Consider the following 144,179-nt stretch of genomic DNA (forward strand, 5'->3'; position numbering starts at 1 on the left):
AAGTTGTAATGTCTTGGAGACAAGTGGTGACCATTCACATGAAAACGATGAAAGCCTTGTAAAGGACGAGCCGACACCACCAGACAACTCATTGCCTTTCTCACCACTGGACAATCAGTGCCGCATGCTATCTCACAATCAGTCTCGCCAATCTTGAACCCTAATAACCATAACCAATCATCTTCGATCCCGGATGCGCCATCACCACGTCGTCTCCCTAACCGTGTCACTCGAGGTATTCCTAAACTTACTTATGAAGCTGACCCTAAATTTAATACTAGATATTCAGTGAATAAACCCAACCCTACACCTAATGTGTTATACCCATTAAGCAATTATGTGTCCACCAGTTACCTATCTGAATCAAACAAGTCATTTATGCATTAATTATATACTATATCTATTCCTAACAGTGTGCAGGAGGCTTTACCTGATCCACGTTGGAAAGCAGTAATGAATGAAGAATTAAAGTTGTAACGACCTATCCCCAAAAATTAGTCTTTATAATTTTTAAATCTGAATTTACGAAAATGCCCTTCTAGGCAAAGATGTTGACTTTTGTTGACCGTCTTGTCATGTCATGTAAGGTTCATTTTCTTAGCATATCCTCGTAGTACCCGTTGCAACGAACATGCGGGCACAAACGGAACATAATTTGGAGTTAGAACAAAGGAGTTATTAACAAATGAAGTCGATGGTAAAATTGTAAATTTATTATTTTCGAGAATGCTCCAGATTTTTGGAGCAAAATCTGGAAAGCCACATGTGTGGCCTAGATTAAAGGGAAGAAAAGTTGGGCGGTGGAGATGAAAGATAAAGGAGAGGAAGGAGGATGGGCGCTGCCTAATCGGGAAAATATAGAGAAGTGAGTGACCAATGGGAAAAGAGACCAAGAAGGGAAATGAGGGAAAAGGAAATGAAGGGAATTGGTCGGGTTCCCCTTGACCTGCGCGATGACCCGACTTCCTTGGAGTTTTTCGATGGTTTTCTGTCCAATTTTTCGGCCTTCTTCAACCTTCCATCACCACCAAACCTCACCACAATACCCCATCACCTAATTCTAACCAAACTCGACGAATTTTAGCCCCGATGTGGTGAGAAAACCCACCAACGAGTCCTGATGGGTCTCGGTCTTGAATCACCATTTGTGATGTAACATCCCACATCACCTAGGGGAGTGATCCTTAACTGTATATTCCCATCCATCGGAACTCCGAAGTTAAGTGAGTAGCGCGCGAGAGCACTCCCATGATGGGTGACCCACTGGGAAGTTCTCGTGTGAGTTCCCAAAAACAAAACCGTGAGGGCGTGGTCGGGGCCCAAAACGGACAATATCGTGCTATGGTGGTGGAGCGAGCCCGAGATGTGGTGGACCCCGGGCCAGGATGTGACATGTGAAATGATTTATGTCGATCTCTACCACCATTAGACTTTCCTTGAACCCAGGAACAAACCCCAACCAACCATAGAGGTGGCGGAGCACCGGAGGAGTCGAATCAATAAACACCCAAATTCTAGGGTTCTGGCGAGTTTGTGGCAATTTGAAGCTTTTCCCAGCCAAATTGGACTTGGCCACAGGTATAAAACTTACTCTACTCGTTGAGATCTTCATTTATGTGAAGTTTGAGAATTTTTAGAAATAGTTGATTTTTCCGACGAGTCGAGGAGGTCGATAGCCGTGTACAACGGCGTGTGGCGGCAGCATGTAGGCCGAGGCATCCCCTGACATTCCTAGGCTAAATTTGATTCTCCAATTTCATACATTAAGTCCGATTGACGAATTTTCATCGTTTGAACATAGTTCCATTAAGATTCGCCACTTGATTATTATAGCAATCGACGATTCGACCGTTGGATTGTCACTAAACTTTGATATGTTATAGTACGTAATATTTGAGGATATTATAAACTTATGGATCAAGAATCCAACGTACGGATCTTCCCGAATAGGATATGTAAGTTACGTGTTCTATTGATAAGAATTCTGAGACGTGATTTGATATTTGTGCTAGGGAGTTGTAGCGCAGACTTCATGTGAGTGGGTCTTTTTCCTTTTTATAGTGTGTGTGTGTATATATATACATATATATACATATAAACTTTATAGTTTCCACAAATGCTTTGAACTGAGTTATGCATATCATGCCATGATTAAATAATGTTATATTTAAAATGTTACATTGTTATAAAGTTGTGAAATACCAAACGATCCTACGGGATGCGCATGTAAGTTTAGGTGAGTTATTATGTGATTGAAATGGTTGCATTATATGAGCATGCATATATTCATTTAGAGCTCATCATTGCTGCACCCTGGTGTTAGTACTCATGCCCTGGGCCAGGGCACAACCTTCATGTGATGGTTCACCTCCTGCACCGCACGCTCACCTTGGATCCAAGTTAGGTGCTAGCCTATCATACAGGTTGCATTAGACGACTTCGACTCGAGGTGACCTGCGCATAGTGCTAGCTTTCATGTGATCGTAGCACTAGAGCGTACATATTTACACCCAGCCTGTCGTACAGGTCACACTAGGAGACTCCAACTCGTGTGCTAGCATAGACTGATGAGCAATAGGTCCAGTCGTATAGGTCACATCAGGTGACTCCTACTGACATGTTTGTTTATACTGATCTCACACCTGGCTTACATTTATTATTGCTGAGATATTGTGGCATGACATGTTCTTGTTTTTACTGCACATGTGCATTCATTTTTCGTACCTATGTGGTATTATTTTCTGGAAACTATACGGGTTTTACGGCTAGGGATTATAGCGCTTTCAAAAGGTTTTTATTAAAACTTTATTTTCAGGCCCACTCACCTTTATTTTTCGCCCTTCCAGGTTCTAGTAACAGAGTTTTTGTACTAACGAGGATTATTGGCAAATCTTAGTGTAGACGATTACCATCGATGGTATAATTCTCACCCTATTTTACTATATTGTACTTATGCTTTGTCATCACGTGTGAAATGGGTTCATACCCGCTCACCGCGCATTCTTGTATTTAGGCACTTTTAGGTTTAAATTTATTCACATTTTCCACTTCACGACACTTTATGGCTTCGTCACCTTATAGGTGTCGACCAACACAGCTCGATTTGGAGTCCTAGTGAACATTCCGGGTTAGGGTGTGTCAGAAGTCTTTGAAGAAGAATGCTACATGGGAGATCACAGACTGGCTAGTTGGCAAGAAACATGTGGGATGTAAATGGGTTTATACTGTGAAGTATAAAGCCCATGGGACAGTAGATCGCTTCAAGGCAAGACTGGTAGCAAAAGGGTACACTCAAAAGTATGGAATCAATTACACGGATACTTTTGCTCCTGTGGCCAAAATCAGCACGGTTCGTGTTTTGTTGTCTTTGGCTGCAAATCTTAATTAGCCCTTACAACAGTTCGATGCAAAAAATGCCTTCTTGCATGGAGATTTGACAGAAGAGATTTATATGGATCTTCCACTAGGATGTAATGCTCCAGATAATACAAAAGAAAGGTTTGCAGGTTGAAGAAGTCCTTATATGGTTTGAAGCAGTCCCCTCTGATGCGAAAATTACTTGACACACAAATTAAACCCTCTTTTTGACAATTGTAGTATAGATGTAAGTAGGGTATCGTTCTAGGCCGGGGATTAGGAGGGATTGCTAATCTATTGTAAATTAATTTAAAAATATTAAATAAGACTCAAGGACACAAAACTAGGCTAAAAACTCTAATAACTCGAAACACACTTAAAATGACTCAAAATAATGAAAACAATTAAATTATAGGAACTGAAATGGACGGAAATTAAATTAAAAGACTAACAACAAAGAAAACTAACTAAATAATATAATTTAATAATGGATGGGTGTTTGGTTTTGATGAAAAGTAAATTAAACATAATTAAATTACAGAATTGACAAAAACATGAAATTAAGGTAAAATGATAAATGACGGACTAGCTAGAGGGTTTTTCTCCACACATGACACATATGCAACCTAAATTGATTTTCAGTTGTTCTTTCAATAAGTTGTGAATTTCAATACTCCAGATTAACCGTGAACAACACTTTTTTAATCTTCAAGTTTTCCTTAAGTTATTGAATTGGACGGGAAAACGCATACAACAATTCAAAACATTCTTCAAAAGTCCCCTACGTGAAAAGCACAATAGAGATACAATCAAAGATCATTAAACTTTGTGAAAACTATAAGCATTGACGAGACATTTGTAACTATGAAAAGCATGATACTCTTGCCAAGAATTTACTTAACACGATTGTGGATAGCAACCTTCACTACTTGTGAATATAAGTTCATAACGATTAGGTGAAATTCACTTATATTCTAGCATCAAATTCATGCATGTAAATTAAGTATGCATCCTTAATCGACATACAAAAATAAGTTATCAATCAAGCAGTTAAGCAAATTAAATCACAACTCAGAAATCACAACTGAAGGTAATCAATTCAAATTACAAATATATTCATGGCTTTGAATTAACCTCTAGCCAAAATAAATTTAATTACACATTATTGAAACAGAAATAAAATAGAAGTTTGGAAAGATTAAACCGAAAGAGAAAAAAGATCTTCTGTGCTTCTGCGCAGTTCTCTCCACTCTCCTGCACGTCAACTCCTTGCTGCCTTCTATATTATCTCCCCATGCTCACGCTGCTATTCTCCTGACCTCCCACGCTGCCCAAAGGGCAGCCCTCCACAATCCTCACGCTGACAATTCCCTGGACTCCCCCCCCCCCCCGTCCTCACCTCTCTCTCTCGGTCCAGCCCCAGCTGCCAAATGACAGCTCTTGCCTTCCACCAATCCCCCTTACTGACCACCCTTCACCCCAGTCCTTGCTGACCTTCTCTCCTTCCTGCGTCTCTGCGAGCTGCCCAAAGGGCAGCCCCTTTCTCCCGCTCCAAGACCGCCCTCTCTACATACCTCAGATTTCCTTTTATTTCCTCCTCCCACTCACGCTGCCAGCTCTCACCTTTCTTATTCTTTTCTTTCTGGCCGTTCTCCTCTCTTTTATTATTTTATTCCCTCTTTTCCGCACTACTGCTGTCCGTCCCTTTTTCCATCCTCCCACATGCTGCTTCTTCCACGCTGCAAAGGCAGCGTTCCCCACTCCCACGTCAGTTCCCTTTATTTCTCTGCTGTCCATGACCTGGTCCTCACCTTGCTGTCTCTCCAGCTCACGTTTTCTGCCTTTGCTATCTTTCTTTCATGATTATGCCGTCTGCCTTCATGCCTTGGATTCTTCTTTGACAATATAGTACAAAACTAATTTGTATCATAAACTCTAAATTAGTAGCAGTTGGGAATTAAGAACAAATTCAAGTAACAAATCCAAAACCAATATTCTTTCTGTCTATTATTTAAAACTCATTTGTGCTATTTTTATTTTCTTTGCATAACAGATCCTATAAACACAAAAATAACGTAAATAGCTCAAAAATATAAGGAACTAACTAAGAAAAGACGAGTGAATTCGAAGTAAAAATATATATAAATATGATCCGATCAAATACCCCCACACTTAACTTTTGCTAGTCCTCGAGCAAAACAAAGAAAACATGAAAAAGTAATAACATGAAAAACATTAGCTTCCCCCTATGTGACCCTCATAGAATTTCATTCAAGAAAACAAATCATCAAGAACCATAGCTAGCACCAAACAAGTTAATCCAAGTTCAAATTCCTAATTCAAATATTAGCAGTAATCTTTAAATCATCCTTGAAGTGTAGTGTGTGAGATAGCCATGCTAATGCAATTTCAAGTTTTTATTTTTAAAATCATCATATGCAAACTAGCAACATTCTCACGGAGTATGCACTCAATCACACATGTGTTTAGTTTTAATGTGTTTCGCTCAAAGAATCAAATGTGAAAGTTCTACCATAAGCTTGCATAAAGATCACTTCTCCACAGTCATAATTGCAAAACTTAAATCACGAGGACTTTTATTGGATGTAATGAGGCTTAGGGATAGGGTTATTGAAACGGAAGAATAGGAAAACACAAGTTCCAAGCTACATTGCAAGCAATTCTTTTGTTTAGATTTATAAGAACTCAAGCTTTCCCGCGATTCTTCTCGCACCTCCAACCACACCCTTAAACTGAAACTTTAAAAACTTTTTATTTTCTTTGTATACAATCTTTCTTTTTTTTTTTTTTTTTTTTTTTCACAACTAAATACAAACATGAAATACCCCCACACTTATTCTTTTGCCAAACACCTTCAAAGTACTTCACAAACGTTTCTCATAAGACAATCTCACATTGCTCACTAGCTTGCTTGGAAAGGGTAAGGAAAAATGTTTCAGGTATAAGGGTAGACATATCTGGTGATAAGAAATAAAAGGCTCAACATACACGGCTCAAATTGGCAACCTAATGATATCATTTTTCTTTGGGAAACATGGTTCTTTGGGCCATAGTGGTAAACCTAATGCCTCTATCATTTCCAAGTTCATGCAATCGATGACAAACATTTCGAAAGATCGTTACGCAAGTTCTAGAGATGTATCTCACATAAGTTCATCACACATGAAAGAATAGGAGTGTATGAAAAATGCACACACTTTCAATAGGCTCAAAAACTCACATAGGATGTATATGGTCACTAAATTCACATATAAAGCTTTAAGTCATGCTTTAGTTTCACATTAACAAGGCCATGTGCATTTGGTTTTTCAAAGATGGTCAAACATGTAAAAAAACTAACAAGAGAATTAGGAATTTCACAAAACACATGTTAACTAAGTTCTTGATGATCATGGTTCAAAATTGATCCAATTATATCATTGGGTAGGGAAACTAACAAAAAATCTAATTCAAAACAATAAGGGAAACAAGACAATATTTTTGGATTTTTTAAATTTTCCGATTTTTTTTTTTTTTTTTTTTTTTTTTTTTTTTAAGAAAACAAAAACTAACAACACAGAAACAAATGAAATTCTAGAGATTTCTACCCCCACACTTAAACTTGACATTGTCCCCAATGTCAGAAAACACTATAATGCAAATAAAAATAAAATAAATAAATAATAAGAAACAAAATAAAACAATTGGACTGAAAACTTCCCTAATTTGCAGTAAAATCAAGCGATGACCCCCAAGCTAAAATTCTGCAATCAACTTCAAGGGTGGAAATAACTAAAAGTTCCTGCAAAGAAAAGAAATAATTCAGTTAAGTACGCAAGAAAATTAATTAAAAAAAAAAAAAAAATTGCAAACGAAAAATTGAAAATTACGATAAAAGATAATGAATAAAACTAATAAGTAATCATTGGTCGTGCTTGTTGACTTTCCACAGCTTTCCTCTTGAACAGGGTGACACTTAGCTTTTTACTTGCAAGTGATGATTTGATGATATTGTACGGCGGAGCTTTGCTCTTTGGGAATGTTGCAGTTCCTTATTTGTTCTTCAAGCAGATGTGGCAGCTTCTCTAGTTCTTCATCTCAGACTCCTTCTGCTGGGATGATTGTGCAAGCTGCATTCTTCTCTGCTTGTTTCCTCTGCATGGCGGGCAGGCACGAGGGAGAGGTGTTGGTCTGTTTCTTTCTTCAATCTTTCCAAGTGCCCACCTCTTGCTCTCTTTCTCCTTGTCCTTAGTTGAGGATGAATCAGCACGTTGTCTCCACATGCTTCGAGGTATCATCTTCACTTCCCTTATACGTAAGAGACGAAGAGGAAACACAAGATGATGAGTACTCGAGAGCAAGTGCTGGCTGGAGAAAGGACAGGGAGAAAGCATGATATGAGATACTCTTGCTTTCAACCTTTATGATATGAAATACTTTTGCTTTGAATGGGTTGTTCGCAAGAGTATCCCAAGGAATGAGGAACACTGAGTAACTTAGGAGGATTCTTTTGGAATGCATTCTCGGAGATGAAGAAGTTTTGAGTGAGGCTACTTTGCAATGAAGTTTAACATTTAAAGAATTTTCTTAATGGCTGGTAGAGGTACTGTTTAATTAACCCAGGGTTACCGACACGAGTAGAAGAACAGTGCAACGTGCTTTCCCACTTCACCATAAATTTTTTTTTTTTAACAGCTATTCGTGATTTCCGCAAAGCAGATTCTTCATTGATATCTGGAATCGGCGCATCGAGCTCTGAGCATCGTCGATTGTAGAGGTAGCATGTGACACGTGCGGATAAATCAGGAAAAGAAGATTTGCTCGTGGGTTGAAGCCCAGCTTTTGAGAAAGCTAGTGTGTCTTTGACTGTTGAATTTCCCTCTTTGATTTCTGAATTGGTGCTACGACAAACTGCCCGAGATTTCCGCAAAGCAATTTGCGTGTGACAAGTGACGACATGTCTGGACAAATTGATCTTTTGAAATCCGGGGTTCGGCTCGTGGTTTCTGAGCAAGCCCAGCCTTTAAGAAATGAAACGCCTCTTTTGAGAAAAGAATCCGGCTTTTGAGAAAGGAAACTCCTCTTTTGAGAAAAGAATCAGGCGTTTGAGAAAGGAGCCCCGACTCTTCGATTTGCGAGAGGACGCTTCTCTGAGGAGCGCCTCTCCGATTTCTTCCTTTTATAGAGGCGTTAATTTTGTTCCACAACACACTTGAGCACCCTCTTGTAAACACTCCCTTCTTGCACTTGTTTAATCTTGATCATTCCGAATCTCTTCTTTCTTCACCACCTCTGAAAATGTCTGGCCCTTCCGATCGTCGTTTTGACTTGAACATTGGTGAAGAGGCAGCTCCGCCTTCACCAGACAACATATGGCGCCCGTCCTTCATATCCCCTACCGGTCCCCTTACCGTGGGGGATTCGGTGATGAAAAATGACATGACCGCTGCAGTGGTGGCCCGAAACCTTGTCACCCCCAGAGATAACAGACTGCTCGCTAGGCGGTCTGATGAATTGGCGGTTAAGGAGTCTCTGGCTCTTAGCGTGCAGTGTGCCGGTTCCGTGTCCAACATGGCCCAACGCCTATTTGCCCGAACCCGTCATGTTGAATCGTTGGTGGCTGAAATACAGAGTCTCAAAGAGGAGATTAAAGGACTCAAGCATGAAAATAAACAATTGCACAAGCTCGCACACAGCTATGCCACCAGCATGAAGAGGAAGATTGACCAGATGCAGGACACCGATGGTCAAATTTTACTTGATCATCGGAGGTTTGTGGGTTTGTTCCAACAACATCTGCCTTCGTCTTCTGGAGCGGCACCGCGTAGTGAAGCTCCAACTGATCAACCTCTGCCGCCTCCTCCTTCTGTGGCCCCGCCGACTGCTGAAGCCCCGCCTACTACTGAAGTACCACCCGACCAATGAATACTATTAGTTTACATCATTGTAAAATATTTGTATTTTTTTTTTTTTTTAATTTTTTTTTTTTTTATGTATTTTTTTTTATTTTTTTTATTTTTTTTTATTTTTTTATATATGTAAATTAATGTAAAGAGACTTTGGTTAACCTTCCCCCACACTTAAACTAAATAACACAAACTTACAGAAATCAACCAAATAACACAACTAACTAAACAAAACAAAATGAAAGCAGTAAAGATAAGGGTGGAAGAATGCAAAGCTGATTGGGTTAGTGATTCCAAAGTCTCCCTTCGTTGAATGCTTGGGTTGCCTCCCAAGAAGCGCTTGATTTAACGTCTTTAGCCGGACGCATCTTTCCTTTAAATTTCCCTCGGCTCCATTTGAACCTAAAATCAAAGAAAGAAAAATAAATCAAATATCAAAAGTAAAATACACAAACACCAATATAAACATAAACAAAAATAAAAGGATTAGCAAAGTTGCTAATCCCCGGCAACGGCGCCAAAATTTGATGCGAAAATTACTTGACACACAAATTAAACCCTCTTTTTGACAATTGTAGTATAGATGTAAGTAGGGTATTGTTCTAGGCCGGGGATTAGGAGGGATTGCTAATCTATTGTAAATTAATTTAAAAATATTAAATAAGACTCAAGGACACAAAACTAGGCTAAAAACTCTAATAACTCGAAACACACTTAAAATGACTCAAAATAATGAAAACAATTAAATTATAGGAACTGAAATGGACGGAAATTAAATTAAAAGACTAACAACAAAGAAAACTAACTAAATAATATAATTTAATAATGGATGGGTGTTTGGTTTTGATGAAAAGTAAATTAAACTTAATTAAATTACAGAATTGACAAAAACATGAAATTAAGGTAAAATGATAAATGACGGACTAGCTAGAGGGTTTTTCTCCACACATGACACATATGCAACCTAAATTGATTTTCAGTTGTTCTTTCAATAAGTTGTGAATTTCAATACTCCAGATTAACCGTGAACAGCACTTTTTTAATCTTCAAGTTTTCCTTAAGTTATTGAATTGGACGGGAAAACGCATACAACAATTCAAAACATTCTTCAAAAGTCCCCTACGTGAAAAGCACAATAGAGATACAATCAAAGATCATTAAACTTTGTGAAAACTATAAGCATTGACGAGACATTTGTAACTATGAAAAGCATGATACTCTTGCCAAGAATTTACTTAACACGATTGTGGATAGCAACCTTCACTACTTGTGAATATAAGTTCATAACGATTAGGTGAAATTCACTTATATTCTAGCATCAAATTCATGCATGTAAATTAAGTATGCATCCTTAATCGACATACAAAAATAAGTTATCAATCAAGCAGTTAAGCAAATTAAATCACAACTCAGAAATCACAACTGAAGGTAATCAATTCAAATTACAAATATATTCATGGCTTTGAATTAACCTCTAGCCAAAATAAATTTAATTACACATTATTGAAACAGAAATAAAATAGAAGTTTGGAAAGATTAAACCGAAAGAGAAAAAAGATCTTCTGTGCTTCTGCGCAGTTCTCTCCACTCTTCTGCACGTCAACTCCTTGCTGCCTTCTATATTATCTCCCCATGCTCACGCTGCTATTCTCCTGACCTCCCACGCTGCCCAAAGGGCAGCCCTCCACAATCCTCACGCTGACAATTCCCTGGACTCCCCCCGCCCCGTGCTCACCTCTCTCTCTCGGTCCAGCCCCAGCTGCCAAATGGCAGCTCTTGCCTTCCACCAATCCCCCTTACTGACCACCCTTCACCCCAGTCCTTGCTGACCTTCTCTCCTTCCTGCGTCTCTGCGAGCTGCCCAAAGGGCAGCCCCTTTCTCCCGCTCCAAGACCGCCCTCTCTACATACCTCAGATTTCCTTTTATTTCCTCCTCCCACTCACGCTGCCAGCTCTCACCTTTCTTATTCTTTTCTTTCTGGCCGTTCTCCTCTCTTTTATTATTTTATTCCCTCTTTTCCGCACTACTGCTGTCCGTCCCTTTTTCCATCCTCCCACATGCTGCTTCTTCCACGCTGCAAAGGCAGCGTTCCCCACTCCCACGTCAGTTCCCTTTATTACTCTGCTGTCCATGACCTGGTCCTCACCTTGCTGTCTCTCCAGCTCACGTTTTCTGCCTTTGCTATCTTTCTTTCATGATTATGCCGTCTGCCTTCATGCCTTGGATTCTTCTTTGACAATATAGTACAAAACTAATTTGTATCATAAACTCTAAATTAGTAGCAGTTGGGAATTAAGAACAAATTCAAGTAACAAATCCAAAACCAATATTCTTTCTGTCTATTATTTAAAACTCATTTGTGCTATTTTTATTTTCTTTGCATAACAGTGAAGGAATTATTTTGTAAAACATGTTCATTTGAGCAACATCATATAGCATGCAATTAACAATTAAAGGCGGAATCATGCTTACATGCACTCAAAAACAAAACATTTACCACATGAAATTCAAAGCCTAGTAGATTGGTGAACCAATAATCAACTCAAAACATAAGTGAGTTGAAATTAATACCTTTGTAGATTCCTCTTTGCATAAGCAAAGGCTAATCACCCAAAGAGATAAGGGCCTTCATTCCTTGCTTCTTAGATCCATGGATTTGGATGGAAGAATAGGTTCTCCAAGTTCCCAAAATTGAGAACCTCTAATTCTCGACACCAAGGTTCGATTGTAGAAGAAATGAGTGACCTTGGAGTAGTAGGATTGCTAGATGTACCCTCCAAGGTGTTGGCCTCTTTAGAGAGAAAATGGAGAGACAATTCTCACCTATTTTCCCCAAAAATAAACCCATTTTTCACTTAATGAATATTTAGTTATAAAATCATTTATATAGTCACTTCTTTAAGTGACCTAAACAACCAAAACCCTAATTCATTTCATCATGGCTGGCCATTTAGGGGATTTTGGGCTTTTGGGCTTTAATGAATCTTCATTCATTAAATTGTCATACAACTTAAGTTAATGGGCTTGACGTTCGAAGCCCATTGGGCCTTAAGGTCCAAAACTATCCCGAGGTCATTTAACGAACTTATTCGTTTGATTAATTAACATATTAATTAATCATTGCCATAAATAAATGATTAAACCATTTAATCATTCTTACTCATTTCCGTTTAATCTCCAATCTCCACCTCTTTCGGTGTGCGATCCATTAGGTTCCTTTTAGCGAGGTAGTGAGCGATTAAAACCATTTTACATCGATTGTGAATTGAAACCATTTTCAATTCTCCCTTTAGTGATTATACACGTTTAGGGCTTCCACAAACCATGAGTGACACCTAGCAGCATATCATGGCTACCCAAGCTAATCAGAAGAGGTTTAGAGAACCTATTCAGTTCGGGATTACAAATGCAATACGGTCCTTCTCTAATCTAATACTCTTGACCACATTGTTTGGTTTGATAGTTTATTTTCTCATGTCTACTATCCAATGTGTGTCTTGTGCTTATATGATTACCTTGAATGTGATTCGGAACGCATTCCCTAATCTCATTCATACTCTGGCCAGAGATTCAAATCATATCAGAGAGTATTCTCCCTCAAACGGTTTGAAGGTTAGAGATCCCTTGTTGCGCATTCACTTGTCTCCATAGCTAAGCGGCTTGACCCCAACGATGCCGTGGACACCCTCCTGATGGAGTGACTTTGACATAATCAAAGATCAAGGTCTTAACCACAAGACAACTATGATGCCTCAGGTCAAAGGACTAATTTGCATTATCCCAACCATGAGTTCTCATGTGACATGGAATATGAGAACTCTTCGTTGATCGCGTTCAGTGAACTCATTCTCTATTGAGCACCTACCGCACTTGTCTTGATGTCACACACACCAATGATTCGAGACTAATCACTCTCCCTGAGAGAAGACATAGTACGTACCGATCTTGACGGACTGTCAATGCCCAATTGGCAATCCTATGATCAGGAACGTTTAGGATGTGTCTTCGAAAGAATGGTCTCATGAATCTAACTTCATTAGATTACATTCTCCCAATCACAAATTCCTTGGACTTTATCGTTTAAGCATATAACATTTATATGAGACGGCTCAAACAATAATGTATGCCCTTTATATGTAAAACTAGATTAGTTTAACATGTGAAATGTCCATAAAGTATCATCACATGATTGGCTTTAGGGCACATTTCCAACAATCTCCCACTTGCACTAGAGCCAATCAGCTTGGTCATCTTGATGATACCTCTTCTGTAGTCATTTCATAAATGGCTGAATAGTAGGCCTAGACAGTGGATATCTATATGTGTTATCCATAGAAGCAACCTTGAGAATAACGACGTCACCATTATACATGATTCTCAATCATGTGGTTCAGTCTCTCATTTGTGTTCGGATCTTGATGAGACCTTGATTCCCAGGCTTGAGCTATCGCCCCATTAGTGTCAAACACTTTCTGGTTGGAACCGAATAGAGAGTTCATAAATGAACTTTCCCATCCAAACAACATTGTTGTAAACTTCTATATGGCAATATATCTTGCATTCATAATGGAACACACTAAAGTCATTACTTTAATGTTTCCATCCAAATATCTCTTTAGTCATAATAAAGAGATATTCGTTTATCTCTTCATTCATAATGAAGAAACATCCAATGATGGATTAGATTCATAATCTAATACATTTACGCTTCCATTACGTCACTTTGATTCTTCCTCGATCTTTGAGGAATCTATCCTTTAGTATTTCTTAAATACTTAAGGACTCACTTGACAGTTGCCATGGTTCTGATCCTGGGCTTGCACTGATATCGTCTTGTACCGTTCTAGGTACAACTCATATCAATGTTTTTCATACAATATGAAATACATAAATCACCTTTCTGCTAGTGCATAAAGGATTCAATTTACGCATTATTTCTTTGGGAGTCAAAGGGTACATTCCCTTTGAGAAGGGCAACTTGCTAGTCTCACTAGAATCGTCCTTCTTATTGAAGTTTATCATCATATGAGAAACTTCCTAGCATCCATTGTCTATTATTAGGGATTGATATAATCCAATTATATCATGAAATATATCATTATAGATTTCCATCCTATGTATATAGACTATATCTCCCATATACATTCTATCGTTTATAGAATGCTTAAAGTCATAACTTTAACGAAGAAGTATTCTTTTCATTTCCAAAATTAATATATCATATATATTTAAATTTTTAGGAACATGATTAACTCCCACTAATCTTTTGTAAAACTAATAAACAAAAGATTCATTTGCATCTTTATGAGAAATCAAACGATTTGATCCTTTTTCCTCATAAAATGCAAATAGCTCCCACTAACTTGCTAAGATCCATGATGGATGGATCTCTACAACTTACATGTCTTGTGATTTATAGTTTTGGACATATATTATCAAGACTATCTTAATAATGGTTTCGGAAACCCATATTATGTCAAAACATTGAATCACCATTTAGTTGTAGCTAGCAATCTTCGAATTAATTGAAACTAAGACTACGTCAAAAATGGTTCCTTTAAAGTCAACCATTCTATTTGATTGTAGTCACCTTAAGCTACCAATTAGCTATGAAGGTTTCATTATTTCGAGTCAAATGGTACTTTACCATTTCCTTGAGTATATATCGTATATGCACTCAATGTAGTCATAAGGATTTTTATTCTTATTTCTTTCGAATTAAGAGGTGCAACTCTATGACATAGTCATAAAGTTCAAAACCATTCAACTAAGACGGTTTATAAATCCTTATCGACTACCTTGGAGCTTGTGGTATAGGAACTAGGTTGTTATATTTGTTGATTACTATCTTGTCTCTCAAAGAACCCATTCTTTGAGTTCTATCTTTCGTTCATTTGCTTTTAGGCAAATCACATTGTAGAATTACAATGAACTACCCAACAAAACAACATTTGTTAGTTGGTTTATAGAAGCGATATCCAAAAGTTATTTTAAGGATATCCTACAAGTTTGTTATCAAACAAATATTGCTAGTTAGCACACAACCCCAAATCTTTAACATGCTTAAGATTTGTCTTTCTTTTCCAACTACATCTTATGGAGTCATGAAAATATTGGAAGATCTTCTCATTGACAATCATATTGTTTTAGAAGTATATATCCTATATATGGGTAATAGATAACATCTAACGAACTAAATCTTATTCAAGTTCGTTCTTCTCCTAATGGAGAAATACATTATCTTATGATGCTATTTTCCTTGATATCTTTCAAGGAAACTCATCTAAAGTGTTACCTTATCTTGGATCAAATCTAAGTAGGTAATTACTTTAGACGTCTTACTCATCAACATACATTACTTGAATTCTTTGAAACATTTTGCAAAGTATTCGGACTTGTGTTTATTCAAAATAAACTATAGTCCAACCGAGAATGATCTTCGGTGAATGTTATTCAACATGAGTAATATTATGTTTGTGGACAAGTGCCACTAACATCTAAGTGAATTAACCTCAACAACTTTGTGATTCTTTCTTCTTTCCAAAAGAATAAAGATTCGAACATTTCGCCTCCATACAATTTTAACAAGAAGGTATTGGATCCGGATCTAACGATCCAAAGCATCCATCTTTCACCAACTCGTAATTTATGTTTTAGAGGTATCACAACTTTAGTTGGGATTAGTCACTACCTTGCAACCTTTTGGGTTTTAAGCATCATTATTTTCTAAACAGTTAACACTACCATATTATCTCTACTATAGAGATAATTAATTAGATTACCATAATCCAATCATTGATTAATAAAGAACATTGTTTTGTCAAACAAAACATTTATCCATTTCACATAGTGATGGAATTTAGTTTCTTAAAATTGGAATATAAAGACAATCTATGTTTTTCCAATTTCTTTGGTAGTTCATATGAGGAAGTAAGTACCATCTGCTTTCGCAGAGATCTTCATTTGATTCACTTTCCGAATGTGAAGCACATTTTCTTCACTCATATATCTTCTACTTCTTATTAGTCACACTTTTACAACGATTGTAAAACATAGTTACTAATACGGAATCATGCATTCAAGTAGAAGAACCAACTGTTTTGAACTATTCAAGAACAATTTACAACACCTTCGAAAGGTGTGTCCTTGACACTTGCAAGACATTTCTTGCAAATACCCCTTCCAATATCCATCCTTTCATAAAGAAAGTTTGTTCCCTTGGAGTTATTTATCTTCTTTATTTGACTTTCACCTTTGACTACATTAGTCATTGTCCCTAAACTCCCACTATCTCTCTTGAAACCTTTTTTTCAATTGTGTTATCACATCAAACAATTTTGGAGAGCATGTGGTTATTTTTCACTACATAGTTTACAATAAACTTAGTGAACGATTAGGATAGGGAAACAAAGGTGAAGTCCTTGCCTAGTTTCCGTCTCGTTAAGTGGTTTATCACTTCAACATTCAATGATTCAAAATCATCATAAGTCCATGTTGATGGACTATTTTTGTCAACCAACCATTATGTTCTAAACATAATTACAAACTTTAAAGAGTTGTACAAGGCAACTCTTATTTCTTCACACAACAAATTGTAAGTGAAGAATTATGGCACATAAAGTGTCCATGCCTTTGTGCTTTCTTCTCAAGTTCTTTGTTCATTTAACAAAGAGACAAGCACTAAGTGTTTGTATTGACTAAGAGTTGTTCAAAGCAACTCCTATTTCTTCATACAACAAATTGTAATTGAAGAATTATGACATTTAAAAGTGTTGTCCTCTTCATGATAGACCTTTCTAACATGTTCTTCCAATGATACATTATCATTAGGAAGATTGTGAGGATGAGACTACTTAGATACATATGCAATCCTTTTAAGACATTCTTTGGGATTGTGGTACCAAGTCCGGAAACTAAAACATTCGGTTTTGTCAAGTGTTTGATAGCGTATGCAAATATATTGGTAAACAAATACATAACGAATATAAATTGATTGATTTTAAGCCATTTGATTCGGGTCTTTAAATCAAAATAGCACCACCCACTATTTTTGGCAAATTCCATATCCCTCGTAGGAATTCGAGAGTTTTGGATGAAACTCCTAGTAGGTTATGGGAGGCTCACTATTACCAAGCCCACCTCAGAAGAACTCCATATTGGCTAGCAACAATAATAATGAGAGAGTACGCTTACTCATTTGCAACTAATGCAAGTACCCATCTCGTTTGGCCTCTAGAGAATGATGCCTCAGAAGAACTCCATATTGGCACCATTGCACTTAGTTAAGTCATTCCCACCATGCTAGTTCAAGTAGGGGTTCAAGAATGGCCTCAGAAGAACTCCATATTGGCCACACTTGTTGCCTACCTTTCACTTCATCATATGTTTATAGGCTTCTCCTGAATGTAAGCACATACTTTGCAACCCCAGAACTGGACGAATACATTGTACGAGTCACAAACGATTGAAGCCTACCACGGTGGAAGGCCACGAAAGAGTGTTCAAAGCACTCTCACGCTTATCAACTTAATAATGATTTGGTTGAGGGTTTTAGGTCTCATCACATATAAACATTCATTTTAATCTCTATTAAAACAATTTTGGTCCTTTTACAACTATTGGTCCATCTCATTGTTTTAGTTGTACATAATACTCCCACCATGCTTATAAAACGATTTTTAAGCAAGAGTATATGATACTACTAACATAAACTTTGCATTCATTTGATGGACTATATAGTTGCCTTAGGGCCTAAGGATGATTATGAACCTTTGTTTAGATTCAACACGAGCCTTGTGTTGAATCTCGGTCTAGGGATGGTGATTGATTTTAGTTACGCGTTTAATCACATTAAGGCGTGTTGTCTTATGGGCGTTGGACCCAACTACTTCATTTTCATGCATATCATATAAAGCAAGAAAGAAGTACTTCAAAGTAAAGGTGAGCTTATGCTCATTACAACATTTGCATTTAACAAATTACTTTAAAGTAAAGAAGAGCTTAAGCCCTTTTACAACATTTGATCAAATCAAATTACAACCAAAATCTAATCTACACATTCCCATGGTTCAAACAAATTTGAAACGCCTTTCACATAGCTCAATTATATTAGGCTTAGGTTCATAATCACCCTTTAATTAATTAACGCTTTAACTAATTAATTGAATGCAACATTTTCATTTGGTTTTTGTATCCATAAGATTGATTTAAATGGAGCTAAACAAAATGAAAATCCAATTCTCATTTAAAGAGACAAAACAATTTTGTTCTCATCCTATTTGGGCCATCTTGCAATTAACCTCAACTTTTGGGCCATATTGCAAAGGGTCACTTTGTATAATACACAAAAGTCACAACTTCATGTAAATACAACTAGAACCCAAACTTTTAATAATGCAAAAACATCATTAAAGGAACAAAACAATTTGTCCTTTAGCGTTTTTGGACCTAAACGTAAAAACGTAAACTTTTGGGCCAAAGTGCAAATACACAAAAGTATCAAAACTTTATGTAATTGCATAAAAGCCCCAAAAGTACTCCCTTTGAGGGAGTGGCCTGTTTTAGGGAGAGGATAAGAGTGGTGTGTGTGTTGATTTGTAAGTTTTGTCAAAAAACATGCAAGTGTATGTAAAAGGATATGTTTATGAAATAATTCAAACACAATTATTTCAATCATCATTTATACAAATAACTAACACTTTAAATACATAATAAATCATTTAAAAACATATCACATATACTTTATGAAATAATTCAAAACTTTGAATCAAAACACCAAACCTTTTTGTTCTTGACAAGAACATCAAGAACAATGAAGAACATTCATGAAAAACCCAAATTTTTCCATGAACTTTTTCCACCCAAAAACATTCCAAAACCATTCTTACTTAAGGGAAATAACATCTAACCAAACTAGGGTACTTAGGGGTTCCAAAGAACACATTAAAACACTTTTAACAAGTCAAACAAGAACCCAAAAATTCACCCTTTGATTTTGGCCGAATTTTCCCAAAAGCATGGCACCAAATTTTAGCTCCAATATTCATGCTCATATGAACAACATCTACAACATTTGAGATAGCAAATTTTCCAACAAAATTTACTTTCAAAGAAGCAAGAATAAAGCTTGTAACAATTACAACTTTTAAATCACAAACTATGAACTACAAAACACAAAAGGATTCACCAACTACTAGACCTAGGCTCTGATACCACTTGAAGGATTTATTTTGTAAAACATGTTCATTTGAGCAACATCATATAGCATGCAATTAACAATTAAAAGGCGGAATCATGCTTGTATGTACTCAAAAACAAAACATGACCATGAAATTCAATTTATGAAATAATTCAAACACAATTATTTCAATCATCATTTATACAAATAACTAACACTTTAAATACATAATAAATCATTTAAAAACATATCACATATACTTTATGAAATAATTCAAAACTTTGAATCAAAACACCAAACCTTTTTGTTCTTGACAAGAACATCAAGAACAATGAAGAACATTCATGAAAAACCCAAATTTTTCCATGAACTTTTTCCACCCAAAAACATTCCAAAACCATTCTTACTTAAGGGAAATAACATCTAACCAAACTAGGGTACTTAGGGGTTCCAAAGAACACATTAAACCACTTTTAACAAGTCAAACAAGAACCCAAAAATTCACCCTTTGATTTTGGCCGAATTTTCCCAAAAGCATGGCACCAAATTTTAGCTCCAATATTCATGCTCATATGAACAACATCTACAACATTTGAGATAGCAAATTTTCCAACAAAATTTACTTTCAAAGAAGCAAGAATAAAGCTTGTAACAATTACAACTTTTAAATCACAAACTATGAACTACAAAACACAAAAGGATTCACCAACTACTAGACCTAGGCTCTGATACCACTTGAAGGAATTATTTTGTAAAACATGTTCATTTGAGCAACATCATATAGCATGCAATTAACAATTAAAGGCGGAATCATGCTTACATGCACTCAAAAACAAAACATTTACCACATGAAATTCAAAGCCTAGTAGATTGGTGAACCAATAATCAACTCAAAACATAAGTGAGTTGAAATTAATACCTTTGTAGATTCCTCTTTGCATAAGCAAAGGCTAATCACCCAAAGAGATAAGGGCCTTCATTCCTTGCTTCTTAGATCCATGGATTTGGATGGAAGAATAGGTTCTCCAAGTTCCCAAAATTGAGAACCTCTAATTCTCGACACCAAGGTTCGATTGTAGAAGAAATGAGTGACCTTGGAGTAGTAGGATTGCTAGATGTACCCTCCAAGGTGTTGGCCTCTTTAGAGAGAAAATGGAGAGACAATTCTCACCTATTTTCCCCAAAAATAAACCCATTTTTCACTTAATGAATATTTAGTTATAAAATCATTTATATAGTCACTTCTTTAAGTGACCTAAACAACCAAAACCCTAATTCATTTCATCATGGCTGGCCATTTAGGGGATTTTGGGCTTTTGGGCTTTAATGAATCTTCATTCATTAAATTGTCATACAACTTAAGTTAATGGGCTTGACGTTCGAAGCCCATTGGGCCTTAAGGTCCAAAACTATCCCGAGGTCATTTAACGAACTTATTCGTTTGATTAATTAACATATTAATTAATCATTGCCATAAATAAATGATTAAACCATTTAATCATTCTTACTCATTTCCGTTTAATCTCCAATCTCCACCTCTTTCGGTGTGCGATCCATTAGGTTCCTTTTAGCGAGGTAGTGAGCGATTAAAACCATTTTACATCGATTGTGAATTGAAACCATTTTCAATTCTCCCTTTAGTGATTATACACGTTTAGGGCTTCCACAAACCATGAGTGACACCTAGCAGCATATCATGGCTACCCAAGCTAATCAGAAGAGGTTTAGAGAACCTATTCAGTTCGGGATTACAAATGCAATACGGTCCTTCTCTAATCTAATACTCTTGACCACATTGTTTGGTTTGATAGTTTATTTTCTCATGTCTACTATCCAATGTGTGTCTTGTGCTTATATGATTACCTTGAATGTGATTCGGAACGCATTCCCTAATCTCATTCATACTCTGGCCAGAGATTCAAATCATATCAGAGAGTATTCTCCCTCAAACGGTTTGAAGGTTAGAGATCCCTTGTTGCGCATTCACTTGTCTCCATAGCTAAGCGGCTTGACCCCAACGATGCCGTGGACACCCTCCTGATGGAGTGACTTTGACATAATCAAAGATCAAGGTCTTAACCACAAGACAACTATGATGCCTCAGGTCAAAGGACTAATTTGCATTATCCCAACCATGAGTTCTCATGTGACATGGAATATGAGAACTCTTCGTTGATCGCGTTCAGTGAACTCATTCTCTATTGAGCACCTACCGCACTTGTCTTGATGTCACACACACCAATGATTCGAGACTAATCACTCTCCCTGAGAGAAGACATAGTACGTACCGATCTTGACGGACTGTCAATGCCCAATTGGCAATCCTATGATCAGGAACGTTTAGGATGTGTCTTCGAAAGAATGGTCTCATGAATCTAACTTCATTAGATTACATTCTCCCAATCACAAATTCCTTGGACTTTATCGTTTAAGCATATAACATTTATATGAGACGGCTCAAACAATAATGTATGCCCTTTATATGTAAAACTAGATTAGTTTAACATGTGAAATGTCCATAAAGTATCATCACATGATTGGCTTTAGGGCACATTTCCAACAAACAGATCCTATAAACACAAAAATAACGTAAATAGCTCAAAAATATAAGGAACTAACTAAGAAAAGACGAGTGAATTCGAAGTAAAAATATATATAAATATGATCCGATCAAATACCCCCACACTTAACTTTTGCTAGTCCTCGAGCAAAACAAAGAAAACATGAAAAAGTAATAACATGAAAAACATTAGCTTCCCCCTATGTGACCCTCATAGAATTTCATTCAAGAAAACAAATCATCAAGAACCATAGCTAGCACCAAACAAGTTAATCCAAGTTCAAATTCCTAATTCAAATATTAGCAGTAATCTTTAAATCATCCTTGAAGTGTAGTGTGTGAGATAGCCATGCTAATGCAATTTCAAGTTTTTATTTTTAAAATCATCATATGCAAACTAGCAACATTCTCACGGAGTATGCACTCAATCACACATGTGTTTAGTTTTAATGTGTTTCGCTCAAAGAATCAAATGTGAAAGTTCTACCATAAGCTTGCATAAAGATCACTTCTCCACAGTCATAATTGCAAAACTTAAATCAAGAGGACTTTTATTGGATGTAATGAGGCTTAGGGATAGGGTTATTGAAACGGAAGAATAGGAAAACACAAGTTCCAAGCTACATTGCAAGCAATTCTTTTGTTTAGATTTATAAGAACTCAAGCTTTCCCGCGATTCTTCTCGCACCTCCAACCACACCCTTAAACTGAAACTTTAAAAACTTTTTATTTTCTTTGTATACAATCTTTCTTTTTTTTTTTTTTTTTTTTTCACAACTAAATACAAACATGAAATACCCCCACACTTATTCTTTTGCCAAACACCTTCAAAGTACTTCACAAACGTTTCTCATAAGACAATCTCACATTGCTCACTAGCTTGCTTGGAAAGGGTAAGGAAAAATGTTTCAGGTATAAGGGTAGACATATCTGGTGATAAGAAATAAAAGGCTCAACATACACGGCTCAAATTGGCAACCTAATGATATCATTTTTCTTTGGGAAACATGGTTCTTTGGGCCATAGTGGTAAACCTAATGCCTCTATCATTTCCAAGTTCATGCAATCGATGACAAACATTTCGAAAGATCGTTACGCAAGTTCTAGAGATGTATCTCACATAAGTTCATCACACATGAAAGAATAGGAGTGTATGAAAAATGCACACACTTTCAATAGGCTCAAAAACTCACATAGGATGTATATGGTCACTAAATTCACATATAAAGCTTTAAGTCATGCTTTAGTTTCACATTAACAAGGCTATGTGCATTTGGTTTTTCAAAGATGGTCAAACATGTAAAAAAACTAACAAGAGAATTAGGAATTTCACAAAACACATGTTAACTAAGTTCTTGATGATCATGGTTCAAAATTGATCCAATTATATCATTGGGTAGGGAAACTAACAAAAAATCTAATTCAAAACAATAAGGGAAACAAGACAATATTTTTGGATTTTTTAAATTTTCCGATTTTTTTTTTTTTTGTTTTTTTTTTTTTTTTTTTAAGAAAACAAAAACTAACAACACAGAAACAAATGAAATTCTAGAGATTTCTACCCCCACACTTAAACTTGACATTGTCCCCAATGTCAGAAAACACTATAATGCAAATAAAAATAAAATAAATAAATAATAAGAAACAAAATAAAACAATTGGACTGAAAACTTCCCTAATTTGCAGTAAAATCAAGCGATGACCCCCAAGCTAAAATTCTGCAATCAACTTCAAGGGTGGAAATAACTAAAAGTTCCTGCAAAGAAAAGAAATAATTCAGTTAAGTACGCAAGAAAATTAATTAAAAAAAAAAAAAAATTGCAAACGAAAAATTGAAAATTACGATAAAAGATAATGAATAAAACTAATAAGTAATCATTGGTCGTGCTTGTTGACTTTCCACAGCTTTCCTCTTGAACAGGGTGACACTTAGCTTTTTACTTGCAAGTGATGATTTGATGATATTGTACGGCGGAGCTTTGCTCTTTGGGAATGTTGCAGTTCCTTATTTGTTCTTCAAGCAGATGTGGCAGCTTCTCTAGTTCTTCATCTCAGACTCCTTCTGCTGGGATGATTGTGCAAGCTGCATTCTTCTCTGCTTGTTTCCTCTGCATGGCGGGCAGGCACGAGGGAGAGGTGTTGGTCTGTTTCTTTCTTCAATCTTTCCAAGTGCCCACCTCTTGCTCTCTTTCTCCTTGTCCTTAGTTGAGGATGAATCAGCACGTTGTCTCCACATGCTTCGAGGTATCATCTTCACTTCCCTTATACGTAAGAGACGAAGAGGAAACACAAGATGATGAGTACTCGAGAGCAAGTGCTGGCTGGAGAAAGGACAGGGAGAAAGCATGATATGAGATACTCTTGCTTTCAACCTTTATGATATGAAATACTTTTGCTTTGAATGGGTTGTTCGCAAGAGTATCCCAAGGAATGAGGAACACTGAGTAACTTAGGAGGATTCTTTTGGAATGCATTCTCGGAGATGAAGAAGTTTTGAGTGAGGCTACTTTGCAATGAAGTTTAACATTTAAAGAATTTTCTTAATGGCTGGTAGAGGTACTGTTTAATTAACCCAGGGTTACCGACACGAGTAGAAGAACAGTGCAACGTGCTTTCCCACTTCACCATAAATTTTTTTTTTTTAACAGCTATTCGTGATTTCCGCAAAGCAGATTCTTCATTGATATCTGGAATCGGCGCATCGAGCTCTGAGCATCGTCGATTGTAGAGGTAGCATGTGACACGTGCGGATAAATCAGGAAAAGAAGATTTGCTCGTGGGTTGAAGCCCAGCTTTTGAGAAAGCTAGTGTGTCTTTGACTGTTGAATTTCCCTCTTTGATTTCTGAATTGGTGCTACGACAAACTGCCCGAGATTTCCGCAAAGCAATTTGCGTGTGACAAGTGACGACATGTCTGGACAAATTGATCTTTTGAAATCCGGGGTTCGGCTCGTGGTTTCTGAGCAAGCCCAGCCTTTAAGAAATGAAACGCCTCTTTTGAGAAAAGAATCCGGCTTTTGAGAAAGGAAACTCCTCTTTTGAGAAAAGAATCAGGCGTTTGAGAAAGGAGCCCCGACTCTTCGATTTGCGAGAGGACGCTTCTCTGAGGAGCGCCTCTCCGATTTCTTCCTTTTATAGAGGCGTTAATTTTGTTCCACAACACACTTGAGCACCCTCTTGTAAACACTCCCTTCTTGCACTTGTTTAATCTTGATCATTCCGAATCTCTTCTTTCTTCACCACCTCTGAAAATGTCTGGCCCTTCCGATCGTCGTTTTGACTTGAACATTGGTGAAGAGGCAGCTCCGCCTTCACCAGACAACATATGGCGCCCGTCCTTCATATCCCCTACCGGTCCCCTTACCGTGGGGGATTCGGTGATGAAAAATGACATGACCGCTGCAGTGGTGGCCCGAAACCTTGTCACCCCCAGAGATAACAGACTGCTCGCTAGGCGGTCTGATGAATTGGCGGTTAAGGAGTCTCTGGCTCTTAGCGTGCAGTGTGCCGGTTCCGTGTCCAACATGGCCCAACGCCTATTTGCCCGAACCCGTCATGTTGAATCGTTGGTGGCTGAAATACAGAGTCTCAAAGAGGAGATTAAAGGACTCAAGCATGAAAATAAACAATTGCACAAGCTCGCACACAGCTATGCCACCAGCATGAAGAGGAAGATTGACCAGATGCAGGACACCGATGGTCAAATTTTACTTGATCATCGGAGGTTTGTGGGTTTGTTCCAACAACATCTGCCTTCGTCTTCTGGAGCGGCACCGCGTAGTGAAGCTCCAACTGATCAACCTCTGCCGCCTCCTCCTTCTGTGGCCCCGCCGACTGCTGAAGCCCCGCCTACTACTGAAGTACCACCCGACCAATGAATACTATTAGTTTACATCATTGTAAAATATTTGTATTTTTTTTTTTTTTTTAATTTTTTTTTTTTTTATGTATTTTTTTTTATTTTTTTTATTTTTTTTTATTTTTTTATATATGTAAATTAATGTAAAGAGACTTTGGTTAACCTTCCCCCACACTTAAACTAAATAACACAAACTTACAGAAATCAACCAAATAACACAACTAACTAAACAAAACAAAATGAAAGCAGTAAAGATAAGGGTGGAAGAATGCAAAGCTGATTGGGTTAGTGATTCCAAAGTCTCCCTTCGTTGAATGCTTGGGTTGCCTCCCAAGAAGCGCTTGATTTAACGTCTTTAGCCGGACGCATCTTTCCTTTAAATTTCCCTCGGCTCCATTTGAACCTAAAATCAAAGAAAGAAAAATAAATCAAATATCAAAAGTAAAATACACAAACACCAATATAAACATAAACAAAAATAAAAGGATTAGCAAAGTTGCTAATCCCCGGCAACGGCGCCAAAATTTGATGCGAAAATTACTTGACACACAAATTAAACCCTCTTTTTGACAATTGTAGTATAGATGTAAGTAGGGTATTGTTCTAGGCCGGGGATTAGGAGGGATTGCTAATCTATTGTAAATTAATTTAAAAATATTAAATAAGACTCAAGGACACAAAACTAGGCTAAAAACTCTAATAACTCGAAACACACTTAAAATGACTCAAAATAATGAAAACAATTAAATTATAGGAACTGAAATGGACGGAAATTAAATTAAAAGACTAACAACAAAGAAAACTAACTAAATAATATAATTTAATAATGGATGGGTGTTTGGTTTTGATGAAAAGTAAATTAAACTTAATTAAATTACAGAATTGACAAAAACATGAAATTAAGGTAAAATGATAAATGACGGACTAGCTAGAGGGTTTTTCTCCACACATGACACATATGCAACCTAAATTGATTTTCAGTTGTTCTTTCAATAAGTTGTGAATTTCAATACTCCAGATTAACCGTGAACAGCACTTTTTTAATCTTCAAGTTTTCCTTAAGTTATTGAATTGGACGGGAAAACGCATACAACAATTCAAAACATTCTTCAAAAGTCCCCTACGTGAAAAGCACAATAGAGATACAATCAAAGATCATTAAACTTTGTGAAAACTATAAGCATTGACGAGACATTTGTAACTATGAAAAGCATGATACTCTTGCCAAGAATTTACTTAACACGATTGTGGATAGCAACCTTCACTACTTGTGAATATAAGTTCATAACGATTAGGTGAAATTCACTTATATTCTAGCATCAAATTCATGCATGTAAATTAAGTATGCATCCTTAATCGACATACAAAAATAAGTTATCAATCAAGCAGTTAAGCAAATTAAATCACAACTCAGAAATCACAACTGAAGGTAATCAATTCAAATTACAAATATATTCATGGCTTTGAATTAACCTCTAGCCAAAATAAATTTAATTACACATTATTGAAACAGAAATAAAATAGAAGTTTGGAAAGATTAAACCGAAAGAGAAAAAAGATCTTCTGTGCTTCTGCGCAGTTCTCTCCACTCTTCTGCACGTCAACTCCTTGCTGCCTTCTATATTATCTCCCCATGCTCACGCTGCTATTCTCCTGACCTCCCACGCTGCCCAAAGGGCAGCCCTCCACAATCCTCACGCTGACAATTCCCTGGACTCCCCCCGCCCCGTGCTCACCTCTCTCTCTCGGTCTAGCCCCAGCTGCCAAATGGCAGCTCTTGCCTTCCACCAATCCCCCTTACTGACCACCCTTCACCCCAGTCCTTGCTGACCTTCTCTCCTTCCTGCGTCTCTGCGAGCTGCCCAAAGGGCAGCCCCTTTCTCCCGCTCCAAGACCGCCCTCTCTACATACCTCAGATTTCCTTTTATTTCCTCCTCCCACTCACGCTGCCAGCTCTCACCTTTCTTATTCTTTTCTTTCTGGCCGTTCTCCTCTCTTTTATTATTTTATTCCCTCTTTTCCGCACTACTGCTGTCCGTCCCTTTTTCCATCCTCCCACATGCTGCTTCTTCCACGCTGCAAAGGCAGCGTTCCCCACTCCCACGTCAGTTCCCTTTATTACTCTGCTGTCCATGACCTGGTCCTCACCTTGCTGTCTCTCCAGCTCACGTTTTCTGCCTTTGCTATCTTTCTTTCATGATTATGCCGTCTGCCTTCATGCCTTGGATTCTTCTTTGACAATATAGTACAAAACTAATTTGTATCATAAACTCTAAATTAGTAGCAGTTGGGAATTAAGAACAAATTCAAGTAACAAATCCAAAACCAATATTCTTTCTGTCTATTATTTAAAACTCATTTGTGCTATTTTTATTTTCTTTGCATAACAGATCCTATAAACACAAAAATAACGTAAATAGCTCAAAAATATAAGGAACTAACTAAGAAAAGACGAGTGAATTCGAAGTAAAAATATATATAAATATGATCCGATCAAATACCCCCACACTTAACTTTTGCTAGTCCTCGAGCAAAACAAAGAAAACATGAAAAAGTAATAACATGAAAAACATTAGCTTCCCCCTATGTGACCCTCATAGAATTTCATTCAAGAAAACAAATCATCAAGAACCATAGCTAGCACCAAACAAGTTAATCCAAGTTCAAATTCCTAATTCAAATATTAGCAGTAATCTTTAAATCATCCTTGAAGTGTAGTGTGTGAGATAGCCATGCTAATGCAATTTCAAGTTTTTATTTTTAAAATCATCATATGCAAACTAGCAACATTCTCACGGAGTATGCACTCAATCACACATGTGTTTAGTTTTAATGTGTTTCGCTCAAAGAATCAAATGTGAAAGTTCTACCATAAGCTTGCATAAAGATCACTTCTCCACAGTCATAATTGCAAAACTTAAATCAAGAGGACTTTTATTGGATGTAATGAGGCTTAGGGATAGGGTTATTGAAACGGAAGAATAGGAAAACACAAGTTCCAAGCTACATTGCAAGCAATTCTTTTGTTTAGATTTATAAGAACTCAAGCTTTCCCGCGATTCTTCTCGCACCTCCAACCACACCCTTAAACTGAAACTTTAAAAACTTTTTATTTTCTTTGTATACAATCTTTCTTTTTTTTTTTTTTTTTTTTTTTCACAACTAAATACAAACATGAAATACCCCCACACTTATTCTTTTGCCAAACACCTTCAAAGTACTTCACAAACGTTTCTCATAAGACAATCTCACATTGCTCACTAGCTTGCTTGGAAAGGGTAAGGAAAAATGTTTCAGGTATAAGGGTAGACATATCTGGTGATAAGAAATAAAAGGCTCAACATACACGGCTCAAATTGGCAACCTAATGATATCATTTTTCTTTGGGAAACATGGTTCTTTGGGCCATAGTGGTAAACCTAATGCCTCTATCATTTCCAAGTTCATGCAATCGATGACAAACATTTCGAAAGATCGTTACGCAAGTTCTAGAGATGTATCTCACATAAGTTCATCACACATGAAAGAATAGGAGTGTATGAAAAATGCACACACTTTCAATAGGCTCAAAAACTCACATAGGATGTATATGGTCACTAAATTCACATATAAAGCTTTAAGTCATGCTTTAGTTTCACATTAACAAGGCTATGTGCATTTGGTTTTTCAAAGATGGTCAAACATGTAAAAAAACTAACAAGAGAATTAGGAATTTCACAAAACACATGTTAACTAAGTTCTTGATGATCATGGTTCAAAATTGATCCAATTATATCATTGGGTAGGGAAACTAACAAAAAATCTAATTCAAAACAATAAGGGAAACAAGACAATATTTTTGGATTTTTTAAATTTTCCGATTTTTTTTTTTTTTTTTTTTTTTTTTTTTTTAAGAAAACAAAAACTAACAACACAGAAACAAATGAAATTCTAGAGATTTCTACCCCCACACTTAAACTTGACATTGTCCCCAATGTCAGAAAACACTATAATGCAAATAAAAATAAAATAAATAAATAATAAGAAACAAAATAAAACAATTGGACTGAAAACTTCCCTAATTTGCAGTAAAATCAAGCGATGACCCCCAAGCTAAAATTCTGCAATCAACTTCAAGGGTGGAAATAACTAAAAGTTCCTACAAAGAAAAGAAATAATTCAGTTAAGTACGCAAGAAAATTAATTAAAAAAAAAAAAAAAAATTGCAAACGAAAAATTGAAAATTACGATAAAAGATAATGAATAAAACTAATAAGTAATCATTGGTCGTGCTTGTTGACTTTCCACAGCTTTCCTCTTGAACAGGGTGACACTTAGCTTTTTACTTGCAAGTGATGATTTGATGATATTGTACGGCGGAGCTTTGCTCTTTGGGAATGTTGCAGTTCCTTATTTGTTCTTCAAGCAGATGTGGCAGCTTCTCTAGTTCTTCATCTCAGACTCCTTCTGCTGGGATGATTGTGCAAGCTGCATTCTTCTCTGCTTGTTTCCTCTGCATGGCGGGCAGGCACGAGGGAGAGGTGTTGGTCTGTTTCTTTCTTCAATCTTTCCAAGTGCCCACCTCTTGCTCTCTTTCTCCTTGTCCTTAGTTGAGGATGAATCAGCACGTTGTCTCCACATGCTTCGAGGTATCATCTTCACTTCCCTTATACGTAAGAGACGAAGAGGAAACACAAGATGATGAGTACTCGAGAGCAAGTGCTGGCTGGAGAAAGGACAGGGAGAAAGCATGATATGAGATACTCTTGCTTTCAACCTTTATGATATGAAATACTTTTGCTTTGAATGGGTTGTTCGCAAGAGTATCCCAAGGAATGAGGAACACTGAGTAACTTAGGAGGATTCTTTTGGAATGCATTCTCGGAGATGAAGAAGTTTTGAGTGAGGCTACTTTGCAATGAAGTTTAACATTTAAAGAATTTTCTTAATGGCTGGTAGAGGTACTGTTTAATTAACCCAGGGTTACCGACACGAGTAGAAGAACAGTGCAACGTGCTTTCCCACTTCACCATAAATTTTTTTTTTTTAACAGCTATTCGTGATTTCCGCAAAGCAGATTCTTCATTGATATCTGGAATCGGCGCATCGAGCTCTGAGCATCGTCGATTGTAGAGGTAGCATGTGACACGTGCGGATAAATCAGGAAAAGAAGATTTGCTCGTGGGTTGAAGCCCAGCTTTTGAGAAAGCTAGTGTGTCTTTGACTGTTGAATTTCCCTCTTTGATTTCTGAATTGGTGCTACGACAAACTGCCCGAGATTTCCGCAAAGCAATTTGCGTGTGACAAGTGACGACATGTCTGGACAAATTGATCTTTTGAAATCCGGGGTTCGGCTCGTGGTTTCTGAGCAAGCCCAGCCTTTAAGAAATGAAACGCCTCTTTTGAGAAAAGAATCCGGCTTTTGAGAAAGGAAACTCCTCTTTTGAGAAAAGAATCAGGCGTTTGAGAAAGGAGCCCCGACTCTTCGATTTGCGAGAGGACGCTTCTCTGAGGAGCGCCTCTCCGATTTCTTCCTTTTATAGAGGCGTTAATTTTGTTCCACAACACACTTGAGCACCCTCTTGTAAACACTCCCTTCTTGCACTTGTTTAATCTTGATCATTCCGAATCTCTTCTTTCTTCACCACCTCTGAAAATGTCTGGCCCTTCCGATCGTCGTTTTGACTTGAACATTGGTGAAGAGGCAGCTCCGCCTTCACCAGACAACATATGGCGCCCGTCCTTCATATCCCCTACCGGTCCCCTTACCGTGGGGGATTCGGTGATGAAAAATGACATGACCGCTGCAGTGGTGGCCCGAAACCTTGTCACCCCCAGAGATAACAGACTGCTCGCTAGGCGGTCTGATGAATTGGCGGTTAAGGAGTCTCTGGCTCTTAGCGTGCAGTGTGCCGGTTCCGTGTCCAACATGGCCCAACGCCTATTTGCCCGAACCCGTCATGTTGAATCGTTGGTGGCTGAAATACAGAGTCTCAAAGAGGAGATTAAAGGACTCAAGCATGAAAATAAACAATTGCACAAGCTCGCACACAGCTATGCCACCAGCATGAAGAGGAAGATTGACCAGATGCAGGACACCGATGGTCAAATTTTACTTGATCATCGGAGGTTTGTGGGTTTGTTCCAACAACATCTGCCTTCGTCTTCTGGAGCGGCACCGCGTAGTGAAGCTCCAACTGATCAACCTCTGCCGCCTCCTCCTTCTGTGGCCCCGCCGACTGCTGAAGCCCCGCCTACTACTGAAGTACCACCCGACCAATGAATACTATTAGTTTACATCATTGTAAAATATTTGTATTTTTTTTTTTTTTTAATTTTTTTTTTTTTATGTATTTTTTTTAATTTTTTTTATTTTTTTTTATTTTTTTATATATGTAAATTAATGTAAAGAGACTTTGGTTAACCTTCCCCCACACTTAAACTAAATAACACAAACTTACAGAAATCAACCAAATAACACAACTAACTAAACAAAACAAAATGAAAGCAGTAAAGATAAGGGTGGAAGAATGCAAAGCTGATTGGGTTAGTGATTCCAAAGTCTCCCTTCGTTGAATGCTTGGGTTGCCTCCCAAGAAGCGCTTGATTTAACGTCTTTAGCCGGACGCATCTTTCCTTTAAATTTCCCTCGGCTCCATTTGAACCTAAAATCAAAGAAAGAAAAATAAATCAAATATCAAAAGTAAAATACACAAACACCAATATAAACATAAACAAAAATAAAAGGATTAGCAAAGTTGCTAATCCCCGGCAACGGCGCCAAAATTTGATGCGAAAATTACTTGACACACAAATTAAACCCTCTTTTTGACAATTGTAGTATAGATGTAAGTAGGGTATTGTTCTAGGCCGGGGATTAGGAGGGATTGCTAATCTATTGTAAATTAATTTAAAAATATTAAATAAGACTCAAGGACACAAAACTAGGCTAAAAACTCTAATAACTCGAAACACACTTAAAATGACTCAAAATAATGAAAACAATTAAATTATAGGAACTGAAATGGACGGAAATTAAATTAAAAGACTAACAACAAAGAAAACTAACTAAATAATATAATTTAATAATGGATGGGTGTTTGGTTTTGATGAAAAGTAAATTAAACTTAATTAAATTACAGAATTGACAAAAACATGAAATTAAGGTAAAATGATAAATGACGGACTAGCTAGAGGGTTTTTCTCCACACATGACACATATGCAACCTAAATTGATTTTCAGTTGTTCTTTCAATAAGTTGTGAATTTCAATACTCCAGATTAACCGTGAACAGCACTTTTTTAATCTTCAAGTTTTCCTTAAGTTATTGAATTGGACGGGAAAACGCATACAACAATTCAAAACATTCTTCAAAAGTCCCCTACGTGAAAAGCACAATAGAGATACAATCAAAGATCATTAAACTTTGTGAAAACTATAAGCATTGACGAGACATTTGTAACTATGAAAAGCATGATACTCTTGCCAAGAATTTACTTAACACGATTGTGGATAGCAACCTTCACTACTTGTGAATATAAGTTCATAACGATTAGGTGAAATTCACTTATATTCTAGCATCAAATTCATGCATGTAAATTAAGTATGCATCCTTAATCGACATACAAAAATAAGTTATCAATCAAGCAGTTAAGCAAATTAAATCACAACTCAGAAATCACAACTGAAGGTAATCAATTCAAATTACAAATATATTCATGGCTTTGAATTAACCTCTAGCCAAAATAAATTTAATTACACATTATTGAAACAGAAATAAAATAGAAGTTTGGAAAGATTAAACCGAAAGAGAAAAAAGATCTTCTGTGCTTCTGCGCAGTTCTCTCCACTCTCCTGCACGTCAACTCCTTGCTGCCTTCTATATTATCTCCCCATGCTCACGCTGCTATTCTCCTGACCTCCCACGCTGCCCAAAGGGCAGCCCTCCACAATCCTCACGCTGACAATTCCCTGGACTCCCCCCCCCGTGCTCACCTCTCTCTCTCGGTCCAGCCCCAGCTGCCAAATGGCAGCTCTTGCCTTCCACCAATCCCCCTTACTGACCACCCTTCACCCCAGTCCTTGCTGACCTTCTCTCCTTCCTGCGTCTCTGCGAGCTGCCCAAAGGGCAGCCCATTTCTCCCGCTCCAAGACCGCCCTCTCTACATTCCTCAGATTTCCTTTTATTTCCTCCTCCCACTCACGCTGCCAGCTCTCACCTTTCTTATTCTTTTCTTTCTGGCCGTTCTCCTCTCTTTTATTATTTTATTCCCTCTTTTCCGCACTACTGCTGTCCGTCCCTTTTTCCATCCTCCCACATGCTGCTTCTTCCACGCTGCAAAGGCAGCGTTCCCCACTCCCACGTCAGTTCCCTTTATTTCTCTGCTGTCCATGACCTGGTCCTCACCTTGCTGTCTCTCCAGCTCACGTTTTCTGCCTTTGCTATCTTTCTTTCATGATTATGCCGTCTGCCTTCATGCCTTGGATTCTTCTTTGACAATATAGTACAAAACTAATTTGTATCATAAACTCTAAATTAGTAGCAGTTGGGAATTAAGAACAAATTCAAGTAACAAATCCAAAACCAATATTCTTTCTGTCTATTATTTAAAACTCATTTGTGCTATTTTTATTTTCTTTGCATAACAGATCCTATAAACACAAAAATAACGTAAATAGCTCAAAAATATAAGGAACTAACTAAGAAAAGACGAGTGAATTCGAAGTAAAAATATATATAAATATGATCCGATCACCCTCGAGCATGGTTTGGAGGATTCATAAAATCTATGAGAGCGTTTGGTTACAAGCAAAGTAACTATGATTATACTTTGTTTCCGAAAAGAAGAAATGGAAAGTTGATTGCACTTATTATGTATGTGGATGATATGGTGGTAACAGAGAATGATCTGGAAGAACGTGTGGCCTTGCAAAGATACTTGTCTACAAAATTTGAGATTAAAGATCTTGGATCCCTAAAATATTTTTTAGGGATTGAGGTATCAAGAAGTAGTTCTAGAATTTTCTTGTCACAGATGAAGTATATTATTGATTTGTTGCACGAAACTAGCATGCAGCTTGTCAGCCAGTAGCTACACCATTAGAGGAATGATTGAAGCTTTCTATTGAGCCTAATCAAGTGCCAGTTGACAAAGGGAGATACCAAAGCTTAGTAGGTCATTTAATGTATATGGCACACACAGGACTAGACCTTACTTATGCCTTGAGTGTAGTAAGTCAATATATGCATGACCTTGGAGAACAACATATGAATGCAATCATGAGGATTTTGCGATATTTGAAGGGAAGTCCAGGCAAATGAATCTTGTTTAAAAGGAATAACCATTTTAGAGTTGAAGGTTATACTGATGCGGATTGGGTAGGTTCAGTTGACGATAGGCGCTCAACATTTGGTTACTTTACGTTTGTTGGAGGTAACTTAGTTATGTTGATGCACAAAATCGGAAGGTCTTGGAACAACGTAAATCCGACCGTGAATCATGCAAATGCCCAAGAACACAAAGATGTATCGTGGTTCACCCCAATGTTTGGGCTACGTCCACACTGATGTTGATTATAGTTCTCTGTAACTGTATGTATTGATTACAAGCTCAAAGGGAGTCCCCCTGAGGAAGAGAGTGTTGTCTCTGAGTTGTTTGAGACTTGTATGTTTTGGGGTATCCTAGAGTTTTATTTGTGAGGGGGAAAGAGTCCCCTTTTATAGAATAAGGGGCTCATCCTTTTACATAATTATGGGCTGGGTAATGAGGCCCAAATGTTGAGGCCCAATGTGTTAAAGTTCGAGGCCCAATATGTGCGGTACCAACAGTAGTCCCCCAAGTCTTCAGTCAAGAGAGTCTTTTGGCTGGAGACTTCAAATCCAATCCATGTACGGACTGAAGTGGCTAGATGTCTTGAACCAGTACTCAACCCAAGGCAATGCTCAACATAAAGCAATACTCGGCTAGAGATATCACACGTTACGAGACTGCTCGGGTAGAGGTTATGCTCACGACGAGGCGGTTGCTCGGCTGGAGGCGATACTCGTTGCGAGGTTGCTTGGTTAGAGGCTATGCTCGTTTTGAGGCTGCTCGGCTAGAGGCTATGCTCGCTGCGAGGTGGCTCGGCTCGTGGTATTCCACATTGCAAGTATCTTCTTTATGTCGACATGCACTCAGTATAAGTTGATTCTCGACATGACTCGGGTCCGCTTGTTGGGTTAGACAATAGATCATTGTTCAGACTAAATATTTTTCACCATAAGCATGTGGCTTAGTGATCCATAGGTTGATCAATAGTGTTGGTAGGCTTCTTTAATCAGCAACAATGTTGATCAGTGGATCTAGTTGTTCAATAATTCCTAACAATAAATGACAGTATAAGTACGACCGTATAATGAATAAATCAAATTGACAAAGTTTGTGAAGGCAAAATATTGTACTATGTGCCTTCTATAAATAAATAATTTATTCAGTCGTGTGGTAAATCACATGTTGTATAAGTGACACAGTTTAATGGCAGTCACAATATTCTGGGCCATGAATAAATATTGTATAAGTAATTGGACATTCACATATGAATAAATATTTGTATAGTCATGAGGCAGTCACAATTCATGCACATATAACTATGCATATCAGTTTGTATTTGTCACTTGTATGTGTAGTTGCATGACTCTATTTGTCATGTTGCACATACCATGTCATGAACTATTAATCAAATGCAAATAGTACTATCTAAATATCATGCTGACTGTCACTGCGACAAGATTGAAAAAAGTGCATAAAGCAATTACTTATATATATAATGACACTTAATGTATAGTGAACAAAATAGGCAGTATGGCGTGTATGACGCATATACAGTAATTATGTATGAAAATAATATTTAAATAATAAATATAGTGTTCATAATGATTAAAACTGTGTTATTTTGAAAGGGAGGTGGTTGACATATTAATAAAAGAATAAATAATTCTTATCTTTTGTAGAAGTTGGTGGGTTTTTCAGTGGGATAGTGGATGACTGCTGTCCAGATCCACATTCAGCGAATCTGTTCACACTTCCCATCCGTCATGTCACTTGTTTGTACCATACTTGACCAATCCCGAAACTACCGAGCACCGGCCAACGTTATACTGTCAAGGACCCAGAAGAGTTCCCCTCCGACCAGGAGGCCAATCACTACTCGACACGTGTCAAGATTAGAAGCCAATCAGAGCGCAGCACGTGTCAACATCAAGAACCAATCATAACATGACACATGTCAATGTGACAAAGCTACAAGTTTTTCTATAAATAGGGGTCATTCCCCCACAATATTTTCTAATGCCATTTTGTGTTAAATCATTCACAAGAACTCACTAAATTGAGAGCTTGATCCTTTGTACTTGTGTAAGCCCTTCACTACTAATAAGAACTCCTCTACTCCGTGGACGTAGCCAATCTGGGTGAACCACGTACATCCTGTGTTTGCTTCTCTGTCTCTATTCATTTACGTACTTATCCTCACTAGTGACCGAAGCAACCAAGCGAAGGTCACAAAACCTGACACTTTCTGTTGTACCAAAGTCTTCGCTGATTTTGTGCATCAACATTTGGCGCCGTCTGTGGGAAACGACACTTATTCCTACTCTCTTCAGCTGTCTCAAGCTGGTTTCTATCATTCGTACACTTTCTTTTGACCAGGCATCCCTCTCCAACATGGGAAGCGAAGGAAGCCACAGCACACAGAATGACACCCCCCTTGCACATAGTGCGAAACAACGAAAGAAGGAAGGAAAACGAGTTCTTCTTCAAGCTAAAGTCGATGAGTTGGAAGCTCAGAACAACAAGATAGCAATGAAGAATGAGGTCCTCCAGGAGCAATATGAGAAGCTCTTCGAGACACTCCACGAAGCTAGGCAAGCTCAGACACGCGAGCTTGTTGCCCCCGTGGAAGTCAACCATCAACTGGGTGCCCTCCAACATGGAGGGTCACATGCATTCGACATAGATATCCCTGATAGGGAACAGATTACCCCTCGACTTGATAATCAACATGAGGCTTCTCTTAACCCAGTTGCTTCGACCCGAACCATGAGAAGTGGAGGGAGACACCTCTTTGCTGAAGGGGCAGAAGGATCGAAAGCCGTCTTTCGCGATTGTCGGGATTTCCTGAAGCAACGTCGAGAGAATTCCATCCATATAAGCTCAAAGATCAATGACCCAAGGATTTCTGAGAGACTCGGTCCCCTGCCACGGCCCGAGCCGGCCACCAATTTGGGGAAGGGGCAACAAGTCCTAGAGAGACATGAGGGTACAGGGGACTCAGAGGTGTTCCGACAGACATACCCTGGAAGCCAGTACAACGAGTCCAGGGAAAAATCACATGCCCTTGATCAAACCTTCCTAATTCCAAGAGGAGATGGAGATTTACGAAAGAAAGCTCCAGTGGCACATAACTCCGCTCAGGACCCCCTTGTCCTACAACTTATTGAGGAAGTAAACAAGTTGAAGGCTGAACGTCAGGCTGAAATACCTGACTGGAACCAACCCAGGCCTGGCCCTCTTACAAGGAGGATCCTCAACACCCCCCTTCAAGCAAAGACAAAGCAAAAGCTTGGCTTGCAACTTTATACTGGAAAAGAGGACCCGATTGAGCACCTTAACCTCTTTGAGTCCACCATGGCATACCGGATGCACACCGACGAAGAGCGATGTCTTCTCTTCCCCTCCACCCTCTCTGGCGGAGCTCTAAATTGGTATTGTCGTCTTACACCTGAGACGGTAGACTCATTTGAGGAATTGAGGAAACTATTTGTTTCCCAACACATTTTCCAAACCGATCGCTTGCACTCTGCAGATGACTTGTACACTATCCGCCAGAAGCCAGACGAGTCATTACGTATGTATGTTGGCCGCTTCAGCCATGAATACTCCCGGTGTGCCGAGGCAGACGACAAGACTGCCCTCAAAGCCTTCACGGCAGGCCTACGTGATTGTTTCTTTAAATACATGATCAATGCCAATACTTGGAAGACTTACTCTGAGGTGATGGCGCAGGCTTATAACCATGCCTCCGCCGAGGCAAAGACATATCAGGAGAAACCCCCTACAACCATCCTTTATCAACAAGTGGGAGGTGGAAGCCAGACTCACCTAAATGAGAAGACCTCGACTTTCCAAACAGCAGTGGCACCTCCCCATGCCTTGCATAATGCTTCACCGAATCAACAGACATATCAATTTCAAGGCAAGAGGAAGGATTTCCATCCTCACCACTCTCCTTTCAGTAAAAAGAGTAAGGGACACTATCCCGATAACCAAGGGTATCGCCACAATAGCGCTCGCCCCCAGGCAGTCAATGCAGTGGGTCAAACCCGCGTCAAGGGTATCGCCACAATAGCGAGGTTTTAGCCTGCCATACTTAAGGTGTCTTACGCCTGCCGAGGCGAAAATCGTCCTTCGGGAAATACATGAGGGAGTTTGTGGAGATCATGCTGGATCTCGGTCCCTAGCACACAAGACTTTTCGCCAAGGATATTACTGGCCAACACTCCACCAGGATGCCATCAAAGTATCCCGCTCATGTGACAAATGTCAACGATATGCAACTATTCCTCATTCCCCTCCAGAGCCTCTTACTCCTATGATCAGCCCTTGGCCCTTCGCCCAGTGGGGACTTGATTTGATCGGCCCAATGCCGACAGGGAAGGGCAAAGTCTGTTACGCAGTCGTTGCAGTGGACTACTTCACAAAGTGGGCCGAAGTAGAACCCTTGGCAACCATTACTGAGGCAAAGATAGAAGACTTCGTGTGGAAGAACATCCTTTGTAGATTCGGCATTCCCAATGCGATAGTCACTGACAATGGGCGACAGTTTGACAACAAGAAGTTCAGGTTGTTCTGCTCTAAGTTCAACATCAACTTATGTTTTGCCTCTCCAGCTCATCCCCAGTCTAATGGACAAGTTGAGGCCATCAACAAAATAATCAAGCGCACTTTGAAAACCAGCTTGGACAAAGCTAAAGGCTGTTGGCCAGAATTTGTACCCCAAGTTCTTTGGTCATATCGCACTTCATATCGGACTTCAACAGGAGAAACTCCATTCTCACTTGCCTTTGGCACAGAGGCGGTTGTCCCTGTTGAGCTCGAGCAAGCAACATTCCGAGTCCAGAACTACATTCAAAGTGAAAATGACAAACAACTCACCCTCAACTTGGATTTAGTCGAGGAACACAGAAACCAAGCTCACTTGAGGAATGTCGCCTACAAGCAGCGCATCTCCAACTATTATGACTCTAGGGTCAAGCCTCGTTCTTTCAAAATAGGAGACTGGGTCTTAAAGAAAAGATTACTCTGCGACAGAGTCCCGAGTGAAGGCACACTTAGTCCAAACTGGGATGGACCGTATGAAGTCATTGGCATCAGTCGCCCTGGCTCTTACACACTTAGAAGCTCTGATGGCAAGACCCTTGGCCATCCATGGAACGCTGATCACTTGAAGTACTACTACAAATAGACTCACGATGTACAAGTGTTGAGCTATAGCCGTTCGGCATCCTATGTAATGAAGGCCATTTGGCAATGAATTCAATAAAGAGGTAATTTAGCCAACTCAGCCCTCACTCTTTTACATTCATAGCAAGCGATGCCAGAACCCTTCTCAATCAGAAAGCAATCCGTCTTCCACAGTCACTACAAAACAAGCAAATGAAGACCGTGTCAAGCGCCAAAAAAAAAAAAAAAAAAAAAAAAAAAAAAAAAAAACAGCTTCATCCAAAAAGCTTCACCCGAAAAGCTTCACCTCCAAAGCTTCACCCACAAAGCTTCACCTAAAAAAGCTTCACCCACAAAGCTTCACCTAAAAAGCTTCACCATCAAAGCTTCACCTAGAAAGCTTCATCTACAAAGCTTCACCATCAAAGCTTCACCTACAAAAGCTTCACCCACAAAGCTTCACCTAAAAAGCTTCACCCACAAAGCTTCACCCAAAAAACTTCACCCGAAAAGCTTCACTTAAAAAAGCTTCACCTAAAAAAGCTTCACCTAGAAAGCTCCTTCTACATACTTTCACCATCAAAGCTTCACCTAGAAAGCTTCAACACAAAACCTTGCTCCAAATAAACAAATTTTGTTCACAAAACCCAAGATGCCCTTGAACTTGTACAAAAACACTTGGGTAAACATAAACATTTTTTGTTTTACACCCACAAGGGCCCAAAATTTTCCTTCTTATTTGTTCACTTATATATGTTCCCAAACATATTATAATAGATCCAACAACAAGCCAAAGTCCCAAATTTCATAATGGACAAAAGTACAAGCAATTCATCAATAATGAAGGTGCTACAAAAATTGGAATCTGCCCCAAAATAGAAATCCAACCCAGGAGACTTTTTCTCTCTCTCCCTCTTCCGCCTCCTTTCATCTATCAAATTTCTGCAACCTCTGCTCTTCTCCAATGGAGCTGAATTTTGGACACCCTATAGTTCTTGAGCATATGAACAACTTTCAAGAAGGAACCATTTCTGTTTGAGCGACGGAAATTAAAGTGTTGAAGCTCCAAACATGATAGTCGGCTTCTTGCAGATTTCGAAGCTGTTGTGATGTTTCGAAGATCTGGAAATATTTAACCGTTAGTTCATCCTGAATTTTTGATATGTTATGAAAGAGTCGATGAGGAACAACTTCAATGAAGAAAGCATACCGATCTGAACAAGAGAAAATGGAGTTTCGAAGCTCACAACAAATCTGACGGGTTGACAGACAAATAATAACCAGTCATTCATCATACCTGAATTTCTTGAGTTATACAGCTCCGAGGGATCTCAAATTTGGATATGTTGTAGTTCACAAGCTTAGGAACAACTTCAATGAAGAAAGCATACCGATCTGAACAAGAGAAAATGGAGTTTCGAAGCTCACAACAAATCTGACGGGTTGACAGAAAAATAATAACCAGTCATTCATCATACCTGAGTTTCTTGAGTTATACAGCTCCGAGGGATCTCAAATTTGGATATGTTGTAGTTCACAAGCTGAGGAACAACTTCAATGAAGAAAGCATACCGATCTGAACAAGAGAAAATGGAGTTTCGAAGCTCACAACAAATCTGACGGGTTGACAGAAAAATAATAACCAGTCATTCATCATACCTGAGTTTCTTGAGTTATACAGCTCCGAGGGATCTCAAATTTGGATATGTTGTAGTTCACAAGCTGAGGAACAACTTCAATGAAGAAAGCATGCTGATCTGAGCAAGAGAAAATAGAGTTTCAAAGCTCACAACAAATCTGACGGGTTGACAGACAAATGATAAACAGTCACTCATCATACCTGGATTTCTGGAGTTGTACTGCTCCGATGGCTCTCCAATTTGGATATGTTGTAGTTAAGGAATTAACGAACAACTTTCATGAAGACAACTTTGTGATTCGACCTACAGATGATGGTGTTATGTTGAAAAACAATTCCGGTTGTTAGGGGAAATGAAAAACAATTCCACCAAAGAAACATCATTATGATGTTTCATCATTATGGTGTTTTCATCATTATGATGCTTTCATCATTGTGATGCTTCCATCATTGTGATGCTTCCATTATGATGTTAATGCACCAACGGTTACACCTTCTGCAATTCCACTTATTCGGGCCTAGCAACCTTCATAAACAAAATCTATGAAGAAAAAGTCCGGGGCTACCACTTAGAAAACAAAAGAATGAAGTTTTGGTACTTACGACATGGACTATTAGCAAGACACCTCATTCGTCAACTCCCTCGACTAGAGACTTGGGGGACTCCCACCATATGCTACTACGCCTTGGTACTCAAAAGTTCGTGACTACTCAGTGACTTGGATTTTTCAAGTCTCCAACCGAGAAGTTTTCCTCACTCGGGAAATTAAGGGAACACTACCTCAAACTACATGCTTCACTCACAAAGCTTCAACAATACAGGTTTCAACAAAAGCAAAAATTCAAAGAACTTTATGAAGAAGGCTTTGGTGTATTTAACACAATATGTTGAAATGAAGCAAAGCTTATTTATTAATATTTTCGATAAGCCACAAATATGTACATATACATGAGTCAAAATAAACAAACAAAAGGGAGCCTTCACAAAGGTTGCTTAGGGGAAGTCTCAGCAGTCGGTAGAGCCCCAGAAAGAGAAAGCACCGGAGGGTGGTTATCCGGAGCCTCAGTACTTGACAAAACCCCAGAAGGAGGAGGCATTGGAGGTTCATCATTTGAAGCTTCATTACCAGGTACAGCCCCAGAGGACGAAGGCAATAAATGCCTTTGGAACAAACCCACAAACCGCTGATGATCAAGTAAAACCTTACCATCAGATTCCTTCATCTGGTCAAGCTTCATCTTCATGTTTGTAGCATAGTCATGGGCGAGCCGGTGCAACTGCTTATTCTCATGCTTGAGCCCTCTAATCTCCTGTTTGAGACTCATCACTTCAGCAGCCAATGATTCAACTTGGCGGGTTCTAGCAAATAGGCGTTGGGCCATATTAGACACAGAACCTGCACACTGAACACTAAGAGCCAGAGAGTCCTTAACAGCCAACTCATCAGACCGTTTGGAAAGTAGTCTGTTATCTTTGGGAGTGAGAAGGTTCCTGGCCACCACTGCAGCGGTCATATCATTCTTCATCACAGAATCCCCAACGGTAAGAGGACCAGTAGGGGATATGAAGGATGGGCGCCATATGTTGTCTGGAGAAGGCATGGCTGTCTCTTCTCCAAGGTTCAAGTCAAAACGACGGTCGGAGGGTCCAGACATTTTCAAATGTGTTGAAGAAGGAAGAGGTCAGACAAATCAAGATCTTAGAAGTGCAAGAAATGAGCTTCTACTGGTAGAGATTCAAGTGTGCTGTGGAACTTAATGCCAGCCTCTATAAAAATCTGCACTCGACGGAGCTTCAGAAATCGAAGAGGCGTTTGCTTTCTCAAAAGCTGGACTGCTCAGAGACCACGAGGGCCGATCTCAGAAATCGAAGAGGTGTTTGCTTTCTCAAAAGCTGGGCTGCTCAGAGACCACGAGGGCCGATCTCAGAAATCGAAGAAGCACCTGCTTTTTCAGCCTCGTCAGCACCTGTCACATGCACAATCAGCTTTGCGGAAATTACGGGCACTCTGTCGAAGATTTCTGGTGAAGTAGAAAGCACGTGAATCTTACTGATCAATCACCGCTCTCCATATGCACCATCAACTCCTCGGGTACCACATATAACTTTGTCAAAGATTTCTGACAAAGTTTAGGCACGAGAATTTCGAAGTTCCAGCTACCCTACTATTACCCATAAGGGTAAAGGAACAGCACCACTGCTTGACAACTGGAAAGTCCCTATGTGTGTCGACCTCCGTGTTTTGCGGCAAGACAGGTTGGCAAGAACGTCCAACCTTTACTCACATTCGAGAAAAGACTCCCAACATAATTACTTTCTCAAAAACCGGAGTAGCACCGCTTTCCGAATCTCGAGAGTCAGATCTTCGACGGGATTGCTTGTTCGAAAACCGAAGAGGCACAACTCTCAGAACTTCGAGAGCCAGATTTCCTTAGATAAAGCTTGTCTGTAATCTCCACACGTAATATCAGCTTTCCAGATACCACATACCACTTTTTCAAAGTGCTCTGACAAAATTAAAACACGTGAAGCTGGCAGCTCCCACTACATTGCTGTGACCAAGAAGGGTAAAGGAATAGCATTACTACTTGTTATTGGGAAATCCCTATATACATTGACCTCCCTCCTCAACGGACAGGCAAACCTGCAAAAATGCTCAACCCTTTCTCGCATTCGAAAAGGCACCCTCAACATAACCTCTCGAAATACTCAGCTTTATTTCCCCCCGATAATACCTCAGCAAATAAGCCACACCAAGAACAAGAGTATCTCATATCATCAGGGTCGAAAGCAAGAGTATCCCATATCATGCTTTCTCCCTGTCTTTGTCTTTGTCCTTGTCCACACCTGCAGGACAAGGAGAAAGAGAGCAGTCAGTCAGAACCTGAAATCAAACCTCCAATTTGGAACTGACTGCCTGGAGCCTTTGCCTGGTTGCTTACTTAGCATTGCTCTCGAGTACTCATCCTCAACTGCTGTCAAGGTCACGAATTCCACCGGCAAATACCTCATGACAGTTGATCAGATATTGGCTCTTTACACTGAAGCTGCCAAGCGTGGATGAGTCACTATGAAGGAATGTTCTGAAGGACCATTTAAATGCAAAGGTTGCACACCACTTCTGCCATGCAAAAGATTGAAGCAGAAGGTTCAACGGTGAGCTGAAACAGATCACTACAGCACGACACCTTTCCATACCACATTCATTATTCCGTCAACAGCAAAAGTATCCCATATCATCAAGGTCGAACGTACTCTAGATTTGATGGACTTGTTTTGACCCTCAAATTTTTAAGTCGGCCTTATACTCTGAAGGGCACCAGAACACCCTCCAGCACAGTTCAAGAATAAGCCTGTGGAAAGTTACTTCTTCAAAAGCAAAAGTATCTCATATCATCTCTTATCCATTTGCTTCTCCTTATCCTGGCAGTTGAATGAGAGACAAGGAGAATGAGAACAATCAACCGGAAGCCGACGTCAAACCTCTGATCCTGGGTTGCTTACTTGGAAGTTTGACTGCTTACCTTGTCTGTCACCTCTTTCGGCAGATCTCCTAGCTCGGCGACTTGGGGGACTCCTACTATAGGGTTTGTATCACACTTGACTAAGCCCGAAACTACAACTAAGCTTCAAGTGAAATTGATACATTACCTTGTGCGTCAACATCAGCTAAATACACCATTCCCGGATGGAGGAAAGGTACTTCCAGAGAAGGGCAGATGAAGATCAGACCACACTTCGGTACTTAGAAGTTTCGTGATTACTCAAGGGATTGGATCTTGCAAGTCCCCAACCGAGGAGTTTCCCTCACTCGGGAACTTAGGGGAGCACTGTTTGTACCATACTTGACCAATCCCGAAACTACCGAGCACCGGCCAACGTTATACTGTCAAGGACCCAGAAGAGTTCCCCTCCGACCAGGAGGCCAATCACTACTCGACACGTGTCAAGATTAGAAGCCAATCAGAGCGCAGCACGTGTCAACATCAAGAACCAATCATAACATGACACATGTCAATGTGACAAAGCTACAAGTTTTTCTATAAATAGGGGTCATTCCCCCACAATATTTCCTAATGCCATTTTGTGTTAAATCATTCACAAGAACTCACTAAATTGAGAGCTTGATCCTTTGTACTTGTGTAAGCCCTTCACTACTAATAAGAACTCCTCTACTCCGTGGACGTAGCCAATCTGGGTGAACCACGTACATCCTGTGTTTGCTTCTCTGTCTCTATTCATTTACGTACTTATCCTCACTAGTGACCGAAGCAACCAAGCGAAGGTCACAAAACCTGACACTTTCTGTTGTACCAAAGTCTTCGCTGATTTTGTGCATCAACATCACTCATCACCAATGGTTGTTTTTTTATATTTATTTTTATTGCAGCATCATCAGTCTGCAGCCTTATCTTGATTTTTATCCTTTACAAGATCCTCTACAAAGCACTGAAGCTGGCTAGTAAGAGAACAAACATGCCGCTGAAGCAGAGGTAACCCGAACCGCCGATGGGATAAAATCGAGGAGGAAGAAGACGAAGAGTCGGAGCTTGACAGATCTTTTCAAGGTAGTCTGAGAAAGCGGTGTTCCATTAGGGCCTCATAGCTGCTATTCCATGAACCACCATGACTAGGTACCTTGCTGCTTATGTTGCCATTGATTATTCTCTCCGATCACCTGAAGAAACCTCTTTGTTTTGGCAAATGACCGTACCCATGAGAGGTGTCTGACCAGCTCTATCAACAACATCAAACGACGGGTCGTATAGCCCGATGGGCTTCTCTGGAACGGCGGAGAGCATGCTGCGTACAATGACTCGGAACCTCGGGGAGCGACCTGGACCATCGGAGCGCCATAAATAGAGCCTCTCAGATCCGGACGCCCTCAATCGGGTCCTGAAGAACTTTTTCGCCAGAGCCTTACTAAATCAGCAAAGAGTCCCACCTTCGCCATTGTCGTCGGCTCGGCGTAGCTGTTGGTTACATCGACGATGCCTTTGAACGACGAGCCGAGCAAAACCAGCGGGTGAACTATCACCTTCTCGATCGGCCTGGACGAGGTTTGCTGCATTTTGATCACATCCATTGCTAGATTTCTTCTGCTTTCTCTGAATTTTCCTGCTTTTTACAGTAATTTTTTAGTTAGCTTATTTTGCAGGAAACCTCTCTCTCTCTATACTTTGTCTGTAAAAAGTTATGTGCTTGCTCGACTGCTGTTGCCGTGACGGGAAGCTAGAGTGGAATGCATGGGTTTTGCAGTGACTCTGCAGGTGTTTGGTTCTTCGGTTTCTGCAGATTCATGATGGAGGTTTGATGAAAAAAATGAAAGAGAACCGACATACCTTTTCGTGTCGATTCCCACAGACGGTGTCAAATGTTGATGCATAAAACTGGAAGGTCTTGGAACAACGTAAATCCGACCGTGAATCATGCAAACGCCCAAGAACACAAAGATGTATCGTGGTTCACCCCAATGTTTGGGCTATGTCCACACTGATGTTGATTGTATTTCTCTGTCACTGTATGTATGGATTACAAGCTCAAGGGGAGTCGCCCTGAGGAAGTGAGTGTTGTCTCTGAGTTGTTTGAGACTTGTATGTTTTGGGGTATCCCAGAGTCTTATTTGTGAGGGGGGAGGAGCCCCCTTTTATAGAATAAGGCGCTCATCCTTTTACATAATTATGGGCTGGGTAATGAGGCCCAAATGTTGAGGCCCAATGTGTCAAAGTCTAAGGCCCAATATGTGTAGTACTAACAAGTTACATGGAGAAGTAAGAAGCAGAATGTGGTTGCTCGTTCCAGTGGAGAAGCTAAATACAGAGGTATGGCCTTGGGAATTTGTGAAATTTTGTGGCTTAAGCTTCTATTACGTGATTTGGATATAAAGCATGATCAGCCCATGAATTTGTTTTGTGATAATAAAGCTGCTTGGGACATTGCACATAATCCGGTACAACATGACACAACAAAGCATGTTGAAGTTGATCAATTCTTTATTAAAGAAAAATTGGAGGAGAAAATAATTGAGGTACCAGCAATAAGAACAGAAGATCAATTGGCAAATATCCTCACAAAGACTGTTTCAAGTCAAAAGTTTTCAAGTTTCTCACACAAGTTGGCCATATGCAATATATGTGCACAAACTTGAGGGGGAGTGTTGACTTTTGTGTATATTCCTATAATTTTGGGATTCTTAGCATAATATGATTTAATGTAATTATTTCTTTCCTTATTGATATAATTGTAACATCTTATAAATTCCTCCTTAAGAGATGAATAGACACACAATACTATTCCAAAAGCATTCTCTTCTCCTTCTACAGTAATATTTCCCCATTTTTATTTCAACTCTTAGCATGAAAGGAATATAGAAGTACCTACTAGCTTTGGTAGACTCTAATTTTAACTAGGTGCAGATATTAAACATGAGCAGTCATGGATCATGGTGTTTTAATGAATGATTTGGTAGATGTTTTAGTCATTCCCTCTTTAATTGAACATGCATGGTTACATGCTACCATATGCTAAAGTTGGCTCAACTAATGCCAATACCTAAATGATATGTCTGCATTCTCTTGCTAAATAATATATACACGATAATCTCAGGCATTACGACCTGTATTACCAAAAATTGGGAATATATAGGGCTACCCTAGTTAGGGGTGGGCACGGGCCGGGCCGAGCCTAAATTTGAAGGAACCTGGCCCTACCCGTTTAATATGTAACGGGGTGGGCCGGGCTGGGTAGAGGTATTTTGAATTTGGGAACCGGACCTAACCCGGCCCGTTTCAAACGGGCCAGTTCGGGACGGGTCCAACTATTTTTTTTCTTCGATTGGGCATACTGCCACCAGCCTGCAACCCCCTGTTTTCCATCACAAAGTCTGTTTGCCACATCTCACCGATCAACAAACCATACAGATTAAACATTTTTCTGATCTTCTGAAAAATTTGTGATCTGGGAAGGGGATCAAACATTTTTCAAGCATTTCTCACACCCCAACCCCAACCTAAATCCCCAAATAGAACAAATTAATAAATAAATAAAAATCTTCAAATACATTTTCGAATTCATCAAAAAATAAAATAAAACTGAATCCCTAATTAAGCTAAATCCCCAACATTTTTATGAATTTTTCAAGCAAATGAATTGAATCCCTAATTCCTAAATCCCCAAATTTAAATTGAGAATAAAACATAAATTAGATGCCGAGAAGAAGAGAAGTAAGAGCCTGGGACAACCTTGTTGAGTCTGCATTTGTGCTTGAGCCCAGCCACACCAGCAACTTCGATTGGAGCCGTTGACCCTGACACACGAATTGAAGAGGAGACGTCATCTTCCACGAATCCCACCCTCGCCATTACAAAATCAGAAACCCACAAAGTCAGAAACCCACAAAATCAGAAACCCTAATCAATCGAAAAGCTTATGTAAAATCCCTAAATTCCTAAATTAGAAACCCTAATTCATAAATTACCTAGGGATGCCACGATGGAGAGTCAGGAGATGATGCCACGATGGTGATGGTGGTTGGTTGTTGTGATGTCGACACAGTCGAGGTCGACTCAATCACTACGAGTGGGAGGTGTGGAGAGTCGATGTACGGAGATGGAAGCCTGGGCTCGAGATTGAGGTCTGAGATGAGAGAGGAAAAGAGTTTCAAGGAGGAGAGATCGAGGGAGGAGACTCGGAGTGGTGTCGGAGGAGACTCGAAGTCGGGATAGAGAGAAAGAAGGTGAAGGGAGAGTTTGAGAGAGTGAATTGCGTCTGAGAGTTATGGTGAAAATAAGAGAGGGAAGGTGATGGACAGATAAACGATAGAGATTTAGGCCATTAACGGTCCGGGCCGAGGGCCCGTTTTCTCTAAGTTTTAGAACCGGCCCGCCCCGTTATTTACTAGGAACCGACCCGCCCCGTCCTGTTTTGTATTTTTAATTTTTGAACCCGCCCCATAGCAGTCCTAAACCGCATGTACCCGCCCCGACCCACGAGTCCAGGACCCATTTGCCCACCCTTAACCCTAGCTCATGGGGCAATTTAGGGCTTTTCTTTGGGGATATATATTCGTTGCATATTAGCAAAAAGATTAAGCTTTAGTTGTTCATAGCCTTGACATGCCTGACATACCATTCAGCATGTTCCACGTTAAGGACTCATCACTTCTTCAACTTATGATTACAAAAAAAATTGATACATCCGTGACATCACATATGTTGTTGCAATTCATTCAGTTAAGACACAAAAAAAGTTTCCAATTTAATTAGACATAAAGTTATCTGTTATGTAAGTTATAAAATGCTGATTACATGCATGAAAAGTAAAAATAACATGTAGTTAAATGTGCAATATTGATGCCTCAATTAAGAAAATGATTCGATGATTAAGTTAGGATAATTTTCATGAGAGAGAGAGGAGCTTTTTCTTTTCCCCCGACCAAAGAGTTCAGAAATGATCATGTTGAATTAGTAATTGGCAGATCGATCGACTGGAGGTAGCGCATGAGACTGACTGACTGAGGGCATGCTTTGCTTCCACAGATCAACCATGCATGCACGCACATGTATAAATGTACACATGATATATTATATGAATGGATGAAGTGCACGCTCATGTGTTTCTGCAACAAAAAAAAAAAAGGGACACTTTGGATGCGGTCCCTAACTATCAATATTCTTTGATTGAAACCTTGTTAGTTTTTAGTTTTTGATTGAGATCCCTGACATTAATGTAATAATATAAGTTACTATATTTTTTAAATTAAAAATTAAAAATTGAAATTTGTAATTGTTTATATTAATGAGATTTTAAATAAAACCCATAATTTATGGGATTAAAAATAATAAAATATAAATTATACTCTCTATTATATTGTGTGTGTGTGTGTGTGTACATTTATGTATGGGTACATTAACCAAAATTAACAAAAAAAGTTATTGTACCAAAACATGGATACATTCTCAAATCAATGAAAAAGAATGTACCCATATAAGTTTAAACATGGATTAAAAAATTTGAATGGATTTCATATTAAAAAAAAAGGTACATTTTACATATAACAAATTGATATATTTGAGAATGGGTACATTTAAGATTAAAAAAATTGAAAAATTATATGAATGGGTACATTTAAGATTAAAAAATTGAGAATCTTTTTATATATATAAAAAAACTAATAGGTACAAACTTAATTTAATTTAATTTTTTATTATTTTCGAAATGTTTGAATTGAAAATTAATTAGAAGTTTAATAGAGGTGTGAGTATTAAACCCTAAATTAATTACTAATTTTTATATTAAAAAAAATTATATAATAAACATGTAAATTCATTATCATATTAATAATAGGGACTTGAATCAAAATTTGAGAATTAATAAGGTCTTAGTCAATGAACAGTAAGAACTAGGGACCGGATACTAATTTTTCCAAAAAAAAAAAAATGGAAAATGCAAATAAATCATTAAGACCATGTACCTAAGACTGTTCTTTTTTATCATGTCATGCATGTTTATTATTTATAAATTTAATGGAAGTGGTTTTATCTCATGCAATTATAGGTAAATGCTTTGATACAATGTTGTGAAACGACGGATATATATATATATATATATATATATATATATATATATATATATATATATATATATTTTTTTTTTTACAAGAAGCGATAATGATATACTCTATTAATGAAGAAGAATAATTACATAAGGTGTCACATTTTGTACATCTTTTCAAGTGATATATTGATATAGAGATAAGTTCCAGAGCAAACATAGAAAGTAAAATTCCTACACGACTATCACAAGCACTAGCACATCGGGATATATAGTACTACGTACATGACATGCATGCGAACAATTAATATTTGGCTACTAAAGGATGGATAGAACTTTGTAAAGATTGTTTTTATAAAAAGTCAAGGAAAAATGTTGTTTAGTTAATCAACTGTAGTAAATAGATACATGGTTTGAAATAAGACAAGTGGGTGCTGTATTTTTAGTTGAAAAATTACTTTAGTGCTTTTAGTTTACTAAACAATTAATATAGTGTTTCTCTAAAGTATTGGACTTGGAAGTGTTTTTTTTTTCTTCTTCTAAAATGTAACATTATTAAGGAGTTATGTATGAAAAGAAAGACTAATTGGTAAAATTATAGTCTCACATTTTAAATTGATTTGTCATTTTCTTCTATAACCGAGGGTCCAAGAGACCAACCATTTTCTTCCATCTCGACCTAAAAAACCATTTTCTTGTATCCCAATCGTATCCTCACACAATGAGTTACTTGAATTTGAAACAAGATGAAATTCATAACAATATTTGGACTGGCGTCTAATAAATCGTCCAAATTTGTCCTGAAATCAGACATGGCGGGTAAATTACGCATTTCTAGTTGATGTTAGCACTTCAACTATAAATTTATCATTCACCCGCAGTTTGTGGACTAAGTTGATGGTTATGTTTGATCCCTTGTCTATATGTTCCCGATGCCTCTAACAACCATTTCGATATTTAATCACATTGGATCGATTTATATATTTTGTGCTTATATATAAGTAATTTTTGGGGAGAAAAGTCCATGGATGTGAAAATGCAAGTTATATACGCCCAAGCTGTAAGATCCCACATCGTCCAGGGGTGAGGATCTTGTAAGCCTTATATGTACATTCTCATCTCTACCTAACATGAGGCCTTTTGGGAACTCACTGGCTTCAGGTTCCATCAGAACTCTAAAGTTAAGTGAGTTCGTGCGAGAGCAATCCCATGATGGGTGACCCACTGGGAAGTTCTTGTTTGAGTTCCCAGAAATAAAACCGTGAGGGCATGGTCGAGGCTCAAAGCAGATAATATAGTGCTACGGCGGAGTCGAGCCCGGGATGTGGTGATGGCTCGAGCTGGGATGTGACAATTTGGTATCAGAGTCACTCTACCGTGTGGTGCGAGTGTACCGACGAGGACGTTGGGCCCCTAAGGGGGTGAATTGTAAGATCCCACATCGCCCAGGGGTGAGGATCATGTAAGCCTTATATGTACATTCTCATCTCTACCTAGCACGAGACTTTTTGGGAACTCACTAACTTTGAGATCCGCCTTATATGTACATTTTCATCTTTACCTAGCACGAGGCTTTTTGGGAACTCACTAACTTCGGGTTCCATTGGAACTCTGAAGTTAAGCAAGTTCGCGCAAGAGCAATCCCATGATGGGTGACCCGCTGGGAAGTTCTTGTGTGAGTTCCCAGAAACAAAACCGTGAGGGCGTGGTCGGAGCCCAAAGCGGACAATATCGTGCTACTGCGGAATCGAGCCCGGAATGTGGTGGGGGCCCGGGCTGGAATGTGACACAAGCTCTGCTCTCAAATATTTTAATTAATAATCTACGATTATTTGACTAAGATAAAAAAATTCAGAAAGAAAATAAAAATCTAAATGAAATTTTCTGAACAATAAAGTGTCAAGATGTAGAATATTTTGATTAGGTAAGTTGATTTTAGGCATTCTCCCTATTGCTTTGCACCAAAGTTCGAATTTCTCGTAGATTACAATAGTTCGTAAATCATCTTTGACAAAGATGCAATAGTATAGATGAAGCAGTTGAGCAAATATTCCAGATCTAAAATCCCAAATTCTAATACAAATCCATCTAAATTGGCAACTAATTGTCTTTTTAAGACACGTGTCCTACTGGGATAATTCATGCATGAATAATATTTTTCCACTAACCATGATCATTTGAAAATAATTATGGTTATTAAAAAGGCACTTACAATTGGGAGGTAGGATATGTGGCAAACACTTGTAAGATATAAAGATGCATATTTACTATTTTGTAGGGTTCATTAGTTAGTAATGATAACCACAAAATTATGGTATTTGGTAGATTAGAATATAGCCGTTATCAACTTACATGTTAAATTATGAATAGACGACGAGTTTATATCTTATGGTATAATATTAATAATTTATTCACATGTCATAACATAAATAAAAAATTTATACTGCAACTATATTTCAGTATCACACAATAATTTTACGTCTAAATCTTAGACAAATAATTATTAGGGAGTTGTCTGCATTGTCATGACAACTACAACGTGAATGGTGCTTGCTGAATTCCATGAAAAATTCGTTTGCTACTTGGAGACATTCATAAACTTTTCTATAATTATGAGATTATTAGTTTTGTTCATGTTTATCGGGAAGTCAACTTTGTAGCTGATAAATTAGCTGTTATAGGGCGCTCTACGTCTTGAGATTGTGTTTGGCTTGATTTTATCCCTAGTAGTTCAAGGAATGCCTTAAGCTTTGATAATTGTTGTAATGGTTACCCAAGGGGCTTTTGTGTTTCATTTAATTTCCTGCTTTCAAAAAACTACAACGTAGTAGTTTCCTAAAAAAAAAAATAAAAAAAAAACAAAAAAAAAAAACTACAAACTACTAAAGATCTGCAAGCGTAAGAACCAAGTTACCAGCAGCTATGGGGACCAAAAGGATATAATCAAGTTGTTGATGCACTTGGCCCATGTTTAGTGCTGTATCATATCTTTCAGATGCTGAGAGATTTATTGATTAATTGTTTTGGTTTATGTACCTAAAAATTTATTGATTCCACAATAAATGGGCTTTAACTAAAGAATCCGGATTCTTTTTGTAAGGATTTCAGAAATTCGTGAATCATGTCCGTTCATCGTATATCGTGCGGTTATAAATAATTTTAAATACTCTTATTTAAAATTAAACACAAACAGTATCTGACAAAAATAATCGCACGATATACAATGAATGAATATAATTCACAGATCCACAGAATTATCACCAAAATGACCTGGAAAGAATCCTGTTGGTTAACTAAACAAGGAAAAGCCAACGTGCTAATTAATGATGGAGAAAGCCGATTGTTAACTCTTTTTTTTTTGGTTAAATAAAGAGTAATATTAACAGGGCAAACCCAGAGAGAACATGGAACAAGCAAGAGAAACTCTCAAAGCACCAACAAAGGGGAAACAACCCCAAAACAAAGCCTAACCCACGGAGGGAAAGGCGACAAGAAAGCCTAGAGCCTAAGAAGTAGCAACATTACAATTATGGAGGACCGTTATGTTAAAGGTTGAGGGCTTAACATGTAAAGTACACAACCAACACCGGATCATATTAGTGATTGACCGAAGAATAGTAGCAGGGGTTTTCCTACAATTGTTGAACATGACGTTATTCCGTTCGCACTAAGCCGGTTGTTAACTTTAGAGTATGTTCACCACACACTTCAAAGTTGGTCTAGTTGTGAATAATGTATCTTGAGCATATAAACTCAACGAGGGGATGTACGCATCCCTCTATTTGTGAATAATGTATCTTGAACATATAAACTCTACGATTGGAACCCTTCAATTTATTAAACATCATTCAAAGATCACTCATACAAAAAATTATTCAAATAAAAAATTGTTTAATCATCCAAACGTATCAAATAAATGAACGGTTCATCATGAATATGTTACTTGGTACCTACACTGTTGATTTGTTCTATACATTTCAATGACTGAATAATCTACGATTCAAATTATTTTTGTAGGATTGATCTTCAAATGAAGTTTAAAAAATTAAACAATTTCGATAATGAATTTGTATGATAAATTACATTATTTGCATGGGAGAAATGAGCGCATTCCTTAAGGGGAATGCAAGTATTATCTCTAAAGAATTGAGTTCATGAAAGGAATCCAAAGAGAGAAGATGAAAAGGTAAAGAGAAGGGAATAATGGTTGGTCATGAATTGTGATAAGTAGTAGTAGGAATAAAAAAAAAGATAAGAGTGGGAGAGTGATTTGTCCATGTTAATCCATGATGATAGATTGGGTTGTCACACACAAAAAAGCCAAAAGTTGCAAGCAGCACCACTTCATCACTTTCTTGTTCCTCTTGCCAGGTCACTCACTCTCTCTCTCACTCTCTCACTCTCTCTCTCTCTCTCTCTCTCACCACAAGAATAAGAAGCAGCACTCAAAATTTTGAGAGGGAGGGGAACCGGATCCCTCCGAATTCTTTAAAATTGAGCCACTAATCAATAAATTCGGATCGTTGAAATTTGATCAAACAATTACAAACAAAGAGTTCCTCTAAAAATTATAATAATTATAACTATTAAATCAAATTTCAATGATTCGAATTTATTGATTAGTGGTCTCAATTTTGGTGGATCCGGGGATCCGGTTCCTGAGGGAGGGAGTGTATGTTTTTAGTGCTTGTCCCTATCTCTCCCTAACTTTCATGTTTCTTAATTTAATGTTAAAGAAAGAAGAAAAACCCTGCATTTTACACCTAATATTATAAACATTGTTTACAATTTAAATTGTGAATTGTTATTAGCATTCCAAAAATCTCATTTGGTATTCAAAACTTTCTATAATTAAAAAGAAAAATACATTTATGAGGAGTGTATAATGAGATTTTTAGAAGAGTGTAGAATGAGATTTTTAAAATGCTAATAACAATTCTCTTTAAATTTCAAAAATTTTACCATGCACCATAGTATAACATGTATCAAAATAAATAAAGATTTAACGATGAGATGTGGGTTACATGTTAGAACAATAGATAGCTAAGAAAAATGATAAATACGCCCTTTTAACTTTTTATATACTTTTTTTTTTAATTTTGATTGTAATTTTTATTTGATTTATTCAGTTCAATAATCAATAATAATAAAAAAAAATTAATGAAAAATTCAAATTTTTTTTTTAACAAAAAGCCATTTTTAAAAGAATAGTGAATAGTGCCAGTTAAAGGTAAAAATGTGATTTTTTGTTAAATATGAACAGTACCGAAAGTATTTTGTTAAAACTTCCTAAAACAACGATGTGAAAACATTAAAAAAATATGTGAAAATCATGGTGGATAGTTAAAACTTACATGTGAGGTGAAGAATCTAATGAACCTTGGCTAATGGCTTCGATTGTTGTTTGTAAAATAATATAATAATAGCAGCAGGCTTGTTGTCCCTCTGTTACGCTTTTCTTGGACGACGCTTAACCAAATTCAAAGGTCTAAAACCTCGTCCTTGTCTGCTATTTCCTTCAGAGCTCTGTCATCTCTGTTCTTTTGCTGCTTTCTCACTTCACTCTGATTGAGAGAGAGAGAGAGAGAGAGAGAGAGAGAGAGAGAGAGGCTACAAACAACAAACACCAAATGCAAATGCAGCCATTCTCTTTCTGGGTCTTCCCCACTTCAACTTTCCCGCTCTCTTAATCATATATGAAATATAATGTCTCTCTCCTCCTCCTCTCTCTCTAGTTCTTTATTTACAGTTATGAAATTATGAGAGATTAGGTTGTCATCCCTCTGTTCATCTTTTCGGGATGCATTAAATTTTTATCATAGTTTCTCACATTCTCCAGAAAAGAAAAAGAAGATGAATAACAGAGTACGCATTAATTTTCAGACCATGAAAGCTGCTGCTGCTATAAATCATGATATTAATAAAGTAAGTTGCTTTTCTTTTTTTTATTTGTTTTTTTCTTTTTTGGGTTGTAATTCTTCTTCTTTCATTAAAGCTGAGAGGTCATATCAGTAACAAATTTCGAGGTCAGTGTGTTTGTTTCTCGAGAAAAGCAGTTCTGGGTTCTCTTCTTCTGGTCTTCTAGACCTTAACCTTTCTGAAAATGGAGTTTTTGGATATGGGCAATAAGCATCTAAATTGGGTTCTCAAATTTACTTGAAAAAGTAAAGGCTTTTAATTTACTTGTCCATTTTTTGCATGTAATTTCATAACTATTGAGACATTAAATATTCTGTACTTCCAAAATCATTCTTTCCAATTTTGTTTAATCTCCCACTGAGCTGTGAAAAGTGAGGCACTTTTGATCCTAAATCCAAATCCAAAATTGGGTTAATTTTCTTTTGTTCCGTAGTGTTTCTTTTTCTTCTTCCATGTTACCGAAGAAAAGAACAGTTTTTGTTTCTCCCCTTGGTGTCCTTTTTCTCAGACACACTGATCCCATTTTCTTGCTTATGACATTGATATAATTTTGGTGTTGAATTTGTAAATGAGAAGAAGATGGATTCTCAGAAGAGCAGAGCAATGGGCACTGAGAGAACTGCAATCAATCGGCGTAAATCGAACCGTGAAAGAAAAATGGCATTGCAGCAAGATGTAATCTTCCAACATTTTAATTGGGTTTCTTAATTTCTGCAAAAGAACTGTTCTTTTAATGTTGTTGTTGTTGTTGCGGTGGTTGTTGTTGTTGTCGTTGACTTATTGGTTTGGTTTGAAATTTGCAGGTTGATAAGCTGAAGAAGAAGCTCAGACATGAAGAGAATGTCCACAGAGCATTGGAGAGGGCTTTTACAAGACCATTGGGAGCTCTGCCTCGTCTTCCTCCTTATCTCCCTCCACATGTTAGTACAATCCTTTCTCTCTCTCTCTCTCTCTCTCTCTAAAAACCCAGAAGAACGCTTTTCCAAGATTAGAAATTGAAGAAGAATGCACTTCATTTGAATTGATATAATGTGTGATGTTTTTTGTTTCAGACATTAGAACTTCTAGCTGAAGTAGCTGTTTTAGAAGAGGAGGTTGTTCGGCTCGAAGAGCAGGTTGTGAATTTTAGACAAGGTCTCTATCAGCAAGCTGTGTATCTGTCCTCCAACAGGAGCGTCGAAACCTTGAATGATTCGATTGAACAGACCCCGGTTCGAGTCTCTAAACATCACAGGTCAAAATCTATGTCACATAATGAGTTCATGTCAGCCGCATCAGCCAGCAGGATTCCACCTTCGCTTGCTCGATGCACTTCGAGCAGAAGGATGATGTCCACTGATCATATCGTCTCTGATCGAATAGGGAATTGTTCTAGTAGGCAAGTCAATGGAAAACAAACTCCCAGGAAACCCAATTCCATAACACCAATTGCAGAAGATGGAAGAGGAAAAGAGAATCGGTTATGCTCGAATGCGGTGAAGGATAAGCAATCTCCTGACAAGAAAACTGCTAAAATTGTAACCCCAGTAAAGAAAACACCTACAAAACATGAATCCGTGGCAAAGTGTTCGGACGTGTTGAAGTTAGAGGTAGGCAAGCACTGTTGAAAGTTTCTAAGTATTAGATTCAATCATTAACACATTGTGGTTATTTAATTGCAAATTTGATTGTTCAGCTAGAATGCAGATTAGTAGACCAGGAAAGAGCACATGAGAGTTCATCTAGTTCTTCGGATGATTGGGTTCCGGATGCTGATATCACTCCTAATAAAGTGTCCGAGGATATTGTGGAGTGTTTGTCCAGCATTTTTGTGAGGATGAGCAGTTTGAAGGACAAGGGAGAGGAAGTGCAAAGTTCTAGATCAACATTATCTGCTCATGCAGCAAATGGAGAGATGGGATTTCAAGATCCTTATGGTATTTGTTTGGAATTCAGAAACATAGACGTTGGCCCCTATAAACATCTCCATTCAATTGATATTGGTTCAGTTGATATCAGCAGAACAACAAGCGCATTAATTCTGATGCACAGATTAAAGTGAGCTTTTGGTTTGTCTAATCTTGGTCCTCAGTTAATCATAGTGCTTTGGATTGTGTTTAATTAGTTTCTCTTTTGAAAAATCACCAGGTTCCTACTTGGAAAGCTTGCTACTGTGAATCTAGAGGGTCTAAACCATCAGCAGAAGCTTGCATTTTGGATCAACACTTACAATTCCTGCATGATGAAGGTAATACCGCGTCTCTATCAAGAAACCGAAAATCGAAGATTTATGATGTCCCAACTGCAAGTTTGATCAATTCTTTTTTTTCAAAGACATTGGGACATTGTATCTTTGGAAAACACCTTTTTTTTACCTGGTATATCTAAAACGAAAACAACACACTCAAAACTGTTTCTATTACCACTGTTGCAGGCATTTTTAGAGCGTGGGATACCCGAGACTCCTGAAATGGTTGTAGGTCTAATGCAAAAGGTAAGATCAATTCATCCTTCATGTCAACCAGTTCCATTGAACGCAAACAAACACACGCACGAACAAGGATTGGATTCTTTAACTTTGTATACCCCAAATGCCATCATGCACAGTACTCCATTATGTAATTTTCTGTTTCTGTTGATATCAACTGTCATATAATCATTTTTCGTAAGCTGATTTTGGCTGTCTTTGCGTCAGGCAACAATAGGTGTCGGGGGACACTCGCTAAATGCAATTACAATCGAGCATTTCATTTTAAGACTGCCGTATCACTTAAAATTTGTAAGTATATTCCCCCTAGTGCTTTTAGGCTAGAATTACTGACTTCTGAGGGACTGAGTTAGTGTCATCTCATGCATATGAAATGCAAATTAAGTTTAACATTGTTTCTACTCTTACAACAGACATGTCCAAAAGCTGCGAAAAATGATGAGATGAAAGCTCGCAGCGTTTTCGGATTGGAGTGGTCGGAACCCTTGGTTACGTTTGCACTTTCGTGTGGAAGCTGGTCTTCCCCCACTGTAAGCTAATCTAAAATTTATTTTTTCATTCTAAATTAAGGCAAAGTTTCCCAATTAAATGGTGAATCTTGTGATACTCACACTCCCGGTTTCTCCTTCTCCGCTCCTCCTTTGTATTCTCTCACTCCCCTTTCCTTATGTGAAATCATCTGTATAAACCTATTCGGTTCATTCTGATATGCAAAAATTCTTGTGAAACAAAAGGTGAGAGTGTACTCAGCAGCCCATGTGGAAGAAGAGTTGGAAGCAGCCAAAAGGGAGTACATACAGGCAGCAGTTGGCATTTCAAAGATAAACAAACTCATCATCCCCAAACTTTTGGATTGGTATTTACTTGATTTCGCAAAGGATTTGGAGTCATTGGTTGATTGGGTTTGCATGCAGCTGCCAAATGAACTGAGAAATGAGGTAGTTCAATGCCTTGAAAGGAGGGGAAGGGAGGAGCCCTTTTCACAGATGGTGCAAATAATGCCGTACAATTTCAGCTTCAGGCTACTCTTACAGCGATGACAGACGCATTTTGTTTCAAAAAAAAAAAATTGGTCCAATTCGATAGTATGCATAGTCTTTGTGAACATTGGTTATGGTGGTGGGTTTGTTGAGGGAAACTTGGTAGGCGTCCGACAGCTCTCACATTGGATAGAACCAGTACGTTGGTCGAGTGTGACCAAAATAAAGGAGCTCCCGTGCTTTTCTAAGAGTTGCTGTAACATGAGTTTTTCTTGGGTTTGTATATTGGTATTGGTATAATAAACAAGGTACGAAAAGTACATATAAAGTTGGGTTTGGGGAAGAGCGCAATTTTTTTTTTTTTGAGTCATTTTTTGTGTATCTTTTTAAGATAGTGAATCGAATTATGAATTAACACATGAATGCGAAAACAAAAATGTGTCACTTGTGTTTTTACAAACATGTCAAATTTTGATTTGTCAGAAAGGATGAATGACTCCTAGTATGTAAAAAGCAGCAAGCTTTTTTCATTTAATAATAAGCCAAACAACCCCACATGACCAAGTCGTCTTTTTGTTTGATCTTTGGTACAATAATTTTGCACCTCTAAATGCAATTTGTGGGTGAAAATTAATCCCCAGCAGACAAAAACCATCGAGTAAACAAAATAATTCAATCCACTGAAAAAAGGGCCTCTAGGGTTACAGCCTTTTAACCTTGGTTGAGGAAACAAAAATGTCCTTGCGTGACAAACTGGCAGTACAATTTAGCTTCCGAAGAAGAAATAAAGAGAAGTGGACAGAGGGCTGCTTTTGGATTTCCCTTTGGGCTTTGAGCCGTAGGGTAACAAATTTGGCCAATCAACTAAAGGGCTACCCTATAATGTAAGGCCGTCTCTAACAAGCGTATATGGATAATATATATTTTTATTTTGAACAAAATTATTTACACTAAAAGGGTGGGCGAGTGGGCTAGCAATAATGTATTTTATATTCTTTTTTAACGAGAATCGAACTTATGATCTCTCACTTATTAGTGAAAATAAATACTACTAGACTGTAGTACTAAGTGACAACGTATTTGATTAATATTAGCTCCAAAATTGAACTAAAAGGTATTTTGCAAATGGGCATATTTTGGGGGGCTCAAATTGACCCCCAAAGGGGCTAAAAAGTGCTAGCCCCCCGACACTTGGTATTTCTTTCTTCTAGTACCTGCTCTTCTTGCTTTTATTTCAAGCATGTCGTAAGCCTAATATAAATGTACTGAGATTGGGTGGCCGACTACTACGTCTATATGCGCATTTAGTGTAGTGGCTTGGAAGCAAGCTACCTTGAGCATCTTGAGAAGTTCTAAATATTCTACTTATCAAATGCTGCTATTAGATTATTTATTTACTTGAGGCATATGCATAGGCGGGATAGGGCTTTGCTTTAGCATAGGGCTAAAAAGAAGCTCTATAAGCCGAAATATAGCACTTGTAGCTAAAACCATTGTTCTAAAAATCGGCCTAGGCGCTGGGCGGTGGAGCCCTACCCCGATTTTGGGCAAGGCGTTTGGAAAAATCAGCTAGAAGCTAGGCGGCTCCTAGGCGGAGAGCTAGGGGGCACCTAGGCGGTTTTTTTTTTATATATATTTTTATTAATTGTGTGCTTTTTTCTTTTTTGGTTTCATGGTGGTATACTTATGGAAATGGTGTACCTAATTTGCAAATGATGGATTTACTACAAGTTCATCTAATAGTGAAACAAATTGGAGCACTTTTGAGGGGATAGATACAAAGAAAAGAAATAAACTAGATGCAACAGGTTAAATAATTTAGTCTATATCTAATCCAATACAAGGATCATGATTCATGAACAAGAAGAATTTAGGCTATCATCCAAATCTTCCTCATTATGATTATATGCTTATTGTTTTTTAAATATTGAACTTTTTGGATGTATATAATTTGTGTATTCTTTTCTTCTACTTCTATTTTTGCATTTTATCATTATTTTATTATCCATACAAGTATAGTTTATTTTTAGGTGTAAATAGACATTTATTTACAAGATATATAATAAATTTATATAAATCCATCTATGCCTACCGTCCGACTAGCGCCTAGCGATTTTTAGAACCTGGGCTAAAACTGTGTGCAGGGCTTTTATTAGCCCTCCATGATTGGAGATGGCCTAACTCAACCGTTTAAATTTTAGGTCTTCATTAAACCGTTTTGTCATCTAAGACGTGCAACAACAAAAACACTGTTTGTTAGATACAACTGAACTGAGAATTTGATAATTACTGTCGTTGCCAATTTCTAAATGAATAACCGATGAAAGAGAACCTAAAAACTGTTCCGGTTGTCGGATTTACACCTCGAAACAATTGGATTGCAAATAGTAGTGCTGCAAAAAGGGATTCCCAATTTCCCACTTGCCAAATTATGAAGCAGGCGAAGTGAAACAGTTGGAATCTAACTTTGTACCTTGCTTTGCTAAAGGAAAAAAATTCTGGAAACACTGAAAAATTGCTCTGAGATGCACCAAGGGAAGAGGGCCCCTCTTGTTAGCTTTTGTAACTTCAATTATTTTACTTTACTTTGAACCAAAAAGTACAAAGATGGATGAACAGGACAAGATACTAAATGCTTAAGAGGTGTGCTATCTACGCACCCTTTTTTACTTCTCACATATCCCTTGTTAATTTATGTCCGTTGATCTTCTTCAATTTCATCTGATCCGACAGCCGAAAACCCAAAAGGTGTGGGAGCAGTAAAAAAAGGTATGTGAATATCACATCCCAATGCTTAAATGAGAAAAAAAAACTTGCATGCAGCGTGATGAATAACCCTTTGTTTCTCTCTCCACGCGAGTAGAGAGACGTACAGGACATACGCTGCCTTTTCATGAGAAAGCATCACGATTCACAGAGAGCAACATTGAGAAAACACTGCTCAACTAAATTTTAGATATCATAGGATCCAGTTCTTTACAAAGGGAAAGTAATCACAAAACTGGGAACATCACTGAATTGGATAATGACAATAAAAAATGGGTGGGGTGGGGGTAAACACACAAGAGAAAAGACAATAATAAGGGCATGACAATAAACTCAAACTCAAACTCAAATACAAACAGATAAACATGATACATTATATACCTAACGGGAAGTGGTATGGTCTCTCCGGTGTGGGTAAAGCCTCCTCCGAACGATATGGCAGCTACATTTGAGGTGAAAGATATGCTACAATGTTTGGGGCTAATTCCATCAAAGTTGGGCCCGTACGCGAGCATGTTGCGGAAATTTAGACCTCAACCAAACGGTGAAGGAACAGGCCCTGGCCCTGTGCGAGCATCTGATCTTTTAATGCTTCCCATACCGCATATAATGCAACCGGGTGCTGAGAGAGCTGAAAATTTGGCCCCACAAAGATCACAAACGTCATATCCAATAGTTGACAGACGACTAAGTGTGGCGGCACAGAACTGGGAAGGATCTTCAAGTGGATCAATGGACTTGTTGGTCAGACCCCTTTGCACACACATATCAACTAAGCTCCTCAACTCTTCCTGCTTACTTGGAGGTGCTTTGGATAGCAGGAGTTCAAGCATCTGCTTTGAATAAGCATAATTCTGCACCTCCATGTTCCGCTTAATCGCAGTTCGGATACAATTTATCCTGTGCTTTGCCAGAAGAGGCAACGAACCCAGGTGGCGTGAAAGTCTTGCCATCTCATCTTTTGCACTGATTGCACTAGGACCTTGAACTCTTTGCAGCCGCCCAATTTCCTGTGGATGAAAACCAAATTAGAGGTGAGTTATCTGCCATTATTTCAAAACACAAGATTTCAGATCAGTTTTTTACGGGATCTTACAACCAATAGAAATAATCAAATATGGAATATGATATTCCAACCCCCACAGGTGTTTTTAGTTCCATCAATATATAGGCAAAAGGGTTGTATTATAATCCATAAGTCACTTAGCCTAAAGAGCACATTTCATCTGTTTATTTAACACTTGAATAATGATTATAACTACCCGAAGAAGAGTGACTGCTATCTTGTATTGCGCACAGATGGTCCCTTGTGCTTTAATATCAGCTCCACGAGACTGATCCTTAGCCAATGCAAGAAAAGCTTCGTCAAAGCAAGACAATGCATCTGAAAGTTGATTCTGCTCAAGGTGGGCAACTCCAGTCTTAAAACATATGGAAGCTGCAGCACCACGGGGTACCTGTTATGAGGAAAACCAGGAAATAAAAGTGGATTAAATGGTGGGAATTCAAAGCTTGTGTCCACGTACATGAAAGTACTACCTGTCCAGGACGCACAGAAGATGGTGGAGAAGGAGGCTGCACTGAAGGTTTTCCAGAGTCAGTAGAATTTGGAACCCCAAGGACACTAAGATCAAGAGGTTGAGTAGAAACTGGGAACTGAGTTGATTGAATATGAGATTGTTGCTGCGCAGCAACCTGGCCTGAGGATGGTGGGACACCACCATCAGGAAGTCCAACAGGCTCGAATGGAGCAGCCAGTTGACTAGCTTGAGGGGGAACACCAGCATCAGGAAGACGAACATTGGCACTGGATGCATTGGCCTGGTTAAATGCTTCCTTGTTGCTTTCAAACCCTTGAGAAGCTTGATCCATTTTTGAAAGATAGGTCCCAGGAGGGGGCAGTTTGGCTGCAACCTGAAGGGATGGTATTGTATTCTGGAAAAAGTCCTCTGGAATAGGTGCAGCTCCAACCCCCTTAACTGTTGAGGTAGGAGCTTGATGTGATACCGTTGCAGGTTGTGTAAACGAGTCCATACCAAATAGATCACCAGGGGCAGAGCCTACACGAGGAGCCATTGACCCACTGTTAGCTGGAGGAGGTGGTTGGGATAACATCTGGCTAAGGTCCTGGGATCCCATAGTCAATGATTTGGTCCTGGTCATAGGTGGACCCAACCCTTCACCAAGTTTGAGCTGCTTCGTGGCTTCTTTGATTTTATCCACGTCCACTGCAGTAGAAGCAATGGGCTTGTCTCTTATTCGAATGTGTAACTTTTTAGCTTTTGAAGTTCCCTCTTCATCACTGCTGCTGCCATCAGCTGCACCGTACATTGTTTTCTTGAATTCTTCTTCGGCTTTAGCCTGTTCATCTGCTGCAGAGGAACTGGCAAATTGTTTGTTAAGTGTTTCCAGACCCATCAACGAACCACCACCAGGCACTCCCTTGGACACATTAGATGTGGATTTAGACAACGGAAGACCATTTTGCTTGTTGTCACCACCTGCGGATATAAAAGCTTTGACCAAGCTATCTTCCCTTACTTCTACAATGTTGCCTCTTCCTTTGATTGATCCCAAGTAAACACCAATATGATCAGCGATAATGGATGGGATGGTGCCATCGTCAGTCTTCATGTACGGCATCACCTCTGCAGCCAGTTCCCACTGAGGAACAGCCTTCATGTTTGTTGGGGTTTTGATCTCCCAGTTCCCACCACCCCATTCAGGACCTTTAGGGACCATACTCTCAGCAGCAAAGTTAGCGAAAATTCCTTGAGTCCATCCAGTAGAACGGACTCTTAAAATCCTTTCACAGTATCGTCTTAATTCTGAATCTGTGCCATCTTCTTCCAGCTTTTGAGCAAGACGCCGCATGGCACTGGGGTTAAGGTGGCATATAAAGAGGTCGAGCATACTTTCATAATCAGCTATAACTTCAAAGGTTTCTTTTGCACTATCAAACTGCCCAAACCTGCAATTTTATCTTAAGTTATAAAATAAAAGTTGCTTCAATGAAGACAAAGTAACATGAGAACTTTTTTTTTTGCAGAAAGTAACATGACAACCATCAATCCATCAGTTCTTCAGCAATGAGCTTGGAACCCTGGATGGAGCAATCTAAATAAACAATAGAAAAGAAAAACCTTCAAAGCGGCTTGACATGCATAACTCATGAAAAGGGATGTCAAATATAAGCTTAATATAAATTCAAGTACATAAGCATGCACTTGAAAAAGAATTTGATCCACCAGAACAACTTTTGTCAAGCAAGCATTATCACAGATCGAATAATTCCTCCAAGCATAGCAGACCTATAATCCTTCATGCACAAGATAAAGAAACTACGGATTCCTATTTTAACCACTACAACAGATTCAATCCCCCACCAAGTTTCTTTTTATTATTTATCTCCTGCTGTGTTCCACATATTCCTTTCATAATCTTGTACAACATGCAAAGTTCAGAAGACGCTCAAAAGTTAATTTTAAATTTTCTGATACCACTATTAGACATCCTTTACTCATTAATATTAAGACAATTTTTAAATTATAAAAAATCTAGGTTAGAAAGGTCTGAGGGTGATTTCTCTGTAAGTCTGTATAGATTTTTAGTTCCAAATGTTTTATTCAAGTACTTCCCAAACTTCAACCTAACTACCCAAGTACCTCCCAAAGCATGTCTTACATACTATTAGATATGTCAGAGTATGATATCAGAAAATTTAAAATTGAACTGCAGTCATTAAAGAAAAAGATACGGAATAAGTTCGCTGAAAAAAAACTGTAAGAAATTTATACAAACTGAAATTTGCGGGATAAAAATAAAAAAGAACACTTCGTCTTATCTGCATACTTGATACATGCATAACCCAACTGGCGGAACCGGTGGAACAAATGAGAGGTTGGAGGACATCTTGGATAATCTCTAGAGCGCAGAAATTCGTCTTTTAATACAGACAAAGCAGTTGTAAACCGGAGAGCTTTGATAGCATAGACACCCCTCAACACCTAAGTTATTTCAAAAGTTCAGTAAACAAAACAGACAACTACCAAAATTTGTTAAACATCACTTTTTCTTACCTGAGTGAACTGTGGTCCTGCTTGAGATAGCGACACAGAAAGATCTCCACAAACAGGAGAGCCTCTAGCAAGAATATCAAGAGACCTTGGAGTAATACGCAGGCTGTCAAACCTTCATTTAGAAAGCGCCATCAGCAATTATTCAAGAACCAATATTTATCAAGGTTTGGAAAAGAAGAAAATGACAGTACAATCCATACTGTTATACTGCTTTATGATGTAAGAAGCACAAAAATAATTTTGAAAACAGACAGCATGTGTATAAGATCACAGGAAAAAGAAAAACCTTGATGTTATTTGATATAATATCTCTGGAAGGTCAAGCTTCTGCTCAAATCTCTCTTGCATTGTGGCAAATCCAATAAGAAGAGGTTCAAGAAGCCCAACAAGACAGCTCTTAATCTCAACTCCCTTCTTTTGTCTGGGGTTTATTTCTGTTGGGGTAGCAAGCAACAACCGATCATTCAGCGCACCAACCAAAACTGCACAGAAATACATCATAATGAGTCACAAGGATAACAGCGGAGAGATACATACCCGCGTCAATATCAGCAGCCAATAAAGTAACACACCTGCATAAGGCATACTGATAGAGAGAATAGTCCTTACTCTACCGTCCCAGCCAAGAACGCTAATTGCAGTGGTAGTAGAAAAGAGAAGTGCAGGTCCAACCCATAAAAGAGATCTAAAGTGAATAGAGGTCAAGTGCTCAAACTAGTTGTAAAAGCCTCAATAATTCAGTTAAATGAATGATTACCAAACAAAAAAAATGTAAAAACTTATACACCAAAATGTTGTAAAGGATATTGAAGGAAGTCCCCTATCAAATTTGGCGGAACTGCCTGCGAGTATATCTAGATCTGCCGAGACCATAAGCACCCTTTGCGTCGTTAATATTCCAGCTACATAGCCCCTAAGAGTTTCTTGCCAGTGAACCTGTCAAAGTACAGCAGCTGGATCTTTGAAAGGGGCAGATTAAAAATGGTTTGCACATTCAAAAAATTAGGTATACACCAGCGTAGTCTAAGAAGAATACAGTTCCAGAAGAATATAGTTGCATGTCTTGTGACATGTGTAAATGATGTCTATTTTAATTAGTAGTCGATACATAAAGAAGAAATTTTGACCTATGCGTTGGATGCAACCATAGTGAGCAATTTCAACTGAGGAAGTGTAAAGGGGAAGAAAGGTTTTGGCACTCAGCAGCATGCCCTAACAATTGTTCAACAATAAATTTTAAACCATAATGGTTATATGATCACCTGAAGTACAATCTCATTTAGTTTCAACTTAATTGACTTTTTCCCTTCACCCTTTGTTGCTATATAATGACCATCAGAATTAGAAAGCTGGGATCCTTGAATCAACTTTGCCAAGCCAATCTGATTCCCATGAGAAGCAAACATCAATGTTGACTCTACAATCACAGAATGCTATGATTAGCACATACTATTGATGAAAACTTTTTTACAAACTAAACATGATAAATTCTTCCCTCCAGTACCTATTGGAGTCGAAAAAATTCGATCAATTTCACTTTCAAACATAAATTGCATTGGACCCTTGGGACCAGTGTCAGTATCCACAGGTTGGCGTTCTTCAGCCAATAGAATCTTCTCATTAGCTTCAGGAGAAGCCTTTTTAGGCAGAATATACAAAACCAGTCCAGTCTTATCATCATCAAGAATTGCAAACTGATTTTCATTGGGTCCAATAAATGCTGCATCACGACCTACAAAACTCAAAGATGAAATTTGTGAATAATTACTGGATCTCCTGCATGCATATGTAGACATTTCTGGGGAATAAAGGCATCCAATAGGCAGACAAACCTTTTATAGTGGTACATTTGCTGTTTGCTGCCTGAGAATCGGTATTTTCAAAATAAAGCACCACTTCATTTGTAGCACCACTGAACTCATAGACAACAAGAAATAGGCCCTGTTTTTTACTGTAGGCCATGTACTTCGGATGATATTCCACATTTCCAGGAACCTATAAAGAGAGGAGAAAAGGATTTCACTACCATTAGCACCACCAAGTGAGAATCCTCATAAAAGCTAAAGGGAAAATTACAAAGACGTCAAACTAATTCAAATGATAGCATATCATGTCATAACATTACCGTCATGTAAAGTTTTTTGTAGATACTGTCAGCTCCAGAACAAATGTTATATGCCATAATGTGTAATCCATCAACAAAAAAGGCCCTGACAGGATAATGAAGAACCCGATTCTCTTTATTGAAGAAATTTAACTCCACGTGAAAAGGCTGCAAATGAACCAAAGTTTTCATAAACAAATTAAGGAAAAGAAACACAAGATACAATAAATCTATGGCTGAGAAAACTTACCTGAAATACAGGAACATCCTTCAGATGATGCTTAGTGTCTACAATAGTAATGAGGGGCAGCCGAGATATTGGGGCACTTTTGGCATGACCTTCCATAAAATGCTATAACAATAATGCAATGAATGAGTCAACAATAGACTGAATCATAACAAGTAACTTGAGAAGTCAGATTAGATCAGACTGGAAGTCCCCAAGAAGTGTTTTAATATAAAGGAGTGGGACGGGACAAAATAAGCTGGACTATGGTTTTTCAATTTTGCCTAAGCTACAATCAAGCCCCTTACAGTCACATAAAAACCTATCCATGATCCATCCTCATAACAGTACAAGTCAATAATAAAATAATTCTACATCACATCTTTAAGATAAAAGTGACATACGCTGTGGAGAAAAGCCTTCCGGGCAATGTCTGATATTGTCAGCTGACTATGGCTGCAATAAAAGAAAAATTATAAGACAATATACAATACTAATAAACTTCATCACATTATTAATATAAAGCCACAAACAAATCCAACATATTTAACGCAACAAAGCCTTTAGTCCGATGACTAATTTAAGAGTGCAAGTCCAAATTTGAACCAAGAAAAGCAGTAATATGACACACACACACACACACACATGTACACAAAATACAATTTAAATTGACAAAGCCTTTAATACCACGGAAAGCTTTATGAGTGAAAGTCCTTATTCTTTTTTGATAGAAAATGATTGAAAGGCTAAGACTTGAAGAAAAGCAGTAAAATTAAGTCAACAACTACAGCCTATGCCATAAGTAGTAACCCAAAAGAAGAAAAGGGTTAAAAGAGAACTTATTCCACCAGTAATGTCCAAAAGAAAAAATACAACTAAGCCATCTCAATTTTGACATCTGTTAGTTTATTGGTCCTATCCACACATCCCTTTTTACCTTCCACAACCCCTGTTAACTTCTGTCCTTACCCTTTTCAATTCATTCAATCCGATGGCCAGAAATTGAGAGGGGTGTGTGGAAGGTAAAAAGGGGTGTGTGGATAGCACCACCCTGTTTTTTCAATGAACAATAAGCTGAAAATGGTAGATGGGGAAACTCTTCACAGATGTAAAGCATCCGAGGTCAAGACAGCTGACAAAAGGTGCTGAATACAACCTAACGAAATTGTAGGAAAAATCACATGGTGGTTTTTAAGTTCTCTAAAGTTAAAATGAAACTTCCGCTGATAACCAGGACAACAAATCTGGTTTACAAAAACTCTGATCTCACCCTTTCAGATGATGTTCTTGCAGTTGAGCTTGAAGTTGATGTTCAGCTAATATTCCAGATGAACCCAAAGCTGAAAGCTTTTCTTTCAAAACAGATGCTGCAAATACCAGTACCATTAGCATATCTGGTCTATAAGCACAGCAGCAATAGAAATAACTCTACAAAGGTTCTATTCATAATATTACAAATTTAAAAAAAAAAAAAAAATTTGCTATCTTAAAAACCAAAATATCAAAGGGGAAAAAGGCACGATATTAATGTGAAACTAACAAAATTATTCAGGAGAACACAAATCATGAAATGCTACTTCAATTATGTTTCTCATCACAGACACAAACGATACATATAATTACAGAACGTGTACCTGTAAAACTCAAAGGTTAGCAAGCTTACACCCTAAAGATGTCTACAGATTGATCAAGAAAATGCTCAATCATTGGCATATAAACAGAAATAATTTTCAACTTTGTATCCTAAGAAGTACATAATAAATATGACAGTTAAAGATTTTTCTTCTCCCCATTAAGTCCTTGTCAGATTTATCAATGGCACTAAAGAAGAGACAAGACAAGAAAACGGGCAAAACTATTAAGCATGCAGTAGAAAGTGAGGTGCCACTAATGATTAATGAACTCATTGATCTTCTCAACAAGCACTTAATTAGTAAACCTTCCACTCCCAGATGGATCTGAATCCTTTGCTTGCCTTGTTCCACTCTCAGGCAATGCCAAGACAAGTATACAGTCCATTCCAATTTAAATAAAACCATAATAAGAAGCATTGTACAAAAAAAGAAAATAGTCACATTTGATAACTTCTTCAAAGTAATTGAAGATCACCTGCTAATACATATGATCACAATAACCTCCAACATAAAGTGTATTATCTACCACCAGAACTTTAATGAACTCATTTCATTGTGGAAACTACTGAAAACATTCTACTTAATCATGAGAAAACTTAGATAGCATGTACATTTGCTATAATTATCTTTAGACCAAACTATTAGTTAGATTCCTTAAACAAAGACCAATAATAAAGCATTTTATTTAGACCAAATAATAAGTAGCATTTTCCTCAGGATGATGTGGAGTTAAACCGGGAAAAACTCGTGTGGACAAGGCCAATAATAAAGCATTCAAAAAGGTCACAACTCAAACAAAACAGAACAAATAAATACACAATATTGTGCAGATCTTATTTTTACCTGAAGACCCTCTTGCACCTTGCAAAACTGCAAACAGCTGTTTCCTTCCTTCCCTTGTGTATGCTGCCCTATTTTTCACATTGTCTCCACCAGTCATATTCTACAACAAAACTATAATATTAAAAATATGCACTTTTGGATATGGGTATAGTAAAATGTGTTATGTAAATGGTTGTGCTTAACTGCAAACAGAAGTGCTGCTAAATTTAATTTTGGGTGAACTTCTAGAGTTTTAATTCGCGGTAAAGGGTAAGCTGCTTCTCCACCCTGCTGAGAGAGGATGCGAGGGATATCAAGTGATTCAATTGCTGCGAAAAAAAAAGAAAAAAAAGAAAAAAAAGAAAAAGGAAAACACTGAAGTCACTACAAGCTAGGAATATATCAAGTGATGGTAAAAAAAAGGATGGCCCCATTAGCGCCTATGCAAGCACACATGCCACATACAAGAATTTATAAATACTACTTTATATTATAAGCAAACATCATATACATATTGCTAGTTTCCTCGCAGTGGTTTTTTTTTTTTTTTTTAACACTACTATATAAATAAATGCCAGAAAGAAAACGAAAGGAAGTCAATATGTTCAAAAGAAATATATCCTTCTCATGGTAAAGGAAAAGAGTAAACAATAATAATAACTAACCAGCAGGCTCAAAGAAATTTGCTTGCATTGGAGGTCTATTCGGATTAATTATAACCCGTGTTTTCCACACTTGAAGAGTTCCATCCTTGGACACAGTCACAAGTAACCGCAACAATGGGAGCCAAGAAACTGAAGCTATTGGTTGGGAACCCACTTGTGTACTGAATTGCAACAAATGGTCGAACTTAAAATGTTGATTAAAGCCAGCAAGAGATTGACAAAACAAGCAGATTTTTAAATAGGAGTGGCTCATATAGTATGACATGTTTGTTAAATCATATTGGCAGCAAATTAGGCATGCCTCTTGTAACTGAAGATATGAAAACAATCTTTTTGAAGCAATCCTATTCTACAAAATGAGAATCTATTAGCCATTATAGCCACTCGAACTTCAAGTATCACAAACGAAGCATGCAGTCCTAGTATGGAAAAGTATGCATTAGCAATGAATTAAACATGCCAATGAAGTATCAAAAACTACCACTTTCTTGATCAAAAGAGGCTTCTTTGATGCCCTGGAAACCTAAGAAGCTTCTAAATCCTTTATCATTTGTCTAAGTGATTAAGTTAATGATATCCGTCCTCTTAGCTTTATGGAGGGCTTCCAGATATTTGAGGTCAACTGGCCCTACAGAAGTTTTAAGGCATATATTGTAATTTTTATGATAGCCGGCTACCTGTGATAAGATTGTCCAGTAAGCAATTCATAAAATTTGCTACAAACTTAAGCCAATTTTCCTTAAGATAAATAAATAAATTTCTGAAAACTAAACTCAAGAAAACAAAACAAGAGCATTAATGAATCAGTCGAGAAAGGAACATGAGGCATTAATAGAAGAATAAATTTCTAATCGCTATTGGCTTGTGTGCAACAAAGTTTTTTTTTTTTCCATTTCTTTGGTTTTAAATTTTTTTGGCCTTTATGGAACTTTTTGTGTTCCATTTTATAATTTTTCTAGTATAACTACCATAAATGACTTACATTCCAATCATACTAGGTCTCTCAGTTGACACATCCCATGCGAGCAGAGTACCCCGTCGATCACCAACAAAGATCCACTCCAATGTTGGGTGAAAACCAAATGCACCAGCACCAATGAGCTTTATGGTGTTATCAACTGTATAACAAAAACAAAAGATGAAGAAACACATGAACCACTTAAAGCAGACTAAATTATTTTTTTGAATCTAAAGCAGACTAAATTATTATTTATTACTCTTGATTCTCAAACACTCAACAAGAAAGAATCAGACTCACTGTTTGCTCAAGATTTTTTTTTTATTTAAAAAAAAAAAAACCCTCTCATCTTACTTTGTAAGGTGTAATGAACAGCATAGGTGTGAATGTTGTAGGCTCGAATCAAACCATCAGCATAAGCTACATACTGAAATGGGCAAAAAGAAAATGATTGCAATATCACAGAATAAAAGGACTACACATATTAGACGTTTATCCAAAAGCCACAAATGTATTCTGACTCCAAGGACAAAAGTACGAAATTCAACGAAACAACTATATACCAGGACAGGGTGGCGAGGGTGGCATGCGAGATTGACAATAGGTTTCTTCAAATCTGTCTTTATTTTTGTAGGCACTCTTCCTCCTTCAACAGTTCCAACAACTTCATGCATATTGAAGCAGTATCAAGAATTAGAGATAAACAGTCGGCATGAATGAAAATGTAATACTACTACACTGTCATGTCACTGCATTTTTTGTGTGTGCGTTTGTTGGGGGCAGATAACCACTGAAAGAAAATGAAAACAACGAAGAAAACCTGTGACACTCATTTTCTTGTGGAAACCGAAAAACACTACAGGCTGGAGAGGCGTCAAAGCGAGATGGACTTCTGTATCAGAAGAAATTTGTTCTGTCTTCTTCTCAGGTGAATGCAAGACGCATGTTTGCTCAGCATCAAAATCACAAGAGCGAATGGTACAGTCCTACAAAATGAAGGGAGGAGGAAGATAAAGACAACACCAAATAAAATGTAATACTACATAAAGCAATAAAAGATTAACACAAAATAAAAGAAGTAGCAAGAAAACCTACAAAATACATTAACCAATGAAAGAGACTACAAATTTACTCGTATTATATGCTGTGCTTTGATTAATCTCTTCAAGACTTGTATAATTAGAGAAAATGAAATTGCACCAGTTCATGCTAAAGCACACATCTTTTAACTAATAACCATTCTAATACAACAACAACAACAACAAAGCCTTTTCCCACTAAGTGGGGTCGGCTATATGAATCCTAGAACGCCATTGCGCTCGGTTTTGTGTCATGCCCTCCGTTAGATCCAAGTACTCTAAGTCTTTTCTTAGAGTCTCTTCCAAAGTTTTCCTAGGTCTTCCTCTACCCCTTCGGCCCTGAACCTCTGTCCCGTAGTCACATCTTCGAACCGGAGCGTCAGTCGGCCTTCTTTGCACATGTCCAAATCACCAGAGCCGATTTTCTCTCATCTTTCCTACAATTTCGGCTACTCCTACTTTACCTCGGATATCCTCATTCCCAATCTTATCCTTTCTCGTGTGCCCACACATCCCACGAAGCATCCTCATCTCCGCTACACCCATTTTGTGTACGTGTTGATGCTTCACCACCCAACATTCTCTGCCATACAACATCGCTGGCCTTATTGCCGTCCTATAAAATTTTCCCTTGAGCTTCAGTGGCCTACGACGGTCACACAACACGCCGGATGCACTCTTTCCATCCAGCTCGTATTCTATGGTTGAGATCTCCATCTAATTCTCCGTTCTCTTGCAAGATAGATCCTAGGTAACGAAAACGGTCGCTTTTTGTGATCTTCGCTAGATTGCTCCGGTCATTAGTGTGGATAAGTATATAAATGGATAGAGATAGGAAAGCAAACACAAGATGTACGTGGTTCACCCAGATTGGCTACGCCCACGGAATAGAAGAGTTCTCATTAATTGTGAAGGGTTTACACAAGTACATAGGTTCAAGCTCTCCTTTAGTGAGTACGAGTGAATGATTTAGTACAAATGACATTAGGAAATATTGTGGGATAATGATCTCGTAATCACGAAACTTCTAAGTATCGGAGTGTGGTGTCGTCTTGACTTGCCTTATCTGTCTCATAGGTAGATGTGGCATCTTCTCTGGAAGTACTCTTCCTCCATCCAGGGGTGGTATCTTTAACTGGTGGAGATGCACAAGGTAATGTATCAATTTCACTTGAAGCTTACTTGTAGTTTCAGGCTTGGTCAAGCGCGATACAAACCATGTAGTAGGAGTCCCCCAAGTCGCCGAGCTAGGGGGTCTGCTGAAAGAGGTGACAGACAAGGTAAGCAATCAGAGCTCCGACTGATTGTTCACCTTCTCCCCATCTTGCAGCAGCATGAAGGATAAAGAGAAGAAAAATGAGAAGAGATGATATGAGATACTTTTGCTTTTGAAGAAGTAACTTTCCACAGGCTTATTCTTGAACTGAGCTGGAGGGTTTTCTGGTTTCCTCCAGAGTATAAGGCCGACTGAAGAATTTGAGGGTCAAAACAAGTCCATCAAATCTAGAGTACGTTCCACCCTGCTGATATGGGATACTTTTGCTTTTGACAGAGTAATGGATGTATCGGCACGTGTGCTGTTACGCTTGTCTCCACATGCTTCCTTGTATCCTTCGCACTTGCCCTATCTGTTCCTCAAGCAGATGCGGAATCTTCCCTGGAAACATAAGATGATGAAGATGAGTACTCGAGAGCAATGCCAGGTAAGTAATCAGGTAAGGGGTTCCAGGCAGTCAGTTCCTGGCTGGAAGCTTGATTCCAAGTACTGACTGATTGCTCTCTTTCTCCTTGTCTTGCAGGTAAAAACAAGGCCAAAAGAAAAAACAGGGAAAAAGCATGATATGGGATACTCTTGCTTTTAACCCTGATGATATGAGATATTCTTGCTCTAGTATAGCTTGTTTGCAGAGGTATTATCGGGGGGAAAGAAAGCTGAATATTTCGAAAGGCTTTGTTGGGAGTGCCCTCTCAGATATGATGAAGGGTTGAGCATTTTTGCAGGTCTGCCTGTCCGTTGGGGATGGAGGTCGACATATATAGGAGTCTCCCTAACAACAAGTAATAATGCTATTCCTTTACCCTGCTTGGTCATAGCACGGTAGTGGGAGCTGCCAGTTTCACATGTTTTAACTCTGTCAGAGCACTTTGAAAAAGTGGTCTGTGGTATCTGGCTCTCGAGATTCGGAGAACGATGCCTCTTCGATTTTTGAGAAAGCAATCATGCTGGGGGTCTGACTCTCGAGATTCGGAGAGCAGTGTCTCTTCGATTTTTGAGGAAGTAATCATGTTGGGAGTCTGGCTCTCGAGATTCGGAAGGCGGTGCTTCTTCGATTTTGGAGCAAGCAATCTTGTTGGGAGTGTTGTCTCGAATGTGAGTAAAGGTTGGACATGTTTGCTAGTCTACCTTGCCACGAAGCACAAAGGTTGACACACAGGGACTTTCCAATTATCCAGCAATGGTACTGTTCCTTTACCCTCTCTTCGATTTTGAGAAAGTAGTCATGTTGGGAGTCTGGCTCTCGAGATTCGGAAGACGGTGCCTCTTCGATTTTGGAGCAAGCAATCTTGTTGGGACTGTTTTCTCGAATGTGAGTAAAGGTTGGGCATGTTTGCTAGTCTACCTTGCCACGAAGCACAGAGGTTGACACACAGGGACTTTCCAATTATCCAGCAGTGGTACTGTTCCTTTACCCTTGTGGGTAATAATATGGTAGCTAGACCTTCAAAATTTATGTGTCTAAACTTTGTTAGTGCTGTTTCTTTGCTATTCTTTTACCTTTCTTGGTCAGAGCGATGTAGTGGGAGCTGCAAGCTTCACGTGCTCAACTTTGGCAGAGAACTTTGGCAAAGTGATCTGTGGTACCCATGAGTTATTGTTGCGTGTGGGAAGTGGGTGATTGAACAGTAAGATTCATGTGTTTTCTACTTCACCAGAAGTCTTCGACAAAATGCCCATAATTTCTGCAAAGCTGAGTGTGCGTGTGACAGGTGCTGACAAGGCTAGAAAAGTAGGTGCCTCTTCGATTTCTGAGATCGGCCCTCGTGGTCTCTGAGCAGCCCAGCTTTTGAGAAAGCGAGCGCCTCTTCGATTGATTCGGAGAACGGTGCCTCACCGATTTTTGAGAAAGCAATCATGCTGGGGGTCTGGCTCTCGAGATTCGGGGAGCAGTGTCTCTTCGATTTTTGAGAAAGTAATCATGTTGGGAGAGTGGCTCTCGAGATTCGGAGGGTGGTGCCTCTTCGATTTTGGAGCAAGCAATCTTGTTGGGAGTGTTTTCTCGAATGTGAGTAAAGGTTGGGCATGTTTGCTAGTCTACCTTGCCACGAAGCACAGAGGTTGACACACAGGGACTTTCCAATTATCCAGCAATGGTACTGTTCCTTTACCCGCTCTTCGATTTTTAAGAAAGTAGTCATGTTAGGAGTCTGGCTCTTTAGATTCGGAGGACGGTGCCTCTTCGATTTTGGAGCAAGCAATCTTATTGGGAGTGTTTTCTCGAATGTGAGTAAAGGTTGGGCATGTTTGCTAGTCTACCTTGCCACGAAGCACAGAGGTTGACATACATGGACTTTCCAATTATCCAGCAGTGGTACTGTTCCTTTACCCTTGTGGGTAATAATATGGTAGCTAGACCTTCAAAATTTATGGGTCTAAACTTTGTTAGTGCTGTTTCTTTGCTATTCTTTTACCCTTCTTGGTCAGAGCGATGTAGTGGGAGCTGCAAGCTTCACGTGCTCAACTTTGGCAGAGAACTTTGGCAAAGTTATCTGTGGTACCCATGAGCTATTGTTGCGTGTGGGAAGTGGGTGATTGAACAGTAAGATTCATGTGTTTTCTACTTCCCCAGAAGTCTTTGACAGAATGCCCATAATTTCCGCAAAGCTGAGTGTGCGTGTGACAGGTGCTGACAAGGCTGGAAAAGTAGGTGCCTCTTCGATTTCTGAGATCGGCCCTCGTGGTCTCTAGGGAGCCCAGCTTTTGAGAAAGCGAGCGCCTCTTCGATTTCTGAGATCGGCCTTCGTGGTCTTTGAGCAGCCCAACTTTTGAGAAAGCAAACGGCTCTTCGATTTCTGAGATCAACCCTCGTGATCTCTAAGCAGCCCAACTTTTGAGAAAGCAAACGCCTCTTCGATTTCTGAGCATGCGCCTCTTTGATTTCTGAAGCTCCGTCGAGTGCAGATTTTTATAGAGGCTGGCATTAAGTTCCAAAGCACACTTGAATCTCCACCAGTAGAAGCTTCATTCTTGCACTTCTAATATCTTGATTTGTCCGACCTCTTCTCTCTTCAACACCTTTGAAAATGTCTGGCCCCTCCGACCGTCGTTTTGACTTGAACCTTGTTGAAGAGGCAGCCCCGCCTTCTCCAGACAACATATGGCGCCCATCCTTCGTCTCCCCAACTGGTCCTCTTACCGTTGGGGATTCCGTGATGAAGAATGATATGACCGCTGCGGTGGTGGCCAGGAACCTTCTCACTCCCAAAGATAACAGACTACTTTCCAAACGGTCTGATGAGTTAGCTGTTAAGGATTCGCTGGCTCTCAGTGTTCAGTGTGCAGGTTCTGTGTCTAATATGGCCCAACGCCTATTTGCTCGAACCCGCCAAGTTGAATCATTGGCGGCTGAAGTGATGAGTCTCAAACAGGAGATTAGAGGGCTCAAGCATGAGAATAAACAGTTGCACCGGCTCGCACATGACTATGCTACAAACATGAAGAGGAAGCTTGACCAGATGAAGGAAACTGATGGTCAGGTTTTACTTGATCATCAGAGATTTGTGGGTTTGTTCCAAAGGCATTTATTGCCTTCGTCTTCTGGGGCTGTACCGCGTAATGAAGCTCCAAATGATCAACCTCTGATGCCTCCTCCTCCTAGGGTTCTGTCCAGTACTGAGGCTCCAAATGATCCCCCTCCGGTGCCTTCTCTTTCTGGGGCTCTACCGACTGCTGAGACTTCTCCTAAGCAACCTTTGTGAAGGCTCCCTCTTGTGTGTTTATTTTGACTCATGTATATGTACATATTTGTAGCTTATCGGGGATATCAATAAATAAGCTTTCCTTCATTTCAACGTATTGTGTTAAATACACCAAAGCCTTCTTCGCTAAGTTCTTTGAATTTTCTTTTGTTGAAGCTTGTATGTTGAAGCTTTCTGAGTGGAGCATGTAGGTTGGGGTAGTGTTCCCTTAATTTCCCGAGTGAGGAAAACTTCTTGGTTGGAGACTTGGAAAATCCAAGTCACTGAGTGGGATCGGCTATATGAATCTTAGAACGCCATTGTGCTCGATCCTGTGTCATGTCCTTCGTTAGATCCAAGTACTCTAAGTCTTTTCTTAGAGTCTCTTCCAAAGTTTTCCTAGGTCTTCCTCTACCCCTTCGGCCCTGAACCTCTGTCCCATAGTCGCATCTTCTAATCGGAGCGTCAGTAGACTCCCGCTTTACGCAGGGTCTGGGAGAGGTGAATGTCGGCTAGCCTTACCCCCATTTATGGAGAGGCTGCTCCCAAGTCTCGAACCCGAGACCTACCGCTCATGGGCAAAGGCACTTGCCATCGCACCAAGTGTGACCTCTGCAGTTACAATGTTACAAATTAAAAAATAAAAAATAAAAAAAAAATAAAAAGACTCTTCTAGTAAAGTTTGTTGGTTTGTTCCCAATAACTTAAAGCTACTATGAGACAAACCTACAATCACTAGAACAAAAACATGGAATTCAACATAAACCAGAGGGTTGTAGTGACAAGGATTTGTACCCAAGAAGAACTAAGATGTCTTCCTATGATACAATGATAAATAAATAAATTATGTTCATTTAACTTTATTTCGCAAATACTTGCTGTTAGAATATGAAGCAACAATTAGTCATAAGCACTAGCAGCTTACAGATGCATATGCATGTCGGATAAGTTATAGGGAGTTGCTGTAGAAAAGAAAAAAAATTAGGAGAGTATGTGAGCACGCTTGAATTGGAGCTACCTTAATGCCCTCAGTTTAAAGAGCAATTATTAAAATTTGAAATTTCACCCTCTTTGGTTGACAAAGAGGGTTCTCTTAATAATAGTAGAGATATTCGAAAACTAAAACTCGGATATTAACAATAAGAAGAGATCCAATATCTATATCTGAAACCATCCAAACAGAGAAGGGCTTATAGGCAACCAACCTCAACGATCACTACCACAGAATGCCCACTTGTGGGGCTATAGGACATGCGGACAACGGGGGTACCAATATCAATAGATGAAATCTTGCTTCCTGTCAATGCATCCATTTCTGTGCAAACAAAGACATTAAAAATTAAAAATAACCGGATGTGCAGACAGAGCAAAAAACATATTAAGGACAAACATGTTTGTAGGGCATATGCACGAGAGCACATTCAATCTAGAAATTTTTATGCGGTATTTGGATTTCATGGAGTCACTGAGTACATCCATGTCGTCATTCCTAAAAATTTATACGAAACTAAAAGTTTCCCAAGAAAGATAAATCTGTATCAAGAACATCAATAAAACCTCAGTACTTATCGAAGTTTATAACTTTACACTTATAATTGATTTAAGTATTTTAAATGCACTAGTTACAACACATCAAAGCACTTTACTACTCCCATGGCACACTTGCACGCCCAAACCTGAGCTCGAGTGATACAGTTTTCCAAAAGAAGGCCGAAAATAAAATTAGAGATTCTAATTCCAAACAATGTCACTAACTAGAATGATACACACACAGAGAGATATATAACATATTCAAAGTAGAAAATCACAGCTTTAGGTATAATCACAAACAAAAAAGAGGAAGTGGGGTAATGTTTTACCAATGATGTAATTTCCAATGGCAACGGCGACGAGGGCCTGATGGGGATGAAAGGCAGCAGCATGAGGCTGCAACGGCTTTGAGCTGTGTCCCACATGTCGTAGATCCAGATGCTGCACCGTCGTCCACTCCATCTTAAGAGTCTCACCTGCAACTCCAGCATCAAAAACCTATACATACACACACACATATATATATATATATGCATATAAGAAAGAATATAGTACTCAGAAATCTCAAATTTTGTTCCGAATTTGGTAATTGTGATGAAACGATTAGATCGATGTAGAGAGAATAGAGAGAGAGAGAGAGAGAGAGAGAGAGAGAGAGAGAGAGATAGAGGAGTTGGATCTTACTTCAATTACCTGATCAATCGGAGATTCAGAGAATCAACTGAAATGGGAGCTCATTGATTTGACGAGGAAGAAGAAGAAGAAGATCGACGACTGGGCTGATGAAATGGGAAAATTCCAGACAGGGAACACAGCAACAGAGAGGGGAGAGAGAGACAGCGAGCGGGCTTTTGCATTAACCGAATCTCAAGGCCCAATTATTATGGGCCAAGACTCCAATGTTCAATTTTGTTTGGGCCTTCTAACTTTTTTGCAATGGGGGGCCACCGGCCATGGACCGAACTATTTGTTATAACTAAAGGTCCGTTTGACTTACTCTATAAGAAGAAATTCTGATTATATGTGTTTTTATTAGTCATTTAGTATTACAGTCTAGTAATACTACTCTTCATTTGTAAATGAGAGGTCTTAGGTTCGATTCTTTCCAAAGGTAAATTTGAACCAAATTATTGCTAATTCATTGTGAGGTTAAGCCATCTTCCCCTTTAGTGTAGTAATATTGCTTGTTCAAAAAAAAAAGAAGTGTTTTTATTGAAAACATGTGAAATATTTTGAAAAACTGCTTCTATAATCCCCCAAGTTTTTTTTTCTTTTTCTAAACATAGTCGAGCGCTTATGATTGTCAAAAAGTTATTTTTAAACTTGTTGAAGTAGTAAAAAACAAACCCTAATTGAACTGTGTCCTTCGGGATTTGGCATCTGCCTTCCCTTTGGGTACTAGGCCTTCGAGTCAGTTACGTATCAAGGTGTTCTTTGGGTCCATGATATGTCATGTCACTGTTTCATAAACGGTCCAAAGTGGAAGGAACTTGGCTCTTCAGATTCTTCCCTTGGGTGTCCATGCTACTGCGAAGTTATCAATCAGAGGCTTCTGGGACCACTCATAAGTTGCATGCGGAGACTGGTCTGCATCACACTAGCAGCACGTAGCGGTCTGCCTAGTATGGCTTGTGGCCTCCCCTCCTAGGTGCTTGCGAGGGTTCACTCCTATAAATAACCAAGTTCAACAGAGAAATCAATAATCGTCATTTACTACTCAATATGCTTTGTGCCATAGTTTCTCTCAAACTGTCTCTTTGACTTAGCAACGCATTCCCTGCTTTTCTTGTGTGTTCATCAATTAGGCTCACGGTGTTTCTTGTTTTATTGGTGGAGTTTGTCAATTCAACCTTGGATGAAATTTGCATCAACACTTACTTTTAAATATAAGGGTGCGGTCATAAATGATAACAAGGTCTTAGTTTAGTGGCGTTGGAAGCGATCCCAAGTTTGGAATTAGAAAAGCACAGTATCTAGCAGAAATATAATGGTAGACTACAGTAGATTGTACAAACAGTGGCCATTTGATTCCTAGCCATATAGTTATCTTCCATGTTTGGATTTTAATCTGCCACTTTCCCAATCAATGCTTTTGTCTCCATATATATTCCAGAAACACGCAAAGTGGTCCTTAATTGGACGAGTTGACGGAGAAAGCGCATAAAGAAAAAAGCTCTCATGAATGAGAAATGGATTTGATGGGGTCGTGATGGATCGACGTAGATCCAATACTTCTTCAAGATTTGCACAAATCTAACTCTAATACGAGGCTCCCAAGGTTTCTAAAAAGAAGATGAAATGACACAAATGACCCAATAAGAACTCAAGTTGTGATATTAGAGTGATGGTTAATAAGTCGAGGGAGTGAATAAGAGGAGCAAGAGTATGGCAGAAGAGGGTAGTTTGATTGAAGACTCTAAAACTATGGTAGTTCAAACTATTTATCTTGTTTTCTCTATTAAAATATCAATATCGGTAAAAATATTGAAGAAATTGAGATTATACCATAAAATTAATTGAAATATGGAAAGTAGTCCAAGTCTTTGCATGATTTGGTCTCTTATCAATGTGGGACTTTGTCCTCACATTCTCACATGCCTGTTCATGCGTGGCGAATTTTCAAGTCTAACATGTGGGACACACAAACTGGGTGACGTGAAGCGAGTGGGGCCATTGGGCTTCACACGTGGGACATTCTGGAAGTTGAGGTTCTACCATAAAACCAATGGTTATATGGGGAGTAGCTCAACCTCGTATAAGCCCTTGCATGAGTTGATCCCTAACCAATGTAGGACTTTGTCCTCACATTCACAAATATCGATATGCAAATTTGTGAAAATATCGATATATATATATATATATCGATTTCGATATTGGTTGCTTTCAATGGAAATTATGATAATTTAAAATGAAACTTAAGAGAATGTCAAACACTAGTTTATACGAAATATAAGAGTTTTTCTGATATTTAACCAATATTTAAGAAATATCGACGATATCTGTAGCCGAAATTTAGGAGTTTCTCCGATATAAGGTGAAGTTTATATTTCATCCCCCTTTCCATATATTTTTTTTTATTTTTCCTAATATCGACTGTATCGAAGAAATTTCAAACACTGATTTTCTCTACACCTTGACTGAAATAAATAACTCACTATACTCAAGATATATTGAAAGTAAAATTGAATGATTTTTCATTCTTACGAGATTAGACATGAAAAAAACGTATTCCTTCCATCCTATTATTTGAAGGGAATTAACTTTGTTTAACAAGTAATCAATCTTCCACTTCAAGTAGGACATAAATTTTTAATTTCCTCCTCCAACTAGGGCTTTAATTAAGAGAGTTTTAACGAAACACTCATGATACTATTTACTTTTAACCTAGTTAAATGAGCTTACCAAACCGAATATCACCATAAGTGGATTATTATGCCACTGGGTTTAACCTAGTTATGAGGGGGGATAAAAAGATGGTTGGAATAAGCTAAGTCTAGCATTTGAAACTCTCCAATATAACAAAAAAAAAATAACAGTAGATTATTCACTCCAATTCAATTCTAAATACCATACTGAATGGCAGTAGTATTTGACTTTGAATTACTACATATTGTAATTTCATCGGACTCCAGTAGTTCTAAACTCTTACATATATCTCCACCATCATTGCCGCTAAGACCAATGGCAACTCAATCAAACCACTAGCTCCACCACCGCCCAACCTGCTAGCAAACATGTGAACTCATTTAAGATAGTAGACCAGCTTGCTTCCCTTCCCTCCAATCCAAATTTATCCACAAACCACAGTATTATTTAATAGGAGCCATACAATACAAACTTGAAATTAGGGCTATATATATTAAAACTCCGCTTTGTCTTCATCTATATATACTCCAATGAGAATATTGATACTTGATAGAATGTGAAGAAAATGACAATACCTACACTGATATTATTTTGTTCGTAATTATTGCCCTATGGATTATGAAAATGACAGTTTCCCTGCATATATATCTTGATGCTAATTTTCTTCATGCTACTAAATTGCTAACACAGTGATGACGTGTTAGTAGTGTAGGAATCCAACCTAAGCGCGAAGGGGTGCCAATGCAGAGGCAGTCTTAGGGTTAGGGTTAAGGTTAGAATTAGGGTTAGGGTTAGGATTAGGGTTAGGTTAGTTTACCCATGGAAGCTAAATTATTTAAAATTGTCTCTCTTTAAGTTTGCCTGCTTTTTTACCATTAATTTATACCCATAAAGGGATAAACCATAATAACCTAACAAGGTTGACATTGATGTTATATCTAATTGGTATAAAGAAGCTAATTGGATGAGCTTTTTCTGCCAGATTAATTTTAGACTTGGAGTTCATATCATATATATCCTTGAAAGATCTCTAAACTTGGTACTCAGCTGAAAAGAAGATCAAAAACATATATGAGCTCAGTGAACTTGATTGGATGTTCAAAGCAGTGTGCATCACCCAAGTTCGAATTCTTCTTCGTATAATTTAAAAGTGTAATCAAGTTCGAATTCCCTCGTATGGTCCCCTTAGTTCATGATTGAATTTAAGATGGTATATTGATGTGGAAGTTTTTTGAAATGTCATTTATGAATATATATACACTTTTTCTTTTTCAATTTGTCATATGAACTAAAACTTTAAGTGATTTGTCATACCAACTTTCATAAATTATTAATTTGTCATCTCATCCTTACTCCATTAAGTTTTTTCATCCAAAATAAGCTCAAGGTACATAATTTTGAACATTTCAACACCCCTTCTGATAAGTTCACTTTGACAAAATAATTCTAGGTTTCTCAAAAAAAAAAAAAAAAAAAAAAAAAAAAATACAAAAAAAGGGTTGATCTAAACGATGATCTGAGGGTTTGATGTTCGAAAAAGGGAAAACGACCTGCATTTACTTCTTAGTGTTTCAAAATGAAGATGGCTTAAAAATATAGTCATTCGAGACCTTCCAATCTATAGTAAAGTTGGATGATATTTTTTTTTGTTGAGGTGTCCGAAATAACCCTAAACATAGTCATGTGCAAGTCACATGACTTATTTTGAACAAAAAACTTAATGGAGTTAGAGCGAGATGACAAATTAATAATTTTGGAAAGTTAGACTTGGGGGTATTTATAGGAGAGATTCCTCGCAGATAGCTAAGATGTGAGGCCTCAAGCCGTACTAGGCAAACTGCTATGTTTTGCTAGTGTAATGCAGACCAGTCTCTGCAGGTAGCTATAGGAAGTCTCTGGAGGCCTCTGGCAGGTAGTGACGCTAGTGCGCGAAACCCAAGGGAGACTCCAAAGAATCGACCCCTGACTCCTTAAGCCGGAAAATGCGCAGTGGCAGGAGCGAGATATCTTGGACTCGAAGGGCACCTTGATATATGTGTGGGCCCGAATGCCTGAGACCTATAGGGCATGAAGATGCTTATCCCTTTGAGTTTTGGTGTGGTTTGCTCACGACGTCAAGGGTAAAACCATCATATTGAGCTAAAATCCACATGTTGTTCTCCTATTGAATGTGGTTAATTTATATTTTCACAGGTTCCATTACCAAATTCAAAAAGATATCATTACTAAGGAGGTCCATATTTATCTCATACATGAACTATTTAAATATCATTTTCGTATTATCTCATGTCTTTACCATCTTAAAAATGTAGGTAAACATCCCCCAATGTTTATGTTTTTATCAAGCATGAACTTAGCTTACCTCAATTTACTTGACTTGGTTTTAAGTTGGAACAAGTTATGGTTGGCTCAAAATAAGTGGTCTTAGTTGTACAAGTACTATATTATGAAATTACTCACACAGTTTCTTATGAGTTAAGCAAATAAACTACTAACAAAAATTATGAGTTGAGCAACTAAAATCTAATTAAGTATCAAACGATTTGATTGACATCAATTTCTTTATTCAACGTATGCTGAATTTAGTAATTATCCACCTTAACTTCGTCCTACCACAATAGAGGTCTTAAGCGCAACTTTCTTTGTTTTCAGTCTCATTCTTAAGCTCGAATTGCTTTAATAATTGAGTTTAATGTTTTTTTTGAAACTCCGCCGATGTAAGTTTATCTTACATTGCCGGTCCCAAGCCCGGATAAAGTAGGAGGGGGAGAGCGTCAGGTAGTCGACAGCCGGCACTCCACAGTTACGTCGAATCCTTATGACAATGAATCCAGAACGAAATCGCGCTAAAGCTAAGACGTCACCCGTAAGTGGCGCACTGTGTGGCCTGAGCACAGTGATAAGTGAGCAAGGGTCGCTGTATCTCCATCGGCACCCGGATGCAGTGTTAAATGAGCAAGGGGGCCATAGAAACTTCTTTTCGAACGACTCCACTCAAAGTTGTTTGGGAGCATATGCTCCTGTCAACTTTACACAGGACACACAAAAGAAGTACTTTGATCCTATTAGACGGGGGATGGTGAAGAAGCTAGGACAGAAGGGTAGAGTTCAAGAGAGTAGAATGCGTTTAGGAACGTGGAATATAGGAACCTTAACGGGAAAATCTATGGAAGTAGTGGAAGTTATGGTGAGGAGAAGGATAAATATTATGTGCCTACAAGAAACTAAGTGGGTTGGTCTTAAGGTAAAGGATCTAGAAAACTCAGGGTTTAAGCTTTGGTATTCGGGCACAAATAGAACGAGAAACGGTGTTGGCATCATTGTGGACAAGACCTTGACACAAGATGTTGTAGATGTCAAGAGGGTAGGAGATAGAATCATGGCAATCAAGATTGTAATAGGACAAGAACTCATCAATGTGATTAGTGCGTACGCACCTCAAGTAGGGTTGGATACGAGGTCGAAGGAGAAATTTTGGGAAGACCTTGGAGACTTGGTGCAAGGAATTGCTCAGACGGAGAAGTTATTTATAGGAGGAGATTTAAATGGACACGTGGGCAGGGAGACAGGCAACTATGGAGGTTTTCATGGTGGCCATGGTTTTGGGGAGAGAAATGAGGATGGGGAAGCTATCTTGGATTTTGCAATGGCATATGATCTCTTCTTAGCCAACACCTTCTTTAAGAAGAGAGAAGAACATGTGATCACCTACAAGAGTGGGTCGTCAAAAACACAAATAGATTTTCTTCTAATGAGGAAAGGGGATCGTATAACTTGTAAGGATTGCAAAGTTATACCAGGGGAGAGCTTGGCTAATCAACATCGCTTGTTGGTGATGGATGTACATATCAAAAGAGTGAGAAAAAAGAACAAGACTTGGAAGTGCCCAAAGACTAGATGGTGGAATCTAAAAGGAGAAAAACAAGTCATTTTCAAAGAGCAAGTAATCACCCAGTGTGTGTGGGATAGAGATGGGGAAGCTAGCTAAATGTGGGATTCCATAGCTAGCTGTATCCGAAAAGTAGCAAAAGAGGTATTAGGAGAGTCCAAGGGCTTTGCTCCACACCAAAAGGAATCTTGGTGGTGGAATGAGGAGGTACAAACAAAGGTGAAGGCTAAGAAGGAATGTTGTAAAGCCTTATACAAGGATAGGACCGATGAAAATGGTGAAAGGTATAGAAGAGAGAAGCAAGAGGCGAAGAAAGCTGTGAGAGAAGCTAAGTTAGCGGCTTATGACGATATGTATAAGCGACTAGATACCAAAGAATGAGAGTTGGATATCTATAAACTAGCTAGAGCAAGGGAAAAGAAGACAAGGGACCTAAACCAAGTGAGGTGCATCAAGGATGAGGATGGAAAGGTTCTTGCTACAGAGAACGCGGTCAAAGACAGATGGAGAGGTTATTTTCATAATCTTTTCAATGAAGGACATGAAAGGAGTACTCCTTTAGGGGAGTTGAGTAACTCAGAAGAGTGTAGAAACTACTCCTTTTATCGTCGAATCAGGAAGGAAGAAGTGGTTGTAGCTTTGAAGAAGATGAAGCATAGAAAAGCAGTGGGCCCGGACGATATACCGATTAAAGTGTGAAAAGCCTTGGGAGAGATAGGTATAGCATGGCTCACTGACCTTTTCAATAGGATTTTGAAAACGAAGAAGATGCCAAACGAGTGGCGAAAGAGCACCTTGGTGCCTATTTACAAGAATAAGGGCGACGTACAAAATTGCATGAACTATAGGGGTATTAAGCTAATGAGTCATACAATGAAGCTCTGGGAGAGAGAGTCATTGAGCATAGATTAAGGCAAGAGACACGGGTTTCGGACAACCAATTCGGGTTCATGCCAGGGCGCTCAACCATGGAGGCAATCTATCTCTTACGAAGATTGATGGAAAGATATAGAGATGGGAAAAAGGATTTACAAATGATCTTTATAGATTTGGAAAAAGCGTATGATAGGGTCCCAAGAGACATTCTTTGGAGGATTTTAGAGAAGAAATGAGTACGAGTAGCATATATCCAAGCTATAAAGGATATGTATGAAGGAGCAAAGACTGCCGTAAGAACTCATGAAGGACAAACCGAAAGCTTCCCCATAACTGTAGGATTACATCAAGGCTCATCCTTAAGTCCTTACCTTTTTGCGTTGGTAATGGATGAGTTAACAGGACATATTCAAGATGATATTCCTTGGTGTATGCTTTTCGCAGACAATATAGTGTTGATAGATGAAACTCAGGAAGGGGTAAATGCGAAGCTTAACCTTTGGAGAGAAGTGTTGGAATCTAAAGGTCTTCGCCTAAACCGATCAAAGACAGAATATATGGAGTGCAAGTTCAGTGCAAATGGAGGCCAAAATGAGTTAGAGGTGAGGATCGGAGATCAGGAAATACCAAAGAGCGACCGTTTTCGCTACCTAGGATCTATCTTGCAAAAGAACAGAGAATTAGATGGAGATCTCAACCATAGAATACAAGCTGGATGGATGAAGTGGAAGAGTGCATCCGGCGTGTTGTGTGATCGTCGTATGCCACTGAAGCTTAAGGGAAAATTTTATAGGACGGCAATAAGGCCGACGATGCTGTATGGCACAGAATGTTGGGCGGTGAAGCACCAACACGTACACAAAATGGGTGTAGCGGAGATAAGGATGCTTCGTTGGATGTGTGGGCACACGAGAAAGGATAAGATTAGGAATAAGGATATCCGAGGTAAAGTAGGAGTAGCCGAAATTGAAGGAAAACTGAGAGAAAATCGGTTACGGTGGTTTGGACATGTGCAAAGAAGGCCTACTGACGCTCCAGTTAGAAGATGTGACTACGAGACAGAGGTTCAGGGCCGAAGGGGTAGAGGAAGACCTAGGAAAACTTTGGAAGAGACTCTAAGAAAAGACTTAGAGTACTTGGATCTAACGGAGGACATGACACATGATCGAGCACAATGGCGTTCTAAGATTCATATAGCCGACCCGACTCAGTGACTTGGATTTTTCAAGTCTCCAATCGAGAAGTTTTCCCCACTCGGGAAATTAAGGGAACACTACCTCAACCTACATGCTCCATTGACAAAGCTTCAACATACAAGCTTCAACAAAATAAAAATTCAAAGAACTTAGTGAAGAAGGCTTTGGTGTATTTAACACAATATGTTGAAATGAAACAAAGCTTATTTATTGATATCTCTAAGAAGTTACAAATATGTACATATACACGAGTCAAAATAAACAAACATGAGGGAGCCTTCACAAAGGTTGCTTAGGAGAAGTCTCAGCAGTCGGCAGAGCCCTAGAAAGAGAAGGCACCGGAGGGGGATCATTCGGAGCCTCAGTATTGGACATCACCCTAGAAGGATGAGGCATCGGAGGTTGATCATTTGGAGCTTCATTACGCGGTACAGCCCTAGAAGACGAAGGCAATAAATGCCTTTGGAACAAACCCACAAACCTCTGATGATCATGTAAAATCTGATCATCAGATTCCTTCATCTGGTCAAGCTTCCTCTTCATGTTTGTAGCATAGTCATGAGCGAGCCGGTGCAACTGTTTATTCTCATGCTTGAGCCCTCTAATATCTTGTTTGAGACTCATCACTTCAGCCGCCAATGATTCAACTTGGCGGGTTCGAGCAAATAGGCGTTGGGCCATATTAGACACAGAACCTGCACACTGAACACTGAGAGCCAGAGAATCCTTAACAGCCAACTCATCAGACCGTTTGGAAAGTAGTCTGTTATCTTTGGGAGTGAGAAGGTTCCTGGCCACCACCGCAGCGGTCATATCATTCTTCATCACGGAATCCCCAACGGTAAGAGGACCAGTAGGGGATAAGAAGGATGGGCGCCATATGTTGTCTGGAGAAGGGGTGGCTGCCTCTTCAACAAGGTTCAAGTCAAAACGACGGTCGGAGGGGCCAGACATTTTCAAAGGTGTTGAAGAGAAAAGAGGTCGGACAAATCAAGATCTTAGAAATGCAAGAAGTGAGCTTCTACTGGTGGAGATTCAAGTGTGATTTGGAACTTAATACCAGCCTCTATAAAAATCCGCACTCGATTGAGCTTCAGAAATCGAAGAGGCGCCTGCTCAGAAATCGAAAAGGCGTTTGCTTTCTCAAAAGCTGGGCTGCTCAGAGACCACGAAGGCCGATCTCAGGAATCGAAGAGGCGTTTGCTTTCTCAAAAGCTGGGCTGCTCAAAGACCACGAAGGTCGATCGCAGAAATCGAAGAGGCGCTTGCTTTCTCAAAAGCTGGGCTGCTCAGAGACCACGAGGGCCGATCTCAGAAATCGAAGAGGCACCTGCTTTTTCAGCCTTGTCAGCACCTGTCACATGCACACTCAACTTTGCGGAAATTACGGGCATTCTGTCGAAGATTTCTAGTGAAGTAGAAATCACGTGAATGTTACTGTTCAATCATTCACTTTCCACACGCAACATCAGCTCACGGGTACCACAGATAACTTTGCCAAAAATCTTTGACAAAGTTTAGACACGTGAAGCTTGCAGCTCCCATTACATCGCTATGACCAAGAAGGGTAAAAGAATAGCAAAGAAACATCACTAACAAAGTTTAGACACATAAATTTTGAAGGTCTATCTACCATATTATTACCCACAAGGGTAAATGAGCAAGACCATTGCTGGATAATTGGAAAGTCCCTGTGGGTCAACCTCTGTGCTCCGTGGCAAGATAGACTAGCAAACAGGCCTAACCTTTACTCACATTCGAGAAAACACTCCCAACAAGATTGCTTGCTTCAAGATCGAAGAGGCACCGTCCTCCGAATCTCGAGAGCCAGACTCCCAACATGATTACTTTCTCAAAAAGCGACGAGAAACTGCTCTCCGAATCTCGAGAGCCAGACTCCTAGTAGGATTGCTTTCTCAAAAATCGAAGAGGCACCGTTCACCGAATCTTGAGAGACAGATCCCCGACAGGATTGCTTGTTCGAAAACCGAAGAGGCACCGCTTTCTCAACTTCGAGAGCCAGATCTCCTTGGATAAAGCTTGTTTGTAATCTTCACACGTAACATCAGCTTTCCAGATACCACAGACCACTTTTTCAAAATGCTCTGACAGAGTTAAAACACGTGAAGCTGGCAGCTCCCACTACCGTGCTATGACCAAGCAGGGTAAAAGAATAGTATTACTCCTTGTTAGGGAGACTCCTATATATGTCGACCTCCATCCTCAACGGACAGGCAGACCTGCAAAAATGCTCAACCCTTCCTCATATCTGAGAGGGCACTCCCAACGAAGCCTCTCGAAATACTCAGCTTTCTTTCCCCCCGAGAATACCTCTGCAAACAAGCTACACTAGAGCAAGAATATCTCATATCATCAGGGTTAAAAGCAAGAGTATCCCATATCATGTTTTTTCCCTGTCTTTTCCTTTGGCCTTGTTCTTACCTGCAAGACAAGGAGAAAGAAAGCAATCAGTCATCACTTGGAATCAAGCTTCCAGTCCGGAACTGACTGCCTGGAACCCCATTGCTCTCGAGTACTCATCTTCAACATCTTATGCTTCCCGAGAAGATACCACATCTGCCTGAGGAACAAATAGGGCAAGTGAGAAGGATACAAGGAAGCATGTGGAGACAAGCGCAACAGAACACGTGCCGATACATCCACTACTTTGTCAACAGCAAAAGTATCCCATATCAGCAGGGTCGAACGTACTCTAGATTTGATGGACTTGTTTTGACCCTCAAATTCTTCAGTCGGCCTTATACTCTGGCGGAAACAAGAAAACCCTCCAGATCAGTTCAAGAATAAGCCTGTGGAAAGTTACTTCTTCAAAAGCAAAAGTATCTCATATCACATTTTCTCATTTTCTTCTCTTTATCCTTCATGCTACCTGCAAGATAAGGAGAAGGATAACAATCAGCCGGAACTCAAAATCAAACTTCTGATCTGGGACTGATTGCTTGGAGCTCTGATTGTTTGCCTTGTCTGTCACCTCTTTCAGCAGATCCCCTAGCTCGCCGACTTGGGGGACTCCTACTACATGGTTTGTATCGCGCTTGACCAAGCCTGAAACTACAAGTAAGCGTTAAGTGAAATTGATACATTACCTTGTGCATCTCCACCAGTTAAAGATACCACCCCTGGAGGGAGGAAGAGTACTTCCAAAGAAGATGCCACATCTACCTATGAGACAGATAAGGCAAGTGAAGACGATACCACACTTCGGTACTTAAAAGTTTCGTGATTACGAGATCATTCTTCCACAATATTTCCTAATGTCATTTGTACTAAATCATTCACTTGTACTCACTAAAGGAGAGCTTGAACCTATATACTGTGTAAACCCTTCACAATTAATGAGAACTCCTTTACTCCGTGGATGTAGCCAATCTGGGTGAACCACGTACATCTTGTGTTTGCTTCCTGTCTCTATCCATTTACATACTTATCCACACTAATGACCGGAGCAATCTAGCAAAGATCACAAACTTAATATTTAAGATGATATTCTTTGGTGTATGCTTTTCGCAAACGATATAGTGTTGATAGATGAAACGCAGGAAGGGGTAAACGCGAAGCTTAACCTTTGGAGAGAAGTGTTGGAATCTAAAGGTCCTCGCCTAAGCCGACCAAAGACAGAATATATGGAGTGCAAGTTCAGTGCAAACGGAGGCCAAAATGAGTTAGGGGTGAGGATCGGAGATCAGGAAATACCAAAGAGCGACCGTTTTCGCTACCTAGGATCTATCTTGCAAAAGAACGGAGAATTTGATGGAGATCTCACCCATAGAATACAAGCTGGATGGATGAAGTGGAAGAGTGCATCTGGCGTGTTGTGTGACCGTCGTAGGCCACTGAAGCTCAAGGGAAAATTTTATAGGACGGCAATAAGGCTGGCAATGCTGTATGGCATATAATGTTGGGCGGTGAAGCATCAACACGTAGGTGTAGTGGAGATGAGGATGCTTCGTTGGATGTGTGGGCACACGAGAAAGGATAAGATTAGGAATGAGGATATCCGAGGTAAAGTAGGAGTAGCCGAAATTGAAGGAAAGAGGAGAGAAAATCGGTTACGGTGGTTTGGACATGTGCAAAGAAGGCCTACTGATGCTCCGGTTCGAAGATGTGACCACGGGACAGAGGTTCAGGGCCGAAGGGGTAGAGGAAGACCTAGGAAAACTTTGGAAGAGACCCTAAGAAAAGACTTAGAGTACTTGGATCTAACGGAGGACATGACACAAAACCGAGCGCAATGGCGTTCTAGGATTCATATAGCTGACCCCATTTAGTGGGAAAAGGCTTTGTTGTTGTTGTTGTTGTTGTAATGTTTTTTTTTGAACTTAGGCCTTCGATAGTGGGTTGAAAAATTGAGTGCAATCCCAATGATATAGGAATCAAACTTATACAGTCAGTTAAAAATTTTGAGTGTAATGAGAGTGATTCTCATACAATAAATTATAAGAGAGATAAAAGAGGTAACTAATCACAAATGGAGAAAAAGAAAAAGTAGATAGATCCATATTTAATATATAAAATCCATAATACCAATAATGTAATACGAATCAAACTCACAGTGTCTGACAAACAAGGTTGGATTGACGATGTCACACTTGCAAAATAAGAAATATTGTTAGCATAATTGACGAACACTCGATAAATAGGAGAAGGTGTCCACGAAAGGGCATTCAATGCCTAAGTCAGAGAGATAGTTTGAGAGAAACTAGAACATAGAGAATTCTAAATAGTAAGACAAATGATCGATTTCCCTATGTGACCTGGCTATTTATAGAACTGAACTCTTGCAAGCAGCTGGAGTGGAGGTTGCAAACCCTACTATGCAAACCTCTATGTTCTACTAGTGATGGTGCATCCTAATCTTCGCAGGTAGCTTAAAATCAGTCCTCGAGGTCTCTGGTTGGTAGAAGCACAAAAGGCACACATGTGAAACCATAAATGAACTCAGCCCAAAAGTCATATCTATGTTGATCATGTGTGGATAAAAAGACAAAAATACCTATAAAGGGTCTGATGTATTCACTAGATAAACCACATGAAATCCAAGACATTAGGTCTTACGTGGAATCTATGTAAGAAGCTTAATACATTGGAACTTGTGTAGTAACCCACAAGCAAGTGGTCAAAGCCACTATGAATAAACTAAAGCACCATTTGTTAGGCCTCCTTAGTGGGGTCTGGCTTAGTTGGGACAGCAATCCCATGTTTGGCGTAAGACTGGACTAGCATAAATGATGCTAAGTCCGATTCGTGCCAACTAAACACCTCACTAAGTTGTGTTAGCTAATCCGAAGTGAACACTTGGTATTAGCTAGGACTATCCTCGTTTACAACTTCATGCTTTCGCATAGAATAGCGTTTGTCGTAGTCCTCTGCTGCTAACTCTGACATCGCCGACTCCTTTATGATCTCCTGCAAAACCAGGTCAAACTGAAAGTTGTTTACACCCCAAATCTGAAACCCATCAGCCATCTACTTTTTTCTGTCTTGTTACTGACTCTGAAACTCATCGATCAAATACTGAAGAATGACGAAAACATTCTATCTTGTGTTCTATGGCAAGAAATTTTATGGGTTTTGCTAGGTTCTCTCCCATTTCTTCCATAGTAACCAAATATTTTCATGGGTTTTGCTTCTTGAAGAAGAAGAATGGCTTTGAGAAAGAAACAATGGTCTTGCTTGAAGGACATGATTTTGTATCTCTCTGCAAGGAAGAAAGGCTGATGACTGATGTTAATTTATTTATTTTTCCTTACTTTTTAGTTTTTCTAAGGACAAAAGTAAATTAATAAATGATCAAACAATATTTTTTTAGAATTAATTAGGTGTTTAGACTATTGAAATAACTACAAAATAATAATTTAATAATAAATAAAATGAACATTTTTATTGTCCTGCTTCTTAGTCCGATGGTGCACCAAATGCTTCATAATTCTTATCCAGTTTAGTCCAAGTTAAGCCAATCCAGCTTAGTCCCTGGAGCTAGTCCAGTCCAAGATAGTTCGGTGCAACAAACGCACTTTAAGGGCTAAGACCTAGCTCGTAACAAGAAGGTTAGCGCCTGGCGCATTACGAGGCTAAGAAAGCCTTGCTAAGCAAGAGCACTGCTAAAGCTTATTGGGCACGTTGAACTTTCGTTGAGGATAAGTGATCAGTTAGACTTCCCCTAACCTGGCTAAAATGCTAAAATTTGCAAGGCACTACCACAACGCGGTGACCCCAGCAAAGAAGTGGGCCCACTCAGTACCTATAAACATGGCACACGATGCCTATTCTTAAGGCATACGCTATCATGGACCTTCGTTATTTCCTCCACTTATGGGGAGCGCTTCTTAAAAAGGCTCAACGCATGCCACGTGTCATTTTCAACTGCTTTGCAGATCACATTCAGCCATCCTTTATAAGTAGCCACTTATGGCTCGAAGAATGGTAATCTCGAACTTATGCCAAACTGTACTCCCTAGGCAAAGTGTTTCACACGTAAGCTGAGCCCCTCAGTTTAAGTCAAAGAAAGAAGGTTTAGTTTTCGCCCCCGTTCTACTAGACCTTTCCATGCTACTATTTGCATTTAAGTGTTGATTTAGTCGATAAACACTACTAATTTAGGCATTGGAGCCTCTGTGATAGACAACACACCATTTTTCCCCTTAATTCCAACTTTGTGTTCCAAGTCTGCAAGTCTTAGGCAAGCAGGTTATAAGACTCAAACGAGTTGATTGCCTAGTGGTGGAAATATGCATTCACATTGAACACCTAAAAATGAGACTTTGAAGAGTCGGCTTCCTACCACCTTGGGCCGAGTATGGCTCGATGGTAGGATACCATAGGCCTAAGGGGCTCCAAGGCGACCCAAATGCCTTGTACCCATGAGGCAGGCAGATGCCACATCCCTTAAGTACTTTATGATCTGCTTATGGCGTCAAGAGTAAATTTGTCATAAAGAGCTTATAGTCCAGTATCATTCTCTTATCAAATTATTAATTTATGTCTCCACAAAACTCAACTCATTTTAACCGAAGAAGGCCTTAGGCTTTCTTTATTATTATTTTTAGGAAGACTTTGGATGCGGTCCCTAACTATGAATATTATTTGACTGAAACCTTGTTGGTTTTCAATTTCTGATCGAAGTTCCTGAAATTAATGTGATAATTTATTTCTATGTATATTACTATATTTTTTAAATTATAAATTAAAATTTATAGTTGTTTATATTAATGAGATTTTAGATAAAAAACCAAAATTTCTGGAATTAAAAATATTAAAATATAAATATACTATTGTGTGTGTGTGTATCTATTCTATTAAGAGAAGAGGGCTTATCAACTTTTTGTCCCCTTTTCTTCCAATTTTGCCCTCACTTTTGACTACACAATGTTGACATGAGGAGGGCAAAATAGTAATTTTGTATCTTTTGAACCTTTTCCTTTTTTTTTCCTATTTTGCCCTCACTTTTGATACACAATATTTACATAAGGAGGGCAAAATAGTAATTTTATATCAAAATATTTACATAAGATAAACCATATGCACTTATTAAGAAAAAATTGTCCCACCATCATTTTTTCAAACATGTAAGTGAAATCATGATGTTTTTTGGATACTTTGAATGAACTGAAGCGGTTGCGCTTAAGGAGAACGTGGGAGGAGGTGGACGGTTGTTCACACACACAAAGTGTGTGCTCTTTGCTAGTGTGTGTGTGTGTGTATAAACATGGGTACATTAATCAAAATTAACAAAAAAAATTATTGTACCAAAACATGGGTACATTCTTCAAAATCACAAAAAAAAAAAAAAAAAAAAAAAAGCTTAATAACATTAATTAGTAAATTTCTTCGATTAAACTTGTCAGGGATACATTCTCATATCAAAGAAAAAAGAATGTACCCATATAAGTTTAAAAATGGATTACAAAAAAAATTGAATAGATTTTATATATAAAAAATGGTACATTTTACATATAACAAATTGGTATATTTAAGAATAAGCACATTTTAAGATTAAAAATTTGAAAAAAAATTACATGAATGGGTACATATAAGATTAAAAACTTGAAAACTTTTTTTAAAAAAAAAAAAAAAGCTAATGGGTACAAACTTATTCTAATTTTTTTTATTTATTTTGAAAATGTTTTGAATTAAAAATTAGTTAGGAGTTTAATAAAGGTGTGAGTATTAAAATTCTAAATCAATTATTAAATTTTATTTTAAAAAATTATGTAACTAACATGTAAATTCATTATTACATTAATACTAGGGAATTGGATCAAAATCTGAAAACTAATAAATTTTCAGTCAATGACCATTAGTAACTAGGGATCGAAGACTAATTTTTTCTGATTATTATTATTATTTTTAATTATATCAATTTTTTGTATGAGAGTTTTAACGAAAAACCTACGGTATTGTTCATTTTAACGAAAAACCATATTTTTACACTAAAAAGTGTACTATGTACTTTACTCTTTATTTTGTCCTTATCATTAAAACTCAAAGTTTTCAAACCATTTTCATTATTATTTTTTTTCTATGGTTGTAAATCGTTTGTGTATCATTGAATAACCTAGAAGTAAAAGGGACAGATGTATCAAAACTGCTGCCGACCTGACACCGGATGAGAAGTGCAAGCAAGCTTTATACAGCTAGAACTATTATTAACGTGTGGCATACATGCCAGCACTAAAACCCTTGACATTCCAATAAATGATGCCTACGCTACAAGATAAGCAAAGGTCATATAAAATTTCTATATTCGTTGTCTAAACATTTGGTAACCATAATTGAGACTCCGTAAATTTTGATGGAAAATGATTTTCAACCCTTTTCATTTATTATATTCGATTCAAGAAAGGAGGTACATATAAATTTGGAAGGTTGTTATGATTTTTCAGTATCTACGTATTCACTGTTACCATAATTTTTCAGCAATATGTAGTGTTGTGTGAAGAAAATTTACTCATGACAATGCGCCATTAGACTAGAGCATTGCCTGTAAGTCATTCTTATGTATTTGACTTACAAAGTTCTGAACTTCTATGTAAATATACTAGAAAATGGTTAACAAATGTGTTGCTACTCCTCTTCCTAGATTCTTTAAGCCAGCTTCGTCACTGTTTGTATTTTTTGATAAATGCTGGAGTGAAACTACATTCGAATATAGCATATGATATTTTTAAAGCGTCAACAATTCCTTTAACATTTTAATATCCTTATTCGTGGCACATGTTTCATTATTTTTGGCACAAGTCACCGTTTCTAGTTTTATATCAATATTTTGCAGATATAATCCTAAACATAATTAGCTTATGCACAGAAGCATAACTAAAAGCGGAAGGCTGCGGTTCTTAAATAACAGATCCGAAAACCCAGAAGCGAGAACCCTTTCAGACAGACACTTCCATCTACAAGGGCAAAGGCAAGAACGATGCTGTGACTCTCACGAAGGAGGCAAGGACCGACGTATCACCGTAGCAGATCCTAGCCCAGCCAACCCACAACCCCTACTCATATCTCACCACCTACACAGTGAAAGATGAGGAGCTTGGCAAGCTCAGCTCCTCAACGCGGTATAGCTGCCATCGTGGGCGTAGGGCCAAAGCTCGGCCGCTCCATAGCCCGCAAGTTCGCCCATGAAGGTTACACCGTCGCTATTCTCGCCCGCAATCTCGGGAGGCTCTCGAAATTCGCGGACGAGATTGCGAGGGAAGAGAAGGCCCAGGTTTTCGCCATTAGAATAGACTGCTCTGAGTCTAGAAGCGTTAGGGAGGCATTTGAAGGGGTTTTGTCCTTGGGTTTTGTAGAGGTGCTGGTCTACAATGCGTACCAGCAGCCGCCCAATTGGCACCCCACCAACTTCACCGATATCAGCCTCGACTCGTTTGAGAAGTCCCTCGCCGTTTCTTCTGTCGGAGCCTTTCACTGTGCTCAACAGGTAAGAGCTAGGAACTCTAATCAATGGTCTAAATTCAAAGTCGGACAATATAATTTGATAGTTTGAAAACCTAAATAGCTAGATCCATAGTTTTACGATACAAGTGATTTGCCATTATGCACCTGAATTTAGGTATCGGTTTAGATTAACAGTTTGACAATAGATATTGTACGGAATACGGATACTTAATGTGTTTGTAGTACATAAATTAATAGATGTTAAACATGGGATTAGTTGGAGGTAAGAACAAGATTATTAGTTGTTCCGATTAACGGTTTAACAATATATTTTGCATAGCAATATGCGTCTTAATGCGTGTTTGGTGTACTAATTTATATTTATGTTAAACATGGTATCAATTTAAGGTACTTCCGGGAATGGTGGAAAGAGGAAGGGGAACGATCTTGTTTACAGGATGTTCAGGTTCACTCAAGGGGATTGCTGGCCACTCTGAAGTATGTAAGTACACTGTACAACTACTTTTAACATTGGTTTTCTTGGTTTAATTTATGATGGCACTTTCTAAAGGTGAAATTAATAGAGTTTTTTCTGTCACGGCAACAACATGTGATATTATCACCAGGTTGTGGAAAATTTGCACTGAGAGCACTATCACAATGCTTGTCAATGGAATTTCAACCGCATGGAATACACATAGCGCATGTGATTATTGACGGTATGATTGGCCCATCTAGAGGGGACCAATCATCGTCAAGTACTTCACAGAGGACGATGATGACGTTAGGGGTTGACGGGGTAATGGATCCCGACGTGGTGGCTCAAACCTACTGGCAATTGCACGTCCAAGACCGGAGTGCTTGGACCCAAGAAATCGACCTTCGTCCATCTAACCCCCCCAGATTCTGTTAGCCAATTAATGTCAAATATTAATCGGTTGGACTCCACATAATCATGTGATCATAATTACTTAATCATGATTAAGTTATAATTCTTTTTATTTCCTCAGCCTACTACTTTAAGAAAGAGTTTGAAGACACTGTGAAGCCAGTTTGCAGCAGGAGCGACTGGACCTAGCACGCTTGGAGAGAAGCTCTTGCTGGCAGAGGCCCTAATCTATCTCCAAGTGGTCTGGAAATTGTAGGGTCCAGCTTAAAGATGAGTGTGGGGATGCCCCATACTTCTCTAGTGTTCTAGACTTCTAGTCAAAAGTACTTCCATTCCTACCCTCTTTTCACACCAAATCCCTAAATCCAAAATAAGAAAGCATAAATAAGACCACTTTCTGATGCTACGTTTGGTGTCTTGGATTGAATAATTTTCGTTGTATAAATTATAAAGTGTGTGATTTTTTCGTTTTTGAAATAAATATTTTAAAATAAATAAAATTTATGAGATTATATGTCTGTGATTTTTGTTCTATTATGATTAAGGGGACACATTCATGTTCATATTTCTCTAGTGATGTTCCTTGTCAACTCCCACACTTAAGCCCAAAATAAGAAAGTGTAAATAAGACTACTTTCTTAGGTTACGTTCGGTGGTTATGATTGAATTGGTTGCATTTTGTTTATAACGTCATCCTTCTTTTGTCGTAATAATTGTTTGGAAAATTGACTGAAATGTGAAGACCCCGTGCTTTGGTGGTAAGCGGCGGGGTAATGCTAAGCTTCAGGAAACTCAAATACTAGTACGACTTCGTGCGTGCTCCGAATCAATGTCGCCGGAACTGCTAAGCTTTCAGGAAACTCAAATACTAGTACGATTTTGTGCGGGCTCCGCCACCAATGTCGTCGAAACGGGGTGTGAACCTTTGGTTTCCACAACAGAGGAATTATATACAAGGTCAGCACCATACCATTTACTCATGTGGACCTTAGATACCAACCGATAAAACCCTAACTTGTAAGAGGAAGAAAGTGCACATATTGCCCACATTCTGTTGAGAATGACTTTGGTAATATGAAGAATAATTCAATGTAGTTATAACTTATAAGTCTATGCAAAATCCCACTTTCCTCGATGTGGATTCCTTCACAACAAAATGATCATTCTATGTTGGTCAAAATCAAATGCTAACAAGATGCCAATCAAATGTTGAAAGCGATGCAAAAGCTATGGTGGATATTATAGTGCTAACAAGATGCCAATCAAATGTTGAAAGCGATGCAAAAGCTATGGTGGATATTATAGTAAAAGGCACGAATTCGACATTGGTGGGTTGTAATACGGGAGATCAAATCTTCTGCATCCAAAATGGGGAGATCAAATCTTTTGCTACCTAACGAGGTTTTGATGAGGTACCCATTTTGGGATGATCATACTTTGTTGAGTTCACTACTTTCGTCGTGTTTGACGTTTGTTTTAGATATTATGCATACTTCTCACTTTTCTCCTTAGTCTATGGGTTTTCACCTACCTCAGGTTTTACCATAGTGAGGTTTTGTAAGTTTTACTACCAATGCATATTTTCTTTTTAAATTTGAGACTCGCATTCACCCATTGTGACAACGACTTCATCAACTGTTCTACCTTATCTGCTTAAGATTTGATGTGATATTTTGTTTGAGTATTTACACACTCAAGGGGGAGTGTTGCAGTCCTATTGGATTAGGAATGTGGATTAGGAATGTGATTATGTAAATCCTAGTGTATCTAGGAGTACTTTGTATATTCCCTTTAGTAGTTTAATTCCTATTAGAGTTGTAATCCTAATAGAGTAAGGATTTAACCTTCCCTACTACTATAAATAAAGGCACAATGGGGTGATACAACATACACCTCAGAATTACATCTCTCTCTTCTCTCTCTTCTCTCTCTGTTGCCACTGGTCTCTCTCCCTCTCTGTCCTAAATACAGTTCAGTCAAATAGGCTTACAACATGTTATCAGCATGCTCTTGCTAGGTGAAGGAGGCTTTTGTCTACAACATCAAAGACTTTCAATTATTTTCTGCCAATCATGTTCTTCTAAAATAAATTAAGATATTTGAACAAACCTTGAAGCATGAAAACATTCCCCATGATGCATAATCCCCCTATATTTATATTTTCCTTTCAATTACATATATATATATATATATATTTGTAGTAGGTCTATTTGATTGAACGGTCTAGGGTTTAGAGAGAGAGGGGCTAACCACTATTAGAGAGAAGAGAGATTGATTTAATTGTGAGGTGTGTTTGATTCACCCCATTGTGCCTTTATTCATAGTAGTAGGAAGGGTAAAACGTTTCCCTTTATATTTTCCTTTCAATTATAAGATACATTCCCAGATTCCTAGGATTTACACAATCACGTTCCTATTCTAAATATGACTGCAACACTCCCCCTTCAGTGTGTAAATACTCAACAAACCAGCGCATCAGATATTCAGCAGATAAGGTAGAATAGTTGATGAAGTCATCGGCATAATGGGTGATCGCGAGTCTCAAATTTACTTTGAAGTATGCATTTGCAAAAACTCACAAAAACCTTGCTATGGTAAAACCCAAGATAGGCAAAAACCCATAGACTAAGGAGAAAAGTAAGAAAATATGCATAATGTCTAAAACACTCGTCAAATTAGACGAAGGTAGTGAACTCATCGAAGTATGATCATCCCAGGATGGGTGCCTTATTAAAACCTCGTTAGATAGCAAAAACCCAGTGGGAAAAATGCTCTTAATCGTTGGAAAAAGAGTACATTAAGATCATGTGAGTATGCTTCTAGATACTCCCTCTGAGTTAGACATAACTTCTAAATAAGAAAACTACGAGCGATTCAACTCAGATAATTTACACATACCGATTCCTTGGACGAGCTTCTGAAATGTAGACTTGGGCAATGACTTGGTAAAGAGATCGGCCAGGTTGTCCTGGGAACGAATTTGCTTGACTTCAATGTTCTAATGTTGCTGCTGGTGTGAGTAAAAGAACTTCGGTCCTATGTGCTTGGTGTTGTTTTCCTTGATGTATCCCTTCTTCAACTGCTCGATACATGATGCATTGTTTTCAAAGATCGTCGTAGGAAGGTCAACGACTGATGTAAGACCACTAGTGCTTCGAATATGTTCCATAACTTCTCTTAACCAAAAGCACTCACGCGATGCTTCATGTAGGGTGAGAATCTCAGCATGGTTAGACGAAGTCGCAACCTGCGTTTTGCTTGGTAAACCTCCAAGATATAGCGGTGTCTCCAACGGTAAAGACATAACCCGTTTGAGAACGTGCTCTATGTGGGTCAAATAGATATCCAGCATCTGCATAACCAACAAGGCGATAATCAATCTGAGGGCCATAGGGGGTGGCAACACTTGGAAATTTGCGGGTATAGAACAAACCCAAATCTGTAGTACCTTTGAGGTAACGGAAAATGTCTTTAACACCATTCCAGTGCCTGCATGTGGGTGCATTGCTGTAACTAGCCAATAAATTCACAGCGAATGAGATGTCGAGTCTAGTGCACTGAGCCAAGTACAATAAAGCCCCAATTGCACTTAGGTAAGGAACTTCGGGTTCCAAAATCTCTTCCTCATCCTCCTTTGGAAGGAGGGGATCTCGTTTAGCATCTAGAGTCCAAACGACCATGGGTGTACTCGGAGACTTCGCTTTATCCTCATTAAAACGTCGCAACACCTTTTGGGTGTAGTTTGATTGATGTACTAGGATTCCATCCAAACAATGCTCGATCTCCAGGCCGAGACAGTATCGAGTTTTCCCAAGATCCTTCATTTAAAATTTTGATTTCAAGTGTGTAGCAATTTCTTAAAGCTTTGCGGAGTCCCAATAAGGTTCATGTTATCGACATAAATTGCAACGATTGAAAATTCAGAATGTGACTTCTTTATGAACACACATGGGCATAGTTTGTTGTTCACATAACCCTGACTTGTTAAATATTCACTCAGACGGTTATACCACATCCGCCCGGATTGTTTTAATTCGTAGAGTGACCTCCTCAACCTAATTGAGAAAGTGTTCCGTGATCTAGAACTATTTGAGCCAGTCAATGGAAGTCATTCTGGAGCTTTCAAATAAATTTCCGTATCTAGATCCCCATAGAGATACGCGGTTACCACGTCCATAAGCTGCATATTCAGTTTTTTAGAAACTACTAAACTGATTAGGTAGCGGAACGTTATAACGTCCATTACGGGGGAATACGTCTCCTCGTAATCAATCCCTGGGCTATGAGAAAAGCCTTGCACTACAAGGTGTGCTTTGTATCGCATTATTTCATTTTTCTCATTACGCTTCCTCACGAAACCCATTTGTAGCCAACGGGCTTCCCGCGTGGTTGTGTAGGAACGATAGGTCCAAATACCTTATGTTTTGCTAGTGAATCGAGTTCAACCTAGATTGCTTGTTTCCAGTTTGACCAATCGGTTCTACGTCGGCATTCATCGACGGAACATTATTCAATATCATCGCTAAGCATGATGTCAATAGTTACTGAGTACGAGAATGCATCGTTGACGATCATTTTATTCCTATTCCAAACCTTATCCAATACTGTGTAGTGGACCAAAGTCTCACGATTCTTGGGAGGTCAGCATGTTTCGTTTGAAGCATCACCGTAAACTAGAATAACCTCATACGTTAGAACGGATGAGTGAGCGATGGTCGGATTCAAACTATGGTCACTAGTTTGTGCCATTTTCTTCTTCCGGGGTTGTGAATCCTTTGAACTAAGGGGTCTGTCATGCTTCAGGGTCAGAGCAGATGATTGGCTAGCTACCAATGTACCTTGCCGCTTGGAGGGTGCAGCCTCCCCATCTTCGGGGATGGTCCGACCTTCCCAGACGGGTTGTTGATGTACGCGGGGTACATCTATCCTTGCAAGTGTGTTTGCAGCGAGTATATGTGATCTTGTCACCTTTGCTAGATCATTAAAAGCATCTGGCAAGCTTTGAGCAATGCTCTGAATATCTATAATTCAACGCACCTCATTGTCACACTGGACAGTGCGGGGATCTAAATGAGACATAGTGGGAGCATACCACGACAATTCGTGACGTTCTACGGGAACGTTAGCATGCTTATCTCCCCTTAACGACGGGAAGACTGTCTCATCAAAGTGACAATCCGTAAAACGTGCAGTAAAGAAATCTTCTGTCGAGGGTTCTAAGTAGCGAACAATTAATGGCGAATCATAACTGACATAGATTCCCATTTTTCTTTGAGGACACATTTTGGTACGTAGCAGCGGCGTTATTAGCACATAAATGGCGCACCTAAACACCCGTAAATGCGAGACGTCAGGCTCGTATCCAGTGACCAACTGTAATGGTGAATGTGGTTGGGTAGCGATGGGCCTCAGGCGGACCAACATAGCTGCGTTCAATATTGCATAGCCTTAGGCAGATACCGGCAGTTTAGTTTTCATAACCAAAGTTCGAGCTATCAATTGAAAACACTTTATGAAAGCTTCTGCCAAGCCGTTTTGGGTGTGAACATGGGGCATAGAATGTTCCACATTTATCCCTACTGACATGCAATAATCGTCAAAAGTCTGTGACGTAAACTCTCTAGCGTTATTCAGTCGAATCGACTTGATCTGATAATTAGGGTGGTGAGCCTTTAACTTAATGATTTGAGCTAGGAGTTTAGCAAACGTGGCGTTGCATGTGGACAGCAAGCAAACATGTGACCATTGTGTCGATGCGTCAACCAACACCATAAAGTATCTGAATGGTCCACAGGTTGGTTGGATAGGTCCACAAATGTCCCCTTGAATCATCTGAAGAAATTTAGGGGGGTCATGAATAATCTTTGTATATGAAGGTTTGAGTATTCAACTTCCCTAAAGAACACGCTTTGCATGGTGGGAGTCCAACATAGAGATGTAACTTATGCCCGTGTGAAGATTTGAGAATACGGAGCATCATGTCACGTCCAGGATGTCCCAAACGATCATGCCAAAGCAACAAAGTGTTCGGGAACTCAGGCATAGGGCTGGCCACATTGTGGGCTTCTATACCGCGAATGGTTGTGATGTACAACCCACTCGGTAAGCATTCTAGCTTCTCGTGAATATGCTTCTGGCCATATTCATACGAAGTGATACAAAGAAATTCAGAACCATGATCTTCAGTGGTTTCAAGATGATATTGATTATCTCGAATATCTCTAAAACTCAGCAACGTTCTTCCGGAACGTGGAGAATAAAGTGTTTCCTTAATGGTCAGAATTGTACCATTAGACAACATGATACGTGCCTTTCAGTATCCTTTAATTAGGTTGGATGAGCCTGAGAAAGTTGTTAAAGGAGCTTTCTTGGGTATGAAGTTAGTAAAATAGTGTCGTTCACGTAAGATGGTATGCGTGGTTGCACTATCTGCTAGATAATTAACTTCCCTACTAGACATACCTAGAAATAAATTGATTGAATTGATCACATGTATAAATATAAGTCCATTCATTCAATTAAGCAATTCGAGAAAATAATATCCATTCAAATAACAATCCATAATTCAAAACAAACCAAAACCAAACAAATTATTCCAAATACTTAGAAAAATTGTTTAAAATTAAACCATAAACCTGGCAAAATAGGGGGTAGGGCCGGCCACTCCTAGTGGGTTCGGCCACTAAGGGTAAACACCCTAAATACATGTCTATTTTATTCATCCATAGGAGCTGACGCCTCTTGGAAATCCGATATCTCCATTGATGTAGTTGCATATTTCGGATGATCCACATGTGCAAAGTTAGACTCATGACGAGAATGATACTTGGTAATAGTCTTAGGGGAAGCTTGGCATATGCGTGACCAATGATCCTTTGATCCACAACGATAACACATGTCCAGTTTAGTAGAAGCAGCCTGAACAGGAGCTTTGCCCTTATTCTCGAAGTTTGGGACTTTAGGGGCGAGTGGTGGACGTTGCTGGGTCACATTTCTTCTCTTAGGTGCGGCAATCTGTTGGCTTTGGGCCTATGTTTGGGCTTACCGTCCATTGCCATGGCCACGACGGTTCTTTCATCATTTATGGCTGCTATAATAGGTTGCATGTGCTTCAGGCGTGGCGTTCGAACCAGTGGGTTGAGCTTGATAATTCTTCATCAAAAGCTAGTTTTGATTTTCAGTGAGAAGTAAAACAGAGATCAAATCTGAAAACTTGGTGAATTTCTGTGCCCTATATTGTTGCTGCAGGACAATACTGGTGGTATGTAGGTCGAATAGGTATTCTCTAGGAGTTTTGATTCGGTTAGTTCCACTTTGCATAATTTCAACAAAGAACGGATTCTACAAACTTCAGAGTTGTATTCATTCACAGACTTAAAGTTTTGAAAGCAAAGATGTTGCCAGTCGTGTCTTGCTTCAGGCAAGTATATGTCTTTCTGGTGACCGAAACGATATACCATAGCAAGTCAGAAGGTGCGTGGGTCCTCCTCAGCGAGATACTCAGTCAGCAATGCATCATGAATGTGTCTTCGGATGAAGATTATTGTAGTAGCCTTCTGAGTTTCGTCAACAAGTTTGTCGATGATAGGTGCCTCGATGGTGGCTCTAATACCATTTGTAGTGAGATGGAGCTTCATGTCTTGAACCCACTTCAGATATTTTCTTCCAGAGACTTCTAAAGTGGGGAAATTGAGCTTGTTCAAGTTCGACATGTCCCTAAAACGGAGGGAGAAAATGTGATTAGTCACATGGTAAGCCATAGACATATATTGTAGAACATACAAGTTCTATAGACATGTAGTGATTTAATTTATACATGAAAACTACGGGTTTCATGTGGTATGTTTTGAATGAAAACTTCGGGTTTTAAAGGCACTAAATTTGAAACTACATGTTCAATTTAGTTTTATGAACAATTAGTTCATAATGAGAGGTTCATGCAAGAAACACAGAATGCAATATACTAACTAAGTGTAGTGGATTTGAGGTTCATTGGGAACTCAAGTGTGAGAACTTCGTTACTACGAAAGTATGTGACGGTTCAAAGTATAAAAATAAATGATTGAATCGTTAATGTCCAAAAGTGATCTTCAGGCTAATAATTTTGGATTCAATACTAGATTAATGGATTGCAGGTCACTTTTAATTAATTCAATAAATCGGGTCATACGGGGTCGATTGTAGAAGCTAAATAATATTATGGGATCGAAAATCTAGCCCTAAAATAATTTTGGGCTTGGTGCCGTGAGTTATAGGTCACAGGCTTGGGTGCCTTAAGCATAAGGCAAGGCCCAAATATCCTTGGATGGTGGCTGCAGGCCACGTGTGAGGGAGGGAAACCCCAGCCGTAGCTAGGTTTCGAAGTTGGATCGAGGAAGGGTATGGGATAAGGCCCAGCTGGTGCTGGCCTTGTGGGTGATGCACGGGGGAAAGAAACCCAGCCCGTGGGCTGATGTGTGCGTGCAGGACAAGGACCCAGCAAGCAAGGCTTACCGTGGGTTTGGTCTGGATCCATGAAGGTTACAAGCCTCCTCAGAGATAGAACTAGGGTTGTAGGCCTATTCTAATTAATCAAGCCGAAGGCCTGGGGGTCAAAGTAGGTGCAGCAAAGCCCAAAGGGTTGCTGCCGATGTTGTGCCACAGGAGTGGTGCCATTCAATGTCCAATTTCCTTTTTTTTTCTTTTTCAAATCCCTTAGGGTTTAGGAAAAACCCTAAATATGCTTCTAATTTATTTTGTATAATTTAACTCACAAATTCTACATAACAATTTAATTGTGCGATGCATGAAACAAATTTATATATGAACATATACAATATATATATATATATATATATATATATCGAAAGGAAAATATAAACATAGAGGGGTTCATGCATCATAGGGAATGTTTTCATGCTTCGTGGACGTTTCAAATATCTTTTTTTTATTTTAAGCATACCTGATTAGCAGAAAATGAATAAGCCTTTGAATTTGGTGGATGATAGCCTTCTCCAACGATGCATCAATTCCTCAGCTTCTGGCAAGAGCGTGCTGATAACGTGTTGTAGGCCTATTTGATTGAACGATCTAGGGTTTAGAGAGAGAGGGGGCCGGCCACTACTAGAGAGAAGAGAGATTGATTTAATTGTGAGGTGTGTTTGATTCACCCCATTGTGCCTTTATTTATAGTAGTAGAAAGGGTAAAACCTTTCCCTTTAGGATTACAACATTTAATAGGTAATCTAATCATAATAGGAATATAAGATACATTCCCAGATTCCCTAGGATTTACACAATCACATTCCTATTCTAAATATGACTGCAACAATATTGTATTTATATTCATATATTTTGTCAATATATATATATATATATACTTGTTCATGCAATACGCAATTATGCTATGTGGAATTTGTGAGTCAAAACATCGAAATTAATCAAATAGGGTTTTTAACCCCAGAAATTCGAAAAAAAAACAAATTGGGATTTATGAGGCACAGCTGCCTCACCACCGTGGCAACACTGCCGGACCACCGCGCTGGCCTGCAGCCCAGCTACGTGGAGACAACATTGAGACGGTTTCATTTTGGGCTTGCTGCCACTAAATTGCAACCATGCTTTGGCTTGGGTTAGATCACATGCGCGGGCCCGAAGCCTGCTGGGTTTGTCCCTTGTCTCGGCCCAAAATGCTAGCAAGCCTTTATGCTTGTTGGGCTTTGCCTTAGCCCTAACCGGTGACCACCATAAGCCAGCCCAGACAACTAAGCTTGTCCTTACGACACAAAAACTAAAGCCATCTTTGTTAGGCTTCATGCGCACCCACATCCCTGGCCAGCCTGTGTTGGGCCTATGCACCGACACCATTTTTGGCCCAAAAGCTAGCAATTTTTTTGCTAGGCTTATCCCAAACACATAGCCCGTGGCCTGCAACCATGTTTGGGCTATTCCATAGCTACCCAAGGCCCAATATGCCTTTTAGGGCTTTGCCCTACTCATGGCACCTATGCCTACCGTAATTAGGCTATGGTTTTTGGAATCCAATGTTATCTTTTGGCGTTCTATATAATTTTAACCTGAATGTTATTATTATTTTTGCTTCTACGATCAACCCTAAATGTGCTGATTTATTGAATTAATTAAAGTGACCAGTAGTTCAGTAATCTGATAATTAATCCAAAATTATTGGCCTGAAGCTCACTTTTTGGCAATTAATGATTTGATAAATTATTTCATTTCTTTGAACCATTGAGTATCTTTCGTAGTCTCGAAACACTCACACTTGGGTTCCTGAAGCAACCCATAAATTCATTACACTTTATTGTATATTGTATTTTGTGTTCTTGCAGGCACCCTTATATATAAACTAAACGTTCATAACTAATCGAACTTGTAGTTTCGAATTTAGTGCCTTTGAAACTCGAAGTTTTCATTGAAAACATACCACATGAAACCCGTAGCTTTCATGCTTAAATTAAACCAATACATATCTATAGAACCATAATGTTCTACGATATATGTCTATGGCTTTCCATATGAGTAACCATGTTTTGTTGTACCCTTTGTTTAGGGACATGTCAAACTTGAACAAGCTTGATTTCACCGTTCTGGATGTCTCTAGAAGAAACTACCTGAAGTGGGTTCACGATGTGAAGCTCCATCTTACTGCAAAGAGTCTTAGAGCTATTATCAAGGAACCTACCAACAATGAACCCGTCAACGAAGCTTAGAAAGCTACTGTTATGATCTTCATCCACAGACATATCCATTATGCACTGCAGATCGAGTACCTCGCAAAGGAAGATCCACGTACCCTCTGGCTCACTTTGGCCGATAACTTCGATCATTAGAAAAACATTTACTTGCCTGAAGCAAGACACGACTGGCAACATTTACGCTTTTAAAACTTTAAGTCTATGAATGGATACAACTCTGAAGTGTGTAGAATCTAATCACTACTTAAGTTATATAACGAGGACTTAACCGAACAAGATTTCCTGGAGAATACCTATTCAACTTTCAATGACACCAATATTGTCTTGTAGCAACAATATAGGGTACAGGATCTCCTGGAGAATATCTGTTCAACCCACTAGCTCGAACGCTGCGTCTGAAGCGCATGCGACCAATTCTAGCAGCCATAACTGACGAAGATCTCGTCGTAGCCGTGGAAAATGGCAGTAAGCTGATAGGAGCATATTTATGCGACTTAGTTGGCTTGTTCTTAAGCATTTATGTTGTTTTTCTTTAGTTATTTTAGTGTTTAAAGTCATTTTCGTGCAATTTCAGGTTTAGAGACGAAGTATGCAAAGAAGTGCAAAATGGAGCATTTTAGAGCAAAATTGAGCTGGAATGGAGTGTATGCTAATGGAGCACAAGGAATGGACGAGTTTGAAGGTCAAAGGAGCTTAAGAAATGAAGAAATGAAAGTGAAGAACAAAGAATTCAGATTTGGAAACCAAAGTTTCTAAAGTTGGAAGTTTCTATTCTTTGAGGTTTCCATTTTCGAGAGTTTCTATTCTTGGCTTTGGGCTTTTAGATGACCTAAACCCTAATTCCTTGTGGACCCTAACCCTAGCCGCACCTAGGCCTCTAGAATATCTGATTTCCTTGCCTTGCAAGGCATTCTAGAAGGCCCATCTCTAAACCCTAACCCTAGCCGCACCTTAGGCCTTATTCCCACTAAAAATCTGATTGTTTTAACCTAATTTCTGGTGGATTTGGGCTTCTAGAAACCCTAATCTGATTGCTAGGGTTTTGAAGTGCCTATATATACTCATTAAACCCTTTTGGCCGGAGATATCACCTCCCATATACATCATTCACGTCAGAAACAAAGAGGCTCTCTTTGCCGCACCTTTCCACCACCATATTCCATATTTTCTGCCCAAAATCATCCTTAGCCGCACCACCCATCAACCCTACACCTTTCCATACCATTCCCCATCCATTCTACACCATAAATACCACCCAAAACCTGTTCTAAAGTTCTCTGCCGTAGCAAGGAGGAAGGAAAATTCTTGGATGCGCTTGCTGCCAAGTTGGAGCGTTCTAGGTGTTTTCTTTCTTTGGATTTTAATTTCTAAATTTATGTATCTTTGCTTTGCGAGTATGAGGAACTAAACCCCCCCTTGGCTAGGGGGGATTCGAAACCATGTTTATGCTTGCTATATGATTTGATTACTTCTAATTGCGTTTCATAAGTTGTGAATTCAATTTACTTATCTACAAGAATTAAAACTGATTTGTGTATGTTGGTTGAGGGTCGACACTTAATTTGCATGCATGAATTTGATGCTAGGATATAAGGAAATTTCACCTAATCGTTATGGACTTATATTCATAAGTAGTAAAGGTTGATGATCTCAATCGCGTTAAGTAAATTCTTGGCATAAGTTTCATGCAATCATAGTAACAAGTGCTTCGTCAATGCTTATGGTTTTCATAGAACTTAATGATTCTTGCTTGTATCTCTATTATGCAATCATGTAGGGGACTTGTGGGGAATGCTTTGGGTTGTCGTATGCAATCATCCAATTCAATAACGTTAGGAAAATCTGAAGGTTAATTTAAGCGGACCTAATTAACTTGGGGCGTTGAGAATTCATGGGTTATTGAAAAGCAATTGGAAATCGTTTTGAATGCAAGTATAACATGTGTGGAGATGAACCCCTTAGCTAGCTTTCTATCCATTCAATTCAATCAAATTCGTTTTAAAATCTGTTTTGATTTACAAGTTTATGTTTTGTTTTCAATTTCGTAAAAACCAAATCCCCCTTTGTTTTCAAGTGTCAAATTAGTTAGAGAGTGTGTTAGTTTGTGTTTTTAAGTGTTTTGAGTCAAGTTAAAACCTATTTTTGTCAAAATCTTGTTTAGAGTTCAAAACTGCCCAGAAAGTGGTTTTAAGGCAGTTTTGAGTGTTTTTGTGTTATTTTGAGTCTTTTGGTTTGTTTTGGTGTTTTAAGTTATAGTTTTACATTCTTTGAGTCTAGTTTAGTGTTTTAAACTTTGTTTTTACGTTTTTGAGTCAGCTTTCAAGTGATTTAGCAATCCCTTCTAATCCCCGGCCTAGAACGATCCCCACTTACATACTTACTACAATTGATAAAAAGAGGGTTAATTTGAGTGCTAGTTAATATCATATCATAAGCCCCACCACGGGCCTAAGATCAACAAAATAGAGGCCCACCGAATGAAGGAAATTTAATCTAGAAGCATTAACCCCTTGCCCCTAAGGCCTTAAACTTCGAGAACAAGGGAAAAAACTACCGTTCAATCTGTTTCCACTGAACTAGACATGTGTTGTCGTTGTGGATCAAAGGATCATTGGTCACGTGTATACCGAGCTACCCTCGAGGCTATTGCCTAGTATCATTCCCATCATGAGTCTAACTTTGCACTTGTAGAACTTCCTGAAGATACTACTACAACTCTGGAGGTTTCAGATTTTCAAGAGGCATCCACTCCTATGGAATAATAAAGTTTTATTTTTCTAAGACATGTTAGGGTGCTTTACACCCCTAGTGGCCTAACCCACTAAGAGTGGCCGAATCCCCCTCTAAATTTCTAGGTTTATGGTTTAATTTTCGGACAATTTTTTCTAAAGTATTTGGAATTATTTGTTTGGTTTTGGTTTGTTTTGAACTATGGACAATTATTTTATGGATATTATTTCTCGAATTGATTAATTGAATGAATGTAATTATATTATAGTGGGGAAGTTGGTTGTTTGGCTGATAGTGCCAACATGTACACCATATTGCGTGAGAAACACTATTTTACTAACTTCGTACCTAAAAATGCATATCTGACAACCCTTTCAGACCAATCCAACTTGATAGAAGGATACGAAAGGGCTCATATTATGTTGTCTAATGGTACTGAATTAACCATTACAGAGGCATTTTATTCTCCACGTTCCGAAAGAACGTTGCTGAGTTTTAAAGATATTCGAGATAATCAATATCATGTTAAAACCATTGAAGAGAATGGTTCTGAATTTCTTTGTACCACTTCTTACTAATATGGCCAAAAGCGTATTCACAAGAAGCTGGAACGGCTCCCGAGTAGGTTGTACATAACAACCATTTACGCCATTAAGACCCATCACGTGGCCGGCCTAATGGCCGAATTCCAAACCACTCTACTTTGGCATGATCAAATGAGACACCCCGGATGAGATATGATGTGCGGTATCCTCAAAGCATCACATGGGCATCACTTGAAATCTTATCCTGGCCATCCACTTTGCAAAGCATGCTCCTTGGGGAAGTTGAACATTCAACCTTCACTTACAAAGATTATTCACGACCCCCCTAAGTTTCTTCAGATGATTCAAAGGGTATTTGTGGACCTGTCCAACCAACATGCAGACCATTTAGATACTTTATGGTGTTAGTTGATGCTTCGACGTGATGGTCACATGTCTGCTTATTGTCCACACCCAATGCTGCATTTGCCAAACTCCTAGCACAAATTATTAAGCTTAGGGCTCACCACCCTAATTATTCAATTATGTCGTTTTGACTGGATAGTGTTGTTAAGTTTACATCATAGAACTTTGACGATTATTGCATGTCTGTTGGGATTAAAGTTGAACATTTTGTACCCCATGTTCACACCTAAAACGACCTGGCAGAAGCTTTCATAAATCACCTTTAAACAATAGCTCGAACTTTGGTTATGAGAACCAATTTGCCGGTATCTGTGGGGCCATGCAATATTGCATGCATCTACGTGTATTTGGATGTTTAGTCTATGTGCCAATAGTGCCGCCACTACGTACCAAAATGGATCCTTAGAGAAAAGTGAGAATCTATGTTGGTTATGATTCGCCATCAATTATTCATTACTTAGAGCCCTTGATAGGAGATCTCTTTACCATACGTTTTGTGGATTGTCACTTTGATGATACAATCTTCCCATCGTTAGGGGGAGATAAGACCACTAACGTTCCTGTAGAACATTGCGAATTATCGTGGATTACTCCCACTATGTTTCATTTAAATCCCCACACACCTCAGTCTGAAACTGAAGTATGGCTTATTCTAGATCTTCAGGGCATTGCTCAAAGCATGTTGGATGCTTTTACTGATCTAGCAAAGGGGACAAGATCACATATACCCGCTACAAACGCACCTGTAAGGATGGATGTACTTAACGTACGACGTAACACTGCCTTGGAAGGTCGGACCATCCCCGAAGGTTGGGTGGTCACACCTCCTACATGGCAAGGTACACTAATGGCTAGCTAATCACCGGCTCCTACCCTGAAACGTGGTCGTCCCCCTGGTTCAAAGGATTCATAACCCCGGAAGAGGAAAATGGCATAAACTAATGTCTCAAGTTTGAATCCGACCTTTACTTACTTATCTGTTCCAACGCATGATGTTATTCTAGATTACGATGATGTTTTAGATTAATCATACCAGTTTCATGAAAATTATGAAATTTCGGTCCATTACGAAGTATTGGATGAGGTTTGGAATCGGAATGAGATGATTGTCGATGATGCATTTGAGTATACTGTTGCTTTCGACATTATGCTCAACTATGACATTGAACCACATTTAGTTGATGAATGTTGATGTAGAATAGATTGGTCAAACTGGAAATAAGTAACCCAAGTCGAACTTTATTTTCTCTTGAAACGTAATTTGTTTGGGTCTGTAGCTCCTACTCCACCACATGTGAAGCCCGTAGGCTACAAATGGGTTTTCGTGAGAAAGCGTAATGAAAAGAATGAAATAGTGCGATACAAGGCACGCCTTGTCACATCCTGGCCCGGGCCCCCATCACATCGCGAGCTCGACTCCGCCGTAACATGATATTATCCACTTTAGGCCCCAGCCACTCTATCATGCTTTTGTTTCTAGGAACTCACACGAGAACTTCCCAGTGGGTCACCTATCCTGGTAATTCTCTGACCCCTTTCTTGCTTAACTTCGGAGTTCCTATGGAACCCACAGCCAGTGAGCTTCCAAAAGGCTCGCGTTAGGTAGAGATGAGAATATACATATAAGGCTTACAGGATCCACTCCTCTGAGCGATGTGGGATGTTACAATTTACCCCCTTTAGGGGTCCGACGTCCTCATTAGTACATATTCAACCATGGATTGGCTTTGATACCAAATTGTCACATTTCGGCCCGGGCCCCCACCACATCGAGCTTGACTCCGCCGTAGCACGAACACCTTCACAATTTTGTTTCTTGCTTAACTTCGAAGTTGCTATGGAACCCGAAGCCAATAAACTCCCAAAAGGCCTCGTGCTAGGTAGATATGGGAATATACATATAAGGCTTACATGATCTATTCCCTTAGGCGGTTCCATCAAACTTTGAAGTTAAGCGAGTTTGCGCGAGAGTAATCCCATTATAGGTGACCCACTAGGAAGTTCTAGTATAAGTTCCCAAAAACAAAACCGTAAGGGCATGGTCGGGGTCCAAAGTAGACAATATCGTGCTACGGCGAAGTCGAGCTTGGATGTGGTAGGGGCCCAGGCCGGGATGTGACAATTTGGTATCAAAGCCTATCCCTGGCCAGATGTGTGTCGACGAGGACGTTGGGCCCCTAAAGGGGTGGATTGTAACATCCTACATTGTCCAGGGGAGTGGATCATATAAGCCTTATATGTATATTCCCATCTTTACCTAGCATGAGGCCTTTTGGGAACTCACTGGCTTCGGGTTCCATCGGAACTCCGAAGTTAACCGAGTTCGCGCGAGAGCAATCCAAGGATGGGTGACCTAATGGGAAGTTCTCATGTGAGTTCCCAGAAAAAAAAAAACCATAAGGTCGTGGTCGGGGCCCAAAGTGGATAATATCGTGCTACGGTGGAGTCGAGCCCGGGTCGGGGTGTGACAATTTGGTATTAGAGCCTATCCCTGGCCGGATGTGTGCAGACAATGATGTCGGGCCCCTAAAGGGGTGGATTGTAAGATCCCACATCACTCATGGGTAAGGATCCTGTAAGCCTTATATGTATATTCCCATCTCTACCTAGCACGAGGCATTTTGGGAACTCGCTTAACTTTGGGCACATCCCTAGCTCGACTCCGCTGTAGCACGATATTGTCTGCTTTGGGCCCCAGCCACACCCTCACGGTTTTGTTTCTGGGAACTCACACTGGAACTTCCCAGTGGGTCACCCATCTTGAGAATGCTCTGATCCTTTTCTCGCTTAACTTTGGAGTAGAACCCGAAGTCAGTGAGCTCCCAAAAGGCCTCGTGTTAGGTAGAGATGAGAATATACATATAAGGCTTACAATATCCACTCCCCTAGTGATGTGGTATCTTACAATCCACCTTCTTAAGGGCCCGACGTCCTCGTCGGCATATATTTGGCCAGGAATTGGCTTTGATACCAAATTGTCACATTCCAGCTCGGGCCCCCGCCACATCCCGGGCTCGACTTCATCGTAGCACGATATTGTCCTCTTTAAGCCCCGACCACACCCTCACGGTTTTATTTCTAGGAACTTACACAAGAACTTCCCAGTGGGTCACCCATCATGGGATTGCTTTCGCTTGAACTCGCTTAACTTAGAAGTTCCGATGGAACCCGAAGCCAGTGAGCTTCAAAAAGGCTTCGTGTTAGGTAGAGATGGGAATATACATATAAATCTTACAGGATCTACTCCCCTAGGCGATGTGGGATGTTACATGCCTCATAGCGCAAGGCTTCTCTTAACACCTTGGGATTGATTACGATGAGACGTATAATCCCATAATAGACGTCATATCGTTCTGTTACCTTATCAATTTGGTAGTTTCTGAAAAACTGAATATGCAGCTTATGGACATGGTAACCGCATATCTCTACGCGGTAACTACGTATTTCAGAATAACTTCCATTAATTGGTTCAAATAGTTATAGACCACAGAACAATCTCTCGATTAGATTGATGAGGTTACTCCACGGATTGAAATAATCTGGGTGGATGTGGTGTAACCGTCTGAGTGAATATTTGACAGGTTAGGGTTCTATGAACAATGAATTATACTCATGTGTGTTCATTAAGAAGTCATATTTCGGATTTGCGATCGTTGTAGTTTATGTTGATGACATGAACCTCATTGGAACTCCCATAGAGTTTGAGGAAATTGTTGTTCACTTAAAATCGGAATTTGGGATGAAAGATCTTGGGAAAACTCGATATTGTCCCGGCCTGGAGATCGAGCATTGTTCGAATGGAATCCTGCTACATCAATCGAACTACGCCGAGAAGCTGTTGCGACATTTTAATGAAGATAAAGTGAAGCCTTCGAGTACTCTTATGGTCGTTTAGATTCTAGATGCTAAACGATATCCCTTCAATCCAAAAAAGGATGAGGAAGAGATTTTGGACCTGGAAGTTCCATACTAAGTTTAATTGGTGCTTTATTGTACTTGTCATAATGCTCTAAACCTGACATCTCATTCACTGTTAATATTTTGGCTAGATACAGCAATGCGCCTACACGTAGACATCGGAATGGTGTTAAAGACATTTTTCGCTACCTCAAGGGTATGACGGATTTGGGCTTGCTCTACACCTATGAATCCTCGAGATGAGCCGCCGCCCCCCTCGATCCTCGAGTTGATTCTCGCCTCGTTGGTTACGCAAATGCTGATTATCTGTTTAACCCACATAGGGTACATTCTCAAATGGGCTATGTCTTTACCATTGGAGACACCACTATATCTTCATCAAATCCTTATTCAAAAGGTAACTCTCAATTTTTTTGTTTAATTTAGGATTAATTGCCATGTTAATTGCAAGATATTATTTCACATAATATCTTTCAATTATCACACAAACTCAACATATATGGCCGGCCACTATTCTCCAAATAGGGCCGATCATTCCACTATAAATAGCTCTATTCTCCCACTAAAAAGCGAAGCCATTTGCTACTCACAAACTCATAAACACATTCTTTTCATAATTCTAACTTTGGCATCGGAGATTCTTCGGCCAAAACCCTCACATTCATCGTGGGCACGTAAAGCTTTTGGCTTTAATCATAGGTGTTATTATTTTGCATTTATGTTGTTAGTTCCTAGTTATTTTAGTCTTTTTAGCTATTTTCGTGTGTTTGTAGGTTCAAAGGGCTAAAGTAGCAAGAAAGTGCAATTTGGAGCATTTTAGAGCAGTTTTGGGCTTGGAATGGATAGCACATGCTTGGAGCAAGGTGGATGGACGAATTTGAAGTTCAAAGGAGGTGAGGAATGAGCAAAGAAATGAAGGAAACAAATTCAAGAAAAAAGAAATCAAGGAATCTAGCAAGAAAGAAGGAATGTTAGCCAAAGTAACCTTATTTTGTCTTTTCCCTTTCCTAATCCTTCACCACCTAGGTTTCAGCTGCAAAAGATGATCCCTAATTTTTTTAGGACACTTAAATAATGATTCTAGAAGACCTAGTCCTATCTCCTTTGCTTGCCGCACCACTTTTCCCTTTCCTTTTCCCTTGCCGTGCAAGGCAAACACCTTTCCCATTTTCTTTTCCTTGCCGCACCCTTGTTACCCTTTTCCTCTTGGATTCTGATATTTAATTACCCTTTTTCTTTGAGGATTTGGTGTACAAATCTGTCTCCAAAATTAATTAGGGTTTTAGCTATCTTTCCTTTTAAATATAACATTGTGCCATAATGCGAAAATTAACTTAACACACAAATTAAACCCTCTTTTGACAATTGTAGTATATGTATAAGTAGGGATCGTTCTAGGCCGGGGATTAGGATGGATTACTAATTGATTCTAAACTGACTCAAAGACACAAAAACAAACTTAAAAACGATAGGATAGATTCAAAAGACTCAAAACTAGTTCACAAGACTCAAAATAAGCTAAAAACACTCAAAACTACCTAAAAACACCAACTAGGCAGTTTCTGACACTAAACACAATTATGGACGAAAATAACGTTTGGGCTTGACTCAAAACACTTAAAAACACAAACAAAACAAGTTTAAAACAATTTGAAACAAGAAAGTAAATGGGGTTTTGTTTTGGACGAATTTAAAATAACAAAACAGATTGTAACTTAAAAACAGGTTTGAAGCCAATTTTAGGAAATTAGATGGGCTAGCTAGAGGCTTTTCCTCCACACATGACATGTATGCAAACAACTCGATTTCCAGTTACTACTTCATTGAATTATGAACGACAATGCCCCAAATTAACCGTGACATCACTAGTTAACCTTCATATTTTCCTTGTTTTATTGGATTGGATGACATCATTCGACAACCCAAAGTATTCTTCAAAAGTTCCTTACATGACATCATAATAGAGATACAATTAAAGATCATTACGTTCAATGAAAATCATAAACATTGACAAAGCACTTGCAACTATGACATCATGTCCTTTATCCTAGGAATTAAACTTAACGCGATCGTGACCAACGATCTTCATTACATATGAATATAAGTTCGTAACGATTATGTGAAACTTCCTTATACTCTAGCATTAGATTTATGCATGCCAATTAAGTGTCGACCCTTAATCAATGAATACAAATAAGTTATCAATCAAACTGTTAAGCCAATTGCATTCACGATTCAAGAATTCATAATTGGAATTTATCAACTCATATTACACACATAATCATGGCTTTGAAATCACCCCTAGCCAAGAGGGGTTTAGCCATTCATGTTCACAGCAAAACGAAAGACAAAGAATTTAAACATTGTAAATATAGAACGAATTACACCTAGAATGCTTCAACAATCAAGCTTGAACATCCAAGAGTGCTCCTTTCTTTCTTTACTCACGACACAAGGTTTTGTGTAAGGTTTGGGTGGTGATTTGTATGGAAGAATGGCTGAGAAGATGAATGGATGTTTAAGGATGAAGGTTGGCTTCGGCAAGGAGTGTTTGGATGTGTTTTTGGTTGTATTGAATGGTGGTGGAGGATGGATAAAAAATCTGCCCTTATGGCTGTTATACACACTTCCTTTTTTAGAAGTAGTGTACAACTAGGGAAAGAAAAAGGAATGGTATGGTGCAGCAATGATTCAATGAAGGGGACATGAATGAGTGCAAGGTATGGAAAGTGAAAAGTGAGGGATGGTGCAACAATGATACAAAGAAGGAGACAAGGAATATTGTGCACAACTAGGGAAAGGAAAGTGAGTGGAATGGTGCAGAAATGAGTGCAAGGAGGGAAGGTGAAAGGTGAGGGATGGTGCAGCAATGATACAAAGAATGAGACAAGGAATATTGTGCACAGCTAGGGAAAGGAAAGTGAGTGGAATGGTGCAGAAATGAGTGCAATGAGGGAACATGGATGAGTGTGCACGACATGGGAAAGGAAATGGAGTGCAATGGTGCATGAAATATGGATCAATGGAGGGGACAATGATGATGGCACGGCATGGAAGGGAAAGGTGAGGGATGGTGCAGTAATGATTCAATGGAGTGGACAAGAATGAGTGCATGGCATGGAAGGGAAAGTGAGTGCAATGGTGCATGAAATCTGGATCAATGGAGGGGACAATGATAATGGCACGGCATGGAAGGGAAAGGTGGGGGATGGTGTAGCAATGAGTGCATGGAGTGGACAAGAATATTGTGCACATGGTAGAGAAAGGAAAGGGAGGTGAAATGGTGCAGAAAATAAGAAAGAGATTGGCTCCCTTGCATGGCAAGGAAGAAAGAAAGGGAAATGAGAGTTGCGGCTCCTCCTTGGACTGAGATTAAAGTGTCCCAAATTGACTAGGAACCATAATTATGGCTGAAACCTTTATAGATTGAGATTAAGAAACTTTGATTTGGTCAATCCTTCTTCTTCTTAGATTCCTTTTCCTTCCTTGACTTGAATTAATTTTTCTTCCTCTCTTTAGCTGATTCCTAGCATGTTTTGGTCTTCAATTTCGTCCATCCCTCTTGCTCCATTCATGTGATATTCATTCTAAGCCCAAAACTGCTCCAAAATGCACCAAAATGCACCTTATTACTTTATAAGGCCTATGGACCTATAAACACATGAAAATAGCTTAAAATACATAATTAATTAAGAAATAACAACATAAATGCACAAGAACAAGCTAACTAAGTCGTATAAATATGCTCCTATCAAATTCCCCCATACTTAGCTTTTGCTAGTCCTCGAGCAAAACGAAGCCAACAAAATAAAACAAAGTAAACAAAACACACTCTAATCCTTCCAACATTTGCCTCAGGGATTTCCAATGAAACAAGACATGCCAAAGATCACCACTCTCACATATTTTAGTCATCTTTACCCTCGAGCATACTTAATCATAGTCACCATTCACTAGCTCATAGATTTTAATCAATTAAAACAACATTTTGAAAGTAGTAATATGCCTTACAGAATTCCCTCAATTCCTTACTAGATATGCACTCAATCTTCACTCAGATTTTTTGACTACACACCCTACACTAGGTATATGTAAGAAGATTGATGTGAACATGAAAACTAGTACTCACATATGTTATAACAAAGAAAGCAATTTTCTGGAATTATTAATGTATGTATATATATGATCTCATGAACGGAATGCCACTACTTTAGAAGCGAGAACCAGTGATATCATATGCTCATACCAACTTCAAACTCCACATATTGAAATACACAACACTCAAGATGGAAGTCAAGGGTTGCAACGAGGTTAAAGGTGTTGGTTAACAAAGAAAGGTAAGGGTAAACAGACGTTCTTAAAGCAATGGTAAGCACAATAATGAAATAGACACTTAGAATTCACTTTAGAATGCAAAAATCAACTTTTAAACACAAGGGAAGATTCATGCAACACTTAGGGTCAAATTCAAACTTATGGACCCTTTCTTCAACAACCAACATGTGTGAGTTCATTGTCACTTATTTTCAACTCTTTTCTTTCTTTTCTACACATATTTTTTTCTTTTCTGTCTTTTGTTGGAAATAACCTTCCCCCACACTTGTTTTCTGCATAATGTTGATCAAATTGAATTCTTTCTAAGTCATGCTCCATTATACTTCAAGAACAAGGGTATGGATAGTCATATTCTAGGCTCGGTAGGGATAATGTGTCTGACAAAGAAAATAGGCTAAATAAGGCTCAAAGGGGTTAAACCTACATAAAAAATGCATGGGGTGAAGGCTTTTTGGCTCTGGTGGTAACTATTAACAACTTCATCTTGTTATATGTTACGCACTCAATTTTAAGCTTTGAATGAAATGGGCATAAGTACTAGTAACGAAAATGATAAAACGCATTCTAAGTAGCAACCAAGCAAAGAATAATGAGATCATGCAACGACTTTAGAAAACAAGAAATCACAGATTAATAACTCTCCAAATAAAGTTTAGGCTCAAGTCTCTCAGGGTTGTAGAGTTAGTTTGAGTTCCTTCCTTCAAGCATGTTACAAAAACTGATTTTCTCCTTTGTGATTACATGTGAATTTATTAATGTCAACTACAACCAAGTATTAACCAAAGAACATATCAAACTTCCACCCATGTTTGTAACTTTCTTTAACAGTCATGCAATTAAAAACCAAATCCTCATCATTGTGTTGGAAGGTATCATAAGACACAAACAACGCACAAAAAGAACTCTTTTTGGCTTTTTCAAAACAATTTTTCAAATTTTTATCAAATTTTCGGATTTTTATGTCAAAACACGCTACAAACACTTAAAAACAGTGAAAAACAACATTGTAAGTGATAGGTGAATAAAACCCACGAAAATCATACAAAACAGAGTAGAGTTTAGGAACGCAAATCTGGTTATGGAGGTAGATGATCTTGTTGACTTTCCACAGCTTTGATCTTGAACTGGATTGGAATTCTGAGCAAGGAATAGGAGAGTTCCTTGGTTTCAACTTAGACTCCTTCTGCTGGGTTGATTGACTGTGCATGCTGCATTCTTCTCTGCTTGTTTCTTTTGCATGGCAGGCAGGCACGAGGTAGAGGTGATGGTCTGTTTCTTTGTTCAATCTGTCCAAGTCCCGACTGATTGCTTTCTTTCTCCTTGCCCCGCAGGCAAGAGCAAGGGTAAAGGAAAAACATGCCATGAGATATCTTTGCCTTCGACTCTGATGATATAAGATACTTTTGCTTTTGAAGAAGTATCTTTCCACAGGTTTATTTTTGAACTGGGTTGGGAGGATTTATCAGCACGTTGTCTCCACATGCTTCAAGGTATCATTTTCACTTGCTTTATCTGTTCTCCAGACAGATGTGGCATCTTCTTCTGGAAGCATAAGATGTTGAAGATGAATACTCGAGAGCAATGCTAGGTAAGCAATCAGGAAGGGGTTCCAGGTAGTTGGTTCTTAGATTGGAAGATTGATACCAAGTGCTGGCTGATTGCTCTCTTTCTCCTTGTCATAAAGACAAGGAAAAGGACAGGGAGAAAGCATGATATAAGATACTCTTGCTTTCAACCTTCATGATATGAAATATTTTTGCACTTGATGACTTGTTTGCAGAAGTACCCCAGGGGATGAGGAACACATAATAACTCGAGAGGCTTCATTAGGAATGCATTCTCAGAGATGAAGAAAGGTTGAGTTAGTCTACCTTACTATGGAGGGTGAAGGTTGACATTTATAGGAATTTCTTCATAACCGGTAAAGGTACTATTCTTTTACTCTTGTCGGCAATCGTTGGGTGATTGAACAGTAAGATTCACGTGCTTTCTACTTTGTCAGAAATCTTTGATAAAGTGGCCTGTAATTTGCGCAAAGCTGAGGTTGCGTGTGACAGGTGCTGACAAGTCTGGAAAAGTATCAGCCCGTGGTTTCTGAGCAGGCCCAACTTTTGAGAAAACAGACGCCTTTTCAATTTCTGAGTAGGTGCCTCTTCGATTTCTGAGCAGACGCCTCTTCTTTCTAGAGCTTCGTCGAGTGCTGATTTTTATAGAGGCATGCATTACGTTCCAAAGCACACTTGAATTGCCGCCTGTAGAAGCTCCCATCTAAGATCTTGATTTGTCCGACCTCTTCTTTTTCTTCAACACTTTCGGAAATGTCTTGCCCATCTGACCGTCGTCTTAACTTGAATGTCGGGGAAGATATTGACATGTCTTCTCCAGACAACATTTGGCATCTGTCATTCTTATCCCCCAATGGTCCTCTTACAGTTGGGAACTCTATGATGAAGAACGATACAACCGCTTCGGTGGTGGCTAGAAATCTTCTCACTCCAAGAGATAGTAAGATACTTTCCAAGCGGTCCGACGAGTTGGATGTTCAGGACTCTCTGGCCCTCAGCGTCCAATGTGCAGGCTTAGTATCAAACATGGGCCAACGCCTTCTTGCTTGATCTCGTCAGGTTGAGTCTTTGATGGCTGAGGTGGCTAGTCTTCGGTAAGATATTAGAGGGCTCAGGCACGAGAATAAAGAGTTGCACATGCTCGCAACTAATTACTCAATGAGTATGAAGAGGAAGCTTGACCAGCTACAGGAGTCCGAAGTTCGAATTCAAAGTGATCATCAAAGGTTTGTGGCGTTACTCTAGAGGCAACTTCTGCCTTCGTCATCTGGCACTTCACCAAGTGTTGAGGCTCCGAAAAATCAAACTTTGGTGCTTCAACTTTCTGGAGCTCCGTCGAGTGCTGAGGCACCTCCTAGCCAATGAAGGCTCCTTGCTGTTTGTTTGCACATTCCTGTACTTTTCTACCTTTTTACCTAATGTTCATTTTCCACAAAAATTAATGTAAAAACACCTTGTTTACCTGTCAATGTTTCAAACATAAACCCACACAAAAAGCAATCAAACAAGCAACAAATAAATATGACAAACATGGAAAAATAAATGCAGTAAAGGGAAGGTTTTTAGGAACGCAAAATTGGTTGTGGAGCGATTCAAATATCTTCCTTATTTGAATACATGGGTTGCCTCCCAAGAAGCGCTTGCTTTAACGTCTTGTAGCCGGACGAAACTTCCTTCTAGGCTTGGATAGGGCCCACGGCAGTGAGTGGGATTTCTTCCACAATCTGCCCTACACCACTCTCATAGTATAGCTTCAAACGATGCCCGTTCACCTTGAATTCGTTGCTGTTCCTTAAGCTTTTAACCTAGACTGCACCATGGTGAAAAACATTAGTAACAATAAACGGCCTAATCCACTTAGAACGTAACTTACCAGGGAAAAACATAGACAAAAATTGAAGAGCAACACTTTCTGCCCAATGGTGAATGTCTTGCCACGAATCATCCTATCATGAAATGCCTTGGTTTTCTCCTTGTAGATTCGAGCATTTTCATATGCATCGTTCTGGATTTCCTTGAGTTCATGCAATTGTAGCTTTCTATGAATTCCAGCTGCATTAATGTCCATATTGAATGTCTTCATAGCCCAATGCGCCTTGTGCTCTAGTTCCACAGGAATGTGACATGGCTTGCCATAGATTAGCCGAAATGGAGACATCCCTAGGGGTGTTTTGTAGGCAGTGCGATATGCCCACAATGCATTTTCTAAACGCAAGCTCCAATCCTTCCGGGTTGGCCCAACAGTCTTCTCCAAGATTTGCTTGATTTCTCTATTTGAAACTTCGACTTGGCCACTAGTTTAAGGATGGTAAGGCGTGGAAACCCTATGATTGACATTGTACTTTTTAAACAGCGCCTCAATGGTCCGATTGCAAAAGTGGGAGCCTCCATTGCTTATGAACACCCTCAGTATGCCAAATCTGGAAAAGATGTTAGCCTTGATAAAATCGGCAACCACTCTAGAATCGTTAGTACGGGTGGCTTTGGCTTCCACCCATTTCGACACATAATCAACGGCTAGCAAAATATAAGTAAAACCATATGAGGGCGAAAAAGGTCCCATGAAATCTATACCCTATACGTCAAAGATCTCCACGTTAAAGATGGGGGTTTGCGGCATTTGGTCCTTGGCACTTATTGTACCTATTCTTTGGCATCTATCACAAGTTATGCAAAATGTTCTAACATCCTTAAACAATGTAGGCCAATAAAAACCACTCTTTAAAACCTTAAGGGCCGTCCTTTGGGTGCCAAAATGACCATATGCATAACTATGGCAGAATGCAAGAATTGAATTAAACTCAGAATTGTTCACACATCTACGAATAATCTGGTCAGGACAATACTTCCACAAATATAGATCATCCCACACAGAAAATCATGCATCATTTCTGAGTTTATCACGCTTGTATTTATCTAGAATGCTAGGAACTTGTTTTGTGACAAAATAATTGACCAAATCAGCATACCAAGGCTCACTTACCTCTAGGGACAGTAATTGCTTGTTAGGGAATGTTTCTAGAATAGGTAAGGAGTCCTCAATGTGCACCAAACGGTTGAGGTGGTCAACCACCACGTTTTCACTCCCCTTTTTGTCTCTAATTTCAATTTGAACTCTTGAAGTAGAAGCATCCAACGAATCAGCCTTGGTTTGGCCTCCTTCTTGGTGAGAAGATACTTCAAAGCTGCATGGTTAGAATATACAATCACTTTAGTGCCAAGTAAGTATGAACGAAATTTATCTAAAGCAAAGACAACGACAAGATGTTCTTTCTCAGTGGTAGAATAATTCAATTGAGCATCGTTTAGGGTCCAGGAGGCGTAATGGATGACGTGGGGCTGTTTGTTCCTCATTTGGCCTAAAACAGCACCAATGGCATAGTCGGATGCATCGCACATTAGCTCAAATGGAAGGCTCCAATCTGGTGGCATGATGATGGGGGCCGAAGTCAACATGTCCTTGAGGGTTTTGAAAGCGGTCTCACACTCCTGGTTGAACTCGAAGGGTACTTCCTTTTGGAGTAAACGGCAAAGGGGTTGGGAGATTTTTGAGAAATCCTTGATAAATCTCCTATAAAATCCTGCATGGCCAAGAAAAGAACGAACCTCCCTCACCAAAGTGAGAGAGGGTAAGTGACGTACAAGATCTATTTTGGACTTATTAACCTCAATCCCTTTTTATGATATGATATGCCCCAAAACTATACCTTGTTTTACCATAAAATGTCACTTTTCCCAATTCAAAACAAGATTAATTTCGATGCATCGTTGTAAGACCAAAGTAAGATTATTCAAGCATGCATTAAATGGGTCACCAAAAACACTAAAGTCATCCATAAACACTTCAATGATCTTTCCACAAAATCTGAGAAAATACTTACCATACACCTTTGGAATGTGGCTGGTGCATTGCATAGCCCAAATGGCATGCCTCAATAAGCAAAGGTAGCAAAGGGGCACGTGAAGGTAGTCTTTTCTTGGTCATCGGGAGCTATCACAATCTAATTATAACCTGAATAGCCATCAAGAAAACAATAAAAAGAATGACCGGCTAACCTTTCAAGCATTTGATCAATAAAAGGCAGCAGGAAGTGATCTTTTCTTGTTGTAGCGTTGAGCTTCCGATAGTCAATACAAACTCTCCATCCGGTTTGGATTCGAGTGGGCACAAGCTCATTCTCTTCGCTTTTTACCACAGTGACTCCGGACTTCTTAGGAACAACTTGGATCAGAGAGACCCAATGGTTATAAGAAATTGGGTAAATCACTCCACAATCTAGTAGCTTGATGATTTCCTTTTTCACAACGTCCATCATGGGTGGATTGAGTCAGCGTTGTGCTTCTCTAGATGGTTTGGCTCCTTCTTCCAAGAGTATTCGATGCATGCAAGTGGTAGGGCTAATTCTCTTTATATCGGCCAATGTCCACCTAATGGCAGTTTTGTATTCCCGAAGCACCCTCACCAACTTGTCCTCCTCTTATGCTGTTAGTGAAAAAGAGATGATGACGGGCAACGTCTCTTGTTCTCCTAAAAACATATATTTCAAATGGCTAGGCAATGGTTTAAGCTTTAGGGAAGGTGGCTGGATTACAGAAGGAAGCAACTTGTTAGTCGAAATGGGAATTGAAATTAGGTTAGGAGACTTACCAATATGCTTTGGATTTGACTCTAGGGCAGCAACCATCTCCACCAATTCTTTTTTAATAGGCACGACAAGGTATGCTTTGTTGTTGTCGTCGGTATGCCTAAGTGCTAATACTTCGTTTTTAAGTCCAATGCTTTGCGTGAGAGTCTTTTCAAGTGCATCCTCACTCAAATCATCAAAGAATTCCTGCGCCAAAGAGTCAATTACATCAATAGAGAAACAAGAGTGATCATCATGAGGATATCTCATAGCATCAGAAATATTGAAATCAATAACTTCCCCATCAAATTCCATAGTCAATGTTCCTTTGAATACGTCTATCTTTGTACGGGCAGTCTTCATGAATGGTCGGCCAAGTAAGAGTGGTAATGGAGGGGAACAGTCCGAGTCTTCCATTTCAAGCACGTAGAAGTCCACCGAAAAGACTAGGTGATTCACCTGCACTAAAACATCCTCCAAAACACCTTTTGGATACACATTAGATCTATCGGCCAATTGAATAATCACTCTATCATTTTTTAATTCTCCCAAGTTCATAGATGCATATATTGAATAAGGCATGACATTTATTAATGCACCTAGATCTAACATGGCAGATTCAAATGGAGTGTTTCCTATAACACATGGAATTGTAAAACTGCTGGGATTTTTGCACTTAGGAGGTAATTTTCGTTCCAATACGGCTAGACATTCTCACTTACCCTTACCACCTTTTTGTTCGAAGCCCTCTTCCTTGTAGTGCACAGCTTCTTCAGGAACTTAGCATACTTAGGGACTTGTTTAATTGCATCTAGAAGTGGAATGTTGACTTGCACCTTTCTGAATGTGTCGAGGATGTCCTTGTCACTCTCATCCTTCTTTGATTGCACAAACCTGTGAGAAAATGGTGCATTGGGTGGAATGGAGTTAGAAGTCGTGGAATTTGAACCCAACTTACCTTTGGTGGCCGAATTAGGGTGTGTAGGTGGCTGCGGCAAGGATTACTCAATCCGTGTCGTGGGCATGCCTTGTTCCTTCTCCTCAGATTGCATCTTTTCGTCCTCATTTTGATTGGATTTAGATGGGTTGGGATCAGATCCAACTTCTTTTCCACTTCGCAAGGTGATGGCTTTGGCAGATTCGAAGCCTCTCTTTGGATTCACATCCGTCGAACTAGGTAACTTACCTTATTCTCTACTAAATTGCCCCATGAATTCGGCCATTTGTCCCACTTGTCTCTTCAATTCAGTCACCTCTCGAGCTTGATTTTGCACTTCCTTGGCGTAATTGTGCATGTCTTTGGCTTAATTTTCCTGACCCTGCGCCAACGTAGTTAGTAATTGAATAACTTGAGCATTATCAAAAGACGAACCTGAGTTATTTTCGGCAGGTTGTGTTTAGGGTTGTGTGGGTGCATATGGCCTTTGGTAGAATCCCAGAGGTTGCTGTCTAAATGCACTTTGTTGTTGGATTTGTTGGGGCTCATTCCATTTGAAATTTGGATGATCTATTTAACCTGGATTGTATGTATTAGAGAAAAGATCATTCCTTGGTTGGTTTTGACTCCCAAAACCCACGGCATTGGCAGATTCCCACCCTCAATTTTTGATCAATTGAGGGTACTTAACCGTGAGGTGTCCTTGCATTGAGCACAGGCCACAAGCAGCTACACTTTGTTCTTTTGGTTTTTCAATCACATGTGAAAGAAGAGTAGTAAGATTAGCCATTTAATTTTGAAGTTCAGAAATAGCACTTACCTCATTAACATGTTGCTGCCGTGGGATATCTCTTTGGCCAACGCCTTCATATTGTTGAGCGTTCAACGCGCGGTTAGGAATTAAGGTCTTGGCAGCCATGGGTGTTTTGTCCGCCAAAGCTCATCCCGCTGAGGCATCTAGCATTTGGCGTTCAATTGGTAGAAGCCATTCGTAGAAATATTGAAGAAGAAACTCCTCCTTCATTTGGTGTTGTGGACATGAAGCAACAAGAGTTTTAAAATGTTCATAATAAGTTGGAAATGATTCACCTTGGTTTTGCTGAATGCCACTAATCCTTTTGCGTAGAAGAATGACTCGAGAAGTTGGGTAAAACTTCTCCAAAAACGCCCGTTTCATACTCTCTCATGATGTGACAGTTCCGGGGGCTAGTTCATACAACCAATCTTTAACCTTTTCCAAGAGAGAAAATGGAAAAGCTTTCATTTTCAGAATGCACCCATCAACATTCACACATGACCAAACAAACTCGAACTCCGTCAAATGTTTATTAGGATTTTCCATGGACAACCCATGGAACTTAGGAATATGGTGCAATAAGCTGGACTTTAAGTCAAACTCTTCGGTCTTGTCTTGAGCCGCCCTTGGATATTGAATGCATAAGGGCATAGCATTGTCCAATCCCGAAGTGGAAAGCTCCTTGATTGTTCGATTGTCCACTGCCATGTCTTGTACTTCTTCAAAAATCTGAGCCGTGGCCTCCTCTTCCACTTGTACTTCGTCTTCTTCAAGATCTGGTACAAGTTGAGGTGGTTGGGGTTCTTGTTGATTCCTTGCTTGTCTCAAAGTTCGTTCAAAATCGTCGTCAAAGTCAAGGATGTGCTTATGAACAAGCTGAGAACTTCGAGTCATAAACCACCTAAAACAAGAAAACAAGTAAAGTCAGCAACTAGGAACAAAAACACATGAAAATAAACAAAAAGAAATAACAAGGGATTAGCAAAATTGCTATCCACGGCAACGGCGCCAAAAACTTAATGCGAAAATTAACTTAACACACAAATTAAACCCTCTTTTGACAATTGTAGTATATGTATAAGTAGGGATCGTTCTAGGCCGGGGATTAGAAAGGATTGCTAATTGATTCTAAACTGACTCAAAGACACAAAAACAAACTTAAAAACGATAAGATAGATTCAAAAGACTCAAAACTAGTTCACAAGACTCAAAATAAGCTAAAAACACTCAAAACTGCCTAAAAGCACCAACTAGGCAGTTTCTAACACTAAACACAATTTTGGACGAAAATAAGGTTTAGGCTTGACTCAAAACACTTTAAAACACAAAGAAAACAAGTTTAAAACAATTTGAAACAAGAAAGTAAAGGGGGATTTTGTTTCGGACAAATTTAAAATAACAAAACATATTGTAACTTAAAAACAGGTTCGAAGACAATTTTAGGAAATTAGATGGGCTAGCTAGAGGCTTTTCCTCCACACATGACATGTATGCAAACAACTCGATTTCCAGTTACTACTTCATTGAATTATGAACGACAATGCCCTAAATTAACCGTGACATCACTAGTTAACCCTCAGATTTTCCTTGTTTTATTGGATTGGATGACATCATTCGACAACCCAAAGTATTCTTCAAAAGTTCCCTACATGACATCATAATAGAGATACAATAAAAAACCATTACGTTCAATGAAAATCATAAGCATTGACAAAGCACTTGCAAATATGACATCATGTCACATATGCTAGGAATTAAACTTAACGCGATCGTGACCAATGACCTTCACTACATATGAATATAAGTTTGTAACGATTATGTTAAACTTCCTTATACTCTAGCATCAGATTTATGCATGCAATTAAGTGTCGACCCTCAATCAACGAATACAAATAAGTTATCAATCAAACTGTTAAGCCAATTGTATTCACGATTCAAGAATTCATAACTGGAATTTATCAACTCATATTACACACATAATCATGGCTTTGAAATTACCCCTAGCCAAGAGGGGTTTAGCCACTCATGTTCACAGCAAAACGAAAGACAAAGAATTTAAACATTATAAATATAGAACGAATTACACCTAGAATGCTTCAACAATCAAGCTTGAACATCCAAGAGTGCTCCCTTCTTTCTTTACTCACAGCACAAGGTTTGGTGTAAGATTTGGGTGGTGATTTGTATGGAAGAATGGCTGAGAAGATGAATGGATGTGTAAGGATGAAGGTTGGCTGCGGCAAGGAGTGTTTGGATGTGTTTTTGGTTGTATTGAATGGTGGTGAAGGATGGATCAAAAATCTACCTTATGGCTATTACACAAACTTTCTTTTATAGAAGGAGTGCACAACTAGGGAAAGGAAAGGGAATGGTATGGTGCAGCAATGATTCAATGAAGGGGACATGAATGAGTGCAAGGTATGGAAGGTGAAAAGTGAGGGATGGTGCAGCAATTATACAAACAAAGAAACAAGGAATATTGTGCACAGCTAGGGAAAGGAAACTGAGTGGAATAGTGCAGAAATGAGTGCAAGGAGGGAAGGTGAAAGGTGAAGGTGATATGATATTAACTAGCACTCAAATTAAACCCTCTTTTTATCAATTGTAGCAAAGTATGTAAGTAGGGATCGTTCTAGGCCGGGGATTAGGAGGGATTGCTAAATCACTTGAAACTGACTCAAAACGTAAAAACAAAGTTTAAAACACTAAACTAGACTCAAAGAATGCAAAATAAACTTTAAAACACCAAAACAAACCAAAAGACTCAAAACAGCCCAGAAACACTCAAAACTGTCTTAAAATCACAATCTGGGCAGTTTTGAGCACCTAAACTAATTTGGACGAAATTAAGGTATAACTTGACTCAAGACTCTTAAAAACACAACTTAAATTGATTTCTAACTAATATGACACTTCAAAATAAAGGGGGATTGATTTTAGACGAATTTAAAAACAAAACAGAAACTTTGTAACTTGAACAGATTTTAAAACGAATTTGGTTTAAATGGATGGATGGGAAGCTAGCTAAGGGGTTCTTCTCCACACATGTCACACTTGCATACAAAACGATTTCCAATTGCTTCTCAATAAACCATGAATTCTCAACGCCCCAAGTTAATTAGGTCTGCTTAAATTAACCCTCAGATTTTCCTTAAGTTATTGAATTGGATGAATTGCATACGACAACCCAAAGCATTCCCCACAAGTTCCCTACATGAAAGCGCATAATAGAGATTCAAGCAAGGATCATTAAGTTCTATGAAAATCATAAACATTGACGAGGCACTCGTAACTATGAAAGCGCATGATACTTATGCCAAGAATTTACTTAACGCGATTGTGATCAACAACCTTTACTACTTGTGAATATAAGTTCATAACAATTAATTGAAATTCCCTTATATCCTAGCATCAAATTCATGCATGCAAACTAAGCGGGCCCTCTTAACCAACATACACAAATCAGTTTTAATTCACATAGATAAGTAAATTGAATTCACAACTTATGAAACGCAATTAGAAGTAATCAAATCGTATAGCAAGCATAAACATGGTTTTGAATCCCCCCTAGCCAAGGGGGGTTTAGTTCCTCATACTCGCAAAGCAAAGATACATAAAATTAGACATTAAAATCAAAGGAAAGAAAACACCTAAAATGTTCCAACTTGGACAGCAGGTGCATCAATGGATCTCCCTTCCTCCTTGCTGCGGCATGAAGCTTGTGGACAGGTTTTTGGGTGGATTTATGGTGTAGAATGGATGGGGAATGGTATGAAAGGGTTTAGGGTTGATGGGTGGTGCGTCTAGGGTTGTTTTTGGGCAGAAATTAGGGACTATGGTGATGGAAAGGTGCGGCAGAAATCAAGGATTGAATTCTGGCGTGAATGGTTGTGTATGAGAGGTGGTCATCTGATCTAGGGGTTTATATGAGTATATATAGGCACTTAAAACCCTAGGGGAATCATATATGGACTTGAATAACCCAAATCCACAAGGAATTAGGCTTAGAAATCAGAATCCACAAGGGAAAAGGTTCACCAAGGTGCGGCAGGAATTATAGGATATGGATAGGCCTTCTAGAATGCCTTGCAAGGCAAGGAAAACAAGTTCTAGAAAGGGGATAGGTGCGGCACCTTATATGTGCAGGGATAGGGCTTCTAGAAATCTAGTTTTAAGCATTCTAATCTAGTTATGAACCCCCATTCTCAGCTAAAGTATCAATGGATTCAGATTTGGATAAGATATGATAGGATAAGGTTTGTTTGGATAAGATAAGGTTATGGATGCTGTTTTGGATAAGATTTCTTCACTTGAGCTTTGACTTTAATTCTCCTTCGTCAAGTAGGAAACCTTGCTTGAGTAAGAATCCTCATCCTTCTAGGAATCCATTTTTGACTACGAATCCATCCTTAGCTAGGACTCATCCGTTGATTAGGAATCCTTCTTTAATTAGGAATCCTTCGTTGATTAGGAATCCTTCTTCAACTAGGACTCCTCAAATCTTCGAATCTTCATTCTCGTCCATTCCCTTGGCTCCAAGTATGTGACTTCCATTCCAAGCTCCATTTTGCTCCAAAAGGCTCCAAATTGCATCATTTTATGTAATGTGCCCTTAAAACCTGAAAACACATGAAACTAGCTTAAAAGACTACTTTAAACTAAGAAAACATAACAAACATGCATAAGAACTAGCTAACTAAGGCGCATAAATATGCTCCTATCAAATTCCCCCACACTTAGCTTTTGCTAGTCCTCGAGCAAAACAAAACGAAACAAAGTGAAAACGAAACGAAACAAAATAATCAAAACATAACCTAAACATTCCAACGTTTGCCTCAGGGATTTCCAATGCACATGACATATTAAAAATCATCATTCCCACAGATTTTAGTCATCTTCACACTTAAGCAAATACTTAATCATAGTCACCACGTACTAGTTCACATTTAACCAATTAAAAACATGATTTTAAATGTAGTAACATGCCTTAGAGAATTTGCTCAATTCCTTACTAGATATGCACTCAATTTTCACACAGATTTTCTGACTGCACACCCTATACTAGTTATATGTGAGAAGATTGATGTAAATATGAAAACGAATGCTCACATATATGTATAACAAAGAAAGCAATTTCTGGAGTTAATAAGCATTTAGATATGATCTCATGAATGGAATGCTACTACTTAGATGCGAGAACCAATGACACCATATGCTCATACCAATTCTAAACTTCACAAATTGAAACACACAACACTCAAGATTAAAGTCAAGGATTGTAACGGGGCTTGGGGTATTGGCTAACAAAGAAGGGTAAAGGATAAACAAACGTTCTTAAAACAATAGTAAGCAAAGCAATGAAATTGACACTTAGGATTCACTTTAGAGTGCAGAAAACAACTTTAAACACAAAGGGGAATACGCATGCATACTTAGGGTCAAATGCAACGTTTTGGACCCTTTCTTCAACAACCAACAACTTAGAGCTCATTTTTATGCTCTTCCAACTCCTTTTCATACTTTTCACAACTTTTTCTTTTTTTCTTTCTAGTTTGCACGAATTTTTTTTTTTTTTTTCTTTCTTTGCCGTGCCTCAATATTTCTTTTGGCACACAAAAGTTCCTTCCCCCACACTTATGTTTCTGCAATACCATGATCAAAAGGAATTCATCTTGAGTTATGCTTTACTATGCTTTAAGAACAAGGGTATGGATGATCCTAATCTAGGCTAGGTGAGGATAGTGTGGGTTAACAAAGAACATAGGCTACACAAAGCTCAACGGGGTTAAAACCTACAAAACAAATGAACATGGGGATCACGTCAATTTGGCTATGTTGGTCACTATACAACTTTATCTTGAATACGTGTTATGCAAATCAATAACATGTTTTGAATGAAATAGGCATGAGTTCTAGTATTTTGAACTAAATGATGAAACGCCTTCTCAGTAGTAACCAAGCAAAGAATAATGAGATCATGCAACGACTTTAGAAAACAAGAATGCACAGATTTTAACTCTCCAAATAAACATTTAGGCTCAAGTCTCACAAGGTTGTAGCGTTTGTTTGAGTTCCTTCCTTCAAGCATGTTACAAAAACTGATTTTTCCTTTATGATTACATGTGAATTCATAAGTTATAACCACAACCAAGCATAAACCAAAGAGTAAATCAAACTTTCATCCATGTTTATAACTCTCTTTAACAGTCATGCAATTACAAACCGAATCCTCATCATTGTGTTGGAAGGTACCCTAAGACACAATCAAACACACAAAACAACTTTAAAACGACTCTTTTTGGGTTTTTCAAAACATTTTTTCAAATTTTTATGGGATTGTCGAATTTTTATGTCAAAACATACTAAAACACACCAAAACAGCCTAAAAACACCTAAAAACAGCAAGGAACAAGATTTGAAATTATGGGTGATAAAACCCTACGAATTTGAATCAAAACACTTTGGTTACCCCCCCCACTTAAATCAAACATTGTCCTCAATGTTTCAAGCATAAACTAACACAAATAACAAACAAACAAACAGCAACCAAGCAAACTAAACATGGCAGAAATGAAAGGAACAACAAAGAGAAGGGTTTAGGAACGCAAATCTGGAATTGGAGTGATTCTTTGGTCTTCCTTTGTTGCATGCATGGGTTGCCTCCCAAGTAGCGCTTTCTTTAACGTCTTGCAGCCGAACGATGCTCCATTGAAGGTTTATGGAACCCCACGGCATGGAGGGGTTTTTCCACAACCTGTCCTACGAAATACTTCATTCTTTGGGTCCTTGAATGGGATGGGATAATGATCCTTTCTTATTGTCGTGTTTTGCTTCTCTAAATCAACACAAACTCTCCCACCACGTTGACTTCGATTAGGTACCTGCACCATACAAGGTAGCAACCTATTAGTTGAAATGGGAATCGAAATTGGAATAGGTGGCTTACCTTTGTGCGGCAAAGAAGTGATAGCACTACGGACAGATGCACAAGGGGTGCACTCGGGCAGATTTGGTGATTTCAAGGTTGGGGCCGTGCATTCTTTGTTGTTCACTCTAATTCCTTCCTCGATGGTGGGTTGTAGTACATTCTTCTTGATTAGTGTTGAACATTCCTGCCCTATATGTTCAATTACATTAATAGCACAACAAGAACGAACATCATTAGTATTCTCCACCGATTCAGAAATCTTAAAGTTAATCATATCACCACCAAAGGCCATAGTTACTGCTCCCTTGGCCACGTCAATCTTGGTTTGAGCTGTTTTCATGAATGGTCGTCCAAGTAAAAGTGGAGATGGTGGAGAGTGGGTTGAATCCTCCATATCAATCACATAGAAATCTGCAGGAAGAATCAAGTGGTCTACCTGCACCAAAACATCTTCCAACACTCATTTGGGATATGCATTAGATCGATCGGCTAATTGAATAATAACTCCATCATTTTTAAGATTTCCTAGATTCATAGATGCATAAACAGAATATGGCATGACATTTATAGATGCACCTAAATCTAACATAGCATGATCAAACCTCGTATTGCCAATAACACAAGGGATAGTGAAACTACCTGGATCTTTGCATTTAGGTGGTAACTTTCTTTGCAACAATGCAGATACATTCTCACTTACGTGTACCACCTCTTTCTCATGAATCCGTTTCCTTGTTGTACAAAGCTTCTTCAAAAACTTGGCATACTTCGGGATTTGCTTTATAGCATCAAGGAGTGGGATATTGACATGCACCTTCCTAAACGTCTCGAGAACATCTTTCTCCTCTTCTTCGTTCTTGGCTTGCAAAAATCTGCTAGGAAACGGTACATTCGGAGGAATGACATTAGAATTAACTTGAATTGGACCTTCCTTACCTATGGTGGCCGAATTGGAATGCTTGAGTGGTTGCGGCAAAGGTGTTTCTACCCTTGCCGTGGCCTTTGCTTGGTTATCCTCCTCAAATTGCAACTTCTCGTCCTCCTTGGGGGCAGATTTCGATGGTTGTGGCTCAGTTCCTACTTCTTTCCCGCTCCTTAGCGTGATAGCCTTGGCAGTTTCGAATCTTCCCCTCGGATTGACAATGGTTGAACTTGGCAACTTGCCTTGCTCTCGAAATTGGCCCATGAACTCCGCAATCTGCCCTACTTGCTTCTCCAACTCATCCATCCTTTTGTCTCTATTTTGCATACCCTGCGCCATAGAAGTTAGTAATTGAAAAATCTGATCATTATCAATGGATGATCCTGAATTGGTTTGGGTAGGTTGTGCTTGAGGTTGTATGGGTGCAAACAGCTTTTGATAGAAACCCGGGGGTTGTTGCCTAAATGTGATTTGTTGTTGGCCTTGTTGGGGTTCTCGCCATTTGAAGTTTGGATGATCTCTCCAACCGGGATTGTAGGTATTAGAGAAAGGATCACTTCTTTGTTGATATGGCTGCCCAAGACCCACGGCATTGAGGGTCTCCCACCCTCCATTCTCTATCAATTGTGGGCACTTGTCCGTAAGGTGTCCTTGCATGGAGCACACACCACAAGCATTTACATTTTGTACTTTTGGTCCTTCCACAACCTGAGAAAGAAGAGTAGTAAGGTTAGCCATTTGATTTTGAAGTTTGGAGATGGCACTTACCTCATTCATTTGGTGTTGCCGTGGGTTTGTCCTTTACCCAACACCTTCGTATTGTTGAGCGTTCAACGCTCGATTGGCAATCAAAGTCTTTGCTGTCGTGGGGGTCTTGTCCACCAAGGCTCCTCCTGCTGAGGCGTCTAGCATTTGACGTTCGATTGGTAGAAGCCCCTCGTAGAAGTATTGTAGAAGAAGCTCTTCCTTCATTTGATGCTGTGGACAAGAAGCAACAAGAGATTTAAAACGTTCATAATAAGTAGGAAAAGATTCACCTTCATCTTGTTGAATTCCACTTATCCTTTTTCGTAGGAGGATGACTCGAGAAGTTGGGAAGAACTTCTCCAAGAAGGCCTGCTTCATGCTCTCCCAAGATGTGACAGTTCCGAGAGCTAATTCATACAACCAATCTTTCGCCTTTTCTAAGAGAGAAAAGGGAAAGGCCTTCATCTTCAAAATACTTCCATCAACATTGATGGGGGTCATGCTTGAACACACCACTTCGAATTCTTTCAAGTGCTTGTTAGGATCCTCCATGGACAACCCATGGTACTTCGGAATGTGGTGTAGCAAACTTGACTTCAACTCGAATTCTTCGGTCTTTCCTTGGGCAGCTGCGGGGTATTGGATGCATAGGGGTGCGGCATTGTCCAATCCCGAAGTAGAAAGCTCCTTGATTGTACGATTGTCTTGTGCCATGACTGCATCTACTTCACCCACTCTTGCCGTGGGTTCCTCTTCTTCAAACTCAACTTCGGCTTCTGAATTTGAACTTGATTCACTAGGTTCGAGATTCTTCCTCTTTCGTCTCAACTCTCGCTCAAAATCGTCGTCAAAGTCCAAGATGTGTTCACGAACCGGATGAGAACTCCGAGTCATAAACTAGTACCTAAAACAAGAAAACAAAACAAACTCAGAATCTGGAACGAATTAAAACAGAAATAAAACAATCCAAGGGATTAGCAAAGTTACTAATCCCCGGCAACGGCGCCAAAATTTGATATGATATTAACTAGCACTCAAATTAAACCCTCTTTTTATCAATTGTAGCAAAGTATGTAAGTAGGGATCGTTCTAGGCCGGGGATTATGAGGGATTGCTAAATCACTTGAAACTGACTCAAAATGTAAAAACAAAGTTTAAAACACTAAACTAGACTCAAAGAATGCAAAACTAAACTTTAAAACACCAAAACAAACCAAAAGACTCAAAACAGCCCAGAAACACTCAAAACTGTCTTAAAATCACAATCTGGGCAGTTTTGAGCACCTAAACTAATTTGGACGAAATTAAGGTATAACTTGACTCAAGACTCTTAAAAACACAACTTAAATTGATTTCTAACTAATATGACACTTCAAAATAAAGGGGGATTGATTTTAGACGAATTTAAAAACAAAACAGAAACTTTGTAACTTGAACAGATTTTAAAACGAATTTGGTTTAAATGGATGGATGGGAAGCTAGCTAAGGGGTTCTTCTCCACACATGTCACACTTGCATACAAAACGATTTCCAATTGCTTCTCAATAAACCATGAATTCTCAACGCCTCAAGTTAATTAGGTCCGCTTAAATTAACCCTCAGATTTTCCTTAAGTTATTGAATTGGATGAATTGCATACGACAACCCAAAGCATTCCCCACAAGTTCCCTACATGAAAGCGCATAATAGAGATTCAAGCAAGGATCATTAAGTTCTATGAAAATCATAAACATTGACGAGGCACTCGTAACTATGAAAGCGCATGATACTTATGCCAAGAATTTACTTAACGCGATTGTGATCAACAACCTTTACTACTTGTGAATATAAGTTCATAACAATTAATTGAAATTCCCTTATATCCTAGCATCAAATTCATGCATGCAAACTAAGCAGGCCCTCTTAACCAACATACACAAATCAGTTTTAATTCACATAGATAAGTAAATTGAATTCACAACTTATGAAACGCAATTAGAAGTAATCAAATCGTATAGCAAGCATAAACATGGTTTTGAATCCCCCCTAGCCAAGGGGGTTGAGTTCCTCATACTCGCAAAACAAAGATACATAAAATTAGACATTAAAATCAAAGGAAAGAAAACACCTAAAATGCTCCAACTTGGACAGCAGGTGCATCAATGGATCTCCCTTCCTCCTTGCTGTGGCATGAAGCTTGTTGACAGGTTTTTGGGTGGATTTATGGTGTAGAATGGATGGGGAATGGTATGAAAGGGTTTAGGGTTGATGGGTGGTGCGGCTAGGGTTGTTTTTGGGCAGAAATTAGGGACTATGGTGATGGAAAGGTGCGGCAGAAATCAAGGATTGAATTCTGGCGTGAATGGTTGTGTATGAGAGGTGGTCATCTGATCTAGGGGTTTATATGAGTATATATAGGCACTTAAAACCCTAGGGGAATCAGATATGGACTTGAATAACCCAAATCCACAAGGAATTAGGCTTAGAAAACAAAATCCACAAGGGAAAAGGTTCACCAAGGTGCGGCAGGAATTATAGGATATGGATAGGCCTTCTAGAATGCCTTGCAAGGCAAGGAAAACAAGTTCTAGAAAGGGGATAGGTGCGGCACCTTATATGTGCAGGGATAGGGCTTCTAGAAATCTAGTTTTAAGCATTCTAATCTAGTTATGAACCCCCCTTCTCAGCTAAAGTATCAATGGATTCAGATTTGGATAAGATAGGATAGGATAAGGTTTGTTTGGATAAGATAATGTTATGGATGATGTTCTGGATAAGATTTCTTCACTTGAGCTGATTCTTTGACTTTAATTCTCCTTCGTCAAGTAGGAAACCTTGCTTGAGTAGGAATCTTCATCCTTCTAGGAATCCATTTTTTACTACGAATCCATCCTTAGCTAGGACTCCTCCGTTGATTAGGAATCCTTCTTTAATTAGGAATCCTTCGTTGATTAGGAATCCTTCTTCAACTAGGACTCCTCAAATCTTCAAATCTTCATTCTCGTCCATTCCCTTGGCTCCAAGTATGTGACTTCCATTCCAAGTTCCATTTTGCTCTAAAAGGCTCCAAATTGCATCATTTTATGTAATGTGCCCTTAAAACCTGAAAACACATGAAACTAGCTTAAAAGACTACTTTAAACTAAGAAAACATAACAAACATGCATAAGAACTAGCTAACTAAGGCGCATAAATATGCTCCTATCAGAAGGATGGTGCAACAATGATACAAAGAAGGAG

The 144,179-nt window shown here is 39.0% G+C and overlaps 5 protein-coding genes across 10 annotated transcripts; 3 read left to right on the top strand and 2 right to left on the bottom strand.

Moving 5' to 3' along the window:
* Nucleotides 1-41,094: 41,094 nt before the first annotated feature.
* LOC126605750 (uncharacterized) lies at nt 41,095-43,886 on the bottom strand. Of its 2 annotated transcripts, none has more exons than XR_007617038.1 (2): nt 41,618-42,145; nt 41,095-41,442 (listed from the first exon to the last, which is right to left on the bottom strand). XR_007617038.1 is itself a non-coding variant. In XM_050273183.1 (2 exons), exon 1 carries the CDS (start codon nt 43,613-43,615, stop codon nt 42,941-42,943), a length of 675 nt encoding a protein of 224 aa, XP_050129140.1. In that variant the 5' UTR covers nt 43,616-43,886; the 3' UTR covers nt 41,095-41,442; nt 42,161-42,940. The 2 variants fall into 2 exon arrangements, 1 of the variants encoding a protein (XP_050129140.1); XM_050273183.1 differs by lacking the exon at nt 41,618-42,145 and adding an exon at nt 42,161-43,886.
* A 13,077-nt stretch (nt 43,887-56,963) lies between these two features.
* Nucleotides 56,964-61,221, top strand: LOC126601430 (uncharacterized). Of its 2 annotated transcripts, none has more exons than XM_050268141.1 (10): nt 56,964-57,437; nt 58,008-58,106; nt 58,235-58,351; nt 58,484-59,020; nt 59,107-59,468; nt 59,559-59,658; nt 59,845-59,904; nt 60,106-60,189; nt 60,312-60,428; nt 60,633-61,221. In XM_050268141.1, the coding sequence occupies exons 1-10, from the start codon at nt 57,366-57,368 to the stop codon at nt 60,936-60,938; spliced, it is 1,854 nt and encodes a 617-aa protein (XP_050124098.1). In that variant the 5' UTR covers nt 56,964-57,365; the 3' UTR covers nt 60,939-61,221. The 2 variants fall into 2 exon arrangements, with proteins under 2 accessions (XP_050124098.1, XP_050124099.1); XM_050268142.1 differs by lacking the exon at nt 56,964-57,437 and adding an exon at nt 57,523-57,676.
* Nucleotides 61,222-63,788: 2,567 nt separating this feature from the next.
* Nucleotides 63,789-82,536, bottom strand: LOC126605576 (uncharacterized). Of its 4 annotated transcripts, none has more exons than XM_050272983.1 (25): nt 82,391-82,536; nt 82,027-82,173; nt 81,373-81,482; nt 74,953-75,118; nt 74,696-74,796; nt 74,487-74,559; nt 74,157-74,292; nt 73,175-73,335; nt 72,714-72,838; nt 72,531-72,630; nt 71,324-71,420; nt 70,458-70,509; nt 70,078-70,179; nt 69,849-69,995; nt 69,556-69,718; nt 69,228-69,455; nt 68,986-69,140; nt 68,531-68,659; nt 68,296-68,413; nt 68,010-68,205; nt 67,724-67,835; nt 67,497-67,651; nt 65,184-66,615; nt 64,907-65,101; nt 63,789-64,654 (listed from the first exon to the last, which is right to left on the bottom strand). In XM_050272983.1, the coding sequence occupies exons 2-25, from the start codon at nt 82,157-82,159 to the stop codon at nt 64,178-64,180; spliced, it is 4,863 nt and encodes a 1,620-aa protein (XP_050128940.1). In that variant the 5' UTR covers nt 82,160-82,173; nt 82,391-82,536; the 3' UTR covers nt 63,789-64,177. The 4 variants fall into 4 exon arrangements, with proteins under 4 accessions (XP_050128940.1, XP_050128938.1, XP_050128939.1 ...); XM_050272981.1 differs by having other exon boundaries at nt 82,027-82,195; XM_050272982.1 differs by having other exon boundaries at nt 82,027-82,195; nt 82,382-82,528.
* A 5,556-nt stretch (nt 82,537-88,092) lies between these two features.
* On the top strand, nt 88,093-89,241 carry LOC126605580 (uncharacterized). Its single transcript, XM_050272986.1, has one exon. The coding sequence runs from the start codon at nt 88,140-88,142 to the stop codon at nt 89,049-89,051; it is 912 nt and encodes a 303-aa protein (XP_050128943.1). The 5' UTR covers nt 88,093-88,139; the 3' UTR covers nt 89,052-89,241.
* An 11,017-nt stretch (nt 89,242-100,258) lies between these two features.
* Nucleotides 100,259-102,331, top strand: LOC126605582 (uncharacterized). The gene is made up of 3 exons (XM_050272990.1): nt 100,259-100,967; nt 101,333-101,426; nt 101,551-102,331. Exons 1-3 carry the CDS (start codon nt 100,569-100,571, stop codon nt 101,835-101,837), a joined length of 780 nt encoding a protein of 259 aa, XP_050128947.1. The 5' UTR covers nt 100,259-100,568; the 3' UTR covers nt 101,838-102,331.
* Nucleotides 102,332-144,179: the final 41,848 nt, after the last annotated feature.

The sequence above is a fragment of the Malus sylvestris genome, chromosome 15 (assembly GCF_916048215.2).
Source record: "Malus sylvestris chromosome 15, drMalSylv7.2, whole genome shotgun sequence".
Taxonomy (NCBI): domain Eukaryota; kingdom Viridiplantae; phylum Streptophyta; class Magnoliopsida; order Rosales; family Rosaceae; genus Malus; species Malus sylvestris.

Bases quoted from the DNA above. Each gene is read 5' to 3' on its own strand.
- LOC126605580 (XM_050272986.1), top strand. From the start codon at position 88,140: ATGGTGAAGAAGCTAGGACAGAAGGGTAGAGTTCAAGAGAGTAGAATG.
- LOC126605576 (XM_050272983.1), bottom strand. From the start codon at position 82,159: ATGGAGTGGACGACGGTGCAGCATCTGGATCTACGACATGTGGGACAC. The intron at 70,180-70,457 runs GTATGTCACTTT...TTATTGTTATAG, and splicing joins GGAAGGCTTTTCTCCACAGC to CATTTTATGGAAGGTCATGC. The intron at 66,616-67,496 runs GTATGCAGATAA...ATAAAATTGCAG, and splicing joins TTGGGTTATGCATGTATCAA to GTTTGGGCAGTTTGATAGTG.
- LOC126601430 (XM_050268141.1), top strand. From the start codon at position 57,366: ATGAATAACAGAGTACGCATTAATTTTCAGACCATGAAAGCTGCTGCT. The intron at 57,438-58,007 runs GTAAGTTGCTTT...GTAAATGAGAAG, and splicing joins TAAATCATGATATTAATAAA to AAGATGGATTCTCAGAAGAG. The intron at 59,469-59,558 runs GTGAGCTTTTGG...AAAAATCACCAG, and splicing joins ATTCTGATGCACAGATTAAA to GTTCCTACTTGGAAAGCTTG.
- LOC126605750 (XM_050273183.1), bottom strand. From the start codon at position 43,615: ATGTCTGGACCCTCCGACCGTCGTTTTGACTTGAACCTTGGAGAAGAG.
- LOC126605582 (XM_050272990.1), top strand. From the start codon at position 100,569: ATGAGGAGCTTGGCAAGCTCAGCTCCTCAACGCGGTATAGCTGCCATC. The intron at 100,968-101,332 runs GTAAGAGCTAGG...TATCAATTTAAG, and splicing joins CCTTTCACTGTGCTCAACAG to GTACTTCCGGGAATGGTGGA. The intron at 101,427-101,550 runs GTAAGTACACTG...TATTATCACCAG, and splicing joins TGCTGGCCACTCTGAAGTAT to GTTGTGGAAAATTTGCACTG.